Genomic DNA, 144179 nt, shown 5'->3' with positions numbered 1-144179 from the left:
GTCATCATGATCTTTGGATTTGCTATGAAAAAAAATTTTAGTATGTAACATCCTGCTACTATCATTGGAAGCTTTATGTTTCAAATTGATTTTAGTACTAATGGATTATAATGATTGTGTTGAAATGGGACAGAAAAATCGTTTGAAAAACTTTCGCAACAAAAAAGAAGATATAAAGGCTCGTAATTTTCAAAAGAGGTCATACGGGAATAAATAATTTGGTTAAATAATAGTTTGTACTTAGTAAGGCCATTATCTGGGTAAAGACATTCTATTTTTTTTCCACATATCTTTGATAATCCAAGAACACAAAGGAAAGAAGACCAGTTCTTATCATTGCAATTATGAACAGCTTCTTCTTGTACTAACTCTTTGCCTTCCTTTCTTGTATCTAAAGAATTTTTTGATACTGACAACGGCAGAATGTTTTTTAAACAAGGAAAAACCTTTCTATTATTACAAAAAACAGATTGAAAAGTTGGATGGTTTGAGTAGAAGTCTGCATTTAAGAAAAACTCGATTGATGTCAATAATCTTAAATCATTTACTACAGAATTATTCCCGGTGATGACTTATGAGATAGAACTGTACAGACAGTTTCCAGTTGATTGAGACCTGATATGAATATAAAAACAAAGTTATACAATTATATTTTCAATTGCAATGTTTTCAATAAAAAATATTTTTATAAGAAAACTAGTTCATTATTGTTATTGTTACATTGGATTTAATATAAAGATAAACTTATAAACGTTTAATAAAAAAAGCTTAACAATAATAATAAGAAAGCTTAAAAATAAGAAAAGAAAGCTTAATAATAAAAAAAAATTACTGAAACGAAATAAATATTTCTACCTTAAACAAATGAAATTGCCACAATGTTTTTCTGAAAAAGTCTTTGGTAAAAAAGTGTCTAAACCTCTAATATTTTCTACAACATTCATATTTGGATGTTTGTCTTTATAACAAGGAATATTTTTTTCCAATCTTTCTTTCCAATGGACTAACTCCGATTGGCATTTTGTTTGGAGAGCTATTTGAACTTGAGAATTAGTCGACATTTTAAGCAAATAGTTAAACTGTCTAAATCTTATGTTTAAAAAATGTTTAATAAATACATACCAAACAGGGTGCATGTACTAAGGTAAGTCTGAATTTAATTTTTAATGTTTAAAACCCTTTCTTTCTTTTTATATTGTTCAAAATGCAAGTAATTAAAAAGATACACAGCTTTGTATGAAATAATTGGGGATGTCCATTGATATATTTTAATATATGCTTGTTGTTAATTATAGTCTTCTCCTCCTGACGATAAATATCAATAGAATTTGACTAAAACTCAGAGTGTAATTAAAAAGGGAAGTCCGTTCTCTAAGAAATAATAACTTTTATTTTTTTTTAATTAATAACAAATATATTTAAAAAATGAAGTATGTCCATTCAAGTTTCTTATTAATTTGTTTAAGTCAAAAATTAAAACAAACTTCGTTTAAATATATAAATTGTTTTTTTAATAAACTTTAGACCATTCTCGATTTGACAAGCATTATAATAAAGTACCAAACCGTAAATCTAACTGTTATCCCGAATTAATAACTTCTTACCATCCGTTCGAACAGTTAATCTTGTAAAGTTTGCTTAATTATTACTTTAGTTTGCTATAATTATTCGCTCTGTTTGCTTTTATCTACCGACGCATCATATTTATTCAACAAAATATTGAAGTTGTGAAAAATATATATATATATATATACATATTTTGGGTATGTCGAGCGACGTAGCAGACATCACCTTAGACACGCCCCTGTGAATCTAACATGACATTATTGTTAAACAAACTCAATTAGGTGTGGTATTAAAATTAATAACTTCAATTTTCATAAAAAAATGGTTTTTCATGGATAATTTTCCTAAATAATGTCTGATTATAAATATCAAGTTACATTCATTGAAAAGAAACACCAATACGTGCTTTTATAAAAAAATCAAATCCATAAACTTATCTATAGCCAAGCGCCAAGGTACTTTATGTTGAAAATTACATCTTTTCTAAATAAAACTACGCTTGATGATTTGTTATAGTCGCATTACTTTTAACAGATTATAATAGTTGTTAAGATAATCTTTCGATACATATCAAATATATCATACTTTTAGATGAAAAAACTTACTTATATTGTAATTGAAAAAACTTATATTTTTGTTCATAAAAACGTGTACCACGCCTTAGTTGCATTGAGTATGCAATCTACTTGTAACCAGATTACAGATTCGGACCAGACCAGGTAACAGATTCGGATTAGGCTTACTCATTATAAAAAAATTACAAAATTTTTATCACGAATGCAACAACATTATTAAAGCACTAAATATTTCTTATGTTTATATTAAAAAGTCACCACTTTGAGCAAGTCTCACAACAAGCGAAAAAAATAAATTAATTTTATGCCGCGCATTCCATTTATTTCCAACAGTCAGTTTTTTTAGTTGTTGGTGCAGACATACTGACAAAAATTAGTTAAATTTTTTTATAAACTTTCTAAAGTGAATCAACTACATTATAGTGACCAGACCAATTTTTATTCGAAAATTGTTTCAATGTTTATATTTCTAAAGACTTATAAATTTAAAAAGCAAACTTTAAAAATTTAAAGTAGATATTATCGGTGTATTAATGCAGTACACAACTCAAACTATTTTTGAACGAATTCTAACGCAACTTGACATCTGTAGAGAGCATTTTTGACTAACATGATTTACAAAATCTCCAAAATTTAAAATTTATTCAGGTAAACTGTTTTCTTTGTGAGTTTAGCCACGCTATTGAATTTTTCCACTTCTATTTGATACATCGTCGTACTAATGTCTTTTACAGTTTGTAATGCTTAAGCTTACAAACTGTAAAAGACATTTTAGGTATGTAACGCATAAATGTTATAAAGATTAGATAAACTTATTAATCTCGGTCATAGTTCTTGCTTTAAAATGGAAAAATTTGATTTGCAAACTTGATATGAAACAATCGCACTATTATTGTCGTATTACAAAGAGATACTATAAAATGATATACCAATCGCTTTGTTATTGTTGTTATTGTTATTTGCATTTTACCATTCCATTAAATACAAAAAACCGCATAACCTATTGCAGTATAGTTTACCCTACGCAATCAATATAATGTAAACACAAAATTAGATCACTGAAAAAAAATGACACTCTAAATCAATGGTGCATTTTTTGAGGAATAAATATCAAAATCTGTCAAAACATAAGAAATAAGACATTTAACTAGAAAAATGCAAAATATAGTCATAATTCTTTCTTTTTGTTCAAATTAAGGCGCTGTTTCAATAAAGGTAACTCTCCCTTATAATTTATCAAACTTTAATGTCCTCAAATTCGAAACTTTTTTCAATAAAAAATAGTTTTTTGAAACAACTTTTTGCCACAAACGCATTTAAAGAATTAAAGATGTTAAAGTGCTCTAAGATTCTCTATCGGTCTTATCACAGAGCACCGCGGAGGACCAACTAACCAAAAAGCTCACGTCTCCTTCTATACTAATATCGCTAATTGGATTAGTATTTCGTTGTTGCTTTTTACATTTATTATACAAGATGCACGTGTATGCAAAGATTTGAACTTATTAGTTTTGGATTTTGTTAGGTTGAGGCAAGAATTCCACAATAGGTTTAAAGGGAATAAATAGCCGATGGCCTTGCGTCGTCCAGGGGACATCAGTCGGACATTTTACGGACGTCCGGGCGTGCCCATTAGATGTTGACTGGAAAATACGTTACGCTGCAGGAGGTTTTTAAAAATATCTATTTTTCTTTAGTAATCATAATTGCCACAAGGATTTTTAAAATAACTACTAATGTTCATTTGTTACTCTAGCCTGTAAAGTTTTTGAATTAATGGTTGTGGTAGACCAATCACGTCTCATGGAAATCACAAAATTTAATAAGTGAGCGTGTTTCATTGGTGCAGTGCGCTCTTTCAAAAAAGTTCAGAGAAGCAGAATACTTTACGGTCATCAACAGTAGGACGCCGGATCTGTGTGTAATTTTCATTAGAAAATCATTAGAAAAAAGACTTGAGACTTGACCGAAGTACTGTGGCCGAGATTACGTAAACGGCTAAAATATGGCTGAAATTTCATTCAAAACGCAAGTATTAGTTTTACAGATGAATCCATTACCCCTCTAAATTACACTTAACTCTAAATTACGCTCATCATCTAAATTTAGCATAAAATACTATAAAAATACATACAAAAGAATTATACAATGGAACTCGACTAGATGGAAGGTTTTAGAAAAATAAATCGGAATCACGCTTTACAAGCAGTTGGGTACCTGATGGTTAGCTCAAATGGAAGCAACAAAACTAATTACAAAAAAAACAAACGGGGAATTACTGCTGCCCTCATTTGAGCTATAGATGATCTTAATCCTGCCAATGACATGGTAAACCAAGCCAAGTCCTTAACAAAATTTGTTTAAATGTTTAAAACTGTTGTTATTCTGACTTTTTGATACAAAAATGTACAGGTTGTTGATGGATTAAGTTATAATAATAGTATCAATAAAGCGATATGTGTATGTACATATGTATATGTACATATTGTGTATGTAGATGTTGTGTATGTACATATGTGTATGTACATATTGTGTATGTACATATTGTGTATGTACATGATTTGTATGTACATATGTGTATGTACATATTGCGTATGTACATATGTGTATGTATATATTGTGTATGTACGTATTACATACACATTACATTTTAATGATTGTACTTTGTTATGCTGTATTTACCGATACTTTATAACATTATATTGTCTACACTAGTATTAGGTTCTGAAGACAAGATCATAATAATCTTCTTTAAAGAACATTCAAAGTTATTATTATTTGCTTATTTAATAAAATTTTTATTATTATTATTTTTTTTTTTACTTTCATTATAGCAAATGCAAACAAATATAAACTAAAATGTTAAAAAGAAATCATTGTCGAAATCATTATCTTTCAGAATCTAATAACAACAATAATCTAATTCGAAACGAATAAAAACAGCAAAATGGTATAACGATAAACCTAGAAATGCAACTTTTTTCCATGTGATCTCTCAAACAACAATCTGGGATAAAGATCATTAACGTTGCGCTCGATCATTTCATTCAACAATTTCAAATAATATTTGAAATTGTGACGACTGTTTCTTAATGATTCTTATTCATTTGGTTGAAAGATCAAAAACCGGCTACTCTAATTATAAAAGCTTGTGAAGAGACGCAATGCAAAGTAATGACGTGATTGAAGACAACTTTTTTTTTCTTTTCTTTAAATTTTATGTGCCCCAAGAAGTCCTCACGGTCTTATCACAGAGCATCGTTCTGTGATAAGACCGTAAACGCGGAAGAGCATTTGAAAGTACCTTTTTTTTTCTTTTTCTTGTTGGTGCTTTTATTAAGCTAACAAAAATACACAATAATAAAAAGTATATAAGATAAGAAAGTCTTTATATAAACTGAATAAAATACACTTTTAAAATCATACTTTTAACAAAACAAACATGTATTTAAAGATTTTATTTAAGGAGTTACAAAATCAGTTACAAAGTTAAAAATTATAATTTATTATACTAGGTGAGTTATAATTGGTATTAATTCTTATAGCTTATAAATCTTACATTATATAAGTGTTATAACAACGAATTTTATAACATAAATCTTTTATAATCGATATTAATTCTTAAGGTATGAGTATACCTTGAGAATTAATATCAATTATAAAAAACTTATGTCATAAAATTCGTTATTTTAACGCTTTCACAGAAAATGTTTTTGTTTTTTTAAATATAATAAATTATATATTGCAAAACCAGAAACGTAAATTAACCAACCAAAACGTTTTTAAATTAAAAACTCAAAAAATGAAATTCAAATTAACACTTAATTTTATATATATGAGTAAGTAGTTTGAAAATTTGAGGTTTTTTATAAATTATGGGGCCATGCGCCTTACGGATCATAGTCTTTTTATGCAAAGTTAGAAAACTTCACAAGTAAAACACATACAGCTTCATTTAAAAGTTACTTATTGAAAACAATATATATCATATGACATTAAAAAATGTAACAATAAGACATTTAATTGTTTTTTAAGGACTACTTCTATTTTTAATATTTATTAATGATTTAAACAAAGCTTTTAATATTTTGTATTATATTTTAATTGTTGATAACACGTGATTTGTTTTATTGCCATAGTGATACCAAGATTTGTTATAGTTATCAACATCAAATTTCTAAAATAAACTTTTAATTTTTTTAAATTTAATGTTTAATGTTAAAACTTAGTGTTTAATGTTAAAACTTAGTGTTTAATGTTAAAATATAATGTTTAATGTTTAAAAATTCTTTATTAAACTGAAACTAAGCATACTTTTTTCACCGCTTTTATGAAAGAGATAAAATTATGAAAGAGATAAAATTTATAAAAGAGATAAAAATTTATTAATTAATAAATATTTTTAGAAATTATTTCTAATTATATTGCTTGTATATGACCTCTCTAAGTTATTTATTTATTAATGACTTAGGAAATTAAATTTCTTTATCAAGTTGCTAAGGGAATACTATCTCTTTAAAGAGATAATACTCCCTTAGCAACTTGATGAAGAAATTTTATTTCCTAAGTCATTAATAAATAAAAAAAATAACTTAGAGAGGTCATATACGAGCAATATAATTAGAAATAATTTCTAAAAATATTGGTTTTCATTTTATAGCAAAATTTATTTAGTTTTACTAATTTTAGAATATTTTTTATTAATTTATTTTCAAATTAAGTATACAAATATAATTTAAAGTAAAAAAAAAATTAATAATGTTAAAACACATGGAACTTTTGATCAATTAAAACCAAAATTTTAATTGAAGTTTGTTGAAATTTCTTTTTTTATACATAATAAAATCTTGTATCAAGTTATTTTTATAGTCAAATATTTTTTTCCTTGTTTTTATATTTTTTTAACTTATGAGCTTTTGTTTTGCCTTTATTTTTAAACATATATTTATAAGTTTATACATTAAATATAATAAATAACCCTAAAAATTCTAATTTTAGTTGTAAGTTATCGTAACATTATATTTACTTTTTTCTTAAAAAACGTTAAAAGAATTTACTTTAAAATCTTTAAAAAAGATAGGAACTTGAAAATAAAAAAATGAGGAACTTGGGACAGTGAGGCTAATTTTAAATTTAGTAAATATTAAATGTGGGGCGAATATTTAAAAAAAAAAAACTTATCTTTTTAAGTTGCATTTTAATTATATCTCACAAGAACGTACACAAATAATAAAAATATGTTAACTTGTTTATATATTTTTTTTTGCATAACTTTAGTTCATGTTTGTCTTTTTTATGTTAAATAAGCGTATAAAAATATTTTAAGTAACCTTTAGTGCAAAATTTGTTGAGCTTTTTTTAAGTTTTTGTAAAGTGATTTGTTTTACTGTCAAAACCTACTTTCGATTTAGTTTTAGCACATGGCGCCCTACATACATTTTTAGTAGATTTCCAGTGTACATCAATCGACATTTTAAACCATTAGATTTTTGTTTATTTATTAAATCCAGTAGCATGCGCTGTTGATGGCTACTAAATAACTAATGAGCAATAATTCCATTATTCTGCCAAAAATGCCGATAATTAGTGGAAAAACATTTAATAAAAAATATTTGCTAGGGTATTTTTCTTTTGTCATGTATCTGTCATTTTAAGTTTAAACTTTTTTAAATATAATTGTTTATTTTGTGTTATTATTTACAGGTTCGATCTCACACTTTATAAACAAAGTATCATCTTTTATATATCCTCCAGCAATCATAGATTCGTGAGATACAAAACTTGGATTTCCGATACCAAGGTTCTCTCTTGAGGTTGGTTGATTAAAAACTGCTCTTACATTTGGTAAAGAGCGATTGGGACTAAGTTGATGAACTTTATGCTTTCTATGAACGCTTTGATCAAGTAAGTAAAATGTAATCTTATGATTAAAAGGCCAATCCAGTAAGTTATCATAATCTCCTTTCATTATAATTAGGTATAAGGATATGTGCGTACCCTTTCCTCGATCTCTACCGTTTAAATAAACTTTAATTCTCAACTTATAACCATACTGGGCTGTATAAAAAGGGTGACTGTATACAGCTTTATCTTCTTCAGAAATCTTTGCTGTTTCAAATTGAACACGAAAGTTTGGCACAGCCCAGACAAAAATGCCATTAGTGCATACAAAACGGCATTCGTGTATTAGAAGTTTTGTCATCGCCAATGATAAGTGGTCATTTACCGCTGATGTGACGTGATTTTCCAAAACATCTTTTTTACCCTTATTCAAAAAAATAAATAGAAAAAAATAAATAAAAATAAATAATAGAAAAAAATATAAACTATAAGAATAAATAAAAAAATATGTAAAAAAAACATGCAAACAACTTTTTTAAATCGGCTTACATTTTAGGTCCTTCCCTTTATTTTTAACTTTTTTTTATTTTTTATTAATGTTTATTTCGCCTTCTGCAATAAATACATTTTTCATATATATACAAAAAAAATAAGTAATGGCTGGAGCAAGAAGAAGACATAATTCTGTCTCATCACCGAGCCCCATTTTTATAAAATTGCGGTTTATAAATATCATATGACATTGGCGTAAATATACAAAGTAGTAATTAGTAATTGCTAAAATACTTACATTATCTGCAGTTGTAAAATAAAAAGAAGGCAGTTGCAAAAAAGCGATTATATATTTATGATAAAAAAAAAATGAAAAAAAAAAATGAAAAAAAGAGATAGAGGAAAGCGGGGCAAGATGGCGAATGGGGTTAGATGACTTTTCATATAGCAACTCAACAAAAAGACTTAAAAATAGGTGAAAACGAAACTATAATTACACTTTGTATTTTAAAACGTCAAATGGTTTTTTTAAATTCTAATAATGCGATTTTATACGCATAAGTTTACGTTTTTCGCTTCAAAAAAAAATACTTTGCTTTCGGTTATTCATAACGAATGGTGTCCATTGAGTGTAACTTTTTTAAAAATTTTTTGACGCGTGTTTATTTTATGTTTCTTTAGTTAGATTAGTTGGTAATTTTTAAATTTTTATATTTATGATATATTTATGAACTTTTTATTTTAATTTTTATTTTAATTTTCATTTCAAGTTTTTTACTTTTAAACTAATAATTCATGCAGGCAATGAATCATTATGATAAAATGAACATACTGACAAAGCTGCTTCATGACTGATAGTTTTGCAATAACTTAGGGTTTTCAAAACGTTCGCCATTTTGCCCCGTTTTCCCCTATATACATACATTTATATTGAGAAAGTAATATCATTAACAAACTTTGTTATGGTGGATTGTGATAATAACATTCTTTTAAAATGATTTTTTTTTTTAAGCTTGATTTTTTAGTAGAGCTATACTTTATATTAAAAAAACATTTAAAATCTAGCAATGCAAGATCCATAAATAAGAACAACCGTTTAGATTCTTTTTTAAATCGATCAAGAGTGGTTTTCTTTTGAAATCTGAAAATAAGTTCCATAACCATGGTCCTTATTTTTATTACAAGTATATAACTTAAAAAAAAGTTATCAATGAAATTCAATGAAATAATAAAATCACTGTTTTAAGTGACTATTTTGATGACGCAAAAATATACTCAGTGATGTAACTGCACATTTTGAATTTTGAAATTTTTGAATTTTGATGTTTTCATGATTCATCTAATTTTCAGCTTTTAAGTTCTTCTACTGACTTTTTTTTTATCTAGTAACTCCAAGCTGAATTACTAATCTAGAGCTTTGCTGGGAGTACACTTGTGTTAAGAAAAATGTTAATAATGATAAATTAATTATAAAAATTAAGGTACTTATTTATTAAAAAACTAGTTATTTGTTTAAGATAAAACTTTTTTTTTCTCGATTGCTATCACTTTGAGTTTCATTATTCTTGTCTTTAGTTCTAAATAAATGTTAACCCTATGCACATGGTTAACATTTAAGCTGCATAGAAAGCATGCTTTCTATGCAGCTATTTTTATTATTTAGTATACTTACAGAAAACTCGCATCCTATTTCTGAAAATGGGCATAGTGCAATAGAAAATGGACATTCTTCTAAATGTGACGCCATCTAAATAAAAATATAAACTTTTTCTAAATGGATAAAAATTGTTGTTTTTAAAGTAATTGCGGGTTTTTGACAATGTTCAAAGTTGTTAAAGATATTTCTGAGTGTTTTTAACAACTTTATACGTCAACATTAAAATTTTAAAAACAGTAAAAAGAATGCAGAAAGAAAAAAAATATAATATTGAAATTATTTTTGTACTAAAAATTACATTTCACTTGTCCAAATCCAAAACCTTAGTTAATGTATGATGTATAAAACCTAATACCTTTTCACGTGGTATGTCTTTTTTTTCACACTTGTTTACGCATTCCATAGGAAATTTTTTGCAATGTTTTAAATGGCTCTAAAAAAATTTTATAAATATCAAGCAAGTTAAAGATATCTGTGATGGCACAAATATCCTCTTTATTATGCGAGTATGCAAAGATATATTTATATTATACAAATATGCTTGATTGTTTAAATAAAATACTTTGACATCTTTGTGTATGTATTTTTCTGAACAAAACTGACAAAAAACCGATCGAAATTTGCATCTTTGCTCTAAATGCTGTGAAAGTGTTGCTCTCGGAAACAAATCTTGGCATAGCTCGTTTGGGCATACTATATTTTCGTAGGGACAACTCTTGACATGTTCCTAATTAAATAAATATAATCAGGTCAAAATAAAATTACTATAACTTAATTAACAAAAAAGCAAAAAATAAAAAAAATTTTGTTTACCCTCAGTAAAAAGAGTAAAACCGGGTCAAACCGCTCACTTATCAATAAAATTAAATAACTTTTTTTTTTCTTTTTTTTTTATTAGATAGATAATAAAAAACTACATAAGATAATATAAATATATGTTAAAAATATATAATAATAAAATTATTGAAAATATTAAACGTAAAAAAAAAAATTGTATGGTTTTAGGCGACATTCTGATAAAACCGCACACTTGGGAAAACATTCAATTTTTTAGATTTTAACTTTTTATTCTTTTTTTAACTCAGCATATTTAAGAAACTATATTAAAGCTTTTACTTTTTTTGCAACAAAAAAATTTAGTTCCAACTGCATATTTCTTTGGTGAACATGTTTCTTTGCACAACCGTTCACGACACATCGAATTCTTACATTGCAATATTTCTGAGTATAACTGTACTCTACACTTTTTACATTTTGCAACTTTTAATCGTTTGGCTGCTGGTACATGTTCTTCATTATTGTTTTGCTGAGGTTGCTCAGCATTGTCATGCTCAGGCATTTGAGTACTTGGCATAGAGAGTCTACGCTTTACGTTAAGTTTAGCAACTTTCACGGTTTCCTTTGTTACTTTATCTTTATGTTTGAGTATCTCGATCACATTTTCTTCGGTAATACATTTTCTCCCAAGTTTTGACATGTTGCACTGCTTTAATTTCTTAACATGCGATTGATTTCTGGCTTGAAAAAACTGCTTCAACTCTATCTCAATACTATTTTTGCAACGCTCAACACATGCTTGATACCTATCAAAACTTAAAGCTGGCGTAGTTAAGAAAGATGGCAATCGGTGTGTAGTTGGAGTAGGTGCTGTGGTGACTGTTGAAGAAGATGAAGCTGTGTCTGAGCAAGATGATGTAGGTGCTGCGGAGGCTGCTAAATTTGATGAAGGTGGATTAAACGTTTGTATGATTGCTAATGCGTTATGATTTATGTTGTTTTTATTAAATGGAAATTAGCCAGTGTACTGGAAACCAGCGATCGCATCAAGCGTGTAGAACATTTACCACTCTCGCTTGCCCAGTCAGGACGAAAGTTTCTTATAGCTTTGTATATCACAAATGATGGTGCAAAATGCTCATCACCGTTGCAGCAATTGGTTACAGTATAATGAATTTTTTCATTGTTGCTAGTTAGTTTAAATGCACGTCTCGTCCCAATTCGATACACTAAGGTTGCTTTGCCTTGATCACCCGAAATACCTGTTTCATCACAATTCCAAAAATGCGACCTAGAAATTATACCAGTCTATTGATATTGCTTGGCGACGCATTCAAAATAACAATCAATTATTTTTGGCGTACAATAGGCGGCTCTTTAAGATGCTAAGTTATCCGCTTTTCTTGTTGAAATTTCTTTTGAACATCTCTTTATAAAGGCATAAAACCAGTCTTTACCAGGCTTGCCATTTTTGAATAAGTGGAACTGGTCTTTGTGTTTAAGGTAGCCACATACAATTTCAATAATTTCATTTCGGGTTAAACCATAACCCCAGTCACCACGTAATTGGAACGCATGCACCATCAAACTTTCTGTTTCATTTGAGAGTACCGTTGTTGTACCTGAGCCATGGAAGCCTTTGTTGTTGTTATTTTAGCGATCTTTGAGCGTTAAAACTGGAACGCCATGTTTGAAATGAGCTTTTCTCAGTGATGTTTTATTTTCTTTCATATAAGTTAATGCGGCTAGTATATCGTCTTCCTTGTATGCTTTTATTTTTTTAGTTGACATATCAAAGTGAGTGAGTTAAATTGAATTGAGTGAGTGATGATTATATTGAGAAAGAATATAATAATTGGTTTTTAATGAGTAAGAGATGTTTACATTAACAAATAACATTATAGTTTATTTTTAATTAAACATTTTTAATTAAACATTATAGTAAACTTTTAATTAACACTAAGTTAATTAAGTAAAGATAGGCCATATTCGTTTAGTTTTTATTTGATAATTTCGATCAGTGTACGGAATAATATGGTGTGCGGTTTGACCCGGTTTTATTCTATACTTTGTTAGATAACTGATAAAAATAACATTTTTAAAACGAAAGCAAATCTTTTAAAGATATTTATCGACTTATTTTTACAAAAAATTATTTTTGAAAAGTGTCAATCTCTTATTTTATGGAAATTAAGTTCTAAGACATAGCTAAGACATAGTCATTTACAATTTAGAAACATTTATTTCGTCATTTATAAACATTTTATAACGATCTTGTTGTACAATTTTAATCAATAAAATTTAAATAAAAAATAAAAAAAATTAATAACGACAGGAGCAAGTAGAAGACAGAAGTCTTGTCATCAAGCCCCTATAGTAAGCGTAAAATATTTTTTACAAAGTTCTCATTATATAAATTTACAAATACTCGTTATATAAAACAAGTTAAAACATAATTACAACAAAAATACGACAAACTGCAAAAATTAAATAAATACATACAGTAAGAAATAATACAAGATTTTTTTTTCCATATAAAAATACAAAAGTATGTTTGTGTCTGTTAATTCAAGTAAATACTGTTTAACTATATTTTTAAAACAATTTATTGAAGTTGTACTTTTCATATTTTCATTAAGAACTATGTTCCACAGACGAGGCCCTCTATATGAAATTGAGTAATCAGATGTTTTAAGAGTTGACTTAGGTAAATTAAAATTATAGATAGAGCACCTCGTTAAGTATTTATGATTTATTTTTAGAAATCAGTTTATTAAAAAATTCAGTATTAAATCAGTATTAAATAATTTTGGAAGCATGTCATTTTGATATTTAAACATGAATAACAAGTTTTGGAACACGTTTAACTCATATACATTAAGAGCTTTTATTTCCCAGAGTAACGGCTTGGAGTGGGCGTATTTATGCAAATTACATATAATTCTACTGGCTTGTTTTTGCTTAATATATATATTTTTTAATCCTGAACGGCAAGTATTTGCCCAAGTAATATTACAATAGCTTATGTAGCTATGGATAAAAGAGTAATTTAAATTATTAAACATCTTTACTTAGTAGGTGTTTTGTTTTATGCATAGTTCCTATAGTTTTAGAGATTTTGTTTTCAATTAGCGTAATATGATATTTCCAATTGAGATGTTCATCAAATATTATTCCTAAAATTTTAAGTGATGAAACTCTGTTTACTATATTGTTATTAATTATTAGCTGAGGAAGTTGCAGAGGCAAGTCATCGGATTTAGATTGATGATGAAATAAAATGTACTTAGTTTTACTGATATTCAAAGAGAGTTTGTTTGATTTAAACAAGTCATTTAGGTTTTCCAGCTCACGATTTACTGTAAAGAAAATTGTTTTTATATTGGAATGGGTATAAAAAAGATTAATGTCATCAGTAAAAAAAACAAAATTAACCATGTTTGAAGATAGGTAAATATCATTTACGTAAACCAGAAATAGTAAGGGTCCAAGAATAGTGCCTTAAGGAATTCCGCAGCTTATTGTTTTTAACTTTGTACACGTTGAATCATAAGACATTCCTTGTTTTCTATTTTTAAGGTAACTTTGAAGCCATTTTAAGTTGCTAGTTATTACTCCATATGTTTCTAGTTTGTACAAGAGAATTTTATGACCAACAGTGTAAAAGGCTTTGGACAAGTCAATGAACAAGCCGTGAGTATAACTTTTTTTAGCAAACCCATCCAGAATTTGACTGGCTAAACCAGTTGCTGCATGATGTGTTGAATGCCCTTTTCGGAAACCAAACTGTTTGCTGTATAAGATATTATGTTTTTCAAGATAACTATACAGTCTGTTATACATAATACGCTCAACCAACTTTGAAAAACAAGAAAGGATTGATATAGGTCTGTAGTTAGATGGTATAGAATCGTCGCAATTTTTTTATACAGGGACTACTCTTGCTATTTTTAATTGACAAGGAAAAATACCCGTTGTTATTGAAAGGTTGAAGATAAAAGAAAGAGGTAATTTAATAACATCAAAAACAGCTTTAAAAACATTAACATTAATATCATCAAACCCGGCACTTTTATTTATTTTAAGCGCATTAAAGGATGCCTGAAGTTCATTTAGAGACAGTTCCGACTCATCTATTACATAGTGTATTTTTTTTAAATAGGATTGGAATGTTTTATTTCCAGGAGTTATATCTGCTGCTAATTTTTTTGCCTATGTTTATAAAATATTTGTTGAAGTTTTCAGCTATTTCTTAACAAATGTTTGTTTGTTCAAGGTTAGCTTTAATTTATTTGGAATAGTGGTGTTTTTTTGTTTTTTCCCTGTAACTTCTTTAATTACTTCCCATATCTTTTTACTATTTCCAATTGAATGTTCTAAGAGGTTAGAATAATAATTTTTATTAATTTGCTTTTTTATCCTTTCAAAACAATTTTTATACTTTTTGTATTTAATTTCATTGTTATAAGTTTTATTTTTTTTTTAATTCTCATACAACCTTTGTTTTTTTCTGGATGATTTTTTAAGGCCATTTGTCATTCACGGATTATTAAAGTTTTTGGAATTAGTTGTTTTTTTAATTTTTGGAAAAGATCTTTCGTATTGTTTAGAAAACAACCGAAAAAATAAGTTGTATGCATCATTAGCATCATTGCACTCAGTTAAAAGATTCCAATCAATTTCTGTTAATAATTCTCGAAATTTTATAATAGATTGGTAGTTTATTTGTCTTAGATATGTTGCGAATAAAATTTTAGATTCAGGAATTAAAGAGTAATTTATATAAAAATTGGAAAATGATCGCTGATATCAGTTTATATAGTCATTTCAGATAAGACATAGCCATTTCAGATTATAATATATATTTACAAAAATGAATATAACTTCAAACATTTTTTCGAAACATTTTTGAAATTTTTGACAAATAATCTTGGGACAAATACTACAGGTGACAACCATGACAAGTGTCAACCATGACAGGTGTCAACCATGATAGGTGTCAATCATGACAATTGTCAACCATGACAGGTGTCAACCATGACAGGTGTCAACCATGACAGGTGTCAACCATGACAGGTATCATCCATGACAGGTGTCAATCATGACAATTGTCAACCATGACAGGTGTCAACCATGACAGGTGTCAATCATGATAGGTGTCAACCAACTCCAAAAAATCAAATTTTTTTACAACGACTCAAGACGGGCCTTGTGGAATCAAATGATAAATTTTAGTACAAAAAACCATTGTAAAAAGGTTTTCTTTTATAATAGTTTTTTGTAAAAGGATGTCTTCGTTTAAACGGCGAAAAAATTTTCAATTGAGAAATTTTTAAAGAAATTGAAATAATGCAACTTTGTTTTGCCGTTTACTTATATCATTTAGCTTGCAGTCTTTACTAGAAAGATATATTTATTGTTATCAAAAAAATTTTAAATTTAATTAACAACTTTAGCGTATAACGAAAGCTCAATTTGCATGAAAGCTTTGGTTTATATGTATTTATTCCTGTGGCGAAATAAACCATGCTTTTCAAAAAATAGTGCTTTTGAAAAACAGTGCTTTTCAAAAAAAGTGCTTTTCAAAAAACCGTTCAAAATTAGTGCTTTTCAAAAACAATGCTTTTCAAAAAACAGCTTTTTTTTGAAACAAAAATAAATTTTCGATTAAAAACAAAATTAGTTTTGTACCGTTTGATTTGTTGGATTTGATTTGATTTAAATTTATTAGAACCGTAATTAATGTTCTAAAGAAAATGCCAGTTCAAAAAATAAATAGAACTCTGACAACATGCTCCACAAAAATAAATTAAATACACTAAAAAGGTTACAAAGTTAAGAAATAAAGTACACCTATGACAAAAACAAAAACTGTTACACGAAATACAGTTAGCAGAAACAGTATTTGTCAAAATTGACGGAGTTAAATTTTATTTTAAGCACTTGACATTATTGGCATTTACGAAATCAAACGGCCAGTTGTTACAAATATTACCAACTCTGTGAGAGAAAGAATATTCGCAAACATTAAGTTAACACTTTAGTTTGCGTAAGTTTATGACCTCGAGTATAAATATAATTGTTAACTAAGAAGAAATTCGATACTTAAAGACAAACTAAGTTGTTTAGAACTTTCTGTGAGAGAAAGAATATTCGCAAACATTAAGTTAACACTTTAGTTTGCGTAAGTTTATGACCTCGAGTATAAATATAATTGTTAACTAAAAAGAAATTCGATACTTAAAGACAAACTAAGTTGTTTAGAACTTTGTAACATGAAATTATGTTTTGCTTTAAACAACTAATTTTGAGTAGTTCCAAAGCGAATAATGAAAGTCTGTTAAAATATAAAAGTTGGAACTTAAATTGGAACGTAAGTTGAAACTTAAGTTGGAACTTAAGTTGGAATTTAAGTTGGAACTTAAGTTGGAACTTAAGTTGGAACTTAAGTTGGAACTTAAGTTGGAACTTAAGTTGGAACTTAAGTTGGAACTTAAGTTGGAACTTAAGTTGGAACTTAAGTTGGAACTTAAGTTGGAACTTAAGTTGGAACTTAAGTTGGAACTTAAGTTGGAACTTAAGTTAGAACTTAAGTTGGAACTTTTGTTGGCTAGTTTCTCAGTAAAATGTCTTTTTCAACTGCATTTATTAATTTAGTGCAACGTGGTTACCAGACCGAAGTGCAATATTCTAAAATTGGTCTTATTTAAGTAGTAAATGTTTTTACGAGAACACAATAGTATTCGTAATTAACATATTAAGTTAAAATGCCGCATCGTTTAAAAATAAATGATTAAGATAGTTAAACCAACTTTACTGATACGGTGTGTTTAAACTGTATTTTTGAAAAAAATAATTTTGTTGCCTTGCTCATACAGTCTGACGCCTATACCTCATTTTACCATATTACTGCAGGCAAGTTTAATGGATTTAAATGGGAGTGGATTTTGCACGGTAAAAAGGGTTAGCTCAAATCATTTACAAAGTGAAGGCCAATTTATTTGTAGTATATTCTTAAACGGAAAATTGAATGAGAGAGCATGCAAAAGCATGCTGCTAAATTGGCTGAGGATTTGGGTTGGGGCAGCGGTGTGGTTAGAAGAGGTTTTCCACACTTTATTCTTGGATTTAACCCGTTAAAAAATTTTCGCGTTTCGCATTTCCACGTTTTACCCGCCTTTTGGTTTTTTTTGTTTCTTATATAACATTTTACTGGATTGAAAAAATTATTCTAACTCTAACTTTCCTTATTTTAGCTAACCGGCTACCCAATGTTTAAAAACTACCAGCTACCCAATCTTTAAAATTAACGAGCAAACTTTATTGTAAACATCTTAAAACGTTTATAATTTAGTAATTTTTTTTTTTTTTTGTTTGCATATAAAAAATTGATAGAAAAGGAAATAAATTTCATATTAATAAAAACTCTGGTACCACAATCTTCAGAATAAAAAAAGTATTTAATTATAAAAAATATTATTGATTAACCATATTCGAAAGGTTTCTAATTAGTTTTGTTTTTAAAATTTGAAAAAGTTCCAGACAAAAATTTTTTTTACACAATGTCTTGATTGATATAATAAAAAAAAATCTAATAAATTTAAAGTTTTTAATTATGTTGACTCTTAATTGCTGCAACAAAATCATTATTAATTTAAAAAAGTATTTTAATTAAACTATTTTTTATGCAGGATTTATTTTATTTAGTTTTTAACCTAATATTAAGCTGCTCTAAGAAGACCTAATGGATTTATTGTAGATTACCACAGAGGATCACTTAATAAAAAAGTTTCTACTGTCTTCCTCACCGATGTTGTTATAATATCTGAGTAGACATCAAACATTTTTTTCTTTCTTTCTTTCCTTTCTTTGTTTAACATAAAATAAGTTTTACAATATAATTTCACAATGATAGCAAATAAAGGCAGGTTTGGGCCTAAAGTAAAAAAAAGCAACTTTAAATCTTTTCATAGAGCCGTTTTATAAAAACTTAAATGATATATCGTAGCGTTGGTTCGACGAAGTTCTATATGACATTTTTTCAAAACTTGAGGTTATAAATTTATTAAACTATTTGTACGATGATAAATAAAATAAAACAAACTTTACTGAGAATTTTCTGTAAACTAGCATAAACCATACCTGCTCGTTTTGTCAACTAATATTTAGTTTGACGAGGTTCCAACTAACCGTTTAGTAATCCAAACTTCAGCCTGTCCAGTTTCTTTTTCAATTAGTTATTATGATAGAGAATTTTATGCTCATCAAAGTTCGCAAATACTCGCTATTTTTTAAAATCATATTTAGAGAAAAGAACCAATGTGTGTTTAGTTTAACAGCACATTAATCAATAACTAAACAACAATACTGAGAATTGAGAGAGTGAATCAATAGCCTTTTGCAAGATGTTAGATGTTGCAGCAGACTAAAATAAAGTAAACAACCTAGTCATTGGAACAGTTAGTTCTTTTTTATGACGTCGCTGGATTGAAATTAACTGAAGTATAACACAGTACATTTTAAATCTAGCCATGGTTGAAATGAACCTATGACCTGGGCTAATGTCAAATGTAGTCAAATAACCTAACTGAAAAACTTCAGGCACTTGACTATCAACTTTTAGAGTTTTGAATGTTAAACTAAAGATTTAAATTTCCACAAATTAACTTCCAGACCTAAAAAAAAAAGAAAATTTCCTTTTATGCCTCTCTAAGACATAGATTACTAACCAGTGGTTCTTCACCTATAAAATGACGGTTGCATTAAAAAGCTTTTAAGCCTTGCCCAAAATGTAATTGTTTTAAAACGTAATATAACGAAAGATTCTTGTTTGATAATATATGTTATATTGTTAGATATATATTATATTGTTAGTTATACGTTATATAGTTAGAATATATGTTAAATATTATATATATATATATATATATATATATATATATATATATATATTTACATATATATTATGCAGCGATTGCTTGAAGCATGTTGTGTAACTTTTTTAAACCAATTTAAAATGCAAGTTTTAATCAATATTCAATAATAATTAGCAATAATATCCTATTAGCTAGAAGTGACAACTCATAAATTTTGTTATATCGTATTAGTTTAAATTTAAATTAAATTTAAATTTGATTTATCTTCTTTATTGTTAAATTTGATTTTTTTTTTTATTGCAAACAAAAAAACGTTTAGTAAAGTTTGAAGTTGCCAAGTTTTCTTTTCATTGCATAGGAGACAACCTACCAGTTTTTTATAAATTTATTTATGCTATATTGATATATAATGAATTACCAGTTTTAAACATAAAATTAAATAATAAAGGTTCTCTTTAAGTTTTTTTAAACAAAGATAACTTATATCATAGTTTAATTATATTTACTTAATAATTTTCTATGATAAGAAAACAATTTAAACCATACAATATTTTAACTAATTGCACTAACAATGTGAACTATCCTCATTTCATTTAAAATAAAGGCAAAAAATAAAGGTTATGTCTAAAGGCTAATAAAGTTTAATTTAAACTGGTCGCGCCTTTTACTTTATCCATACCAATTTTTTTTATCATATAATAAAACAAATTAAAAAGTTAAAACCTACTTCAATAAATCCCAGTTCTCCTGTCCATTCGCAATTTCTTGAAAAGTTATGACATTTTACGATCAATGATAGGATTGCTCTCTTTACCGCTTTATCAAGAAACATCTTATAAATAAATATATGTATATATATATAAATATATATATACATGTATATATATAGAAATATAAATATATATATATATATATATATATATATATATATATATATATATATATATATATATATATATATATATATATAATATATATATATATATATATATATATATATATATATATATATATATATATATATATATATATATATATTATATATATATATATGTATAAATTAGTAAAAACACTTATCTAATTTTTGATTACTTCAACGCTGTGTTTCACCATCAGTAGGTTCATCAGTAGATTCTTCCTGATGAACCTACTGATGGTGAAACACAGTGTTGAAGTAATCAAAAATTAGATAAGTCTTTTCACTAATTTATTATTGCTCTGTTCTTTTAGAACATTGAGCACTCTGTTTGTAGAACTCGCAAGTGTAGCACTTGCGAGTTCTAACGTATATCTGTTTTAAATTTTTTTTTAATAAAAACGAACTTTTGCATAATCTCTATTTTATCTATTTATTTTATTAAGGGCTAAATATCCAGACTATATAATATTTATATCTTAACTGTATATTCATAGGATTCATTTTAGACACAAATTGTATGCCTATTGGCACAAAATTAAAGTCACATGAATAAATGATTCATGCTTATTATTTATGCTGTTTATTATTTTTTTCTAAAAGTTTTAACAAAAAGAATGCATTTGAATTTGAATTAATATTATAATAGTATTTATTTATAATTATACGTTACTATATTAAAACCAGAATTCATACTCCCATTTTTTCTTCAATTTTAAGTTAGTGCATAAAAGAAACATCTCTATATAAACCTTCAATTTATTGTAATTGTGTCTGGTTTTATTTGGTGCATATATAATCTGGTATATATATAGTTGGTTTACCCAACTATACAAACACTGAAAGTTCAAATTTTTACAACAATAACAACAACAAAAAGTAAAAAAAATACTTTTTCTATATTAATAAGCTGCCGGTCTAAAGGACATTTAAGTGTTCCTTTTTGTCTAAAATACAAATGATATCATTTAAATATAAATATACTCACATAAATTTATACAAGAACACACTTATCCCATATAATTTTATTCTTTATACTAATAGTATTTTAGTATGTATGTACATACAAGCATTCATGCAAACATTTATGCTTGCATACATGCATACATGCAAATATAAATGCATACATACATATATATACAAATACATACATACACACACACATGCAAACATAAATACATACATACCTATGTACATATATGCATACATTCATACATACATACATACATACATACATACATACATACATACATACATACATACATACATACATACATACATACATACATACATACATACATACATACATACATACATACATACATACATACATACATACATACATACATACATACATACATACATACATACATACATACATACATACATACATACATACATACATACATACATACATACATACATACATACATACATACATACATACATACATACATACATACATACATACATACATACATACATACATACATACATACATAAATACAAACATACATACAGACATACATACATACATACATACATACATACATACATACATATACATACTTTTTGATTTCGTTGATGCATGAAAGACAAAATCTGTGGCCACATTCCTCGATTTGAACCGGATCTCGAAAAGCGCACTGACATATAGGGCATTCATAATCACTTTGTAGTGGATTTATAAAGACTGCATCATAACCACCAACATCTGGCCTGTGATCAACACTATCCATATCTTTTTACTAAAAGTAAGAATGTAACAGTCAATCCAATAAAAACTAAACTTCTTAAAATAAAAAAATAGTTTTAAGCTACATAAAACTTAAACACCATATTGAGTCAGACTTAGACCAGACAACAAGCGTTAAACAAGAAACATAAAACATTAAGGAAAGAATTGCATTTCTAGCTTGATGATTTCAACTTTTTTTTTTAATTTTTAAAATTTTTGAAAGTTTTGTTTAGCTTTGGTTGATGACATATGAATTTGAAACCATTATTGAAATCGTATTGGATTTTGATTTTTAATTAGATCTTATGCAGTTTTTCAATGATAAGACTTTGAAGGGTTAGAGTTACCATTTTAGTATCAATAAAAAATAAAATATCAAAACTTTTTTTTATTATATAATAGGATACTTAACCAGATATTCCAATAAAAGTCATATACATAAGTGGTTTTTACTGATGAGGAATTAATTTCCAGGGCCACCGAGAGCTGTCACTCTGCCTGGGACAGCAACCCGGGTTGGCGCCATTATTTATCAAAATTTCCCTATATTATAGAGGAAGGACCTTTTTTTTTTTTTCACTCTCAGATTAAAGAACTAAAGGTATGTAATAAACTACCATTGATAAAATTAAGGCAAACTGAGATTTTTAAAGAACGATAAGCTGCAGTAAAAGTTTTTCTGCGTGAAAACTAATGTTAAATAAGAAAGAGTTTAAGTTAATCGCGCTTTTTTATTTTTTTTATTTTTTTGTGTGTTTGTTTCTTTTTTTGTTTGAAACTCCTTTAATATATAAGCTTATGACACTCCAATTATAACTGAAGAATATTTCAGTATTTAATCTGATTTACAATAGAATAATATATTATATATATATGTATATATATATATAGAAAAATATATACTTTTTAGTAATATGTAATAGTATCTTTATATGAATTTAATCCGTATTCTAAACTTTCTCTTTTTGACTTATTATATGTATGCAATCTATAAAGTTTCTCATTTTATTATTTCAGCTTTAGTTAAAAAATTTATCTAGGGGCTTATCAATGAGACATATTAAAACTTATTCTTGCCCTTGCAATCGGTATGTTGTTTGTATTTTACAGAATGTATATATTTATACTGAAAATGAAAGGATATTTAAAATTTTATATTATTCAATGTTAAAAAAGCATTCTGGATTAAAATGATATTTTTTAAAACTACTCTGTTTCCTCGCTTTTGTGGAAAAACGTTCATAAGTATTTTTCTGATCAAATCTTAGACTTTGAGGAACACTTGAAGAGAAAATGAGAAATAACCATTAAAACACTCAGTTACTTGATGACAAAATTTTCTATTTGAGTACTTATAAAAAAAGTATTCACAAAAAACTGGCATTTGTGTTTTTATAATAGCAATTTGTGTATTCATAAACATATATCCTTTTGTATATTACGTATTTATTTTTAAATATGATATACATTGTAATACTTGTTTATTATAAAATTAAGTTAATATATTAATTAGAAGATTCAAAAAAATCAACGGTTATGTTTTTTTTTAATGTTTAGTCTATTTTTACATTATTTTTTATATTATATACTTTTATGTTTATTTGTTGTTGTTTTTTTTTTTCTTATGTTTATTTTTAGTCGAATTTTAAAACTTTTAACAGCATGTTTAAGTAGAATGACACTGATTAGCTTCCGCTGTTTTAAAAGAAGTCATTTAATTCCATGTGTCTAATAAACGGGCGGGGAAGCTTAAAATTTTTTTTGTTTTTTTGACCCTAAAAAAAAAAGCTAATTAAACTCTTAAGAGTACGTTTTTTTGTTAGTTAATTAAAGACTTTCATGCGGAACTTTAATGCGGAACTTTCATTCAGAACTTTCATGCGGAACTTTCATGCGGAACTTTCATGCTGAAATAATTTTTGAATGTTAAACTTATAGTAAGCTTGTTGAAAATATTTTACTACTCCTCTGTTGATATTGAGAAAATCTGCGATGAGAGCTCATGCTGATGAGAGCACATGCTGATATGCAATTTGAATGAGCTCAAGTAAAACCGTTGCTTGATGACGCAAAGTTGTGATGAGAGCAGATGATTTTTTTTAATAGAGTAAATAATTAAGATTTCTGTCAAAATTCAATATGATTAGCTAGTTGAACAAAGATAAAAAAAAGTTGCACCGCAAGTAGTTCCAATACAAGTTTGTTAAGCCAAAATTGTTGTTTTGAATTTGAAACAGACCGTCTAGTCATAAATTTGAAAATAATAAGAAAACCAAAAACATTTTTTTGCTCTGCAAAAAAATTTTTAGTGTGAAGAAGAAATAATAAAGCTAAAAAGATTTGTTACTATGTTATAATTGAACACTGTCATATATCAACATATATTGTATTACATATAACATATGTTAAGTTTGTTTATTTAGACAACTAGTATAATAAATAACAATATATTTTAAATAATGATAATTTTTTATTATTATATATTCGGATTAATTAATCTCGACTAACACAATTTACAGTCTTTAAGTTTTTTATCCAATCACTTTCTTGTTCTTTAACTATTAATGAACTATTGATTATGATTTATTTATTTGTATTATTTTGTGTTAATGATTGATATGCCATGCTAATGATATTTTATGTTTAAGATAGATATATTGATAACTATTAAATTATTGATTTGTGACTTTTAGTTCACACTCGTGTTTAATTAATTTTTAATGATTTTTTGTTGTTGTTGTTGTTGTTGATTCGGATTTCATTGATAAATTATCTAATAATACTTGTTTACTTTTCTTTTGTTTAGCGTTCAAAAATTATAACCATATAAAGTTTAAACCCCTCTCAATTTAAGGCTTACAAATTTGGGGAAGTGGTGGGGTTAGGGAGATAAAACTCAAGGGCTTTTTTCTTCAAAGCCTCCAATCATCGCAATTATTTGCAAAGCATCATTATTTGACATCAGTATAAACATAAAAATGTTTGGAGTTTACTCCATGTCTGGAATCTCAAACGCCAAAAGTGCTGGATTCGTCACTGATGATACTTTGAGTTGTGTCTGTTTATTAAGATCACTTTTTTTGCAATGATTCTCTTGTATTTGAAATTTAAAACAACAAGTTACGTTTATGTTTTTTGCATTTCCATTTTTTATTTTTGTTTAATAAAAGTTTTGAATTGTATTTATTTACAAATGAATTGCTTTATTTTTATTTAGCACACATTTTCACATATTTTTAATTTATCTATTTTTTAGCTTGTTATCCCTAATTACTTTTTTATCCCACAATTGTCATTTTGTCATTTATAATGTGTATAAAAAATCAAATTTTACCAACATCAGGATTTTTAAACTCTTGCGGAATCTCGCAAGAATTTAAAAATCCTGCGCGGATCCATCGAGATTAAAAAGTGTGCGGGAATCTCTGTTTGTACGCTTGAACAGGACCTGGTTATGAAATATTTTCAATAAAAATCTGTTAAAAAAACTGATTTTTAAAGTTGTTGTATATGTATTATTTATAATGTTTGAAATTATCTTTTCTAATATCTTAAATACATTTATAAGATAAAATACTAATTCTATTTAAAAATGGATTTTTACTTAACATAAAACTGAACTTAATTTGGAACTCCCTAAAATTGTAGATTATGAAAACTTCAATTTTTAACCAACAGTTTTTGAATTTTCAAATTTGCATCAAGTTATAGTATTTAAAACATACTGTGATTTGGATCAACTGGTTTTCGAGCTACTTTTTTTTTTTTGTTGACTAAATTTTTGATCGACGTGTTGATCACGTGTTTGACTAATTCTATTCCACAATGTATTTTCAATCCATAAAGAAAGTTCGTTAATTCTTTGGGTACCAGATAAAAGTTTAAACTAACATTATTAATTTTATATTTATATTTATATTTATGCGTTGTAAATTTAAAAGAAAGAGAGTTTAATTTAAAATTTTGGTTTCATTCTGAAACATAGAAATTTAAATTTATTTTTGTATTTTTATAAATACAGGACGGGTCAAATAAATACAGGACGGGCCAAATAAATACAGGACGGGCCAAATAAATACAGGACGGGCCAAATAAATACAGGACGGGCCAAATAAATACAGGACAGGCCAAATAAATACAGGACGGGTCAAATACCAGTAAACCATTTTAAACGGGAATAGCTTTTTCGCTTCGTACTAATTTAATTTTATTCTTTCATAAAAAAAAAAAAATAATAATAAATACTTTTTAGACATATTCTTGCCATGTATACAATTCTAGTATGGAAGGTAGCATGAACTTCCTTATAATTATGGTTTTCTTAATATTAGTTGTTTCAATTATAAAAATGTATTTTTCAACTATTTATTTTTTATTGTTTGGTGTACAAATTGTGCCTGAAACATAGCATATTTAACCAAAATTAAAAATTAAATTTATAATTTCCTTAAAGTTTTTGAACTATTTGCCTAAGTTTTTTTTATTACAATTTTTAAAAAATATATAGTTTATAGATGTCAGATTTCCTTTACAGATTTGCTTCATAGATGTCAAATTCGAACCATTAATTTACTCTCACTCACCTGTTCGTTAAAATTTATAAAATTTATAACTTTTTTTTTCAAACTAATTTTAAACCTATTTTATTGAGAGTGCTAATTTTTATCATATCATATCCGTTCATAAATATTCGAGTGACATTTTGTTAAAAAATGTTATTTTTTATTTGACTATTTTTTGTGTTTATTATTGCACTATTAGATAATTAAAAAATATTTTAATTAAAATGCTTTGTTATAAATTTTGTTAAAATGCTTTATTGTAAAAGATTATAATACTTTTTTTTAAAAAAGGAAGAACATTATTATACAGGACAGTAGTTTTCACTGTTCCACCCCACTATTGCATGCCACCAAATACTAAATATATATAACTACTTTAGGTAAACCCCCTAAAATTTTGGCGGCACACTTTAAGAACTTGGCGGCACACAAAAGTGCCGCTGCACAGGAGTTGAATATCACTGATATAGGATTTTAATATATTAAAAGATCATACTATATAGTATGATTTAGCAGTGTCTAGTATTTTCTTATTGGTTCTTACTTCTATAATAATATTTTGTTAGTTTATACGTTTAATTTTGCAATTATATAGTATTTATATATTTAGGAGTTAGTTAACTTTATTTAGTTATGATTCAATATTATTTGTTTTGTACAATCTTTTCTACAAACAACCTTAATCATAATCTTAACCTTAATCATAATCTTACCTTGTTTTGTCAATAATCCAAACTTGCTTTAAGATATGAACATAATATTTACAGTCTGAGAACCAAAATTTACTCCTTTACGTTTAAATAGAGATATAAAATACTTAGAAAATGCACAATTTCTACGTTCAGTAAAATGAATTGCATGTTATGAGCATGTTTAATATATCGAAGAAAAGAACCTTGCAAATATCAATTTGAATAATCCAATACATGGTTAATTTATTAATATATGTCAATAGCTAAACTTATTAAATATTCAATACTTTTTTATAAATTTTTAAAAACGATTTAATTTAAAACGGAAAATAAACGGAAAAAATTGTTCAGACAAAAGAATTTCCTTGCATAATTATCATAGAATACGTTTTTTTGGAAATATTGAAGTTAGACCCAAATTTTAGAATAAGACCAATTAAATTAAAAATTAAATTGATTCTTTAAGATTTAATCTTTATTTAAATGGAGTTTCACTTTACAATTCTTAATTAACAATGTTATTCCTGATACAATAAAGTAAGATAATATGATTCTTTTTTTTACAAGAATAACGATAGTTATGTTTTCGAAAGAAGGTCCATCGGAACCATCATCGGAACCAAAGCGAACAAATATAATTGGTTATGACATATATTAGAAGTTCGTTATAAATATTAAAATTTCGTTACAAATATTTAAAACTTAAAATTGATAAGTGTAAAGTTTAAATATATTATCAGCAAGAAGCAGTAAATTTTTAGTTTAGTTTTAAAAATGGGGTAAGAAGTAGTAAAATCAAAGTTCGGTAAAATAATATTATTCCACAGAAGTAGTCCCAGTAAATAATTTAAATGCTCTTACAAGCTCATCAAATAATAGCTCGGAAAATAATTCGTTAGAATTTATGTAATCATCAATTGCTACCAGGAAGTCGCCAAAAACAGTTTGGATGTGGGAAATTTTATTTACTGGTTTAGCTCCAATTTTGGTAAAGAATTTATTAAATTCATGAGCAATTGTACTTGGCTCATAAAATCTTATGTTACCAGCTTTAATCTAGGGCAGAGAACTTAGGTATGGTTTATGTCTTCGGGTAACTTCTTTCATAACATCCCATGTTCGTTTTGAGCTATTTTTAACGTTGTCAAGAAGTTTCGAGTAATATTTATTATAATTTTATTAATCACCCTCTGTAAATATGTTTAAAAGGTAAAAATAGAAACTAACAAGTATAGTTTAAAATCAAGCGAGAATAAAAGAAGATAAAAATAAAAAAGGATAATTTAGGAAAGTTATTTTCAAAAGTATTTTACAAAATTGTTGCTTTCATTCCATCATTGAACAGCTTGTACCAAAAGAGTATCTATAGGAGTAACTAATTCTAACTTTCTTCTTAACCACCATTAAGCTTTTCGTATTCAATCTATGAATGTTGCATAATTTCTTTATATCATTTAAAAAAGGTGTGTTTAACTGAACAACAATTAAGCTACGAATTACCATTTAAAAAAAAATTGTTTTAAATTAAATTTGCATTAACATTAAAATTAATGTGCTTTAAACGTATAAGCGATATTTGTTCTTTAAATAATTGTTAAACTTAATTTGTTTAAAATTGTTAAAAGTTTAAATTGTTCTCTGTCATGTTGAGTATTCAAGTTGTCTAGAACAGGGTAAAAAATTATTTGCACTATTCTTTCAAAAAGAATAGTGCAAGTTGATTTTCTTTCTGAGGAAAAAAGAGCTTTGCTGATTTTTTCTGTAGAAAGAGTCAGCAAAGCTATTTCATCTAAAACTAACCATGAAATAAAAAGTAAACCTTTTCTAAACATATAGCAGAGCACTCAATACGTTATTCTAGTCTTTAAATTTTTAATTTCATTAGTCTTCAGGTCTGAATAGTTAGAAAAAATAAGCAATAAGCAATTTTGGAAATTTTTTTAATTGACGAGTTTTGATATTTATGAATAATAATTCTTTATTAAATATAATCACTTTATTAAATATAATCACTTTATTAAATATAATCACATAATAATTCTTTATTAAATATAATCACTTTATTAAATATAATCACAAATATAGTCACTGCAGACACGCAGTAGACGTCATTTACACAGACTTTGCAAAGGCGTTTGACAAAGTACCACATAAACGCCTTCTTCATAAGCTGAGAGCGTACGGTATTCAAGGCGCTCTTCTTGACTGGATTGCAGCTTGGCTAAGCAATCAATGTCAACGAGTGGTTATAAACGGCATTACTTCTAAATGGAAAGCAGTCACTAGTGGAGTGCCTCAAGGCTCGGTCTTGGGCCCATTGCTAATCGTAATCTTTGTAAACGACCTGCCGAACAGTATTACTCATCATATGAAACTGTTTGCCGACGACAGCAGAATAATAGGGATAATTAAAAAGGAGTCAGACAACATCACTCTCCAAGATGACATTGACAGAGCAGTGAAATGGTCACATATTTGGCTCTTGCATTTCAACGTTGAGAAATGCAAAGTAATGCATGTTGGGCGCGGATGTAACAAGTCAACGTACAAATACTCAATGTCACCCGTCGTCCTCTCGAAGAAACCGCAGTCGAAAGAGACATTGGTGTGATGGTCTCGAATGACCTTAACGTTAGACCGTAAATAGAGTCAGCCGCATCAGTAGCAAATAGAGTGCTAGGGCGACTAAAAAAAACATTTCGCAATCGCAGTTTTTATTTATGGCGCACTCTGTATCTCACTTACATTCGCCCCCATCTTGAGTTTGCTGTACAAGCCTGGTCACCGCATTTAAAATCAGGCATTGCCATTCTCAAGCAAGTCCAACATCGAGCAACAAAAACAATATCGACTATTAAACACATAACCTATGAAGATCGACTCCAACGGCTCGGTTTAACAACTCTTGAAGAACGCCGCAAAAGACCAGATCTTATCGAGTAATTCAAAATCACTCGTAAACTCGAGCTTGTTAGTTTTGTCGCCCCGCAAAAAATTTCAAAAATTAAAGATAAGTATATTCTAAGAGGCCATAACCATAAACTAGAACGTCAGATGGTAATAAACTGCGGAGGAGCGGTATAACTTTTTTTCAAATAGAATTGTCGCCCCATGGAATGCGCTTTCGCAAGAAGTAGTGAACGCTCAATCCATCAACGCTTTCAAAAACAACATAAGAAAGTAACTTTATAGATACAATTGCTGCTTTGTCTAGAGCTTCTGGATTTCCATGTTCGTCAGCATAGAGGGGCCTGGTGTAGCACCTCTTCATCAAATTATAAATAGATTATTGTATTTGTATTTGATCACTGAATAATAATAATAATAATAATAATAAAAATAATAATCCCTAATAATACAATCAGTTTTATCGTGCAACAAGTTATTATGTTTTGTGAAGATCAAAAACGAATTAGATATGCAAAAAAGTCTTTAATTTTTAAAAAAGACAAAACCTGAATAAGATTTGTTTAATGTGAAGTTCAAAAAAAAAAAAAATATATAGTTACAAGATTTTACAATATATAAAAATAAAAAAAGCTAAACCACAGTCTATGTAAAACCAATTTTATTCATTTTTGTTAAATTCTCTTAATGTGAATGTTCAGCAGCCGTATTCACATCTCTCCGTTAAGCTTAACGGAGCTTTTGTCTAATATTTCATTACAATATTTCTAAGTAAAGAAACAACGAAAATTTCTATAAATTCGTTTAAATAAAACTAATACTAAAATAAAATATTTATGTTTAAAGAATTTTTTTATTAATGAAGTTAATAATAAGTTTTTGACTAACGCTCCGTTAAGTTTAACGGAGAGATGAGAATACGGCTACATATTATGGTACTTACCTTTTTCATTAATATAACCTCAACATAAAGCATAATTATTTATTAATTTTATGAAATAATACGTTACAATTTTAGACAATGTTGTAAAAAAGCAACAAAACCACAAAGTGAAAGTTTTTACATAACTTTCACATTAGGAAACAGACATATTACAAGAGTATTAATTTTTTCAGCAAATGTGATAGATGCATGACTTTGGAAATAAGGCAGTTTATAATTCTGGGCACAACAACAATACTTTAAAAGCGAAACTTTGCAGCTGGTCTCAACGGCCAATTTGAAATATAAAAAATCTCTTTTTAAAAAAGACCTGTTTTAAAAATAATCTAAAGAATAAAACGGTTTAAGTGATCATAAAGAATTAGAGCTGTCAAAAATTGTAAAAAAATTTTTCCGTATACCCGTCTAACGAATGGACAGGTATACGGGTACACGTTATAAAAACAATACTTTTTATATAAGTCGTACTTATAAACAGTCAATAAAAAAATTTCATTTGTTATATGATGTCATTTATTTTGATTAGTTCTACTAATATCTAAGTTTAAAATGTCTTTATTGTGATAGCGTACCGTTTTGGTGAAATTGTTTGCTTGTCTGAATATCAGTCCCACAACCACTTACGTTTTTTAGAAGTTCTGTTTCCGTGCAAAGTTTGTTCAAAAATCAATTCCACAACGCAGGGGCGCCCAAAGCATTTTTTGGTCTTTGAGATAGCTAACTTCCAGACATGGAGCAAACTCCAAACATTTGTATGTTTATACTGATGTCAAATAAGGGTGCTTTGCAAAAAATTGCGATGATTGAAGCTTAAAAACAAAAAAGTCCCCAAAAATTTAGCCCCACCTGCCCCAAACGCGAGAGCAACAAGTTGATGAAATATTTTTTATATTATTTTCAACTAGACTTATATTCATCGATAAATTTTAAGTTTCATAGTATTATATCTTAGAGTTTAAAAATTATGACAATATAAAATTTGCAGCCCCTTCAAATTGAGGGGGGGGGGGTTAAACTTTATATGGTCATAATTTTTGAACGCTAAAATATTTTACTATAAAATTTAAAATTTAGAAACATCTCAAAGACCAAAAAATGCTTTGGGCACCCCTGCCACAACGCCTTACGCTCCTGAAAAAAAAACTATTTTTAAAACACAAATTTTACGCTATTATTTTAAAAGTAAAGTATAAAGAAGGAAAAATAACGACTAGTTTTTTCAGAACATTTACTTGTGAACGCTGTTTTCTTATAACACTTTAGTTAATTAAACATTTTAAGGATCCTCCCATCAATTACGCAATGCTGAGTTTAACGACTAAACAAAACAAAGTAGTTCAAAACGAGAGGCTGAATGAGTGCAAACTGGGATAAGTGTAAAGCAGTTGCAAAAACTGGAATTTGTGCAAATTGGCGTATGTGCGACTTGGCATAAATGTGCTGAATAAATTTGCAAACATTCAAATTGGCATAAGTGTGAACCGGCTTCCTTTTGACGCACTTATGCCGGTTTGTCCCTTATGTTAATTTGCATTTATGCCAGCCTTTGGAACTAATTCGCACTCATGCCATTTTGAACTTATGAAATTCGCGTTATTCAGTCGTCTCGTTCAAAAGTTCAATGAAAAAGTCCGTGTAAAAATAAAGCGATCTCCAACTTCTACATTTTATCAAAAACTAGTGTTGCGTAACATATGGATGATGTCTTAGGCGCATTTAAAAAAAGGTAAGCATTTTGTTTTTTGAACAAATCTTTTAATAAGAAACTGAAAACATAAAAAGTATAGTTTGCTTAACTGAAGATAATTTTTAAATTTATAAAACTTCCGTCTTCCAGATTTTGTCAGAGACAAAATAATGAACGAGTTGTGGGACCATTTGGGATTTTGAATCACAAATTCAAATGGACAGTTGTGGCGCAGTGGTAGCGCACTTGCCTTAGGAACAAAGAATTCGTAGTTCAAACCCCACCTTTGGGCAAGTTTTGCAACATCGGTTAGGAAGGAGGCGTGAACTTCCTTTTAAATGTTCATTTGCGGTGCTCTGTGATAAGACCGTAAGGACTCCTTGGGGCAACTAAATAAAATTTTAAAGAAAAAAAAAACTCTGAATATATAAACATATATATCCTTTTCTCGTAGTTGAAAGGGACTTTCAATGTAAAAAAAGTCTCTTTTAACAATAATTTTGCTACCTCAACAATTTAGCTACACTTTATTGTCGTCAAAAAGTTAAAACAATTAAATTAATGCGGAAGTACATTGAGTTTTATCGTTTTTTAAAAAACCGCAATAATAATGACTAGAAAGCTTTTTTTAATTAATAGTCTTTTTGTTTTTTAAAAACATTTTTTTTAAACATGCAGTAGTGTTGCTACATCGACTATCTTATAGCCTGCTGCTACAAGGGAGAGCAGCTACATCAACTATCTTATACCCTGACTCGCAACGGAGTGCTGCTACATCGACTGAGGGTTGTTGACTGCACAACAACCACAATTTTGTTTCTTTTCTTTTTTTTTTTTTGCTTTATTGATTTTTGGAGTTGCTGTTTCAGAAGAAAATCGTTTTAATTAAATGCAATCATCAATACTTATTTTAAAAAAAGTAATGAAAAGTGGAAATTCTTTCTACTTTATTTTATATTTTAAATAATTCTTGTAGATTTAATTCAATATTTCTTTGAAGAAAATATTCAGATTGAAAAAAAAGATTCAGATTCAAATAGAAGAAATTTGAAATTTTGGGCTAGTCTTAAAAACAACGTGATAAAGATCTTCAGCATTTTTAAGCTTTTCTGGTTAGAACCTGATTAGAAGCAATTCTTTTAACAGTAGAACCTTAGCCATCTATAGGTCCTTTACCATGACTAGTTGCACTGTAGTTTTATTTTGTAACAATTCTATTTTTTTTTGAAGAGCTTTAGCACCCACTATAATAAACTGACTTGCAGGATCTGTCCAAACATTTAACTCAACAAACTTTTAACTTAACAACTTCTTTGGTGGGCTTTGAACTAATTTATCTAGAACTACTAATGATGTTTCTTTATCATGTGTTGTACAATCATTAATTAGATCCACGTTACAGAAATAAAGACAATTATCTGCTGTTGGTTTCAGTATGCATTTTAAACTTCACTTGGTGAAAAACATTTACAATTTTGAGCGTAATTCATTTATAAAACTGCTATACTATTCTCCTCTTTTGTTCTATTTCTGTCAGATTATAAACTCTTATGATGCTGTTTTTAAATAAAGTTATGAGTTAAAAATAGCATCAGTAAGCATCGTCGATCATATAATTGCGCTACTGAAGTACTTTGAACCATTTGCTTCATCCCTCCATTATCATCTTTCCACTGTTTCCACTTTGAATCATTTGCTTCATCCCTCCATTATCATCTTTCCACTGTTTCCACTCAACAATAGTCTCTAAAGTTTCTCTATCACACTGCAATGAATAGTTTTTTTTGAAACAGCATTTTTCGTGCTGACACACATTAAACTAACATTCTGATTTGTCTGGACATTGTAGATAAGATTCTGGAAATTTTCTTGAACATACATGTTTGTTTTCACTGCAGTCGGAGAGTTTTTCAGTGCAAGAACTATATTTTAATGATATATGCATGTGCATACATCAGCTAGTGTTTGTCAACAAAGGAGGATACGTAAAGACCATAAATTTGCAAATTTAATTACGCCAATCTTTATGTTTTTATTTTTGTCATAAACAAAGCATGCGTCTCTTTTATGCTCATATACATGTGCACTTTTTGAGTAAAATCTTTTTTCCCAAAATTTTTTATTGCAATTTTTTTTTTTTCAGAAGACATGCGCTGACATCATCATTTTCATAAAAATAAAAAAACGTTATTCTTGATTTCTTCATAAAAATAAAAAAACGTTATTTCTTTAAAACCATTAGAACATTCTACAATGTTGCAATGTAGTTTAGCAGCTTATTTTAAAACAGCTGCTTTTTACTTCAATAGGCTATTGGGTAGCATTAGTTTTACTTTATTTACTTGATAGAAAAGAAGATGTACTATAATGCTTCTTGTTACAAATAATTTTATTAGTTTTATTTTTAGTAGATTTTCTTCATTTAGTTGTTTTTTTTTCCTTTCCTTTAGTCTTTCTTTCCATATCAGCTTTTTTTTTTTATCTTTTGGTAACTTTGAGTATTCTTCTCGTTTTTTACTCGTTTTTTTTTACATTTTCTTAATTTTTTTCTTTAGCTAAAACAGGATCAAAACAGGATCAAAACAGGATCAAAACAGGATCAAGCCTTCTAAATATACTTTGTTGTTTAGTATTAGTTTTAGCCTTTAGTTTATATTACAATTTAAAATGAAAAACAATGACTGGTAATAAAATATAGTTATTGAAAAATAATGACTGGTAATAAATTATAATCAATAAAAATATTGGAAATTGTAAATTTGTTAAAAAAAAAACTAATAAAAAATAGTTCAATAACATTTATATCAAACTTTAAACATATGGTCTATAGAAATTCTGGTATAATTTTGTATAGAAATTCATAATTGCTATAAAAAATGTTAAATATAGCAAAAAAAAATTATAGAAAAATAAAAAAAAACTGTTCTATAGAAAATGGCTTTTATAGTAATTTCAGTATATGTTTCAATACCATATGTTTCAAAAGTTTAAAAAACTTACGGGACAGTTGTTTTTTTGGGAAACAGCAGATAATATATATTATTAAATATAAAAAACATATTTAAACCAATTGCATTTTTTAAGTTCATAAATGATATAATAAGTTCTTGGTAGTTAAGATACAAAAAAACTAATTCCTCTTATAACTCTACGCTTTTGTCAAAATGTAATTTAGCTACCATTTATATATAAAGTATGAGGCAAGACTTTAATTTGAGATTAAAGACACAAATAACATTACTAATCAAAATCTAAAAATTTTGAACATTTATTAACCCAGTGATAACTTGGTTTTGTTTGAACTTATTTATATTTTCCATCGAAATAACTCACTTGAGCGTGAAAGTGCCCATATTAGTAACCTTTATTTCAAATATACTAGGTTGTCCCATAAGTTCGCGGGCACTTGAAGCTAATATTTTCAAACATAATTTTTTTTATGACGTTTGACTCAAATGATTGATATTATTTTGTAGTATTTTTATTCCTCTTTAAAATGGTGTATCGCTTTTTGTAATTGTGATTTAAAAATGTGTCTTTTTAGTTCTAAAATGACGGACGAAAAATATGAGATTCGCGTACTTTTGCGTCACTATTGGAAAAAAGGACTGAGTTCAAGAGATGCAGCAGCTGAAATTTGCAATGTGGAAGGCGAGGGAATGATCAAGAAAACCGCAGCGGCCAAATGGTTCAAGCGCTTTAACAACGGCGAAACCAGCCTTGCAGATCTACCCATGTCAGGCCGTCCATCGACAGTAAACAATGAGGCGCTGCGCGAGCTGGTGGAGCAGCAACCACAAACTAGCATCCGCAGATTGTCGGCAGAGCTCGGCCCTTCCAAGTCCACCATCGATCGCCACCTCCATCAAATCAGACTCGTCAATAGGCGCTGCCGAGAAGTTCCTCACGAATTGACGCTTGCGCAGCAAAAACGACGCGTCGACACCTGCACCCATCTGCTCAAAAACCCCAAGGACCTTCGTTTCTGGCGTCGAGTTGTTACTGGAGATGAAAAGTGGGTCTTTTTCCGTAACGCCAATAAGGCGAACGTTTGGATCCAGCCCGGCCAACCCGCTCTACAAGTCGCCAAACAGGATCGGTTCGTTCACAAGGTCATGTTGTGTGTTTGGTGGAATTTCGAGGGGATAATTCACTTTGAGCTTGTTCCAAATGGTCTTGCAGTGAACGCCGCACTCTACACTGAACAACTGGATCGTGTTTACGCCGCTCTCTCGGCTCGTTATCCTGCCTTGGTCAATCGAAAGCGCGCGCTCCTGCTACACGACAACGCTCCAGCACACACCGCCGTTCGCATCAAGGAAAAAATTTCGGAGTTGCCTGGAATTGAAGTTCTTCCTCATCCTGCATACAGTCCGGACCTTGCGCCATCCGACTACCACCTGTTCCGTTCGATGGCTCACTTTCTTCGCGGTAGGACCTTCGATTCTTTGGAGGAGGTCGAAAATGGGTGTAGAGAGTTTTTCGCCTCCAAACCGGCGGAACGGTATCGTCGCGGAATTGAGCAATTGGCGCAAAGATGGACGAAAGCTGTAGAAAGCAATGGAATTTACTTTGAAGAATAATTGTTAATAAATATTAAGTTACAATGAAATAAAGTTTTGTCGCAAAGTGCCCGCGAACTTATGGGACACCCTAGTATTTTAAGAATCCCTTATTTTGAATATAACTATTATACTAAAAAAAAGAAAAAATTATAGGAGTATTAACATGACTTTTTTAGATTACATTTTCATATCTCTGATGCCTAAAAATTCTCAAATGTTTAATAAAACTGTCGCTCTCAATTTTAAAGACGCGCATAAATTTTTATAGAAATTCAAATACAATTTTAATCAAACAAAAAAAAAATTAATTAAAAGCGACATAGTTCAAGCATTACATAAGAAAAGCATCACATTAGAATGAACAAATCGTTAATAATAACAATATATTCTGGGAAAGTCAAAAATTGGTTTCAATATTTATTTATTTATATTAAAATATTTATCAACTGTTTTTGTTTGTTACTTGTTTAATGAGTTTATTAATTTTTATCGTTTAAAAAGTTTAATGAGTATATTATATAATTTTTGTCGACATATTTTTGGTTTTGCAAATTCTAATCAAATTTTGCAGATCTTCAGTTATCACATTTTAACAACACTCAGAAATAACTAGGGTTTTTTGTTTTATGTTTTTCTTGCGAATAGTTTTTGGTTTTGGTACCTTTTTTCATTTCAAATCAAACAATGAATTTTTATAAATAGATCGTCTAATAGTTTCAAACTAACTTGGTTTTTTTGCTCTTTGGCTAACATTCATTGAAGAAGTGTTTCAAGGAATTTTAAAAGAAATTGTGATAAGAAACTTTAATCCATTGAGTGTCCGGGCAATACGATAAAAAATATTTGCTCTTTTCTGCGTTATTAAGGGTTGCCAGTTGGCATTTTCAATAACCCATATAAATTACTAAATTTTTTTGTTCATTAAAAGATAGCTTAACTATTTTTTTTTTTTTTTTTTAATTAAGTGTTGAAAACTCTATCCAAACTGGATAGACGTTTTAACATTTTTAATGTTGAAATTTTTAATGTATTTATTCAAAATTTTGTAAATTGTATTAAGGTTGTGCAAAAAGACTTTCTACTATTTTTTTTTTAAACATTACAAATTCTTTATTAAATACTTATTTGGTTATCAAAATTTTTTATCTTACTTAATTTTTTACAAATAAAAAATTGTATAGTGTTATATCAAATTTATTTTATATTTATATATTCATATACAAAAATATTTCAAGACTTTTCTTCTTTATGTTAATCTAGAAAAATAAAATCTAATGGTGAAACAATCTACTATTGGTATGTACCAGTACAACACCATGATCATTAGCAGCGTCAATTACAGCTTTGTCTGCAGTAGAGCCAGACGGACTACATACATATTATACACCACTCTAAAAATTGTTAAACATGCATGTATGTATGACTGTATGTATATATATGTATATATATATATATATATATATATATATATATATATATATATATATATATATATATTTATATATATGTGTGTGTGTGTGTGTGTGTGTGTGTGTGTGTGTGTGTGTGTGTGTGTGTGTGTGTGTGTGTGTGTGATATAGATTTGTAGATTTAGATAGATATATATATATATAAATATATATATATATATATATATATATATATATACATATATATATATATATATATATATATATATATATATATATATATATATATATATATATATGTATATATATATATATATATTCACATACACATACCAATGTACATATATACACGCATAATACATCAATATATGTATACATATATGCATTCATGCATAACAAGAAACAATATATAAAATCTAGAAAAAGAAAATTTAGTATGGTACCTGAACTGCTTGATCAATGCTGTCTCTGAAGGGAAAGAAAGCACCTGAACTCAGCACAACCTCTTTAGCTTTTTAACCCAATCTTTACGCTCACACTAAACAATTACAAAAAAATACACATAATCTATTGAAATACACTTTGACAGTCGTGCAAAAAGTCATAACAAATATTTTTATTACTTCAGTAAAATCTTCAGGTGGAACTTCAAAACTTTGCTTAAAATCGCTTTCTTTTATGTCCTTAAACCATGAGAAGAATAAAGTTGATTAAAGTTTAAAGTTTTGTCAAAAATTTTACTCTATTTTATGTAAATAAAAATCAACTTTTTAAAATATACGATCGGAGTTTACCTGACCAATAGTATTGCCTACATATGCATCTATTAAGTTGGATATTTCAGCTCGCTTCAGGTTTTAAAAAAATAAGGCTTAATTAAATTAAGACTAAGGTTTAATTGTTTTTAAATTAGTATCAAATTATTATTTTGAATTATAAAAGTAACAACAAATATGTTATATAGTAATATGTTAATAAACTTATGCATAGTGGGATCTAATTACAGTGGTATTTTAGTTTTAAGATACCCTTTAAAAAATGTCATAATCAGTTTTAAAAACAAAACTTTTCTACATAATTTTTTCTTCAACACATACCTGAATGTAAGAGCAATAATTAGAAAAAAATTTTTTCTACAATTTATGCTACAACTACTACATTTTTTGCAACAAAAAAAAAATCATTTGAAATAATATACTTTAAGATAACCCCTAACTAAATCCACAAGGATAACAGTTAAAGACGGCCTTGCAATTGTAGATTGATACATATCGTCCCCTCAGTATTATCTTGTTTTATCTACAAATGTAATAAATAAAATATTCTGTCTAATATATAAAATAAATACAAAAAAAATATATATATAAATAAATATAATGTTCTACCTGATATAATATATTATATTACATAGAACGTTGTATTTATTTATATACAATTTTTTTTTGTATTTATTTTACATATAAGATAGAACATTTTATTTATTACATTTGTAGATAGAACAAAATAATACTGAGGGGACGATATATATACACACACACACTTATATAAATATATCAGTGTGTGCATATATATATGTATATATGTATATATATATATATATTTATATATATATATATACTATTGCATGGCCGTAGGTCTTTAATTGTTAAATATATGTATATATGTGCATGTATGTATATATATATATATATATATATATATATATATATATATATATATATATATATATATATATATATATATATATATATATATATATGTATATATATATATATATATATATATACCTTGGCAGAGAAAACTATATTGTAATAATTTTTTTAAATAACCAAAATCTTTTTTTTAATTTTTTTTATTTTAGAAAATTAGTTAAAAAGATAAATAGCATTAGTAAGCACAGTTGATCGTATAATTGCGCCACTGAAGTACTTTGAACTATTTGCTTCATCCTTCTATTATCATCTTTCCACTATTTCCACTCAACAATAGCCTCAACAACCTAACAATAACCTAAAGTTTCTCTATCACACTTCAATGAATTGTTTTTTTTGAAACCGTATTTTTCGTGCTGACATTAAACCAACATTCTGATTTGTCTGGACATTGAAAATAGGATTTTGGAAATTTGCTTGAACATACATGTATGTTTTCACTGCAGTCGGAGAATTTTTTTAGTGCAAGAACTATACTTTAATGATATATGCAGGTGCATACATCAGCTGGCTTTTGTCGTTAAAAGAGGACACGTAAAGACCTTAAATTCGCAAATTTATTTACGCCAATCTTTATGTTTTTACTTTCTGTCATAAACAAGGCATGCGTCTCTTTTATGCTCATATAAATGTGCCACTTTTGAGTAAAATCTTTTTTTCCATAATTTTTTATTGAAAATTTGTTTTTTTTCCAGTAGACATGCGGCTGACATCATCATTTTCATTACAAAAAAAAAACGTTATTCTTGATTTCTTCATTTAAGGAAGTAACCCCTTTAAAACTATTAGAACATTCTACAATGTTGCAATGTAGTTTAGCAGCTAATTTTAGCCCATTAAAGTAATAAAAACAACTGTTTTTTACTTTAATGGGCTATTGGGTAGCATTAGTTTTTTATTGGGTAGCATTAGTTTTTATTTACAGCCTTTGATAGAAAAGAAGATGTACTATTTTGCTTCTTGTTACAAATAATTTTATTAGTTTTATTTTTAGTAGATTTTCTTCATTTAGCTTTTGTTTTCCTAATCTTTAATCTTTCTTTCTATATCAGCTTTTTTCTTTTTATCTTTTGGTAACTATGAGTATTCTTCTCTTTTTTTTAGTGGGTTTTTTTTAACATACTCTTAATTTTTTTCCTCAGCTAAAACAGGATCAAGCCTTCTAAATTTACTTTGTCTTTCAGCATTAGTTTTAGCTTTTAGTTTATATTACGATTTAAAATAAAAAACAATGACTGGTAATAAGTTATAGTTAACAATGATTGGTAATAAATATAATCAACAAAAATATTGTAAATTTGAATTTGTTTAAAAAAACTAATAAAAAATAGCTCTATAACATTTATATAAAACTTTTAAACATATGGTATATAGAAATTCTGATATAATTTTGTATAGAAATTCATAATTGTTATAGAAAATGTGATATACAGCAAAAAAAAAATTATAGAAAAATAAAATTACCCATCCCAGTGGGCATGCGTCGTCCGGAGGTCGTCCGTAAAACGTCTCCTGGACGTCCAGACGTCCGACGGACGTCCAGATGACGCATGCCCACTGGGATTCTATAGAAAATGGTTTTTATAGTAATTTCAATAGATGTTTTTACACCATGTTTCAAAAGTTTAAAAAACTTACGAGACAGTTGTTTTTTTGGGAAACAGCAGATAATATATATTATTAAATATAAAAAATATATTTAAACCAATTGCACTTTTTAAGTTCATAAATGATATAATAAATTCGTGGTAATTAAGATACAAAAAAACTTAATTCCTCTTATAATTCTACGCTTTTGTCAAAATGTAATTTAGCTACCATTTCCATATAAATAATGACGCAAAACTTTAATTTGAAATTAAAAACAAAAATGTAACATAAATAACATTATTAATCGAAATATAAAAATTTAAACATTTGGTAACCCAATGATAACTTGGTTTTTGCATGAATTTATTTTTTCTATCGAAATAACTCACTTAAGCGTAGAAGTGCCCATATTACTAAACTTTATTTCAAATATATTTTAAGAACCCTTTATTTTGAATATAACTATTATATTAAAAAAGAAAAAAAAAATTATAGGAGTATAAACTTAACTGTTTTAGATTATATTTTCATATCTCTGATGCCTAAAAATTCTTAATTTTAAAGACGCGCATAAACTTTTATAGAAATTCACATAAAATTTTAATCAAACAAAAATATATATATATATAAGCGATATAATTCAAGCATTACATAAGAAAAGCATCACATTAGAATGAACACATCATTGATAATTAACAATATATTCTGGGAAAGTCAAAAATTGCCGTCAAAAATATTTATCAACTGTTTTTTTTAGTTACCAGTTTAATGAGTTTATTAATTTTTATCGTTTAAAGGGTTAAATGAGTAAATTTTTGTCGACATAATTTTGATTTTGCAAATTCTAATCAAATTTTGCAGATCATCAGTTATCACATTTTACCAACACTAAGAAACAACTATGGTTTTTTGTTTTATTTGCGAATAGTTTTTGGTTATAGTACCTTTTTTCATGTTAAATCAAACTATGAATTTTTATAAATAAATCGTCCAATAGTTTCTAACTAACTTGGTTTTTTGCTCTTTGGTTAAATTTCGCTAAGGACGTGTTTCAAGGAATTTGTGATAAGAAACTTTAATCCATTGAGTGTCATGGCAATTTGATAAAAAAATTTTGCTCTCTTCTTCGTTAGTTAAGGGTTGCCAGTTGGCATTTTCAATAACCCATATAAATTACTAAATTTTTTTTGTTCATTAAAAGATTGCTCAAATTTTTTTTTTTTGGTTATTAAAAGTGAAAATTCAATCCAAACTGGATAGAGTTTTCAACTTTTTTTAATGTTGAAACATTTAATGTTTTCATTTTCACCTCAACATTTTTAATTTATTTATTTAAAATTTCGTAAACTATATTAAGGTTGTGCTAAAAGACTTTCTACTTTTTTTTTTTTTTTTTAAATTAAAAATTCTTTATTAAATACTTATTTGGTTATCGAAATTTTTACTATCAAAATTTTTTATCTTACTGATTTTTTTACAAATAAAAAGTTGTATAGTTTTATACAAAATTTATTTTATATTTATATATTCATATACAAAAATATTTCAAGACTTTCTTTTATTATGTTAATCTAGAAAAATAGAATCTAATGGTGAAACAGTCTAGTATTGGTATGTACCAGTACCACACCATGATCATTAGCAGCGTCAATTACAGCTTTGTCTGCAGTAGAGCCAGACGGACTACATACATATTGAACACCACTCTAAAAATTGTTAAACATACATATATGTATGAATGTATGCATATATATATATATATATATATATATATATATATATATATATATATATATATATATATATATATTCACATACACATACCAATGTACATATATACACGCATAATATATCAATATATGTATACATATATGCATTCATGCATAACAAGAAACAATATATAAAATCTAGAAAAAGAAAATTTAGTATGGTACCTGAACTGCTCGATCAATGCTATCTCTGAAGGGAAAGAAAGCATCTGAACTCAGTACAACCCCCTTTAGATTTTTAACCCAATCTTTACGCTCACACTAAACAATTACAAAAAAGTACACATCTATTGAAATGCTCTTTGACAGTCGAGCAAAGAGTCATAAAAACATTTTCAAAAGTCAAAAAAAAATTATTACTTCAGTAAAATCTTCAGGTGGAACTTCAAAACTTTGGTTAAAATCGCTTTCTTTTATGTCCTTAAACCATAGAATAAAGTTAATTAAAGTTTAAAGTTTTAACAAACATTTTACTCTATTTTATGTAAATAAAAATCATCTTTTCAAAATATATGATTAGAGTTTACCTGACCAATAGTATTGCCTACGTATGCATCTATTAAGTTTGATATTTCAGCTCGCTTCAGGTTCTAAGAAATTAGGACTAAGGTTTTATTGATTTTAAATTAGTGTTAAATTATTATTTTGAATTATATAAGTAGCAACAAATATATTAAATGGTAATATGTTAATAAACTTATGCATAGTGGGATCTAATCACAGTGGTATTTTAGTTTTTAAGGTACCCTTTAAAAAAATGTCGTAATCACAGTTTGAAAAAAAACAAACTCTTTCAACAAATTTTTTCCTTCAACACATACTGAATGTGAGAGGCAATAATTAAAAAAAATTTTTTTTAACAATTTATGCTACAACTACAATATTATTTGCAAAAAAAAAAAAAATCATTTGAAATAAAATACTTTAAGATAACCCCTAACTAAATCCGCAAGGATAACAATTAAAGACGGCCATGCAATAGTATATATATACATATCGTCCCCTCAGTATTATCTTGTTTTATCTACAAATGTATTAAATAAAATGTTCTACCTAATATATTAAATATATACAAATATATATATATATATAAATACAATGTTCAAATATATTATATTGCATAGAACATTGTATTTATTTATATATAATTTTTTATTTATTTATTTTAAATATTAGATAGAACATTTTATTTATTATGTATATATTATACATATATATATATATATTAGGGTAGGTTGATTTTTCACTTTTTTATTTAAATCGAAACGGCTAAGGTACTGAAAGTTGTATTTATATATAAAACAAAAAAATAAAAAGTTGAAGGTGTTTAGTCAAACGGCGGCTTGCGGATTAGCTATCAAAATTTGGAAGTACCCTCATCAACATTTGGTATAAGAATAATAACTTTTTGCTTGTGGTTTCATACTTTTTAATACGTGCAGACTTCAATTTTCAATCAAAAAAGTTTGACACATCATTTTAAATCATTTATACGTTTTATCGTTTCGTTTTATTAAGCAAAAATGTTACAAGTCCAATTCATATTTAAGTATAAATTTTTTACTTGTAGTATTACATTGATTATCTCATTAAACGCTTAATAAAATCCAATAAATAATCATTATTAGTTTAATAAATTATTTAAAAAGCAATATTAAACTTAAAAAAAAATTATTTCAAGAATGTAACAAGTAAGTTAAGCAAATAAATCATTGTACGACTGAGAATATCGACCTTTTGACAAAAACCTTTGACGCATTTTTCTGCTAAGTAGTTTTGTTAGTATAGATTTATGCCTGGCTTCAAATCCATACACGGTGTTAGAAGCTTCAGAAACTAATTTGAAACATCTCTCAACGCTCTGGGAATGAGAGGGGAGGTCTTGAAAATTAGGCTTCATTTTATTTTTAATGAATGTGTAAATATCTTCATCGAAAAACTCTTTTGTAGTTGGTGGCTCTATTTCGATATAAGCAAGATCAGCAATATCAATAAGAGATATCCAGTTCGTAGCATTTTATTTGAGGGATTTTCTTTTCTATTCCTGCTTTTGTTTCTAAAAACTGCTTATTGTTTCTAAAAACTGCTATAAAAAAACTGCTTTTGTTTCTAAAAACATTGTTACTTTCACAAAACTTACGAAAAACAAAATAATTAATAACCTTAATTAAAACTTATAATAAAATACAGCACAATACATTTTTAAAAAAGCTTTGTATACAGGTGCCTGATACATTATAAATAGAAAAACTAATTTTAAAAAATTTACTGTTTCCTGTGAGTGAGTATTGTCTCAAATCCGAGAGTCCTGATCTGTTCATCATTATTTTTAACCATTGCATAGTGAAAATTTGCAGGTATCAAACAGAAAGCATTTCCTTGAATGTTTTTTTTTTTAATTCTTTTTACATCATCAAACTTAATAAGATTCAATTGATTAATAGTGAAAAACAGAATCTGTGGGAATCTTGCAATTTGGAAGGTTTCTTTATTTGAAACCATGATGGAGCATAAACTTTAACTATATAATGGGTCAGTTTTTTCAGACTTGCGTTTGGAGAAATATCTTGAGTGTATAAACAAAGAATTCGTGTAGAAAGGGTTAACCATCGAGCATGATTCATTGGACCTATTATTTTGCAATTAGCCCATTTGTCGTCTACTTTACCTAATCCAATACCTTTACAATATTCGTTAAGAAGCCTTTGATCATGACTAATATCTTTTAATATCTCATGTGAAATATATCCTTCAGTGATAGAAGTTTGAATTGCTTCTAACTCTACTTGAGGTTGTCTATGAAGGTTGTCTGAGTATCTTTTCCCAATTGGTCTACTAAAATTTTGTGAACCGGTTGTTTTTCCATTTAACTTTTTAAAAAGAGCTTTTAGTGGGAGTTCATTCTGATGAAGGCTACAACCTATTGTGTGAAGTTTCCTTCCTATCAAATCTTCTAGATTAACCACCAAGCCACTCCTCCGACCTGTTTTTGATGCAGTATTGTCTAAAAGAATAGCACGGATCCTCTTCAGACTTTCATATTCTTCAAGTACACTAAATGTCTCAAGAGCAAGAACATCCCCAGTAGCACCAACAACGAAAATTGTTCTCCTCATATGTAAAAGTAAGGTGATGTTCTGCAGAAAAACATTTTGTTATGAAATTTTTTTTTTCAGAACTAATTGTTTTTAAGTACATTTTTGTGTTCTTATCTATCTTTCCATCTAAACCAATGCAAAATAGTTGTGTCTTCTCTTCTGAATCTGCGTTTATTGAAATTATTTTTACTTTTGACTTAGCTCTGTCTGATTTACACTTATCCATTAGAATATTATTGATGTCAACTTCCGGTAGCAATAGATGCTTGATATCATGGAGTAAGGCATTTCCTAGAGCTGCGCCGAGATTTGAAGAACATCCGCCTCTGACCATCCGCCTCCATTGCATATCTTTGAAACTTTTGAATACTATAGCCTGCCTGTGTTCTTTTACTTGGTTTCCATTCATCCCGTTCCTTAAGTAAAAAAATTTAAAATACTTTAGATAAGTGATTTTATTATTAATAAGCGTTAAATATATACTAAACAAATAAAAATTTTAAGGCCACGCAATAAAAATACCTGAGATGTTATTATTTCAGATATACATTATGGGGGAACTGGTAACAAACTTGAAAGCTCATTATTAATATGTTTGTGATGTGACATATTTCCTTCCTTCTCTTTAATCCTGTTGTTTTGTTTTAAAGCAGATGTATCTACCGAAGACATCTGAAACAGCCCTTTTGGTCCTGTTTTTAAACGCTGGTCCCGTATATAAGCTCTTTATTCTATTGGGATTTTGCTTCTTTAGGGAATATGCAAATACTGTGTTCCATTTACATAAACATTGTAACATGACACAATATCCAATGAACAGCAACAAGCAGATATATCAAAAAGTTTGTCTAGTTTAGAATCTAGGTTTCGTTTGATATTTGCTTTAGTGTGTTTGCGGTTTATGTTTTTTTACAGTTGCAAATAGATTTTTAATTTTTGTTTCAATAGATTTATCGTTTATTAAAGGCAATCGTGGATTGACAGATAATTATATAAATTTTAAGACACATGAAACACGTTTAACAATTGCCCAAAAGTTCGGCCTAATGTCAGAACAATCTAAGAATAAAAATTGAATCAATTGTCTGTATGTGCTAGACTCCATTGTAATTAAATCACAAGGGCAACCTCCATAACTCTCTTGACTTTTCAATCGCGTATTGGGCCTTTTTTTTATTTTTAGCATTTTTTATCTTTTAAAACTAAATACTTTGTTCATATTATTATTACGAGACACATAAATTATTTGCAATAAATTAGTAAATAAATTAGTAACACTTTATTCAATTACTAAACTATTTTAATTTTGCACAAAATAATAACTTACTTGATAATAATACTTTTTTCAATTAGTATACTAATTTACTAGTAAAACGTGCTTATTGTTCACTTTCATATATTTTAACTACATTATATCATTCTACAAAAGTAACATTTATAAAATATAAAACAGTTAAGCATGTAAATCTAGTTGTATAGACTCGGGCGAATCAAAAAGTATATTTTAAGAAATATTTATTAACCGCTTATAAATTTGATATTTTGGCGTTAAGTTAAAAGCAGTCAGAGACTTTACTAAAGACTACAAAACTACGAAGTTAAATATTGTTTACAAACAAAATACAATACATGCGTGCTTTAAAAAATAAAGAAAATTAAATTTTATAAAACAGCGAAAAGTAGTTTACCAAGTATGCAAATTCACAAAATCCATCGAAATTCCGCAAAAAAATATTCAGTTAAAACACTCAAGTTAGCTATTTTTGTTACTTATATACAAATATCCAACTTTATGTTGCTTAGCGGTACTTACATACCATAATCGACCTACCCTAATATATATATATATATATATATATATATATATATATATATATATATATATATATATATATATATATATATATATATATATATATATATATATCTATATATATATATATATATATATATATATATCTATATATATATCTATATATATATATATATATATATATATATATATATATATATATATATATATATATATATATATATATATATATATATATATATATATATATATATATATATATATATATATATATATATATATATGAGGGTTATGACTTTTTTTCAACCCAATGCTCCTGTACTGTAGTTTGGTGAACTTTTGCCTAAAAAGCACGAAATGAATAACTATTTGCATATCTTTTGAAAAAAGTTTACCATTGAAAAATTGATTTTGACATAAGTACTGCTATGTAACCCAGTGGGCAAAAGACGTATTTTAAACGTCTAAAATATGTATTAATTCGTTTTAATACGTGTTTTAGACGTTATAAACATATCTTGTGCCCACTAGAAATACATAGTAGGAATACATGTAAAAATCGATTTTCTAATGGCGGGGTGAGTTTTTTTCAAAAGATATGCAAATAATAGTTCATTTCATGTTTTTTAGATAAAAGTTCAACAAACTACAGTACAGGAGCATGGGGTTGAAAAAAAGTCATCCTGTAGCTGTGAAAGTTTTAGTACACACACCAACTGGCTAGCTAAAACATGCAAGGGAGATTGCCGCTAGGACAGCAATTGTTTCTTTCTCTCTTCTTTTTCCAAAAAAGTTGTATTGATTTAAGTCCGCTTAAGCTGCAAAATATGATATAGTATGTATGTATGTATGCATGTATAAATTTTTTATGAGTTTTTTTTTGTGTGTGTGCTATAATTGAAAACAGAAAAAACAGACCTTTTTAAAATTTAGAGACAGCACTTTTGGGTGATGCCGAAGCCACCTATGTTGAAATATTTAATGAAAATTATTAACAACATAATATCAAAATAAAATAGTTTCATAATACATTATTTAATTCCAAATTAAATATATTACCAAAGATTATATCTATAAAAAAACTGTTATTATGCGTTTTGTATATTTTTTGCATTGTATAATTTTACAAATAATTAAAAAAGAAAATAATATTAACACTTCACTTGTCATGTTACAAACTTAGTAAAAACTTCGCAGTAAAATAAAAAAATAAAAAGTTTGTATTCAAATGTTTTGTAAAAAAGGTTATGATGCTTTGTAAAGAGTCTACATTTAAAGTTTACCAAAGATTAGTTTTCTCCCCTGCAAGGCGAACACAATGTATCCGAGACTGTTGACCAGCACCAACACCAACAACCTGTCAAAAAAAAAAAAAGACTTCAATAAGGCTTTCTACTGGTTTTATATACTTATTCTTTTACATCAAGAACTTACGATGACTATGAATGATGACAATAATTCATAAAGAACATTGGTTTTTAAAGGTTTTTAAAGTGGTCTGAAAAAATTGATTTTTGACCGAAATAAAAATTTGATGTTTATATATTAAAATGATCATGCTGAATCCAAACCTTAAAAATGTTATTTATTTTAAGGTTTTGCTGTTCACATATATCATAAATGGAATTCAAGTCAAGAATATAAAAGTTTACATTTATTTTACAGCTTATTTTTTTGCTTGTGGCTTCATATTATTTCAAATATATATATATATTTTTGTTAATTTCACCTCCCCAAGGCCTAGAAGCATAACATGTGCTGTCGAGCGACCCATGAACTCTGATTTAAGATAACGAGTTTTAACCATACTCATATTGTCAACTCAAAATCTAACTAAAAGGTCTATTTGACCCTTCAGAAAAACTTGGTTCATAGATTCATCAAATGAAACACTGTAATAAGGTGTATTAGATAGGGAAGTTAGTAATTAATTTTTAAAAAAGGGAGCTAATTTGAATGTTGAAATAACTGGCCTTGGTGGGTCCACATTGAAACAACTTAGCAATGTCACTACCTGGAAACATTTTACTAAATAATTTAACAGAATCAGTTGAAGAATTCATTAAATATTTAGAATACACAATATTAAGAACCCAACAAATTTCAGCTTCAAGTGTAGATGTATTTATTTGCATTTTATTAATTGTTTTTTGGTGTTCTGCTTTATTTGAGCATTCTGATATATACTCATTAACTTGAACAGTGTTAGGACCAGTTGGCATCAATGACTTGATATTGTTAGCAGAAGGAGATCTCTCTATGTGCTTTTTATCTTTCATGTGTAAAGTTAAAGCAGCTTCTCCCGTGTTAAACAAATCAAAACAGTTTCTGTTTTTTGGCATAACCAATGTTTATATTTTTCTTCAACAAGCCATTTTACTTGAAAAATACATTTTAGGAGCCAAAAAGAATTTAGAATCTCTAATATTTCATACTAAAACTAAAATTATTCAAAACAATTCAACAATGCAATCATAAAATACTAACTGAAAAAATATATATTAACAGTCAATATATTTATGATTTATTCATAACTATTTGAAACTATACAACAATACAATAATTAAATACTAATTGAAAAAATATATATTAACAGTCTATATATTTATGATTTATGAAAACCTCAATGATGATATCTTTCAAATAATATTTTTAAACAAATTAACTATGCCTTAATGTGGATGTGTAAGTTTTTTTAATAATCTTCAAAGTACAAATTTCAAAAACAATATAAGAGTCAGATTTCCCATAAAAATAAAGATTAGAGCAATTATATTACTATAATTTACTATAGTTAGTATTGTAGTTGTACTGTTGTTGCATTGTTTGTCTTTACTTAAAAACAAAATATGAAATATTACAATAAATACAGAATATAAAATATTATCCCATTTTCCAAGACTATTCCAGGATTTAACAGAACAATTCAAAAATCCAGAACTACTTTCAAATTCCAGGATTTTCCAGGACTTTCCAGGACTGGTGGGAACCCTGTAGATAGTCAAAAACATTTGGAAATGAAAAATAGCAGAAATTATATATTTTAGCTAATAATTGTAAGTGATGATTTCTGTTTATTTTTCACAAGTATTTTTGCATGAAAACCCCGCATAAAAATAACACAAATATAGTGTCAATACAGTATACTTTGAAATAGATATAGGGTCCGTTACTTTAATTTTACACAGCTGATTTTTTTAGAAATTATTAAGTGATCATAGATATTTAAAATATACTATAAATATACAGTTTCAATAGTGGACATGTATTTTACATGGGCTTTAAATTTACCAAAATTAGTATTTTCATATAGTTAAATATTAGGAATATTTCATAAAAATCAATTGAAAATGAATATTTGAATGATTTTTAATAATTTAGATAGATAGTAGGAATGCATATTTGAAAAAATGTTTTTGAACATGTATATAAAAAATGCAGCAAAAATACTAGTATTTTTGACTACATAAAATAGATATACTTTAGGAGCTTTAAAGTTGGCTTGAATATTAATATACGCAGCTGATTTTTTTTTTAAATACATGTATATTGAGATTTGATTCATGTTGATCAAGTTTATACTTAAGTTTAAGCAAGAAGTTGAAATTGAAAAAAAAAACTTTAATTTTTGTTAATTTCTTTGTTATTTTGTTAACTTTTATTAATTGAAAAAAAAAAATCTTTCAAATATCAATAATTTATGCAAATATAAAGGGTCTTTCATTAAAACCAATAAGACTTTTGAATTAAACAAGAAAGTCACGTCAACTTAATTCCTGCTTTATTTCGAAGCCTGGACAATGCTGTTATGTTTGAAATAAGATATTGTTAAAATGTCCACCACAGGCTTGTAGACACAGACACACCCGATTGCTCTAATTTTTGATCACTCGGTGCAATAATTCCTACTGTATTTTGCCAATAACTTGATAAATATGATCTAATCACCAAACTTTGCCCTCAGCAAAGCGAGAGTAGCATATGCTGTATGACATGCAGTGCCATTTTTTTGGAAACATATATCTTTAATATTGATGTTTTTAAGTTCTGGCCATTTAAATTTAAGTAACATGGTTTTATAGCAATTCTCATTTCCAGTTGCAGCTTTTTTATTTTTATTTTAAAAGAAACAAGGTCTGATGAATATGATACCATATGATGATATCATAAACCACAACAGACAGTGAGTTTTTAATAAAGTGCAATAGAACTATTTGTAGAACTTCTGGGTTATCCTTTCACCAATAACAGCAATTTTGTTTATTAAAAAACCATCCAACCAAAAATGATTTTTTGGCAGTACTCAAAAACCCAGTCAGGAAACTCATGACACAATCTGTGATCATTTGGCTTTGGTTCTTGAGTCAATACAACTTTATAAGAAAGCAACCCCAGATCATTATGCAATATTCTACAAACTGATGTCTGAGATTGTTGCAATTGTTGTGAAATCTACAAATTTGACTTAGCAACAACAATGGCTGCTGCAGCTGCAATGTTCTCAGTTTGAATTTTTCATTGTCTTTTGGGTAGCCTTTTCGTTTCCATAGTATGATGTATAACCTGAGCAGAGTACTGAGGACAGCAACCTAATTTTGAAGTGAATAAAACCAAGAAATCTCTATTTGAAAAACTATCATATTGATAATTTTTCAAATAGATATCAATAAAGACAATTATAAAAAATAATATTATTTCGTATTAAAACCTTTACTATGATATTTGTTAATAAAAAATATATATTCATATATGCATATAATAAAAAATTCATATAAAAACTAAAAAATGTTTTAATTTTGCGCTAAATTATTCATTGATTTATAATCACTTTTGGAAATGGTTATTAACTTTTCTTTTGAGCATAAGTATATAAATATTATACTTTTGAACCTGGATAATGTAGAATTTAAAAATAATAATATTAAAAAATATATCAAACTTTTTTTTTTTAAATTTCGGCCAAAAATCAAATTTTTTAGACCACTGCGAGGTGGTTTGAATGATATTTAATTAATAATACTTTATAAAGATGAAGCATCAAGTTTTGTTTACTTCAAAAATTTTGTTTATATTATTTATTAAATGATTCAGTTTGACAATGCTGAAATATAATAAACAATAAATAAATAGTAAAAAAATAGCTTTCATTGTTTAATTTTAATTTTATTTTGTATAAAAAAGAATAATATTATGATTAATGACATAAATATAATAATTTATTTTATAAATAATTTATTATTTACAAATAATTTATTGTGACAGTTAAGGTTATGTATTTTATATGCATGTTTCAATATACGCTTGTTAAAATTATTAACTACCCTCCACAGTATGATATAAGATTTATATCTAAATTGCATGTTGTTACAACTAAAATGCGGTAGTGGTGTAGTTCAGAGTTTGATCCTCACCACATCCCTGGTAGTATTGCGCTTAACTTCCTTAAGGTTTGTGTTTCAGAGTTATAGAGTTGAGAGAGGGTTGTAACCACAATTAAAGTTGCCTCCTTGACTTTAGTGGCCTTCTTGGCCTTGGGGAGGTAAATTATTAAATAAAATTAAAAAAAGTTTTTAAAGTTTCTCAATAAATTTGTTGCAATCCGTTGCGATTTTTTACAAATACTATCACTGCTCAAGTAAGTTTTTATCATGTTTTTATCAAGATGTTATACAAATGTTATTTACCTTCTCAAGACCAAAAAGACTACTACAGTTAAGGAGGCTACTTTAAAAAAAGGCTGCATTTTTTACTATATGACAGAGCTTATGATAAAGAAAAGTGCCCAGTGTGTTATTTCACGCTAATAAAATTAAAATATGTTGCCAACAAGTGTTGTTATGCATGCTTGTCATGATGATCTCAAGAGAAATCTTTAGCATTGCAAACCGCACTAGTAAATTTTTTTTTAATCTGTTACACAGCCTTCTTTTATGGATGTTATGAATGGTTTCTAGCAGCACAACGCAAGACACCTCCTGCCCATACAATGAAAAAGCTTTTCAACCTCTTCTTCTCTGTATTATTTTGAACTTAGTTGAACATTCTTAAACAGTTTTAGTATTTCTTGATTTAAATGTTGTTTATTTGTTGAACCTAAACTCCGCTTAAAAGTGTAATTTAGTAAAAAAGCCATAATAATGTCATGCTTTATCATCGTTAAAAATTTAAATGAACTTTTACATTATTATATTATGAAATTCTTTGTTTCTTGAAAACTATTAATAACAAAATTTTTGAACTATATTCATAAGTTATATATATAAACTCATAAGTTTAACAACAGTGTTATTCTTTGACTGTGGTGTTTCGAGCCTATCATCTTCCTTGTGACTATTACAAATGTAAACATACAGTTGCAACACTACTTGTAACCATGACAAATGTAAATAAAAACTGGCATAATTTGTTCCAATTACAAATGTAAGAATACAGTTGCAGAATCATTAAATTCAAACAATCAAAACTTTTGAGTTTTTCCTTATTAAAATCTTAAAATTGCTAAAAAAATGTAAATCTTTTATATAAGAATTTGGCTTTAAAATACTACAAAATTATCACTAGAATTAAAACGTATCACTAGAGTGATCAGGTTTTTTTCCTTTTTTTGTAATTTTTTTGAATTTTTATACAAGTATTTTGACAATTTGATCTAAAAACATTAAATAGCAAAAATTAAAAATTTAGAACAATTTTTAGATTCTCACAGCCTTAATCGATATTGTTTATCAACAATAAATCTTCTTAATGACTTAGGAATAATTGTACAAAATTTAATCAATATCATTTAAAAGCTTTGTTTTAAAACACCATAGACGAAAGATAAGATTAATCATTTCTCTCATTCTTTTCAAACTTTTCAAACATTCTTACTCAGTATTTTGATTTCAATTTCTCCAAACATTCTTACTCAGTATTTTGATTTCAATGTAATCATTAATTATTACAAAAAAATTTTTCCTAAATTTTTTTTTTAAATACAACACCTTTATTGAGGATTGATTGTTAATATCCATGCACATTTGATAAAGTAATCAAGTTCTTTCCTTAATTCCATTTATTTACAATATTACAAACTTTATACAAATGTATAGCTACTAACCCTGTTTGACTTGAAAATTTAACTTTGTTTCAAATAGTGGTTGCACCAAAGATCTGTATAGAAACAAAATTTCTTGTAGATCTATTAAAGTCTTAAATAACATTAAACTTTTTAAAACATCAGTTTATAGATCAATATCAGTAAACATAATGGAAAAAGCAAAATCAACTGGATAAACACCAGAACTTTTTGAAACTGATTGTGATGGAAAAATGTCCTGTATAAAGTACTGTTGAAAAAAAAGTCAAGTAACTTGCTACACTTTATCTCTTTATGTTTACGGGACCTCCTCCTAAATTGCATGCCAAATTGCTTGCTACTTCTTAAGGAAAAAAAAGTATTTTATACTTATAAACTTCAAAATACTAATTAGAGGAAAAAAGAAATAACTTTTCATTGAATTTCACAACACCACAGGAACACTAAAATGGCTTAAAATTCTATCAGAACATTAGAATAAATATTGAATAAAACGCCAAGGTTGCAAAAAATTTGTGTACAATCTTTTTTGTTTCAGCCATGTCGCAAAACAAAGTATCAAACTTATAGGAGGCAAAGTTTTCATCCAGTGTAAAGAACTTATCTAAGTTGTTGAAAGACACTAAAACAACTTCAAAGGAGCATATCACTCGAGGAATTTCTAACAAACAAACAAATAAGGGATTTTAAAAACATAAATAATTGTAAATTTATAAATCACATAAACCTTTTGTTGGATTATCGAAATAGTTATAAATTAACTAAAACCTGCAGGATATTAACAATCAATACTCAGTAAAGATACTGTATTTAAGATAAAAAAAAGTTATTAGCAAAAAAATACTTGCACATCCCTACACTCAACTTTACAATGTTTTGAAGGGAATCAAACAATCACTGGTAAAAAAAAACAACCTGTAATAATTTTAATAAAACCAACATCAAGAAAAAAAAAGGTAAAAGATACATACTTGACCATTTTTAACGTAACAAACAGAGTTAGATTGAGTGTACTTGACAGATATTGTTGCTACAATCAAATCTCGGATTGCATCTGATGAAACCTGAAAAAAAAATTTTGAATACATGTTTTTAACAAATTCATTAATCATTGAAAGAATATTGTTAACATATTTTCTATGATAATGATGATATCTTTAAATTCCTGGTAAATCTTTGGAAAAAGTACACACCCTGTAACAGTTAATATCATCAGTTTTACAGTTAACACTATTAGAAAAGACCAGAATCATCTTTTTAGGAAGGTTTATAAAGACTGCCTCATAAAAGGGGTTGTAAATTTGAAAAAGTAAACACTTTAAAACATCAATTATCCTTATTAAATTTATTTAATTAATTAGGCTATAAAAACATCATATTTTACTAAATAGTTTTAAAAATATATTTTTTTTTTATAAGAAAAGTTAACTATAAAATTTACAGATAAAGTACAAAACAAAAATAACTGACTTGTCTATTGTACAAAATAGCAAAATCTAATTTTTGTGAGCATAAATATTTAACACCATGAAAAATATTCAACACCATGATTTAATGCCATGAAAAAAATTTTTTTTTAAATTTTTTATTAGGAGGAAACTTTAAAGAAATATTTATTCAAAGATCTAAATGTTTAAATAAAACTTTAATTAATTGATTATAAAAATAATGATAAAAAGAAAAGAAAAGAAAAAAAAATTAAAATACATTATTAGAGTTTTTTATTTTTTTTTTAAATAAAAATAAAAGGTTGAAATTTTTTTAAATATTTGTTCTAACATCTTAATCATTATTAAGATAAATATCAATAATAGGGTATTATAATGAGATTTTATAATCTAGATTAATTCATAAATCTATTTAACTGAATAGTTTTAAAATTTTGTGATAAAAGCAGAGATAACACTTTTTAAAAAACTAAAAATTGGAAGACCAGTATTTCTAGATATCACAATCACTTAATTTGCACATTATAACTTGTTATTTAAAGTTTGTTTTTTTTACTTTAGATAAAGGCAAATCGTTCACTTAAATACTTTACTTTTATTCACTTGGTATAATTTACTTTGAAATCAAAACATTTCTTTATCAGAGGATTCCCATAAAAGTAAAAATTAAAAACCTCTTGGATTTGGGAGACAACATTGGTAAACAATGCTGCATTAATAACAGCATCATTTCGGCTCTGTTCTAACTGTAACCCAAACAAAGTACGTGTTTCTGTTGCAGTTGGTTCATAAAGTGGATCCATCTGAAAATGTAACATTTATTAGAATAGAAAAATACACAAATTTTACTTACAATAAAAAATGCAATAAGTACAAACACTTACAGATAAAATACAGTATTGACCCCCTTTTTTCTTACTAAGAATTGCTAAAGCTTCTTCCTCATAACCAGGTGCAATGATTCCATCAGACACCTTAAAAGAAAGTTCAATAAAAAAAAGTTTAATCATTAAAACAAATTTTTAACAAGCAATAAATTTTTTAGAAAATTTAGAATATGCTCAGAAAATAATTATAAAATTAAAGAATAAAAAAAGGAAAAGATTGCACACTAAAAATAATATATGTATGTATGCGCATGTGTATATATACATATATACATACATATATACATACATATATATATATATATATATATATATATATATATATATATATATATATATATATATATATATATATATATATATATATATATATATATATATATAATTAATTAGTAAAAAACACTTATCTAACTTTTATCTTCGACTTGAAGTTTCATTATTGCTGGATCATCAGGAAGAGTTACTAAATCTCAAAAAAAAATTCAACTTATAGAAAAAAATATTTTACAGGAAGTTATAAATTATTATAAAAAATTTTTAATTACTATATTTTTTTGTTAACGGGAAGTTACAGAAAGTAATTATGAAATAATTTTCTTTGGAATGGGGATAGTTTAATTTGGTCATTTGTTTTTATAATTTTTTAAGAGGTATTTATTTTCGTGCCTACATTTAGAAATTAATTCAGATTTTTTATTTAATAAATTTTCTTGATTTAAATGAGTAATTATTTCAAATTTTTCTTGCAAACATAGCATACATTTTCTGGAAATGTTATTATAGGCAGGGGCAGATTTTAGAATAGACCATTGTAAATTAAAATTTTTATTTTTTTCTTTTAAATCCCAAATATATTTTGACAGCATAGTCTCTTTTGAATATTTTTTGTGTTTAAACGATTGCTTGTGGTTGGCATAACGTTTTTTCCATTCCCCCTCGGTTAAGCCAATATATTGTTTATCAGGGTTGTTTTGTGAGAAAACAATGCACTTGTAAATTACATTTTTTGAAAGGCATTTTCCATTTAGAGGGCAATCTATTTTTTGTTTACAATTACAATAATCAGTGTTTTTTTCTTTTATATGTTCATTTTTATTAATTAACGCGTAGTTGTGGCCTTTTATAATTCTTTCTAAATTTTTTGTACAACTATAACTTACTTTAATGGTATTTCTGTTAAAAATCTTATGTAATTTATTAGAGGGAGGAAAATGTTTGTCTACTAATTTTAGAAAAATTTTACCTATATTTGTTGAAACATTTTTGCTGTACGGGGGGTCGAACCAAATTATGTTTCTATTTCTATTACGCTTTTTTGCAATTTTCTTTTCAAATTTTAGCTCGAAATTTTGAAAGCCACTTTTTTTAAGGGCATCTTCATAAACGCGTTTAGAGGAGTTAAAAATATTTTCATTAGAAGAGTTTTGGTTTAGCCTATTGTTAATTGAAATTGGAATTTGTTTTAGAATTTGAGGGGGATGGTTCGAATTTACATTAATATACAATAATTCGTCATTAGGTTTTTTGTAGGGCTTATAGGAACTTTCTGAGAGGTTAAATGTGACATCAAGAAAATTCACTATTTTCAAATTTATATTTATTTCAATTAGGAAGCCAATATTTTTAAAAACTTTAATAATATCTTTTCTAATTTTATCGAAAATTTATTAAATAAAAAATCTGAATTAATTTCTAAATGTAGGCACGAAAATAAATACCTCTTAAAAAATTATAAAAACAAATGACCAAATTAAACTATCCCCATTCCAAAGAAAATTATTTCATAATTACTTTCTGTAACTTCCCGTTAACAAAAAAATATAGTAATTAAAAATTTTTTATAATAATTTATAACTTCCTGTAAAATATTTTTTTCTATAAATTGAATTTTTTTTTGAGATTTAGTAACTCTTCCTGATGATCCAGCAATGGTGAAACTTCAAGTCGAAGATAAAAGTTAGATAAGTGTTTTTTACTAATTAATTATTGCTTTGTTCTTTAAGAACATTGAGCACTCTATTTGTAAAATACACTAACATAATTTACATATATATATATATATATATATATATATAAATATATATATATATATATATATATATATATATATATATATATATATATATATATATATATATATATATATATATATATATATACACAATACACAAATTTTATTCTCTATTTTGTCAACTTTTAGCAAATGAATATTGATGTAGACACATGAAAGTTTATTTAAAATATGCCTTTAGTACTAATCTCAATTTATTTAAGTTATTTTTATGCTTCTGAAAGTTATGGTTTTTCTCATTGTCGCATGATTAAGAAAGTATCATTGTAAGATGTTATTTTAACCATGAATTATTTGCATAATTGGAATTAATTTAGTGCGACAATAGAACTATCATGTTCAAATTGTTGTTGGTCAGATTTTATACTTTATAAAATATATATATTTCAAGAAAAAAACCAAAGAACTTTTGCAATTTTCATGTAACTTAAGTTAACAAAAACATGATTTGAAAAGTTATGTTTTTTCAAAAATTTTCAAAAAAGTCGAAAAACTTAAGTTTTTTAATAATACATGCGAAAGAATATTAAATGCTACATTTTTACATTTAAAGTTTTGAATAACGATGCTTAGTTGAAGCACATTTTTATTTTAAATTTGTGTAATGTAAGTTAAAACTACATGCTTTTACTAAAGTTCTGGCACTTTGTTGTTAACAAAATAAATTACATCATTAAGTAATTCTTATTTCTTCACTTTGATTTGACAAGGTTCTAACTGAAACTTTTTATATTAGGAGAATTTAGTAAAAAAATCTTTTATTTTATTTTTTATGTTAATTAAAATTATTTATATTATTGTTTTTTTATTTGTTTATGTATTCTTATTTTGGTTGACATATAAATATACATAAATAAAAGTCAGAATTATAAATATTTTTATTTAGACAAAAAAAAAAAAAAAAGGTTTATTTGCTATTCTCTTAATATAAAAAAAAAAAAAAATCAATTAGCACCTTTTTTATTTTTATTACAGTAAATCAAATTGTTTGTAAATGCAAGTAAGTGGGGTCATCCATTATCCATCCAAATCCTAAAACACGTCACCCTATATTTTTTAATTCTTAACCCCTTCCCTCCTATCACAAACGATCACATATACCTGAACCCATCTTCCTCTTATATTGAGAGAGCAGTTTTCATGTCAAAAATATTTTAAAAGATTTACATGTAAATACTTTGCAGCATTTTAAAAATTCAACCTAATGAAAATAAAGCAATACGCATAAACATAAAAAGTGTAAGTAAAAACTTTGACAAACTGAAGATTTTCTTATTTAAATGACTCAAATAAGTATTATTTAAAAACTTTGGCATATATATAATTCTGGCATATATAAAATTTTCCAAATGGTCACACACGAGCAGTGAACGCCTGAGGGAAGAAATAAAGTACATTAGAATAAAAGAGAACTATTTTTCGAACAAAGCATATTTTGACAGTTGTCAAGACAAACAAAAAGATTAATAGAGGAATATTTAAAAATGAATAAGACAGACAATGCACCTAAACAGTACTAACAATAATAATAAACAATAAATTGTTTTATAAACACTAATATAAACGAAAATATACAAAAAATATGTCACCAAACAAATAAATTAAAAAAAAAAAAATTGATTACAAAAATAAAAAGTATGTATGCATCAGAATGGAAAAAAACATTAATGCTAATGTGTAAACATAATTTGTGTAGTAATTAAGTAATAAACATCTCCTCAGAGTCACATCTATTATTACTGGCGTTTTGATGAGGATCAGCACTTATAACTAGTTTATCCCGGCAGATAAACGCCGTCGCCACTTATGCTTTACCCCACTTTTTGTCTAAAGATTTTCTTATTTAAATGACTCAAATAAGTATTAATAAAGTTGTAGTACTAAAATAGTTTAATCAAAGTTGCTCTTGGTCTCGCGGAAAAAATATTTTCGATATGATAACTTTCATAAATATTGTAAAAAATCACTCAGAAAGAGTGCCACCAGTTTTTAAAAATTTCCTTTGTTAATTATTTTTAAAGAATAAGTTCAATACTTTTACAATCCGTTTTACATAACTCAAACTCTGAACAATAGAAATCTAATAATATCGTTCAGTAACATAAGTTAAATATATAGTATCAAAAAAACCAGTTCATTTTTCTTTGCCGGTCATCTCTGATAAATTTTTATATATTTTTTAAATTGGTATAGAATTCTCAACATTTTGAAAAAGTTATTAATACAAACCGCTTTACTGATTCACAGAAATCTGACCGAAAAGTTGAAGCAATTTTATCTTGTTTTCCGTGTAACAAAAATTAGGTGACATTTTCAGTAATAAGTTCACCCTCTTTTCGCCAGACTTTGTAGCTTATTTTATTCTTTAGACTAACAGCTTTCATACAAAATAAATAAAAGTTTAATTTACAGTTTAAATAAGCAAATATTTGATAAAGTTGTTGAGCATATAACGAAGTTAAAAATGGAATTGCACATATATATATATATATATATATATATATATATATATATATATATATATATATATATATATATATATATATATATATATATATATATATATATATATATATATATATATATATATATAGACACACACATATTTATACATGTATATACATATATATATATATATATATAATATATATATATATATATATATATATATATATATATATATATATATGTATAGATACACATATATATATACACATATATATACATATATACGTATAGATACACACACACACACACACATACGTATAGATACACACACACACACACACACACACACACACACACACACACACACACACACACACACACACACACACACACACACACACACACACACACACACACACACACACACACATAGAGACTTGACAAAATTTCCTCTTTCAAATTCTTTGTATTAATTTTTCACCGAATTTTATTGTAACTTTTTGTTTGTAATTATTTTTTAATACTTTTTAAAATTTTGTAATTATTGTAATTATGCTTGTGCAAAGCTTTTAATTAAAAAAAAATATTGAGCACAAAAATGATTTGACACAACTTCGCTTTCATTTTCCATATAATATCTAATCACAACAACAAAGGTTCAACTTTTGTAAAACCAGTTCTGTACAATTTTAAAAATATTATCAAGTTTAATAAGGCATTAAACCTGATAGATTTGCATTTACCGATTACATTACCATTCTCCCGATTGCCCTCCTCACTAATGACACATTTATAAGGTAGTTTTGAACTTACATGTGGCTTTAAAGTATAGAATACTTTTAAAATTAAATAACACTGGTTATAGAATAAGCAACCAACGGATTTTTATTCTATAAATGATACACAAAATCAAAGATCCCAGGTCCTTAATTTATTTCACCTTCCTTTATATATTCTGAAGCTTTTCCTGGACAATGTTTAAATCAAGTTCTTTTATTTTCTTTTAATCTTTTTTTTCCAATTGTAACACAGACATGGTCTCACATGCACCTTTGTATACAGAACGGGACGAAATTGCCAAAAGGTCTTTAATTAGCCATCACTTCTTTAAATATAATTGCTTGAGAAGATTTTTTGTCAATAATGACAACAAGAGTGTCTTTTTTAAAAAAATACGACAATTAACAACACCATCTAGAATCTATCTTGAGCTGTTCTTTACTATTTTTACTGTTATTTACTATATTGATGGCATGTCTCTTTTTGTACTGCGAACATACTTTTGACATATTATTGATGATACAACCTCGTGAGAAACGAGGTTGTATCATCAAACGAGAAATCTTTTTTGTTGAGATGGATGGATGATTTTTAGCATTTCTATATAATGTTGTCTCTTCATTAAAACTGGCTGTTTACTACTTTTTGCTAAATTATCGGTTCGCAGACCATTTTCATATTTTTTATTATTTCCATTAATATATGATACTGAAACATCTTCTTTGAAATGATTAATTACTAATAACTTTTCATTGCGTCCAGGCATATCAAAGACATGTTGTCGCAAATCTTTTAAATGTTAATTTAAAATTTATTTTTTACAATTAATCATAAAGTTCATAAATATTACTACAATAGAACATTTCAAGTGAAAAAACTTTTCTAAATTTAATTGAAAAAATTTTAACGCTTTAAAGCCCAGGGCACAACAAACCGTTTTTTTTAAAATAAATGTCAATGTTCATATCTTTATTTATTGACAAATGTCTAATTTAAGAGGCATATGTTAAATATGGGAGTTTTATTTTTAAATAATTTTTTTATTTAAATAATCATTTATTAAATCTTAAAGGAGATTTATTTTTAAATAACTTTTATTTTAGTTATTATTAGATATATCAAACTTATTGAATTCAATTTTTTATTATTTCAATACAATATTTCATAATTAAAGGCTTTTTTTATTGTTGACTTTATGTGATATACTATTTCAATATGATTAGTTTTCGCTCATCTGCGCATGCTTATTGACGAAAAAATCTTGTCTTGTGGACAACGGCCTTAATAATATGCAATAACTTAATGATTATAAACAGTTATCTATTAGTACAAAATATTGAATTTTTCCTTATTTAGTTTGTTAAATGCATTTACTTATAAAAAAACATATTAACTTGAGGAAATTAAAATAAAAGGGAACTAAAAATAAAACAGAAGTTGTATTGACTTTTCTTTTTTTAAACCTTTAAAAATAATAATACCATATTAAGTATTGTAATTAAATTCCTAATAAAATAATAATACTATATTAAGTTATTGTATTAAGTTATTATTATTTCTTAATATGATATTATTATATTATTATATTTATAATTGTAAGTATTTAATATTAAAAATATCATAATATTACTATAACAACAAATTAAACTATAATAAACATAATAATTATATATATTCTATATATTAGATTATATATATTTCAGTAAAACTTAAGAATTCTTTTTAAAACTTTTAAAAGTGTTTTTAGTATGCAATAACTTCACTTAAACAATAAGAGTATTTTAAAAAAAAGACACGCTTTTAAATAAAACAATGTTTTAGCATGGTTTTTATTAAAGTAATAGCAAATGCATTCATTTTAAGTAAAATTTTGCAGGCTTTTGTAAACGCATGTAAAAACCATGCTAAAACAAAATTACTTTCTTTAATTACATTTAAGTTGAATATCAAGCCTACTTGATATTCAACTTAAATGTAAGCTATTAATGAAAGTAATCCTGTTTTAGCTTGGTTTCTTTAAAAGTTGTTGAAAATGCGTATTAAATTTTAGTAACTAATTGTTTTTTTATTATAAATAAAAAACTACCAATTGCATACTTAATTGGAAAAAAAATTGCCGAAGTTATGCATTCATTTTAACAAATTTTGAGCCAACGCCAAAATTTGCTTAAGTAAAAGTAAAGAAATGCGACATTCGTTTTTCTGTCCTTATTCTAACAAACATTCGTTAATTTGTCGCACTCTAAAGCCATATGTTGATACTTAAATCTGAACTCCTTAAATCTGTTGTTTATTGGTAAAAATAAAGAAGAATATTTTAATTTTTTCTTGTAATAATAAAAAAAAGTAAATTTCTTTAGTAATTCTTTAGACATGAAAATATTATAATTGAAATTGTATTTTCAGACATTGCGAAATGTTTTTCAAAATTAGTGAACATTTTGTGATATTGACACTAGTGACACTACCCATGCTTTATAAATGATTACTATTTAATACTTTAAGCTTTGTTAAGCCTAGCTCTAAGTTTTCTTTTTTAAATATTATTTAAAAAAGAAAACTTAGAGCTAAGCTTAACAAATCCTATGCACTGCTATACTAATTTATATAAAGAAAGTGAAGCAACTTGTGCTACTAACCTCAATTAGCAGCATAAAATTAAGAGTCAATTGTCCTAATTAGCATAATAGTTAGCTAGTTGAGGATAAAAAATAGTATGATAATGGAAGTTGAATTGGATGCTATTAAACAACTCCATTATTACTCATATCACTCATAAAACAAAATAAACACATCAGGTTGTAAGATGAAAACAACAGGATGTATAAGATAAACACAACAGGGTGTACAAAATGAACATAACAAGGTGTGCAAAACTTCAGTATTGTATATTTATATTTTGTTTATAACTATTTATTTAAAATACCTCTCTTGAAATTATTTTTGCAGTTGAAACGTCACAAACATCTGAAAGTGCAATAAAATCTCCAAATGAAGCCATTCTATCAGCACCACGTGCTCTAGCATACGCAGCAGCTAAGGGAGATAACTCTGCTAAATCATCTACCATGCACACTTTTGCTTCTACATTTGTTAAAGGAATTCCAACAGCAGCTCCTATAAAAAAAAAAAAAGATCCCACAATTATAAACTTTGTAGAAGACTTTTAACATTGTGACTTTACAGGTATAAATATTTTAATAATCAAATGGATTATTCCAGGTTACTGGACTTTGATTTTAACAATTTTTAGTACACAAAGCGAATCCTGAGATGTTTTCCTCTTATTAAAATTCCTCTTATTAATTCTTATAATTTAATAAAGCTTAAAAGATTAAAAACAAGTTTTCTTTAGATTTTCTTTTCAAACCAGGTTCGTTTAACTTTAAATAACTTTTGTAAAAATGAAATGCATGTTAATTATAAGTTGCTATTTAATGACTAAAATTTCCAAATTTACTGTTTATATATTTGTAGAAACTTGTACTCTCAGGTACTTTTCAGGTATTGGTTCATTAAAATATGAGTTTTTTTACATATGTTACATATACAACCTTGGGGTATTGGTAACTATGGTAATATTTCAGACCCATATGCATTAGGCATCTTATAATGTACTTAATTTTGTAATGTTTTACAACAATTATACATTGTTTTAACACAAGATAAGATTAATTTCGATCTCTTTAACGAACTTGCCCAGTAAACACGCATTGTCCGGGAAGACATATGCCGGATATCTGACTGACATTCAGACGTCTGTAAGACATCCTACACATTTCCCTAGGATAAAAAAAAAAAAAAAAAAAACCTGTTAATACTTTTAAAACTTAAACTAACTCTATTACCTGCAGGACTGACATGTTTAAACGATGCAGCAGCTGGTAAACCTAGTGCTTCTTTTAACTCCTAAAAAAAAACAAATATATACAAGAATTAATTGTTTAAATATTTAAATAAACATGCTCATATTATGTTTACTATCATGAACTCATAAATTGTTATAAACAATTAATACTTACATAATATATTTATAACCTCATTATATATTTACAACCTAGCCTAATTCAATGTATGGTTAGTCTAAAAAACATTGCATTAATAAAAAATAACAACTGCTCAAAGAATTATAGCCTAAATAAATAAAAATAATTAAAATCATCCTTCCCTCAACAATATGTCAAAAAATTTATATACAATTATTATTAATTATAATATTAACTAGTTTCTTAATAATTTTTAACAAAATAATTAAATAACAAAATAATAGTTCATAAAATTTAAAAGATAATTATGTAAGTTTTAAAAAGACAAGCAAAAATAACAAACACTTATGACAAATATACTTCTGTATATTTAATAAAATAATAAATATATATTAAGTATGTCTTCATGATAAACGCAAGCGATGTTCATTTAACTTCGTCAATCGAAGTTAAATGAATTTGAATTGGGTTTAATTCATTAAACTTTGTAATCGAAGTTTAACTAATTACTAATCGCTATTCATTTAATGAAAACACTACTTACCAGTGCTTACTTTGTAAGTACACAATTTTTCATTAACTTGTCCTTATAAGTGTAATTATAAGAGTATATATATATATATATATATATATATATATATATATATATATATATATATATATATATATAAACATTTTCGCTTCCAACAAGGCTGCAAGTATTAAAGCATAATTACAGTTGGAAGTTACTGAAAGAGAAAAGATTGAAGAGCAAGATAATGATTGACGGACGACTTAAAGGATTGCAAATTATATGAATCAGGAAACCAAGATGAAGAAAGCGAATTCCAAAGAATTGATGTTCCAGGAAAAAAACTAGACGAAAACTAGAAGAGCTTTTGAAGCACTTAAGAACAGTCACAGAAAAAGGATGAGATTTAATTGAATGACGAGTAACACGAGAATGAATTTTAGTAAATGACACAAGAGACGCTAGCTCTTTAGAGCAGTGCCCATTATAGTATATGTAGAAAAGAGAAAGAAAAGCAACATCACGACAATGTGATAATGGTTGGAGGTTGGCTGCTAGAGCAGGTCCAACTATGTTTACAATGCGTTTTTGCACCTTGTCTAAAAGAGAAAGGGCATCATTAGAAGATCCGCCCCAGATATGGCAACAGTATTCCATACAAGGCCGGATTTGAGATTTATAGAGATAGAGAATAGAATCCGAAATAAGAAAGTGTTGAGCTCGATAAAGAAATGCAACCTTAGCAGATGCTAACTTTGCAACTGATTTGATATATACTCTTCATCTAGAAGATGAAGAGTAGATGACTCATCAAGTACATCACCATTTATAAATATAGAAAGATCTAAATTATTGCGATAACGATTGGCTGAAAAAATTGGGTTTTATCTGTATTGAAGTTCACCAGCCACTGTGAGCCCCATGCTGTAGCAGAAGTGAGATCCTTTTCAAGCTCAAATGCCCCCTCCGAGCAATCAGAGAGTGTTGGTGTCTTATCACGACAAGAATAAATGGTAGTATCGTCAGCAAACAATGCCACCTTAGATGTGAGAGTATCTGGAAGATCGTTAATATAAATTAAAGAGTATGGAGCCAAGGATAGCACCTTGAGGAATCCCTGAAGTTACAAAATAAGAAGAAGAGTGCTGTCCATCAAGGACAACTTTTATACTACGATTGGATAAGAAGGATTTTATAATCTTAAAGATGTTGCCAGATACACCATAAGAAGAAAGCTTATGGAGAAGACCAGCATGCCAAACTTTATCAAAAGCTTTTGAAGTGTCAAGAGTGATGGCCTTAACCTCTCCACCTTTATCTAATGCATGATAAAACCTATCAGTTGTTACTGTTAGCAAATCAGCTGTAGAACAAGAAGATCGAAATCTATATTGATGGTCAGAAAGTAAGTTATTAGATTCAAGATGAGAAATTAAATGTTTGTTAATTAAAGATTCAAAAACCTTGCTTATGATAGGAAGAATACTAATGGGACAGTAGTTAGACGAATCAGATCGCTCTCCAGAATTTTTGAAGATAGGGATAACAGATGCCGCTTTCCAGCAGGCTGGAAAACAAGATAAGCACTTGTTGAATAGTTTTGAGAGTATAGACAACAGCTTCAGGGAACACTTCTGCAAGGCAATAACAGCTATGTTGTCCGGGCCACAAGCTGTAGAAGAGTCCAGGCAGGAAATCACTTTAGATACAGATGCTGGAGTGATAAGAATGTCAAGCAATGGATCAACCTGCTCGTTGGCAATATTAGGTAGAACGCAACTAGTGGAATCAAGAGATAATATTGATGAAAAGTTTTTGAGGTGACAAAGTCTTAACCATACAAGAGAGGTGGAATTAATATATATATTTTAGGGTGGTCCTTATTTATAAGGAAAAAAATTTTTTTTTCAAATTGTTTTGAAATTATTTGCCAGAATGTACCTTTATATAACACATGAAAATATACCAAATTTCAGCCTAATCGGTTAATATTAACACGTGCTGCATCGACGCTGAAGTTGTGAGATTCAATGTAAGGCAGTTACCTATAAGAACGACAATGTACGCTCGACTGTAAACATAAAATTACGCATTTTTTTTTTAATTTTAGTATAAAAACATACTAATTAAAATGAAAACGTAAAATAAAGATATAGTTTATCCTAATACTATTTTTTTTATTTATTGAAATGATACATCCACTTCAGATACATATTTTGGATTAAAAAAAGCCTCCTTTTGTGGCGACTGGGAACTCTCTCCGGTACTCCTGAACAACCTGAATAAAATAAAAATAATATTGAATGTGTTTTCTAAACCTAGCCTATAGAATGTGTTCAAAAAAAAAAAAAAAATTAAATTTGTTTATACATACCTGTATCAAAAATTGTTTTTGATGCTCATTTTTCGTCATTTTTTCATTTCATCGCAATCCTCAATCAACTTCACTCCTCTTTCTGCAATATCATTTGTACATTTTAAGGTTGAAATTATATTTTTTCTTGTGCGATAATCCTCTCTGTTTTCCCAATTCAGCAGATCGTCCTGAAGAAATTTAACACAAATACCGAATCGTTTAAATAACTGAAGTGAATTGGCAGACAATAATTCAGTTGGTAGATCTTTTTGAACAAAATTTTGGACATCTCGGATTTGCAACGATAGTTTTTTCTCAATGACTTCTGTCTCTTCATTTTTTTCTTCTTTTTCATTCACAGTCTCTATGTTTTTACTTGCACATTCCATAATTTTTTGAGCCTTTCTAATTTTTTCAACTCTCTCAATTCTATCGTCAAATATTGCCATGGCAGCACACTCTTCACTTAGATACCATAAAATTTTGTTATTGCAATGGTTGCAATGTTTTCATTAATATTTTTAAATTTAACCAATTTTCTCAAAAAATATATAATATTTAGGGGAGCTCCGGTAGTATTCGTTGCTGAAAATCAGGCCTCTACATAACAGTGTACAACGAAAACGCAAATTTCTGCATTCAGTTTTGAATTATCCTTTCTCATTTTCATTTGATCGCGAAATAAAAAAAGTTTTGAACAATAAATCGCCTTAGACATCCATCTCGCTAAATGATATGCATCGGGGGCCCTAAAACTCACATTTGTTTTATCTCCCAAAAAAATGAGCGTCAATTGCAAAAACTCTTTGTAGTCATCACGTGGTTGCTCTTCTGTAAGTTTCTGTTTCACAAAATAAATAATTTTGGGTGCTACATCTTTCAGTGCATTATAAACGGCTACATCGCTGGTATAATCTAAAAATTTCATTTTATCAATATTCTTCCAGTTTTCTTTCAGTGCTTTGAATTGAGCAATTTTAGGGCCGAATGCTACAATTGCTTTTGTCCTCATGAATACACCAGCCAAAACGACCTCAAATATATGGTGTCGGCATGGAAGCCACAAAATATCTCGCCCTAACCTTTGTTGAAGCAGAACTGCAGCTCCTTTTATACATCCAGTGTTTGATGCTGTAGTATCAAAACAAAAGGCTTGAATTTTTTCTGTTAAATTCCATTCATCAGTGATATGGAACACAGCAGAGCAAACTTCCGATCCTCCTAATGATGCAATTCCAGGTACTCCTAATAATTGTTCAAAATCTTAACCAACCGCGATCACAGGAAGCCGATCAATTTTCTCATTTTTTGTGATATCAGGCAATAATTTGGAATCTCAATGCACTTAAAAAAAATTGGCATCATTTCCTACCAATTTTATTGATGAATATTTTATTTTCTGCAAAATCTCTCTATTTCTTTTGATAGACGATCTATTGAGAACAAACTCGGTGATATCTATATTAAGAGCTTCTAGGACGGCAGAAATAATATGCATTGCATACCTGTCACTCACTTTACATTTGTCCAAGGCAGCGGCCAGGCGAGGTGTTATTAACGTCTTTCGTCCTCTCTTGTTTGAAGATGGACCCTGTTTAGATTCCGATATTAAATGTGTCATCTTCACTGTTTTCTTGATTTATCACTTTTTTCTGTGAATCTTTGTTTTCTTTATCTTCCATTTCACAATATGCAATCGAACAACTAGAATTTTCCAACAAATCTTCTTTTCTTTTCAACTCTGCAGCTGTGCGTTCTTCTTTCCGCTTTTCCTTACGTAATAATTTGATATCTACTCCCAACATACAACCTACTCTACCTTTCTCCCTTTGCTTAATTAAAAATTCTCTATCTTCGGCGATTTTAATTTCATTTAACGCATTTAAGGTGGCAATATCGAAAAGGTTGTCTAAATCTTCTTTAAAATCATTTTCTTTTTCTCTCTGCCGTTCGGTATCTCTATTTTTAGATTTTTCTAAATTTCTGACATTATCATACAAAGATTTTAATTTCAAAATACAGTTTGAACGGTTTTGAACTGGGATTCTTGCTTTTTTCCAAAAAACGACCACTTCATCAATAACTAAAGCACTGCTGTCATTAAGATTTAAATTAACCACTCTCATGTTATAAAAAAGTACACTCAAAACATCTCGTTTACATGGTAATTTACTACCGCAGATTTGATTTTTCATCACTCCAACTAGATAAATATTTTTCCGAAAAGTGGACATTTTAGCACTTTTATCAATTACTTATATAGCACGTCTTTTCTTATGCACTTCATGTACGAAACTAAAAAGAATGTAGCATTGAACAAATAATATGTAAAAACAAAATTGACTTGTATAGACTTGTAGTTGCGTTTGTAGCGAATTCAGAATGCACTTGGTGGTTAGTTGCGCATAGCATCGTCATAGCATGTTAGACAGTCAGATGCATGAAACTTTAAGGCCAATGCGACACGTGTTAATATTATCGGATTGAGCTGAAATTTTGTATTTTTAATGTTTTGGTGTGATATGAACTTTCGAAAATAAGGACCACCCTAATATATATATATATATATATATATATATATATATATATATATATATATATATATATATATATATATATATATATATATATATATATATATATATATATCACAGTGTTATAAAATGGGTTCTAACCTTGACTTTCTGACCCGAGAAAACCCTTTTGTGGAATGATAGTCCACACTATGGAGATCACTTGGATATAAGTATTAAAATCAGATTACAACATCCTGGCAAGTTATTGACAGGGCTGTACCGAACGACAAAGACGTGGGGGGGGGGGGGGGTGGAAATCAAAAAAACAAATTTTACCGACAAGATATTTTTTTTTTTTTTTTAGAAGCCAAATTTCAGTTTTAACCGACATAAACCATAATTTTCGAGTTTTCCGTCAAAAACCGACAGAATATAGTACAAAATATAGGTTATTCCAATAAATATAAACTAGGGAAACAAAAAGACATATTCTGAGAGTTTATCGTGTATCTAAAATGAAAATTATGCTTTAAAATAAATATTCTAATACAAGAAAAAATCATTCTAAAATGGCTCTTTTCACAAGCAATGTTTACTATTAAAGTCCACAAGGCAGCATTGCAACTTTTTACTGTATTCAGGATGATGGTTAGGTCGTTTGTACATTTGCCAATGCACTTGAAAGTTGTGATGCATTGCCTCTGTTGCTTGTTCTGAGTAAAGTCCGAGAGCTTGGCCGTGTTTGTCAATGAAATCTTTCACATGAAAAAATACAGCATGAACCTTGGGTGTCACAGAAACATTTTGCAGTGCCACATAAGCCACTCTGAAAGCATCAACTTTTTGTACATAACTTGGATCAAGAACGCATCCAAAACAGGCAGACACTACTGCATTGAATTTTCGAAATACATCAACTAATGGTATTGCGGCATAGCATGAGTATTTCTCGACAATAGATTGAAGATCAATATTTTTTAGCAGCTTCCTGCACTCATTTCCTGCAAAATGCCCTCCATGATAAGGCTGTTGTTTAATGTGCAGTGAATCAGTCCAAAGAGTTCCTTGAGGGAAAACTTTTAGTAGGGCAGCAAAGAGATGATTGAAAACACCAATAAAGAGATGCAACTCCATTGGCGGTATGAAGTCCAAAACTAATGTGCCACCAGCAAGATCAAATACAGGAGAATGAACAACATTCATGTAATCACGAGCTCTTTTGATGTTTGATCCTGCTGCATTGAAAAGTGAGACATTCTGATCAAGAGATTGGAAAGTTCTTAATTTTCCTTGATTTAAAAGGTCCTTTGCACTTGACTCACACCAGGTGCAGGGGTGTGCACTTGAGTGTGCTTGAAGACCACAAACTATATTTGCCAGTTTTAGGTCACAGGACAAAACGAAATCTTGGTCTCTCATATTGATCAATTCGAAAATTTGAGACACATTTGAGTAGTTTTCTTGCAGGTCCTCAGAGACAGCAATAATAAGTTGCCGCTTAACTCCAGTGTCCTTGAAAAACTTGTTTGTGCAATTGAGTTTTGCTGGGGGAGTGTTAGGTTCACGATTTAATTCAATAACTCCAAGGCTTACTTTCAGGAATCCTCCCCCACCGTCAATTCCAACTTTCACAATATGATTGTTTGATGTGCTTCTCATAGAAATGAGTTCATTTTTAAGCTCTTTGAAGTCCTTGCAATGAATGACAGTCCTTCCACATCCAGCATGATCTTTAATCAATGAACTCATGAAATGGTGAGACAGCTGCTTACTAACTGCATCAAATTTTACAGCATAGTTTTTCTCAACAATATGTTGTGAAGTTGACTGATTAATTGTAGCAGCTAGTCTCTTGATGCCATTGTTTGAAAGCCCTGTGTTTGCCTAAACTTGAACAAGTTCTTTTATACTAATTGATGGGTTTTGAGGAAATAGTTTTCTAGCTGATGAGGAACCTAAAATAAATGCAGATATTGTTTAATTTCGAAATTTCTAAAATATCTTTTCATGAAAGTTAAACTTTTACCTGGCATTATTGGAAGCATTCTTCCACCTTGTGGTTGACTCAATCGAACAGTGCCTTGTGGAGAAGAATCCTTACTTGAAACAACAAGAGCAGCAACTCGTTCAGATGCAACAGGATCCTTGGTTGCAACAGCAACAAGGTTATTTCGCAAAGTGCCCTTTGTGCAATGATGAGGTAATCCTCTTCCAATAATTGAAAAACAGTCAGAGCATTGTTTTTGGACAGTTGAAGATGGAGTATTTTGTGCTGAGCTCTGCAAAAGCTGAGTTTTCTGTTGACCATTATTTCTCAGTTTTCCAACAGAACAAATCAAACAGTCACATTGTGTGTCTCTAGTTTGAGGTCGAATTTTTATAGTTTCAAAATTGTAAAGTGATGGGAGATTGATGTGTTCTCCAGAATCCTTTCTTTTTAAACAAGAACGACACTTTTCACAAATTCCAAGTGGAACTTTGTCATTACTAAAATCGATCCTCTCATTGAGTATTGTTTGGCATTTTTCTTTTAGGAAAGGTGTCAGTTCCCTCTGACATTTACTGAAGCAAAGAAAACAGACAGTTTTCCTGCAGTCTTGGTGGTTTTTTACTGTATTCGGCATTTTTTTGTAAAATTAGATGTGCGCAGTTTTGCTCTCGTGAATAAAGTAAGTAAATCATGCCTTTTCCCGAAATTTTTATATTCCCGAAATTCAAAAACTGTCTTATTTTCACAGTTAAAAATAATTTTTATGAAAAGTTAAACAGAAAAACAGAAGAATAAAAAAATATTATATTTGTTTGGTAATAAAGGAAGCTTATCTTCTTGATATCTTTTAATTTTTCAACTTTTTTTTATGTTTTCATAAAACATAATGCTCTTTATGCTACAGTATGTTTGTTTACTTGAATTTAAAATTATATCTTACTGTAAAAATGCAAAACAAGCTGTCATTTCGAATGTGTGTGTAATCAATAAATTCAGAAAATTTAAACATCAATAACTTGCCAGGACGTTGTAATCTGATTTTAATACTTATATCCAAGTGATCCCCATAGTGTGGGCTATCATTCCACAAAAGGGTTTTCTCGGGTCAGAAAGTCAAGGTTAGAACCCATTTTATAACACTGTGATATATATATATATATATATATATATATATATATATATATATATATATATATATATATATATATATATATATATATATATATATATATATATATATATATATATATTAGAACTTTTGTAATTTGATCACATATAATTCAAACGATCATTTAAATCAGTTGTGGACAAGAAAGGCATGTTATTCCTGATGATCGCACGCCATTCCTGACAATGCATTTAATTTGTTTTTGCAATAACTTGATCACAGCTTTTAAGAGTTTTGAAAATGTTTTAAAAATGCACTGAAATAAAGTTAGAAAGTTAGAAAATGCTTTTATTGATTGTATACTATAAAAAAAATTTTCTTTAAATAATCCAAAGATATTGTATAGTTAAAAAAAGTCTTTTTTAAGACAAATGTAAATGTTTTTCAAACAATTGTTACAAATAATTTTATAAACAACAAAAACAATTGTTTCCATAAACTTTTAGTTGGATACATAAATTTAATAGTCGAAAACATAACAAAGTTATTTTTTATAATGCTTTGTAAACTTTCTAATGAAATGTTTATACACTATGCTTTTAAATAAAGTTTTATCATGCTATTAAATAAACTTTGTAAATCTCAAATATTAAATAAAATGTTTATTCATTTCAAAAGTGCTTTTTTTTAATGATGAATGTAAATGTTTTAAAACAATCTGTTTAAATAATTTTATAAACAGCAAAGACAACCATGTGTTTCAATAAATTTTTTTTTTTAATTTATAAAGTTAATGTAGTCGAAATCATAGTTTTGTTGTTTTGTAAACTTTCTGATTAAATGTTTTCATACTAACTTAGTAGTAAAAAAACACTTAATTAGAAAGTTTGCAAAACATAAGCAACAAAAAGAAAGTAACAAATTTTAATGATGTTTCAAATAAAAAATATTAAATTTAAATTATTAATTTAAAAAAATTTGAGGTATTAAAAAAAAATTATATTAAATTTAAAAAATTAAAGCATTTTATGATTGAGTAGAATTTTATGAATGATTTTATTTTATGATTAATTTTTTATTAAAATAGTTTGCCTAATATTATAAAGAATTACAAGAGTTCGCCTAATATTATAAAAGTATTAGAAAAAATCAGAGTTTTAAAGATATTCAACCTTAACGTATTATAAGCATAATTAAATAATTTTCTACAAGAGTTTTAATTTTTCAGTTTTAAATTAGTTGACTTTTTTTCAGAGCTATAGTTTATATAAAACTATTTATTTATAGATTAATAATATATATTATGATGTACGCTTAACATTATAATGTAACAAAATATACACACAGATATTTATATAAATGATAAAAATTTTTGATATAAATAAAAACAAACCTTTACAAGTTGCCAAGCATTCAAAGCATCACATAAATTGATGAAACCTGGTGCTCCATTCACAACTGTAATTGGAAGTTTGCTTTGAAAAGTAAACAACTGAGCTGGTTTTTGGTGTGGATTAGCTCCATAACGTAAAGGAAGATGAGAAACTGAACTGGAATACTGTTTGCGAAAATAGTCTGCAATTGCTGTATCATACAACATGGTATGGGTAAACGCCTTTAAAAACATGAAAACATATTTTTTATAAAAGATATTATTCAGATAAATTTTGAAAAATTATTCCTAATATCAGTAGCTAATTCTCAAGTGCTCAAGAAGCAATATCATTAGCCATTACCAAAAATTTTAAAGTGTTTTTGGTAAACATGTTTTTTTTTGTTTTTTTTCCCTTCAACAATAGTTAATTTTTTGTTATTAATTAATTAATAATTCATCAGTTTAACTTATTCTAAATAAAAAATATATTTTCTCAGTTTTCCTTTTTAGTCAAGTGACACTTATTAATTTTTTAATAACTTAGTACAGCATTGAAAAATAATTCTTTTATTCCAAACATTTTACTTTAGACCTCATCCTGTATTTAACGGTTTTTTAAATTATTTATAAAGAAAATAATGTTAAATAAGGTTATAAAAATTATTTTTAAATTATTTATAAAGAAAATAATGTAAAATAATGTTATAAAAATTACAAATTTTGTATAGTGATAGAAAAAGCAAATAGCCAGTGAAACAGTTCTGTTTGTAAATATTAAATTTTAATTGTTTTGTTTCTTAATAGAAAATATTAAGCCAGAACCTTTAAAGCTAATGTCCTTCGAGTTTCTTCTGAAGTATTTCTTTCAACAGATAGGGAAATTTCTTTTAAAACACTAAACAATAAAATATTTCAAAAAGTCTATAAATATATTTTAACTATTCATATTTTTTTAATATTTTTTAAAATAATTGTTATACCTATTGTAATCAGCTGTATCACAAATAACTGTTACATATAAATGGTTTTTAGCTGCTGCACGAAGAAGTGTAACACCACCTGTTTAAATTGAAAAATTGAAATTAATCAAATAATACAATTCAGTATTTTAAAAATTAGAACATTTATAAAAATACCAATGTCAATGTTTTCAATTGCTTCCTCGAGACTTACAGATTCTTTAGATACAACCTTCTGGAAAGGATACAAGTTACAAACAACAAACCTATATAAAAAAATGAATTAATTTTTTGAACTTTTAACTGCAAATAAAAGATAAGTTAAATACTAAACTATTATAGATATATAATAATTTATAGATATGTAAAGATAATATATGTGATATGTGAAGATAATATATCAGATATATGAAGATAATCTTTTAGATATGTGAACAAAAACTTGATCTTAATTTTGAATTAAACTTCTGATTTTGTGATCATCATCCTCTATATGATTTTTTTTTCTTTTTTCAATGCATTTTTAAATTTTAAACAATTTTAAAATTTAAATTTGACTTTCTAGAAGCAATTATAGTTACTCAGTTCTAGTTATTTTTATATCTTTTTATTGTAAAATTTTTCTATTCATCTAGAAAATAAAACACTTGTTTTGAATATTGATGAATTAGTTTTTCAAAAAAGTTAAAAATCACTGGTGTTTAACGATGAATGCGTAGGGAGCAGCTGTCAATGTCAATAAGTTTTCATAGTTTGTGTTTTCTGTAATTTTTAAATTTGACACCAGATCCATAGAGACCTGAAGAACCATGGTGATATTGAGATCGCTTCGTTTTTTTTCAGGTCTCTATATATGGACCCAGTGTCAAATTAAAATTTTGAATAGACGTGTAGAACACAAACTACCTTGCTTATAATAATATCACTCATCCTTTTGTTAAATTGATTTAACAGATCATGACTGGTACTTTGTCCAATAAAAAAAAAGATCCAATACTTCACTTCAATATGCTCTGCATAGTTTGCTAATACTAATATTGGATAAGTGCATTTAAAAAATGTGAGTTTTTGTCGTTTTTTTTTTATAAAAAGACACAACAAGCCACGGGCACTGATTTAGTTGATCTTTATTCAAAAGAAGACACTATATTCAACTTTATTTGATCCTATTTGAAAAGTTATTACAATCTCACTGTCAAAGAATGTAGAGGCGTGCTGGCTCCAAATAGCCTATGCAAGATTTTACAAAAAAAGGGCCCATATGAGCCCAGGATTTTATCATTTACATGAGGTTTAAAGATCCATATATATATATATATATATATATATATATATATATATATATATATATATATATATATATATATATATATATATATATATATATATATATACAGGGCTTGTGATAAAGAAAATCGTCAAGCGTGATATATCACGCACGTAAAATTAGAATATGTTTTTATCGAGCGTGATTGTGTGCGCTAGAGATAACGTCGGCGAGCGCGATCATGAAAATTGCTGAAGGCGATGCTCATAAAAAGCTTTTTTTTTTAATATCTTTTTTTATTTGTTACATAACTCTTTCGTCAAAAAATGTTTGAATTAGTATCACACTCATGAAACTACTTCAACGAAGTAGATTTTTATACTTCCAAACTTCTTGCATATTGCTAGATCGCGATTTTATTTTTAACTACTTATGTCATAAAAAAAAATATCAAACAAAAACGCAACTTATTATTGATTTAGTATTGAAGTATAATTTAGTGACTATTGAAGTATAATTTAGTTTTGCTTCGTTGTTTTGATATATGTATTTTAAAATGTTACGCTGTAAACTTAATTAACGGTTAATGATTTCTATATTTCTTGATATTTTTTATTAAAACTAATTATTTAATTTTTTTCTAAAACTTCTTTTTTTAATTACGTTTTTTTATCTTAAAAAAATAACACAAGAATAATTTGAAATAATAATAAATAAGAATAATAACTTTCTATTTAATAAATATTGACATTTTTACTTTGTTTCCTTTTTGAATGTCCTTGATTGTGAACATTCTAAACAACAGAATCGTTTTAAATTTAAGTTAAAATAATAGTTAATAAAAAACCTATACTATGAACAAAAACTAATTTTTAAAATTACTCTATTATTAATATTTATTTTTATTATAAACGATGTGTGGAATATTACAAACAATAAATCAAATAAATCTTACTTGATATTTTCACAAGATTAAAAATACTCTGCAGTTTCAATTTTCTTTTAATGGTTTTCTAATTTTCTATTCTTATTTTATTTGCGCATTTTTATATTCACATTGTGTTTCCACGTGCACATTCCATTCTTGAAATTAGTTACTGTTAACGACTTCAAACTGCTCATTCATTACGTTAGTGCAAAAGAGAACAACGTAGTGCTTTTTATATTATATGTCAGTGCTTTGATAATAGAATATCTTAATTAAAAACCTTTGTTAAATATTTTATGAAAATAAAAAAATAATCCCGAACTATTGGACGAGCGTTATTTTATACGCTTGTTATAAGCTGAACGAGCAATGTTTTTCGCGCCTAGAATGTTTGAAAATACCAATTACGGGCGCATTTTACAAGCAGAGCGCGATCACGCTCGCTTCATCACAAGCCTTGTATAAATATATATTTATATATATATATATATATATATATATATATATATATATATATATATATATATATATATATATATATATACACACACACATAAATGTACATATATATTAGGGGCTATTCTAGATCATTTCCGATAGAGTCAACTGTATTTGGGCGCTGCCCAAATTAAAAATTGAGGACTGCAAAACTATTAATCAACTCAAAACAGTGTAGAAATATTTAAATATAATAATACAATGGATTCGCTTCTGGATTTTTAAAATATAAAACGTTTTGTTTATTTTCTTAATATTTGACACAATTTATTTTTTGTTTAAATGAATAAAAATATGCTAATGTTTGATTTTAGTTTCTTGAATATTCACAAATTTTTGCAATAACAATATTTGCAAATAACAATTATTTTGTATTTTTAAAAAGTTAGCAGTTAGTAACTAAATACTTTGAATACTGCAAGAATAAAATACTTCAGTAAGATCAAAATTAAAATTATTAAAATAAAAACGGCAAAGAAAAACAAACACAAAAATAGTTTATTAAAATTTTAAATAAAATAATTACATTAAAAACAGCAAAACTGACATTTTATTTAAATTCTAAATAAGATAATTAAAATAAAAACGAGCATAAAAATTGTTTGAGCACGAAAAACGCTGGTAATTGGAGAAACTAATATTGAGTCTGAAAAGAAGCAAAACATTTCAAAATTTCAAAAATTTATTTCATAAAAAAATGACTAAAGGGATTCCAAACCTCCAAGACATGTTGTGTTCATATTAAAGAGAATGATAAAAAAGAAAAAGTTTTGGCTAAATTTTTTTTGATGAAAACAAAAGAATAAATGAATACCAAGAAAAACTAACTTTTCAATTTTAGTCAAAGCTCATCTTCTCTGTTTTATTGTAGGCCTAAAAGTCAGCGTAATAACTCTTAGGAATAAAACACGCTTGAATAAATTATCAAGTCTATAGATTGCGATATATATTACACTGACTTATAGACCTACAATAAAGCAGAGAAGGCGAGCTTTAACTAAAATAAAAAAGTTAGTTTTTCTTGGTATCCATTTATTCATTTGTTTTCATCAAAAAAATTTAGTCCAAACATTTTTTTTTATCATTCCCTTTAATATGAACACAACATGTCTCGGAGGTTTGCGATCCCTTTAAATTTTATTGCATTAAAACTTTTTTTAAAAATGAAAAAAAGTGCACTATAAGTTTTATATTAGTTAACATTTTTTTAATACATTTTTTTATAAAATGATTATTTTTTGACATTTTGAAATTATTTCACTTCTTTTGATACCTAGGTTGGCATACTTTTGAATAACTTTTTTTAATACTTATTATAAAGTTAATAATAACTTGGTTTACTTTATAATTTAAAACCACTTTTTCCCACCCAATTTTTTTCCAAATGAAACAGTTGTTTTGATAAAAATTGTTGATTAAAATGCTTGGAATGTAACACAATAAAAATGCCATCGCTACAAAACGTCAACAAAAAAAAACATATATGAAACAAAAAAAATTTGTTGTAAAACATGAAACTTTTGAAAGCATATATGATAACATAGCTGAAGGTACATAAAATAATTTTTTTTATTTGCATTTGCATAAAAGATTGAAATTTCAATAACTTACATCATCTGTCAAAAATATTATGCATCGTTTTGCATTTAAAAGTGATAAATTTAAAAATATAAATGCATTAAAAAACGGTCTTTTTGTGCAAAAATTGCCAGGATCACATAGGAATCAGATAGAGCAGACATTTATTGATAAGAGTTCCAAATTTTAACCATCAAGCATGAAGATAAGTTATCAAATGTTAGTTGGCCTAAGACAGATTTTCAGCAATATGCAATTTTATTACTTAAATTATTATTACTGCAATACGCAAAAAACAGAAAAGTGGTCCCAAATTATTAAAAATATTTTAACAATATAATTGTCATGCAAACTTTTCTACATAACCATCATTCAAACTTAATAAGTGGTTTTTATAATGTTAATTACTTCTTATATCTTATCGCTTAGTTAAATAATAAAAAATAATAAAAAATGGCTCAGATGAATTAGCTTACTGCTTACATAAAATGGCTTAAAGCGTATTTAAATGGTGCGCCAGTTTATGCTTTAAAACAAGGCCTGCAGTTATTATTATATTACTACTATAGGAAAGCAAACTTTTAACTATTTTAATAGTTTTTTTTTCGTAAAAGTTAATCATATGAAAAATCTTTTAATTAAAAAAATAAGAAATTAAAATTTATAATTTTCATGGTTTTGCTACTTATTTTAAATTTTTGGTTATACTAAATAACAAAATCTACCTAATGTTTGAATAACCTTGATTAGTCAAATCTCTTTGGTCATTTTCAGAATCTCTAGCAAGAATACCTATAAAGGAGATATTAATGCAAAATAAAAAATATAAAACAATATAAAAAAATATTAACATAAAATAACCAAGACAATAACCAGCATGAACAGCAGGATGCAATGTCTTCACTCGACCACCAAGCATTTCTGGAGCACCAGTAAGTTCAGAAACATCTCTAGCATATAAAGAAGTTTTAGCTAACAATTTAAATTAATCTAATTCTAAAGTATTTTAAAATAATTTATATCAAATATAAATAAAAAATGTAAATAAACAAAACTAATTCAAAGTCTTTCGATACAAAGTATTACAAAGACTCAAAATGTAAGAATTTAGATAAACAAAATTTTCCGCTGTTGCTTAAACTGCTGTACGAGAGTGGTAAATGTTTTACACGCTTGCATACAATCGCTGGTTTCCAGAACACTGGCTTATTTCTACTTAATAAAAACAACATAAATCGTAAGGTATTAGCAATCACACAAATATTTAATCCACCTTCATCAACTTTAGGAGCCTCTGCAGCACCTACACCATCTTGCTCAGACACAGCTTCATCATCTTGAACAGCCGCCGCAGCACCTACTCTAACTACACACCAATTACCATCTTTCTCAACTACACCAGCTTTAAGTTTTGATAGATATCAAGTATGTGTTGAGCATTGCAAAAACAGTATTGAGATAGAGTCGAAGAAGTTTTTGAGCCAGAAATCAATCACATGTTTAGAAACCAAAGTAGTGTAACATGTCAAAACTTGGGGGGAAATGTATTATCGAAGAAAATGTGATCAAGTTCTTCAAACAAAAAGATGAAGAAAAAGCAACAAAGGAAGCCGTGAAAGTTGCTAAACTCAACGCAAAGCATAGACTCTCTATGCCAAGTGCCAAATGCCTGAGCAACCTCAGCAAAACAATAATGAAAACAAAGTATCAGCAGCCAAACAATTAAAAGTTGCAAAATGTAAAAAGTGTAGAATACAGTTACACACAGAAATGTTGCAATGCGAGAATTTGATGTTTCGGAAACTGTTGTGCAAAGAAACATGTTTACCAAAGAAATGCGTGGTTGGAACTAATTTTTTTTGTTGTGAAAAATGTAAAAACTTAAATATAGTTTCTTAAATATAAGCTGTATTAAAAAAATAATAATAAAAAAAAAGTTAAAATTTAAAAAATTCAATGTTTTCACAAGTGTGCTGTTTTATCAGAATGTCGCCTAAGATGAAATAAAAAAAAAAGATGGAAATGGAAGGTTAAAAAAGATGCTCAGGAAATGTTAAATGCTTCTAAAATAAAGTTAAAACTTTTTTTATTACCTAATATATACTTATATTCTAGACTATATTAGAGGCAGTGCTAAGGACAGGGCTATGGATTTTGAGTCCACTTTTTTGCTAATTAGTTTTTTTGTAGACAAATGAAATATATATATTACATGAAAACTACCTACAACTAGTAGTAAATAGTGAAAACAATTTTAAATATTATTTATATAATATTTTAAATAACATTTTATTCATTATTCATCAGTTAAAATAACATTGCAAAAGTTAAATTAAGTTTAAGACAGTTAAACTAATACCCCACACACAAAAAAATTAAACATTTTGACAGTAGTATTTTAAACAGGATTTATATTTTTTCATTCACATCAAATTTAATTCAAATTTAAATTTAATTCAATCCAAAAAGTGCAAAAAGTACTTTTTGGGTTGAATTAAATTTAAATTTAAAGAAAACAACCTTGCAATATTATTTTCAATAAGAAACAATTAGGATGCAGTTTATACAAGTGCAGGTTTTTTGTGAATGAGATATAAGTTTAAAACAGTTAAACTAAGTAAAATACAGTTATATATAGCTTTTAAAGGTTAAAAAAAAGTTAAAAAACAAAATTAAACAATTCTAACAAAATCTCCACAAAAATTAAAACTTTCACACTTTTTTGGAAAATTTAAGAAGTTTTCCAAAAAAGTAATTTGTAACACTTCCACCTAAAAGAATGCAGAAACAATTAACCACAAAATCAAAATAACTAACTTTATTGGTATGTTAGCATTCCTGATGGTAGTAGCTGTACCTCCTGATGCATAAAGAATAAAGCCCAAGTCACCCAACCCTTTAGCAAATTCCAAAAGACCAGTTTTGTCACTGACACTTAAAATAACTAAAAATAATGATGTAATTAAAATAATTATGCAACTAGGTTTCAATAAATACAATTAGTAATGCATACATTTAAAAAAAAAAAAATTTTAATTTCTGCTAGATTTTTGATTCCAACATTTTCAACTTTTTCATTCCAACATTTTCAACTAAGAACAAACAGTAAGGTCACTTTTTAATGGATTACCTAAAGTTTACATTAAAAAGGCTTCTATTAAAATTTTGTAAATATAAAAAATATGGCACCCAGAATTGCATTTTAGCATACTGACTTTTCGTCTATATTTATACCTTTATTTTTGAGGCACATTTATTAAATTGAATTTCAATCAACTCAAATTTAATATGTGGAAAATTTCCACATTTCTCTAATAACTTGAAACAGTTTTGGCCACATTTAAAATAACTGAAATTTAAAATAAGTAAACTTTTTGTAAAATCTGATATTATAAATAAAAGTTTTAAAAAACTGAAACATTTAACTTGTTGAAACTTTTTATAAAATATAATTTAACTTAATTAAATTATATTTTATAAAAAAGAAAATTATTAAACATGGGAAAATTTAAAATTTTTTTTGTAGTTTATTACTCCTTTATGCTTTGCAACGCACAAAGACGTTCTGAATTTTTAAATTTTTTAAATAAGTAAGGATGATCATTATATTAAATAGAAACATAGCTGTAGATATAGAAAGTGTAAACATAGAAAGTGTAGCTGTGGAAAATGAGTTTTTAGCATGTGATGAAGGCACAAGGTTTAATTTAGCTCGAGAAAAAACTAGTTCAATGAATAATTGTAATTGTATAAAATAATAATAAAATAAGAACTTTAATCAGGTATAAAAAAGGCAACCATTAATTTTATTGTGAAGTGAAACTAAACAATAAAATAATACACGTCAACAAAGTGAATTTAAAGCATGTCGCATAGCTCAATCTACAAAAACTTAAACATCATAAACAATAAAAGAATTTTAGATGCTTTTTCAAAATATTTCAGTCTAAAATACTCTAGATAAAACTCTGATTTTTTCAACCAGTCAACCTTGACCAGCACATTTAAAGAATTAAAGCAAGAATTAGTAAAAACATTTATCTAATTTTTGATTACTTCAACACTGTGTTTCACCATCAATAGGTTCATCATGGTGAAACACAGTGTTGAAGTAATCAAAAGTTAGATTAGTGTTTTTACTAATTTATTATTGCTCTGTTTGTTTAGAACATTGAGCACTCTGTTATATATATATATATATATATATATATATATATATATATATATATATATATATATATATATATATATATATATATATATATATATATATATATATATATGCATACTTTGATTAGCGGTCTGATGTCATACTGAAATAGCTAGCTGTTGGGGGCTTTAGTACACACATTAACTAACTTAATAGGGAAAACATGCAAGGGATTGCTTAAATTTTTGGTTAATTAGTATTAAACTTACATCATCTAAGAACTTAGGTTGGAGCAGCATCATTTTTTTTAATTATTCTTTGTCATTTTCTTTTTTTTCCAAAAAGTTTAATACTGATTAACCAAAGATATTTCAGGTTGGACCAACAAAAATTATATTACTAGAAGGTTATCATTATTAGGATATTAAAAACATTTTTACATAATATAATGGTTTCATAACCAGCTTTAAGTAAACTTTAATAAAACAAATATAGAAATTATGGTTTGATAACCAGCTTTATGGGAGCTTTAATAAGACAAATGTACAAACAAACTTTTTGTCTTTTAATTCAAATCAGACTACAACCATAATTAATCACATACTTATTTTTTTAAACTTTTTAATCAACTCAATTTTAAGCTAAAATGGAAAGCATTAAATATACATTTTTTGCTACGCTATACTATGCAAATAGTTAAAAATATTCTTAAGTACTGTTAATGATATTTTTTGTTAGAACAACTTTAAAAGGTTTTAATTTTTTATATTTTTTATTGTCTCAATCTTGTCAGCGTGACACACCTGCATGTCAGACATGTTTTATTTCTTTGACTGTATAACCATCTGAGCTCCATAGTTATAACTTTCTTAGAAAAAAATACAAGCCCAATAAATGAAGCACATCATCTTTACAACTTTATGGCAAAGTACACAAGTACAAGTGGAACTAGGTCGCTAGCAAGATCACTGTTAGAATATTTCTTTTATGTGTATATTTTTTTGTTCTTTCAATGAAATTCCTTTTTAAATAACTGCTCTGTTTGTAGACAGCTCACTTAAAGGAATAAAATTCTTTCCAGGTCTAATTAACTCTAAAATTCTTGTAATGGATGAATGTCTAGATTTAGCTCTCGACATGTTTTATAAATAACTTTATTAAATAAAAAGTAAGAAAATAAATAACAACAGACTAGATCTTATGAGGATACTACATGGTGGAAAGCTAAGTTGAAGTAAATTTAAAAATTTATTCAGTACTGCGCTCTTAATGAGAGTCTAATACATAAAAACGGGCTATTTATTTTATACAAATTTAATTTTCTTTCATTTTAATGTCTTAATGTAAAAATTTGGTTATCAAGACATTTTTTAATCAAAAAGTGGTCTACAGCAAACCTACCTTGAAATTTTGTTTAAATAAGAACACAATTTTTCCTAAGCGTTTTATTCATTTTAAAAAATTACATTTTTTTCAAAAACCTAAGAATCTCACTGTATCCTAATGATCACGCTGTTATGGGTAACATGTATTCCAGTGCAACCTGTTCCATATCATGCTGCCTTGTATGATTTGCTTTCTAAGCAAACACTAAAAGTGTACTTCATGTTATCAATACTATCATAGTTATCATGCAATTATAATACTATACAATAATATTATAGCTGTCATGTCTATAGGAGTATCTATTTTTGTCTGTCATATAGCTAGAGGTGACTTAGTTACTGCATTAGCTCACCATTAATTACAATATAAACTTGTGTTCTGTCTGAACCTAGTGTTCACTCACTAGTACAAGTTTTTAAACTGTTTTTTTAAAAAAAAAGTTCAACTTAATAAATATGCATGTATCTATTATTTTCACTTTGATTAGGTTGTATTTTACATACTAAGTTTAAGGGGTAAACAGATTCTACAGGTTGACCAGCTTCGCACCCCTTTTTTATCTATTAGGCAAGTGTAGATGTATTTATAACACAGTTTTAGGATGTTGAATGATGGATATTCTTGACTCATTGCATAGGTTTTGCTTGTGTCACTGTTTTTATGACTAGGAATTATTATATAATCTCCTAATGCTAGTACAGCTCTAAAACTCAGCTTTATGGTTATGAGGCCAGCTGGTAGTTAGGTCTTGAACTCTGTGGTAGCTCTCAGAGAGGCTGATTCCATCAACAGCTGTAAAAATATGAGTACTAACAGTGCCATGCTGTGCATGGATGGTGTCCCTTTTCGTACTTTTGGTGTGCATTGGAGAGGCCGCTTTTTGAGGCCTTTGCTACAGATTTGGGTTAATAAATAATGAGGTAATTGATTGGACTATTAAATACTATTATATAAATACTTCAGCTTATCGTTATCGCAATAATCTAGATCTTCCTATATTTATGAGCGGTAATGTACATGATAAGTTATTTACACATTGCCTTCAAGGATTAACTCTTACTTCTGATCTTTCTTGGAACCTTTGTGATGTTGCTTCTCTTTCTCTTTTCTATAAATATTTTATTAAGTGCTGTTCTAAAGAGCTAGTGTCTTTTGTGTCATATACTAAAATTCATTTTCGTGTTACTTGTCATTCAATTAAGTTTCATCCTTTTACTGTGACTGTTCTTAAATGCTTAAAAAAAAAATTTTTGTCTAGTTTTTTTCCTCAAACATCAGTTTTTTGGAATTCACTTCATTTTGTTTTTCTGATTCATATAATTTGCAATCTTTTAAGCTGTCTGTTAAATACTTTCTTACTTTATTAGCTTCAACTTTTTTCTTTTAGTAACTTCCAACTCTAATAGTGGTTGCCATACTCTAATAGTTCACAAATACTCTAATAAGTGTTGCTTGCAACCTTGTTAGAAGAAAAGATAATTAAAAAAACAAAAAAACTCTTAACTTAATAGTGATTATTTGCAGCATTGTTGGAACTGAAGTAGTGCAAATATATATATATAGTTTTGATAAATTTTTAACACCATTTCAAGCACATATGCTACTTGTTTTTACCTGTTAGAACACGTCTATATTTTTGTAATAAAAAACTAAAAAATTAAGGAGCATTAAACAATTAGCTTATATACCATTGGCATTTGTTTTTAGACTTTTTGTTTCAACATTAAGTCTATCTAATCTTAAATCATTTGGTAGTGCAATAAACAATTCAAATTTATAAAATAATACAAAACAATTATATGCACAAATTTCTATTTAAGATACTGAGAACATGCCTGACTTTTTAAAAATTCTACCTTTTGTCATAAAAACTAAAAAAACAAGGAGCATCATATAGAACATGTACTTGTGACAGTCTTAATTTTTTAGACTTCTTGTTTTCATATTAAGTCTATCAAATCTTAAATTGTTTGGTTGTATAATATACATTTCTGATTTATAAAATAATACAAAGTCTATCAAGTCTTAAATTGTTTGGTCATATAATATATATTTCTGATTCATAAAATAATACAAAACAATATTATTTTAGGAAGGCTTACTATACTGTTTCTACAAAAATAGTAAAAACCCAAAAAAAAGTTTCATAAAACAAATTACACCATTAGGCAAGTTACACTACTACTACAGAATTCTCAAATTAAGACCCTAAAATTATGAGTTTGATTAGTCTAAGTGTTGCTCTTAATTAATCAAGATTGACATTTAGACTTATTAAATCTGTTCTTGTAACATTTAGCAAGTTATGACACAACTATGCAACTATCAAATCGATATAATAATTGCAAAATTGTGCCATTAGGGATGTGACTTTTTGGTATCTCTAGTTTCCAATATAAAAAACTGATGAACTTTGGTTTGAAAATAACTAAAAAGTCATTGGTTTTATTTGATTTTTGAAAAAGGTCACCCACCATGACCCTTGCTTACACACTGGCTCCCATATATCAGTTAATTTTTTTTTTTCTTGAAAAAGTATATCAACCTGGATCTCAAAAGAACCAGGATTTTATAGTGATTACAAAATTCATAATCTTTTCCACTAAAACATTAAAAAAAAAATATTGCAAACAAAATGTCATAGAAAATGACCTTTTCAATTTTGAGTTAAAAATTGTTGTTTTTTGTATATAAAATTTAAGCCATTTATTTTTATCTAAAATTATTATTATTTCTGAAATCTCTATTTCATAGAGATTTCAGAAATATTAATAATTTTATTTCTGAAATCTCTATTTCATAGAGATTTCAGAAATAAAATTATTATTATTTCATAGAGATTTCAGAAATAAAATTATTATTATTTCTGAATTCTCTATCTAAAACTGGTTCTTTTGAGACCTAGGTTGATATACTTTTAAAAAAAAAAATCATTTTTTTTTCCTTTAAAAGTATTTCAACTATAGGGAAACAAGAAGTCTAAAAAATTACCAAAAAGTCACATCCCTATTGTGCTATACCTTGCTAAATGTTAACAGAAAAAAAAGTAGAAGATTGAAAGAATAGCCCCAATAATATTGAAATCCAGGAAAAAAACAAACCAAATTAAAAAAAGATGAAACTTTCATTGAAAGGCAAAATTATGAAAACAATTTATCTATATTTGTTGATGTATTCTATATTCGTTCTTCAATAACTATTTTAGGAATTTTCTGTTAACTTAAAGCGGCCTTGTTTTTAGGATCAAGGGTACATACTCTCCCCTACATATTTTTTGTTGTTGGCAGATAAAATTAAAAACATACATAGCCTAAGAATTTTTGTTATTTCAGGTTTTTTAGGCAAACATTTAAAAAATGCCTAGTAGGTCAGAAAGAATAACTCTAATTGACACTTTTGATTTATGAATTTTTTAAAATTTCAATAGAAAAAATATTTGAGACTTCGAAAAATAAAATTAAAAAAGAAAAAAGCTTGCCTGAGCGATTTTTATCCATTATTCTTCTTTTTAATGCATTAATCGATCAGTCGTTTTTAAATTTTTATGTCTGCACGTGCTAAGTTTTTAAACTTATATAACAACATGAGGCCACACTTGATCTCTAACAACCACATTAATTGACTCAGTTGTTTTTATCCATCTCCGGTTATTTTGTAAAATAATATTTTCCTAAAACCTTTTTGTTTATAATTATTTTTCATAAATATCAGAAGGGTAAGAGGTAATGAAGATCCAATCAGATCATTTCATCCTGATAATTAGTTTTTTCTCTCAACAATAAAAATGAGACTGCGCTAGAAAAACGCTCTTTAATTGATACAACTTTATCAATTATCAGATATTTTTTATTAAATCTGTTTTTTGATGGTGTTAATATGAACTCTAAAAAAAAAAGACGTTTTTTAAAATTGACGTTTTCGCAACACCTCCACCCCCACCTCCCCCCCTTATCAACTATTGTTAAACTTTTCAGCACACCTATTACCCCTCTCTCCCCTCCATTTACTGATATCATACGGATGACTCCATATATAATAATCTGGTTAAAAAAACACAAACACGTAAAAAATATTTGTAAATATCAAATTATTGTTGCAAAGAGAATGTGTATTTGCATCTTCAAATATTCAGATTTTTATTATAACTTTTGACTTAAATCCCTAAACCCATAATTTTGGTGATTGTTTTTTCTTCTTTTTGATTACAAGATTAAGTTCATTGATTCAAAGTAGAAGTTCTGTTTACATCCACAGAATCAAACACACGTGGTTCTTACATTAAAGCAGAGTTTAAAGAGTATTGTAATTAAATAAAGGCGACATAAAAATGTTTAAAGTTTGTGTCTACAAAACATTTAAAATTAGATTCTTACTTAGACTGTTGTTGGCATTTTTTTTAGTTTGTTGTACAAAAAATTATTTGCTATTTTCTACCACATGATAACGAATTAATCTCATTAATTAAAACTCGATTTAACTGTTTATAGATTGAACCTTGATCTGCAAAAAACCTGGTCACATCACATCCTGGTCACATCACATTCTGGTGAAAAATAAGCCATAATATAGCTAATTGATTTTTGAGCGAACTTTTTTTTCTACTGATTATTGTTTAATTTTGCCTTGAAGTCCTTAAAAAATTAGATTTTCACTCATGAACGTACTATTTTAGTATTGAATGTAGTGAACGGAAACTTTCGGCTTCGGCCGAAATTTCGGCTGAAGTTTCGGCCGAAACCGAAACCGAAATTTCTGTTTCAACAATTTTTTTACTTTTCCTGTTTCGGCCGAAATTTCGGTTCAAACCGCAACCGAAATGAACCGAAACTTTTATAAGATTTTTTTTAAGTTTTAATATAAGTGGGGTCATGACGGTTTCCTAATTGTAATCGTTTGTAAGTAAATCAATTTTTAATTATAACAATTGTAAAAATTTTAATTGAAATCACGTTACATAATAGTTTTAAGTTACTATTCTCAAATCATTCTTAAAATGAATTAACATTTAAGTAAAGCAACCCAAAGCAATAGTTTCATCAAAAGTTTCTCAGTGCTAAATTTTACAACGGAAAATAATCGATAAAAAACTGGTTTATAGAATCATTTTACCGTGACAGTTAGTGATTTCAAATACGGAACTTGCAATTTGAAAATATCTCATGGATCGTACAGTCCAAAACTTCAATCATTTAGCGGACTTTCATCACATTTAAAAGTGGTTTACTCTAAAAAATCTCTTCACTGAAAAAGCAATACAACTACCGGCAGTCCTATAAATCTCAAAAATTGATTCACACTTTAAAGAAGGTCTGAAGTTTCTTGTGCGACCGTGGCGCAGTGGTTAGAGCGCTTGACTTGGAAGCAGGAGATCCAGGCTCAAAACGAGCTTAGGATACATTTTTGCGTCACGGTAATGAAGGAGGCGTAAACTTCCTGGTTAAATGCACTTCCGCGGTGCTTTGTTATAAGACCTATAGGTCTTCTATATTTCTGTATTTCGTCGAGAAAATACTTCAATTATTACCTTTAATTATTGAAATGTCTTAACATATTATAGTTTTTATCAAACTATGTTACATGGTGATTGCTTAGATATATGTAAAATAGTTTTTTTTTGCTTTAATTTGGTGATCATAAAAGGTTCAGGGATTTTAAACATTCATTTTCAAATTTCGGCAGAAATTTCGGCTTCAGCTACGGCTTAACTGAACCGAAATTTCGGTACTTTCGGTTTCGGCTCAAATTTCGGTTTCGGTCGATCACTAATTGAATGTAATATTTGAGTATTAGATGCAGTTTAGGACGTTAAAGGCGAAATGAAACAAAAATAAGAGGAAAAAAAAATCGCAAAATAAAAAACTTAATCAGATAAAAAAAAACGCTCAAAAATTAATATAAAGCCAGCTATTTGCTGTTAGATAAAAAATGTTTAATAAAAAGCTACAATATCTAGATCTAGATATCGTTGCTATTGAAATTACTACGGTAAATTGTTAACATGTACGACTTATTGTAGCATTTTAGCTAGATATAACATAAAGACAAATTTGTAGCTAATTGATGGCTTCATATTGCAGCTATCATGTAGCTGTATCATGTAGCAAGCAATATTATTACAATCTATCGATATCTACAGATCGCAGGTACATACCTAACTCCGACATAACTACAACATCTAAAATACAAATCTAAAGCTAGTTGTTGGCTAGATATCGTAGCTTTTTGCTAGTGACGTTATTTCAATACATCAATAGTTACATATGTAAAATTTTTACATATCTAATTTTACGTACAAATTTGGTTTGGCCGTAAGCTGCATTCGTACCAATTTTTGAAAATTTATATAGAGTAGTTCTTGTTCTGCAAGTTTTTTTTATTGGCACACTATAAATTAAAAGGTTCACTGAATTTAAACATTCAAAATAAATTTTCCCATAATATCAGTGAATAAACTTTTTTTTAGGACTTTCTATTTTTTTGGCGCTTCTCGGACATCTGCCGTCCGGGGCAAACTGTTCTTTTTGCACCTCACCCCTCCTCATTCCCTCTCTCAGCGTCTCTGTGCGAGAACTACGTCGGCATTCTCAGAATCCACGATAACCGTGTATAGATTGTCTGACCATCGACAAAGAAGATTCAGTTATTTTGCTAATAAATGTCGAATGGTGGAAAAACAAGACGATATTTATTTTTAAAACTGGCGCAGTATTTACAGGCATCGACATTTTCTAAAACTCGATCGATTTGATGCTTTCTTTGGTAAAAACAATGTCTTTTTGTCAACCAGTAATTGTTTTAGCGTTTATTTTTAGCGATTCTCGGTTACAAGAGGTCTCTGTAACAAAAGGTTACAAGTGGACAGGTCTGAGTTTCCGCACTTTTTTTTAACTAACAGGTTGCAATATAGAAAGAAAAAAATTGATTAAAATAGGTTAAATAATAATAATAAATAAATCATTCCTGGATACACTTTTGATTTGATATCTACTATATACCTTAAACTAATGGCTTTTAACATCAATTACACTCGGTCCGAATAATAAATGCTTCTCAAAGTAAATAGAATAGGAATAGATGGCATTTGAATGATTTAACTAGTATGTTTGAGAAATTATTTTAGATTATTTCTTTTTATTTAAACTAAAAGTTATAAGTTTGTGTGTGTGTGTCTATATATATATATATATATATATATATATATATATATATATATATATATATATATATATATATATATATATATATATATATATATATATATATATATATATATATATATATATACATATATATATATATATATATACATATATATATATATACATATATATATATATACATATATATATATATATACATATATATGTATATATATATATATATATATATATATATATATATATATATATATATATATATATATATATATATATATATATATATATATATATATATATATATATATATATATATAGGTAAACAGATATCTAATAATGACATATATGCATTTAAAAGAGTTTATTATGTAAAAAAAAATATATAATAATAAAAATGTGGTAGAATAGAAAATGTGGTAGAACTAAAATAAAATGATGAAGCTGTTTCATCGTGGAATTGTAATTTTACTGTTAGTGGTGGTTTTTGTGGTTTTTTACTTTGCTGTTTATCCTTACTACTTTGTAAACAAATCCTTTGGAGAAAAGTAAGTAAATGTTTAGTTGACGAAAATGTTACCTGCAAGTTGTAACTAGCAGAAAATTTTTTAAATATGTTTAAAATATCATAATCAAATATTTTTGGTGATGCAAAAAACAAAAAAATTGTTTTAGTTATAGCAACAACTCTCAGTATTCTTTCATGTATTGTTTTCTTTTTAAATAAACTAAAAAAGCTATAAATTGCACATTGTCTTTTGTTTTGTTTTTTTGAAAAAAGACAATTAAAGGAAATAAAGTTCCTTTAATTGTCTTTTTTCAAAATTTTCAAGACGAATCATAGCTATTTTTTTTTTAATAAGGTTAGCGTACTTTTAGTCACTATTTTAAGTGGATAATTTTTACTTAAATTTGATTTAAAGAAAAGTTATTAAGAAAGATCATTTATTACGGTGTTTTACCCAAAATAAAAAAACAACATAAACTAGGTTGGCTGGTGCTTTTTTTGGGAAAAACCAAAAGATTTCATTTTTAATACAAAATAAATTCAAAACTTGTTTTTAAGGGAAATTCATTTAAAGACCTGTTTTCATTCTTCTATTTGTATACAATTTTATCAATATTAAAAAAATTTTCAAATATGAAAAAAAGTTTGTTTAAAAAATCTTTGTATTTTTCCTAAAGGTGTAAAAACAGTTCAATATAGGGTAAAACTACCTCAATCAGAATATATATTAAATATTTTTTTAAGACTAAAAAGTGAATTATCAATTAAAACTAAATTTATTAAATTATTTTAAATTTTTAATTAAAATTAAGCTTATAACTATCAATTACAAAACTTGAGAAATTATCAATTAATAACTTGCATTTAATTATTAAGTTAATTAAATTTAAATTTAAATCAAAACATATTTCATTTATATAACATTTAAAAGTATTTATTTTGTTGTGTTTCATAAGTTTTTTCATATTGTAACATCTAAAAATAAAATTTTAACCATTTAATGTTGCAAAATTTTGCTTGCTAGGTTTGATAACACATAGCCGCGACCGGGGCCAGGTTTATGACCAGGGCTGCATAAATATTGATAGAACCTATAAAAATGTTATTTTTAATTAAAATTTACAACATGAATTTTATTTAAAAACAATATTTTATAGGATCTATCAATATTTATGCAGCCCTGGTCATAAACCTGGCCCTGGTTGCGCCTATGTGTTATCAAACCTAGCCCCGGCCATAGCCCTGGTTGCTTACTAATTTATATAAGTACATATTCTACATTATATTATTTAAATGTTTATACCAGGGTTTGGCAGCCTGCTGCTTGCAAATCAAATTTGATGTTTAAATGCGGCTCTCCAGCTCCATGCAAACAAATGCTATTATAATATTGAAAACAAGATGTTAGTAGCTCTTTAATAACTAGAAATTTTTTGTAAATTGTAAACTTTGGCTCTTTCGTTTAAAAAGATTGCCAACCCTTGGTTTATACAAATTATCAAATGCAGTATTTTGTTATACTAGACTCTATTAGAAATAATTTGATTTCAATGTGATATTGGATAAGGTCTAGAGTTAAAGTAACCAGAATTGACACATCTACAAATTGTGACTTGGCACTGTACTTAAATTATAATAATTATTTAACATTATCTAGGACTAGGGCTGTTGACACGGTACCTGTTTGTTGGTTGCTACCTGGTTAGATTATCAAATGCTTCCTATTATATGAAATTTCCCAAATGTTTACATTATCCAAAAAAAAAAAATATCTATATATATATATATATATATATATATATATATATATATATATATATATATATATATATATATATATATATATATATATATATATATATATATATATGTATATATATATATTAGGGTGACACAAAATGTGTAAAAAAAAAAAACTGCAGTACATTTTCCGGTTCTATCAAACTTAGAGACTACAAATAAAATTTCAGATTCCTAAGTGATCAGGAAGAGCTACATGTAAATTTGAAAATTTTACGTTCCAAGCATTTTTTATTTTTTCACTTCATTTTATTATCTTCAGATCATTCAGAAAGTTTTGAAAACATGAGTCAAAAACTTAAGATGTTTCTAAAACATTTGTGGTTACTTACAATTATTTAAAAAAAAAGTTTAATTGCAGCATAAATTGTGTGGTTTGCATTTTATCACTTGCAACTTTTGGTTTATTAATTACCTTGCTCTAAACTTTGATTTATATACTATTTACATATCCGTACAAAATGTTGAAAATCAAAAAGAGAAAAACAAAAGAAATTAGCTACAATCCTCGTAGGTCTGTTTACCTGCTTAACTCGCCTTTAAGCTATTTACCTACAAACCAACTTCCATCAAATCGAAGTGTTTTTCCATATTACTTGTTCCTAATTTCAGCTAGAGATAAGCGATTCAAACCTATTAAAACAAACTTTTCATGTTCTCGAGCAAGAGAGGATGTTATATGCAAAGGGAAAGACGAGTTTTGTAACTCAAATACCGAAAAATACTGTTTACTCCGACAAATTGTAAATATTTGGAAGTCTGCAGGTTTTAGAAATTATTTGATTTCTGAGAGAAGCATAGTGGAAAAGTTTAAATCTCTATTTTGTGCAACAGTAAAAGTTTTCAAATCAAAAAGCAAATTTCCGACAGCCACACAAATGAATTTTACAATATGATAGAGGAATTGTTTGACATCTGTGCGAAAGACGAGAAGAAGTTGAGACAAGATGAATAAATGCCTCGTGATATTTCGGCTATAAAAGAAGATTTGGCCTTCTTAGATGATCAAAGGTATTTTTTTTTTTTTAATTTTAAAGATTTCACCAACTGAGGTCAATTGAAAAAAAATATATGTACTCATTTTTCCTAAAAATAAAGAATAATTTTTTGGAGAATTTGTTTTTTTTTATTTAAATTTATTTTATGCTAAGTGTTTTAACAACTTTTTACACAGAACTACCAGAGATATGATCATATCTTCTAAAATTGAAAACGAGCTTGAACCAAGGTTTCAGAGAAAGATTGATAGGTGCAAGAGAAAAGAAGAATACAAAGATCAAGTACAGAAGAACAACGATTCAATAACTTGTGATAACAAAAAGGAAATTGGTGAAAAAAGGCAATGGAACCATAATTTTTTTTCTAATGATATGTTAATCTAATGATATTCAATTATATAGATTTCAATTTAGCAGATGAGGAATCACAATTAGGTAATATCAAAGTGTATTTTGCTTAACACTTAAAAACTCATTTCAAGTTCTGATTAAATCAAAAGGGAGATAATAAACAATTTTTTCTAATAAAGCACAGGCATTTTAAGTAAAATCATTCAGTTTTTGAAGTAAATGTATAACTGAGTTAAAAATCTTTATATTAATTTAGATGCTGGAAGTATAATTGTTAAGTCGGAAGTTTTTGTCTCAAATAAAAATGTTAACTTTCATGAAGCAAGGTCAAAAAGTAGGCATCAGTTTAGACCACCATACTTCAGAGTAGAAAAGGAGATCTAGCCCAGAGTTTGAAACCAAAGATGATCTTTTACTTGGTGTTGTGCCAACTGAGAGTGGTAAGGGAATCGATATGGCTATAAGTATTATGAATCTGCTAGAATATTTTGAAATTTATGACTATATTATAGGATTCTGTTCTGACACCACAGTAAGTAACATTGGATGGAAATCTGGTGCAATAACTATTATGGCAAGATTTCTTGGTAAACCAATTCTTTGGTTTTTGTGTAGACACCATATTGCCGAGAAAAATATAATTCGGGCTTTTAATACAATTTCAAAGGAAACATCTAAAGCCCTTGCAAATAAGTTGCTAAAAGATTTTCAGCAGAAATGGATAACAGAGTTTTATCCAAAGTTTCAGCCAGTGGTGCTGTAGAAAAGTTCAAACGATTTCCATGATTATTGTTGGCAGTGATCTCTGCAAACTCTATTTGAAGGCTAAAAAGTTTGTAACTAAAGCACTAGAAAATGAATTTTGCCCCAGGTATGTAACAATAATATTAAATGTAACAGTTTTTCCATGCATACACTTTTTTTTAAAGGATGTTAAATAAAAATAACAACGTTTTAGGAATGACTATAAGCATCTTGTTGAATATTTGGCGTATACATGAACGTTAAATCTGAGAAATTAAATAATTTTCACATCTATCAGCCTGGCGCCTGTCAAAATGCAAGATTTATGGCCTATGCAATATACTTTTTAATGCTTGATATGACATCCGCAGTCGTTGAATATCTGACTCCTGAAAAGAATATATGGTCGCAAGGGTAGCATTTATTGTTGCTATTTATTATGAAACTGCCTTTCTTAAATCAGGCAAAACAGAGCATACCGTTCTAAATGATTTTAATGCATTTAAAATTGCTCAAACAATTAAAACAAAATGGGATTATGAAGTTGGAAACTCACTTCATAAAAGCATGAGTAACCACACATGATATTTGTCTCCTAAAGTTGTCATTCTATCGCTAGGTGATCCTCATATGAAAGCAAATGCTAAATGTTTATTCATTGAGAAGCTTTTAAAATTTCCAGCTCCTAAGATATCAGAGATTTCTGTAGAAGCTCCATTGGCTGTTAATGTTACCAGTGATAGTAGAGTAGAGGACTTAATTACGAAGGAGAGTTGGCTTTTTTTTATACTCACAGATCACACCGAATCTGTTCGAGGGTGGCATACTTCGAGCAATTTCTTAGCGCTAGATTCATACAAACATTTCACTCAGTTCGCAATCTCAGTGTGACTAACTACTGCGCAGAAAGAAATATTAGCTTAATTGAAAATTTTGTTCACACTTCCCAAAATGAGGATTAGAGACAGAACATTCTTTTGGTAGTAAGGGAACATAAAAAACTAATTACAAAAGATATGTCGCTTAAGGAACTGGTAAACCTGAAACCGAGAGTTGAAAAATTAATGTAAAATAATATCTATAAACATACTATAAACAGTGTTTTATTTTTTCTTAGATCAAACAAAATTATAGTTATAAACATATTTTAACCTCAATTTCTTATAAAAATCATCATCTTAAAAAAAAAAGGGCCTCTCCTAAAATTATGTGCCCCTCCTAAAATTATTAAATCACATTTTACATTAATTTTCGAACTCTCAGGGCCAACACACCCTGTGTTGCTGTTGTCATGAAATAAATTAACCCCCATAATAAATTAACTCCCGTAGCGTAAAAAATTACCCGGGGAGTTAATCTATTTCAAAATAGATTAACTCCCTTTGAAATAAATTAATCCCTGTCGGCAAAACAAATTAGCTCCCCATAATATTTTAACTCCCTTGGAACAACTTATAGGAATTACAAAAAAAGTGTTTTAACTTGATGTTTTCCAAATGTGTCGTTTTTAAATCTGTTAATTAGTTATTGATATGGATATAAATTATATTTCTACTATTATTATATCATATATTAATAGTAGCAATATATATATATATATATATATATATATATATATATATATATATATATATATATATATATATGATAGACTGCCTGCCCCAACCAAACCCTCAGTCGATGTAGCACCACTCCGTTGCGAGTCAGGCTACAAGATAGTCGATGTAGCAACACTCCGTTGCTAGTCAGGCTATTTGTAAACCGATGTAGCAGCACTCCGTTGTGAGTCAGGCTGTTTGTCAGTTGATGTACCAGCACTTTGTTGTAAGTCAGGCTATAAGATAGTCGATGTAGCAACACTCCCTGCATTAACCCGGCCGGGGCTTCATTAAAATTGATAAATCCTATAAAATATTGGTTTTAAATAAAATTTATGTCGTAAGTTTTAATTAAAAATAACATTTTTATAGGTTCTATTAGGGTTAGGACTATTGTAATTGTAATGAAAACAATAACAGTAACAATAATTATTGTTATTGTATTAACTTAATTTAGAAACAATAACAATACTTGTGATTTACAACTATTGTAATTCTGTAATACAATAACAATAAATATTGTATTTCAATTCATCTCTATAAAACAATAACAATATCTGAAAAAAAAATGTATTGTTATGACCCACTACAATAACAATAAATATTGTATTGTAATTTGTCTTTGTAATACAATAATCTCCAGTCTTTCCTCGTATTTCATTTTTGCCAGAGTCGGATTGAGTCTCGTAGCCCTGTGTTGAACTTTCTCGAGCAGTTCTATTTCTCCTTTAAGCTGAGGGGACCACACTGGAACCGCGAATTCAATTATTGGGCGAACAAACGTCACGTATAAGACTTTAAGAGTCTGCACATCCAGTTTCACAAATGTGTTTTTAATCATTCCCAGCATTTTATTTGCCTTCGAGCTGTATTGTTGTATTGTTTCTGTAAAATTACAATACAATATTATTGTATTATAATGTGTAATTGTATTTAATTTTTACAATTACAATTACAATAATTAATCCTAGGTTCTATCAATATTTATGCAGCCCTGGTCATAAACCTGGCCCCGGTCGCGGCTATGTGTTATCAAACCTAGCCCCGGCCATAGCCCCGTCGCTTACTACCGAGCATGATTTACAGTAAAAAAAAATAAAAAATAAAAACGTTTTATTAAAAAAAATAAAAATAAAAACGTTTTATTAAAAAAATAAAAATAAAAACATGGTTTATATTATTAAAAACATTCAGAATGTTTTTAAAAACATTCTTGTCATTTAAATTTGTTTTTTTTTAAAAACAATTAATTTGTAACTAAATTAATGGTTTTAACTTTCTGACAACACGCAAATGTTGGATAAAAGTCAAAAGTAATTAAAAGTGACATATTTGTTGGCATAAGAATCATTTTTTCCCTTCCGCACTCCCAAATGCAACAATCTATATATATATATATATATATATATATATATATATATATATATATATATATATATATATATATATATATATTTATTTATTTATTTATTTATATATATATATATCAGGCCTTGTTACAAGATTTCGCTGCGTAGCGAAAACGCGTAACGCATTTCTAAGAAACTCAACTCAGCAAATATATTTTGCATCGTTAGAAGTTATATTGCGTCACTAGCGTCTTTTCAAGTACCGCATTGTAATTAAAGTTATTTTATTAACGCGTTAAAAATCATACAGTTTGTTTTTTTCTCACTATAACAAAAGTTACAAATAAAATCTAAGTTCTTATTAAAAAAATCATTTTTATTTTTTTCAAATATGAACTAAATTTTATTTTGAAAAAAATATTTTTTTCATGAAACGTAAAATATTTGTTTATTTTCTTATGATTTTATATTTGGTTTTTGGTTATTTTATTAACTGTTAATACATTTTTTCTTATTTAATTTGTGAACTCTTTTTAATAATGTTTTTAAACAATAAAGTTTTTTTTTGTTATTTATCAGTTACCAAAAACATATTCGTGATCATAATTTATTTTCATAAATTAAATGAACGTCATTAAAACTTTACGTTATTGAATTAACAATAAACAAAATATCTTATTAATAAAATATTTACATCAAAATAAATCGTGCATTTTTTAAACTAATTATGACTAAAAATAATTTTTATATTTAAAAGGAATTTATATATTTAATTCCTTAAAGATAAAACTTAAAACACTTTGTTTTTTTTCAACTAATTTTTAACAACAACAAAAAAAATTATGAAACAAACTGTTTCTTTAACAAAAAATCTATTACATTACAATTGCGGTTAAAATGCTTTTACTAACGACTTTATTTTTTCTGAATAAATGTTACGTTATGTCACGTTAACAACAATCAAAAGATAATTTAAATATTCTAAAAGATTATAAGTTTTTGTGTAGCGCAAAACTGCTGAACGCGTAGGCAAATCGCCTTTTCACAAGCAAAATGCGAGCTGCGTAGCACTTCTTAACAAGGCCTGATATATATATATATTATATATATATATATATATATATATATATATATATATATATATATATATATATATATATATATATGCATATATATATACATATATATATGCATATATATATATGTATATATAAATAAAGAGAGAGAGAGAGAGAGAGAGAGAGAGAGTAGTATAGATATAAACTCTATAACCTTAGACATTATTATTAGCAAAAGAGAATGATTCTGAAGTATTAGTATCAAAACAATAGTAATAGTAATACTAGATCAAAACTTGCACGAACTTCAGTTCATGCAATACTATTACTATTGTTTTGATCTCCTTTTTATATATAATATAAAGGCTTTTCAAAAATAAGCAGTTATAAAGTAATTTTATTCAACGCTCACTAAATATTTATATCTTATATATTTAAATATATATAATACTAAATATATTTTTAAAAAATTTTAAAATACTTACACAATTTTGTATATATAATAATAAGTTAAATTATTTAAAACGCGTATTAAAGGGGGTTAATTTATTTCAGTGGGGGTTAGAAATACTTATGCCCCCAGTTAATCCATTTCACTATATTTTAAAGTAATTTAACTCCAGGGGTTAATTTATTTCAAAATAGATAAACCGGGGAGTTAGAATGTTTTAACCGGGAGTTAACTTTTTGGGGAGTTAATCTATTTCGCATCACCAGCCCTGGTAGTTGGAAAATTAATGTAAAATAATAGTTAACTGTAAGATACTACAAACAGTGTCTTTTTTCTTCTTAGATCAAAGATCAAACAAGAATTTAGTTTTAAATACATTTTAACCCGTAAAAATAACATAAAGTTCCGCCAATCCTCAATATTTGAAAAATTACATGTAGCACCAACAAAGAAAAATAAATAAAATTTTGTATTTGGACTAACTGAATGTTGTAAAACAGTTTAAGCAACTGCGGTTTTTGATTTTCTTAAAATTTCATTTTTCGACCCTAATTTGTGTCACCCTAATATAAATATATATATATATATATATATATATATATATATATATATATATATATATATGAGAGAGAGAGAGAGAGAGAGAGAGAGAGAGAGAGAGAGAGAGAGAGAGAGAGAGAGAGAAGAGAGAGAAAGAAAGAGAGAGAGTCGCAAAAAATGCGTTTTTTTTTTGTCAAAAAAACGTGTTTTTTTGGTTTTTTTGACTTTTTAATCAAGTTTTTTATTTTTCTTGGTAAATAATTTGGAAGAGTTTTTGTTTTATTCTGTCTATTTGTAGTATATGATCATTATAATCACAAATACAATGTATAAGCACCAATTTAAAGTTAATGTTTTAATAAAAAATTTAAAGAGCTATTTATTAAGTATATTTATTAGGCGGTTTAGTATTAAGTTAGTTATAAATCTAGGTATTTGTTTGTCATGTTTTACTTATTAAATATTGTTGTACATCCTAAATATTACATTCATTATATACAGAAACTATACTTGTCCATGACAAAATAACCATTTTTCATAATTTAAATATACTAATAAACAATGTCATGTTTATTTAATATCAGACTTCAAATCTTTAAAGAAATAGACAACCCTTATATTTATTATGTAATAATTTAGTCTTACATTGTTTGTTACATATTTTGAATTATATTGCCAGTAAGCCCTTATAAAAAAAGCCTTAACTTTATTTAATTTACATATTCTAATATTTTTGAATAATAATGTTTTATTACTTTTAATTGGTTATTAATTTAGTGCTAAGTAGTGTAGCACTGTTTAGTGTAGTATATACTCAATTAAAAAAAGTATAAATATTTAAGCAAAAAAGTCAATAATTTAGTAATTTTTTAAACATGTATTTAAACTATAAAGTATATTCTAAATGGATGTGCTTTCTGAGTCCGAGTCTTCCCGCCCTAGACTACCTTCATCTAATGATTCATAAACAAAGTCACTGTCACTTTCTATATTAACTGCTTCAGACTCTGACCAAAGCATTGAAGTGCTAGGAACTTTATTTACACTTGCGTTATTAATTTGAGGAGTAGTTATGATTGTACCATTTCCATAACTAGTGTTTTCAACATTTTCAAGTTTTAAATTTTGTGAAATGAAAACTAGTTTTCCAGCCCTTTCAGTCGTTAAGCGATTTCTTTTTGCACTATGAATGTTAGAATAAGTGCTAAAACTTCTCTCATATGCTGCACTTGAAGCTGGTAGCTGAAGAATTCTAGATGCAACTTTTGATAGTTCAGTAAAAGAACACAACTTTCCACCAATTTATGGGTTGAGTTATTCCAACTGCAGTCCAAATAAAAGGTTTTGAAAATATACCACTCTTTGATTGGTAATTAGCCAAGTCAAAAATCATAATTTCTTTGTTTACTTCAAGCATACTTGCAGCAATGTTGTGTATCGCCTCACATGCATCAATCTAAAAAAAGATTTTTCCTTCAATAATTTTACAATTACTTTATTAATTTAAATAGTATTTTCAAATTTGGAAATAGTATTTAATATAATTCTAAATTTTTCAAAAATTTTACTTTTAGTGCCCAAGGCTAAAATATATTTGGTTTTAAGAATCATATATGAATTATGTGTAGTAAATACCTTTTGTTCTCCAGTCAAGACTCTACCTTGAAATTTGGGATCTAGTATATTAGCAGCCAAGTGAATTTCTGTTAAACAAAAATCTTTTCTTTTCTTGAAGATTTTTTTGGCTTCTTCTTTCTTTTTTGAGAATGGGCTAATTGTTAAGTTTTTAAAAATGTGGTCTTCCAAGAAGTGAAAAGTTTCCACAACAGTAGATAACATGGGAGTATTTGATTCCGTTTTCTTTATTGCATCTGCTTTTGGTGTCAGCAATTTAAAAAAAAACCTTCAACCCTGTTCCAAAAAACATGTAATAGAAGAATATTTTTTGTTGCTGAATTAAGTCCACTGTTTTCAGAAATAGCCAATGTTTTTAATGGTTGCTTATTTTTCTTTATGCTACCTAAGCATGCTACAGTTGATCCCCACCTTTAAAAAAAGCACAAAGAAATTATGATAACTTTAAAAAGTTTAGAGTAAAGTAATTTACTAAATCTATTTTTATGATTGTATAATAAAATTAGTTACATAGTTCAATTTTTTTTTGTAATGTACATTATATTTATACTTTTAGTTGTATTACCTAGTTCGTACAGGTAGTTTCAAGGAAATGCATGTTACTACACCAGCTGATTTTTTTTGTATATCTCTAAATGCTGCAACAGATAAATGAGAAATTTTTATCTCTTTAACAATATCAGTTACTTGTGACATCAAAACACTTGAAGTTGTCAATTTTTAAAAATCTGTGAACAGTAAATTTAAACCATGTGAAATGCATTCATAGCAATGAAGATGGGGATAACAATCTTTTAGACGAGTCCATGCATTTTTCATATTTGCAGCATTGTCAGTCACAATGCCCAAAACTTTGTTAGGATTAATTTCTTCTAAAACTTTCTTTATTTCATTTGCCATATATTCACCAGAATGGCTTAATGTTCCTACAAAACAATTTAGGATATATTATATATACTGTATATAAGTATTATAAACCTATTTACTGATATATTATTTCTGCTTACTGAAATGGTTTTCAGTGTTGTTTGTTATAAATTTAATATCAAAGTTAATTATAAAATAATATGCATATTTTAAAAGTCTACCAGTTTGTTAAGTAAATCCATTGTATACAGTACTAGGAATATGGTTTTACCTGTAGGCAATGTCTTCCACAAAATGGGTTATGAAGAAGGCAATGTCATTACAAAGTTAATGGTAGCTTCATTTCTGTAAAGAAGAAACAGCATATAAACAAATATGATGTGTTTATTAACTAAATAATATAGCTTCAATTGCATCAACTAATATTATAATAAATTGTTACTGTACCTTAAATTGCTCCATCAATCACACATAAATCCAAGATAATCTGCAGTTGCAACCATTTCTTTAACATTTGCTGAAATCCTTGAAAATTCATTATCTAATAACACATTTGACACTTCATGTCTTGACAGAAGCTTATAAGCAGGACGTAACTTGTTCAAAAAGATTTTCCAATAGTTATTTTCTACTATATGGAGTGGCGATCCACTAGCTTATATTGCTCTGGCTAGGTGTGTATCAATCAGTTCCTGCAAAAGATAATGTCATACTGGTACATCAGTCAATCATGAAACAAATCTTAAATCTATACATCATGAATTTTTAATAAGCTAGTTACCATATCAGTTAATTCTTCAAATAAATCTTAAAATTTAAAAATACAATACACACCTTTTCAGTTTTTGTCATGCTGTCAAACACAGAACTTGGTGTTTTACTTCTACAAATTGATTCAGAAGAGGATGTTCCAAAAGAATCAGATCGTGGATTTTTTGCTTTTGGTTCAGCATCTCCAGAGTCTTGCTGCTTTTGACTATGACCTAATTTATTTGCATATAGACTTTTTATTTCTTCAGGACATTTTCGACATTTTTCAATATGCTTAGTCATTCGAGATCCCTTTTTAGACATAATGTCAAAGCAAAAGGAACATTTAATTCTTTCCATTTTGCTAATTTGTTTCATAGGTATAAATAAATTGGCAACTATGGTTTTATTTCTCCCTCTTGTATGGCCTGCTATACTCATTTTTATAATTAAAATTTACTGTTATGCAAAATATCTAAAAATTTAAATATAATTAAATAAAGAACATAATTGATTATTAAAAAGAGCTTTTAAAACTGGTTATAACTTTTTATTTGCAACTCAAAACTTTATGAGTACAGTAAATTAATAATAATAATAATAATAATAAAAATAATAATAATAATATATATATCAAATATTAAATAAAATTGAGTAAATGTAGTTAAGTATAATAAATTTAGATAAAAAGTGTTTATTGTGTCAATATATAACAATAAAGTCAATTAAAATTAAATAGAGGAAAATAAAATTAACTAATAACTTTTTATACAGGGCGGCTATAACCGTGTTAACCTAAACATTAACAATAAAACAATTACCTTTAAACATACCAAAAAAAAAAGAATTTTAGTCAAATTCAACCTTAGTTTTCCTATATAAATCTGAAATTAAAATGTGTTTAATAATATTACCATTAAAGTTAAATTTAGTAGCTTAAATGATGAATTTTTAAATATTTCCCAAAAAAAACAAAAAAACAGACCCCTGTATTTTTTTTCCAAAAAAATGACCAAAAAAACAAGAACTAAAAAAATGCGTCACATCTCTCATATATATATATATATTTTTTTTTCAAAGTTTGCATTTATTAATGGAAACTTTAAAAAATATATAGATATATTTTTTTTTTTAGTTTCCATCAATAAATGGAAAAATTTCAATAGTTACAATTTCTTTATCATAAAATTTCTTTATCAAAACTTTCAGAAAAAAAGTTTTAATGTTTCTCTTTGTTCTTTTAAGTTCCATTACGAGATTTTTTTATTATTGACATAATATGCAGTTCTTTGATAGGTTATGTGAATTTACTTTATGTGTTTTTTACCTTTTATTATGCACTGGAAGAAGTTTAAACTAAGAGTGTTGCAAACACATTTACTTCTGTTCACTTTTTGTTCAGAGCAAGCCTTTGTAATTTTGAATGGTTATATATATTTAAAAATGTTTATAAGTTGAAATTTGAATTTTTTTTATTTTTTTTAAACATCTTCGCTTCCAACAAGGCTGCAAGCAGCCACTAATTAAAGTTAGAAGTTACTTAAAGAGAAAAGATGAAGATTGTAGAGCAAGATAATGATTGACGGACGACTTAAAAGTTTGCAAATTATATGAATCAGGAAAACAAGATAAAGGAAGCAAATGAGCCGATGTTCGAGGAAAAAAACTGTACGAATAAGAGTTTTTAGAGCACTTAGGAACAGTCACAGAAAAAGGATGAGACTTAATTGAATGACGAGTAACACGAGAATGAATTTTAGTAGATGGCACAAAAAATGCTAGCTCTTTAGAGCAGTGCCAGTTATAGTATTTGTAGAAAAGAGAAAGAGAAGCAACATTATGACGATGTAATAATGGTTGGAGGTTGGCTGCAAGAGCAGGTCCAACTAAGTTTACAATGCGTCCTTGCACCTTGTCTAAAAGAGAAAGGGCATCGCTAGAAGATCCGCCCCAGATATGGCAACAGTATTCCATACAAGGCCGGATTTGAGATTTATAGAGATAGAGAATAGAATCTGATGTAAGAAAGTGACGAGCTCGATAAAGAGATGCAACCTTAGCAGATGCTAATTTTGCAACAGATTTAATATATGGTTTCCAAGAGAGATCGGAAGTAAGAGTTAATCCTAGAAGATGAAGAGTAGATGACTCATCGAGTACATCACCCTTCATAACGATTGTTATGAAGGGTGATGTACTTGATGAGTCTGTTTCGATAACGATTACAGATAAAGTTACAGAATATGAAGAAGAGTGCTGTCCATCAAGGACAACTTTTATGCTACGATTGGAAAGGAAGGATTCAATAATCTTAAAGAAAGTGCCAGATACACCATAAGAAGAAAGCTTATGGAGAAGACCAGCATGCCAAACTTTATCAAAAGCTTTTGAAATGTCAAGAGTGATGGCCTTAACCTCTCCACCTTTCTCTAATGCATGATGAAACCTATCAGTTGTTACTGTTAGCAAATCAGCTGTAGAACGAGAAGATCAAAATCTATATTGATGTTTGTTAATTAAAGATTCAAAAACCTTGCTTATGATAGGAAGAAGACTAATGGGACGGTAGTAACACAAATCAGACCGCTCTCCAGAATTTTTGAAGATAGGGATAACGGATGCCGCTTTCCAGCAGGCTGAAAAACAAGACTCTGATAAGCACTTGTTAAATAGTTTTGAGAGTATAGACAACAGCTCTGGAGAACATTTCTGCAAGACAATAACAGGTATGTTGTCTGGGCCACAAGCTGTAGAAGAGTCTAGGCAGGAAATCACTTTAGATACAGAAGCTGGAGTGATATGAATGTCAAGCAATGGATCAACCTGTTTGTTGGGGATATCAGGTAGAACACAACTAGTGGAATCAAGAGATGATATTGATGAAAAGTTTTTAGCAAACAATTCAGCTTTGTCTTTAGGTGAGGTGACTTTGTCACCTCACCTAAAGAGAGAGGTGGAATTAAAGATTTGCCCTTATTATTGATACTATTAAAGATTCTCCAGAAGTCACAAGAGCCTAATTTTTGAGATGAGATACAAGATTTCATGACCTGAGAATAGCGGGCTTTGGCGTTAGACAAAACCTTTTTACAATGGTTTCCAGCAGTAATAAACAGACGTCTGTTTTCTGGAGAATTGTTTGCTGATAAATATAGAAGTAACGGTTTCGATTGGCAATCGCAGCAGCACAGTGTGAAGAAAACCATGGAGGAGAGTGAGGCTTGACCTAGAATCGTCGAGAAGGAATAAAAGATTCTATGCCAGCCTGAATCCACAAAGTTATGTAAGATGCGCATTTGTCGACAGGAAGGCAAAAGATTTCTACCCAAGGGCCATCACGAAGAAAATCACGGAAAGAATCCCAGTCAGCTTTACTGTAGTTGTAAGAGGTACGATAATAGGGGGATTCAGGTGATGAAGAATAATGAGATATTAGTTTTAGAGAGATCAAACCGTGATTAGAAGCACCTAAATGTGAATGTGGAGAAACTGAGAACTGACTAGGATCAGAAACAAGACATAAGTCGAGTAGAGAAGGCAAATGATTCGGGTTGTCAGGAAAGCGAGTTGGAAAGTTGACTATTTGAATTAGGGATTGTGAAAGGCAGAAGTTGTGGGCTTTAAAGCCTGCAGAGTCACTGACACTAAAGCCAAGCCATTCAGAATGGTGAGCATTAAATTCACCGACAACAACTATATTAGCTGATGGATAAAGAGAGAGGGCTTGGTCAATATGATCAGAAATAACGTCAAAAAGTGTGCAGTCTTGAGATGAAGGAGAGCGATATAGAACAAAGAGAAGGCGATAGAGTGAAGTGGTGCTAAACGAAAGCACATAAAAGAATAGTCTGTGGATTCAAACCTAGTTTCACGACAAATGGGTGAGTTCTTACGAATGTAAATGCCCAGGCCAAGCATGTGACTATTGGAGTCTTTACGAATTAGAGGAAGATAACCATCAACACTTAGATCGCAAAATGAGACAGCTGAACTCAAATTAGTCTCACAAAGAGCAATTAGGTCTGGTGAACTTTGCAAGAGATAAGACTCAACAGAAGAAAAGTTACTTCGAAGACCACGAATATTAGTGATAGGTTTAGAGAACTTGGTGATGATGATGGTTTTTTGTGTTTTATAGTTTTTAGTACTTTATTCATTTTAAAATTAGATTGAAGAACTTGACTCAAAGCATAGATAGTACTCAGAACACTGTTTAATAGCCCAAGCAATTGCCTCGTTGTTATTAATAAACCCTAAGCCGTAACAAAGGGCTCCAAATGTGGCCTCGGCAATGCACACCAAAAGTACAAACAGGGACAACCTAACTACCAGCCGGCCTCAGAACCATAAAATTGAGTTTTAGAGCTGTATTCTCATTAGAAGATAATAGAATGAGTTGCTTAGTCATAAAAACAGAGACACAAGCAAAACCCATTCAAGAAGTCAAGAAGATCCAGCATTCAACATCCTAAACTGGAAACAATGTATTCAAAATACATCTGTGCCAGCCTAATAGATGAAGAAGGGGTGCGAAGCTGGTCAACAAATAGGATCTGTTTACCCCTTAAGTCTTTGTATAGGAGGCCTTCTACAAGGCAGTTGCCGGTTGTATATATCTGCCCAAGATGTGTATTTTTATCGAGACACCATCTTTAGCCTTCACTCAACCAAGAGCCCTAAGGCAGGGGGTGTTTTAAATCAGAGTTGGCATCTCCTAGCCTTTGCCTAAAAAGGTGTATCCTATAAGGCAGCAGGACATGAAGCAGATTGAAGCAGATTGAATTAAATTTTTTCTCTAAACATTTTACTTTATATCACTCTTTCATGAAGTGGTAAACTACTACATTTACTATTATTTAAAATTGTTTGTTTCTCTTAAGGGATAGGCGAGGGGGAGGGGGGATAATTAGTTGTTGACATAATTTAGGTGGTTCTCTGAAAGTTTGACAAGTTGTTGATAAGGAGGGGGGAGGTAAAAATTTCCAGGAAGTTGTTGATGTAATTAATGAACAGCCCCTTTAGCAAAAGTGCTCCTTTTGTAAGTGCTGCTACAAAAAGCGCTACTTTTACAAGAAGCAAAAATTGCATTATAAAAATTTAACTTTAAAAGGGCTATATTTCGAAAGTATAATTTGTGAAAGGTAGTTTCACAATTTTAAATACATTTTTATTTTTAGTACAAAAAAAATTAATTTCTGATTGTCAATATTCTTTTGAATGAATTCATTATTCTGTAATCATTTGGAATCTTACGGTTTACGACTCTAGTTATGAAAAATTATTTATACAGTTCAATTTTATGCATGTGTCCTATTTTATGACTTTCTCATATACATAATTGAAAGGTAATGAAATTTAATTTTATGTACCAATCATATATTAATAATATAACATTGATTAATAGAGTAAATATATAACAGTAACAGGGAATTATTTACAGCATTATGAAATCTAAATAGAAGCAATAAAATTATTGTGAGGAAAAAAGAAGACTTAATTTAAGACAAAAAATCATTTCTGCATTTGAATTAAAGCCTAATGAGGTTTTTATACTCTTTTTATTTATTCTGAAAATAGTTTGTCTATCAAAAAAACTTTAATAAAGCATGACCTTGAGCCCACCACATATGCAAAAAAGTTAAAATTAATTTACAAATTTATCATTGACATCAAAAAGACTTTAAGAATAAATTTTTAATTGTGTCAGTACTTGTTTATGAAGTTTATGCAAATGTTATGTAGACTTTTTTTTTCTTTCTACAGACCCAGCCAGAGTTGTTAATCCTTGGCCTTGGCCTCAGCCTTGCCTTTAGGCCAAAAATAAGGCCTTGATTATTTTGGCCTTGGTCATAAACAAAACAAAAAAATGTAAATTTAAAGAATTAAAAGTTTTCATTCTTTATTTTTAGGTATTTTTGTTTTCAGCTTTCAAATATATCTACAAGTATATTTTCTTATTGACTTTGTTGAATTCTGCGCTTAACCTTGGTTTATTTTTACAGCATGTGCTTTTATTTTCACAGCAGTTGCTACCTGTAGTTTTGTTAATAATTAGCCTTAACGTAAAGCAAAAATTTAAGTATTTAGTCTTGAAAATGTTTGCGTAGGCCTTGGCCTTAAAACTCTTCTTTGTCTTGTCCTTGTAACTTTTGGCCTTGGTCTTGGCCTTGTAACATGTGGCCTTGGCCTTGTTAACAACTCTAGACCCAGCATTCAATAACCAAAATTTACATAAACTTGTGGACAAGGGATAATATTAAATATAGTTTTATCCTGTATTTGATATACTTCCTTTATCTGACAGAATGCGAAAAAGTATAAAAAATATATAGATTATTACTTACTGGAGTTAGGGCGGATTTTTAGGCGTTCAACCAGTGTCAAATTGACCTTGATATGTCACTGCTTTAATAATTATTTTATGTAGTTATGGTACTTAAACAAACAAAAACTGGTATTTAAATCTGCCATGTGAAAAATTGTCTATGTATTAAGTTTAAGTCACTACCTCATTTTGTTCATTGAATATTGCAATTTAATGATAAAAAATATGTAAGTATATAATATATACAATAAATGCTGAGTCAGCATGAATAATTAGATTGAAGCCCAAATATCTCTAAAAACATAAGGTGTTGGATGTTCCAATTTTCAGATTTTTCTTGTTTTTATAAGCAACATATAACAAAAAGAAAAGTTATTAAAATCCAAAACATGGGGTTTTCTTACAACAACTACCCTTTATTAATATATATTTAAAAAATTTAAAAGTTATTATCAGTTTTTGTAATAATCATTACTGTGTAAAAAAAGATTCCTATTTTAATTCAAATTATTTTTTATTTATAGGGGAAAGTCCCAGGGCCAACAACACAGGTTTTAGAATAGAGGGGCACAATCATCAATTTTGAAAAAAAGTCCTCTATATCTAGAATTTTCTTTAAAAATTAAAAAAAGAAAAAAGGCCCTTTAGAAAAAAAAAGGGGGTTGGGGAGGCATGTGCCACCCTAGCTCCCTTCCCCTCCCCTCTCCTCCCCGGACACTAAATAAAAAAATAGGTTGTACACTTGTATTAACAGAAAACAAAGTGTCAAAATGCTTTTTTAAAAATATAAACATTCATTTATTGAATTAGAAACAAAAATAATAATTATTGATTACCTTTATAATACACTAAGCATAAAAGAAAAAATGTTAGAAAAAAGACATGTTGGCGGGTAGTCCCAAACACATAGTTTAACCATGATTTTACCTCTTTTTTACCAGTGTGAACCAAATATGGTATATATAATTCTTTAGCATTGAACTGTTCTTAAGACATTTTTAAAAAAATCGCCTTAAAAAAATTGCCTCTAATATATAAGGAATGGGAATAAAAATGTCATCACTTAGAAATATAAACATTAGTTTTTTACTTATGTAAATAAACACTTTAAAAGCACTTATTTCAAATATAAGGTCTTTTTATTGGAAGTAAATGATTTACTATTACAGGTTTGTGTATTTTATGAAATTTATTAATATTCATATAAAAAATATTGCTCATTTTTGTTATATAAACGGATTAAGTTATCCAGAACCACCCTCCAAACATGTCTAATACCACCTGATCATACCTCATTCACAAATACTAGTTTCAAAACCAGTGAATTAAAAGTATTAAACGATTTTATAATCAATAAAAAGTTATCAGTGTAAAAAAAATTAGGTATATTAATATTTGAATCAAATATGATGATACATCGCTCTTCTTTTGGTAAGAAAGAATATTTTGCACTCCCAGCCAATTGCTTTGGCATATTATGATAGATATTTTGCATATACAATACTTTCACTCAAATAATGTTTTTGTAGTATTTAAGATCACATAGCTTCTTTAGTTTAAGCTGTACATCAAGTATGCAGAGTTATCCGCCGTTCGGGGCTACCCAACTTTCCCCTAATCAATTCATAATAGTGTTAATGAGGGTACATTTTCTTTAATTTTCTTTAAATGTGCAATATTTGTAATCTTAATAATATTATTTTAAAAACAAAAACAGTTTTGTTATATATACATATATATATATATATATATATATATATATATATATATATATATATATATATATATATATATATATATATATATATATATATATATATATATTTTTTCTTTTTTTTTTCTTTCGAGATCTTCTCAGCACAAAAATGGGGTATCTTTTACTACTGAAAAACCAGAAGTAATTGATATTCACAAGTTAAATGAAGAATGGGAAAATTTCCTTTCCTTAAAGTCTCAACTTGAAAAAAAAAAAGACATTGACGTAGTAAGAAAAAATCGTTTGAATAAAAGTAGAGTTCAAAAACAGGGAAAGACAACAAATGTGCCCAACGTAAAATTTATCATAAAAAATACACTAACATCCAAACTGGTTGAAACTACAAAAACCTTGATTACTGATAGTGTGAGTAAGGCTCCTGCTGTAGGAAGAGATAATGAAAACCAACCTGTAAAGGAGGAAGTCTCAAGCATTGTTAATCATGTGAGACAAGAATCTCAAAGCAAATCTACATTTGAAAATGAGAAACTAAATTCTAAATCTTCAAAAAAATGGTTAATTCTAATATATACTCACCTTCATAAATTTGAAGAATGGCCTAACCTCCCAAAAAGTAAAACAAAAGGTTATTTTAAGAACATTTTATGTAAAGCAAGAAATTGTCGTGTTACCTATGATAAAAGTTTGTTCAAAAGTTCTGATGCTGTTATTTTTCATGAAAGGAATATGCCTGGACCTGATATGTTAGATACATTGAACAGTTGGAGAACTGTTCAACAGAGGTGGATATTTTTTACGTCAGAGACTCCAAAGAATTCTGACACTAATATTGTCCCATATAATGGATTGTTTAATTGGACGATGACCTATAAAAAGGATAGTGATATTTACCTACCTTATTTACAATATCGAGTATTAGATGAAAATGATTCACGGCCTCCTGCTAATTATGACTATTCAAAGTTAAAAACCATGTCTACTGCTTGGTTGGTAGGTAATTGTAAATTTTTTTTCCGAATGGAATACGTACGGTTATTGCAAGAGTACACTGATATTCACGTTGGTGGTGGTTGCAGAGATAAATTCAAAAGTTGGATCAATTGTACACGATGGTGTCCTATTGAAAATTTAAAAACTTATAAGTTTTATTTATCATTTGAAAATGGCATCTGCACTGACTATATATCGGAAAAGTATTGGAAATATTTAGAACTTGGTTTAGTTCCTGTAGTTTTAGGAGGATCAGACTATAATGATCCGAGATTAGTTATTCCAGGATCTTTTATTGATGCATCAAAGTTTTCATCAGCAAAGGAATTAGGGTTATACTTAAATTACCTTGATAAAAACGATACTGCATATAACGAATATTTTAGTTGGAAACAAAAATACAAAATATGGCATCCTACTGAGGGAGATTGGCCATTTGAAAGTTACTTTTTATGTAAAATATGTGAAATGCTAAACGCAGATTTACCTAAAAAAACATATTGGAGTTTATCAGAATTCTGGAATGAATATACTGATTGTGAAGTGCCAGAAGAAAACTTAAAAAAAAGTATGTTTCCTGAAAATTTTGATTGGGAATATCCAAACAAGCGAGAAGATGAAAAGGAACTTATAAAGAAATCGATCATTCGTAAAAACTTCGATGAAGAATGAGTATCTGTATTTATAATTGTATTTATTATTTTTATTTCTTAATTAGTGTATTAAAGTAGACCAAGTTAGATTTTTGCAGATTTAAGTTTTTTTTCACTTTTAAATTATTTATCTCGTTATTTGTTTTTATTTATACTTTTAGCGCACTCTTGATATATTTTAAATTTTCTTTATTGTTACTTTAAAGTTTATATATATATATATTATTATTATTATTATATTTATATATATATAAATATATATATATTTATATATATATATATAAACAGTATATATGTTTATAAACAATATATGAATTTATATACAGTATAAATATTTATAAACAACATATATATATTTTTGTTAACAATATATATATATATATATATATATATATATATATATATATATATATATATATGTATATGTATATATGTATATGTATATATATATGTATATATATATATATATATATACATATATATATATATGTATATATATATATATATATATATATATATATATATATATATATATATTTATTAACAATGTATATGCATATATACAGGAGCGGATCCAGGCTCTAGCAAGTGTAGCAATTGCTACAGTCAGCTCTTTTTTTTTTTTTTTTTCTATTTTTTTTTTACATAAATTTTTTTTTTAATGCAAAAGAGAAAAGTAATTTAAATAAGAAGAGGTTACAAGTAATCAAAATGCGGCGCTTCAAAAATTTATTCAAAATTGTATCTGAGCTAAGTTTACTATGTTACGGAAATATTTCATTCGGAAAAATGAAATGCTTTATTGACAAACCCATGTTTTAAACGGGTTTTGTCTCACAGCTCTTAATTTTTTGAAAGGATGTCATAAATTTCGCAGCGTATCAACTTAAATTGAACTGGGAGTTAAATAAAATTGACTGTAGCAACTGTAGCCAAAGCCAATTTGTCAAAATTAATCAAGCGAGAACCTGTAACAAAAAAAAATGTGTAGCAAAGACAGAAATTCTGAAATCCACTCTCCGTTTATAAAACTTTTTTTTTAATGAAGTGGGTAGCAAACATTAAATGAAAAAGTTTTATAAAAACTAAATTAAATAGCACTGTCTGTTGGTTTCTTTATTTAGTCTATTTTGAAAATGGTGAAATTTGTTTATGTTTATAAAAAATGGTGAAATGTGTTTATTGCTGTTCTACGAGTTATTTATCATTGAACAAGTCAAACGGTTTAAAAACGTTTTAAAATATTTATAGATTTCTCAGAGACAGAGAAGAAAACAAGTTTGATAGAATGTTTACCTAATGCGAGTTTTAAAACGTATATTTGAAGAATCTGCGCAAGTATCATAAATCTTCCAAAGTTAAAAAGCTCAACTCTAATTAAAAATGGCGATATAGTTTTATTAGACGATTCCCCTAGGAATTGTCGAATAAAACTATATCAAAGAAACTTCCTACTATTTTTTTTTTTTTTTTTCCTTTCTACTAGGAACTTTTGTTCTCTGTGACAAGGTGTATGTTGCAAAAATTTTATTGTATCAGGAAGTTGCTGTTTTTGGAAAACCATTGATATAAATTCTCTTTCGAAAAGTGTTTTAGATGTTATGATAACTTGTAATACAAGTTATATATTTGATGGTCCTAAATTTCTTTTGAAAATGTTGTGAAAACCTGTAAAAAAATAAATTCCTAATTTTTATGTGATCAAATTTATTTAACTTTAGAATCAGTAAGAAAGTCAAATAGCAAAGCAAAAGTTATACTGTAGGTAAGGTAAAGGTAAAAGTTTATATGTGATAAAAACCTAACTCTAACATATAATGAAAATCCTTGGTTAATTACAGATGGAACTCTTTTGTTGTTTGACTTTTGTCCACGTTATCAAAAACATACAAAATAATGGACTCAAAAAGCAAAACTTTTTTTTCTGATAATACTCACAATGTTCATCTAAATCACCCTTAAACTTCTACTATCTCGAGCGTTAACAAGACTAGTGGTTTTATTAAACTTGCTGCCACATAATAGAAAACTTTTAATCTAAAAAGTATGGGTATTTATTTTAGGTTCAATAATGATCAAAATGCTTCCTCAGAGATCTAAATGATAAACAAAGAAAGTTTGTTTTGGATTTTTCTGATACAGCATTATCATGAAAAAAAATCAGGAAATAGGCATAAAACATTGACACGTGTCACAAGGCATTTCACAAATTATTGACGTGAAGAAATAGTCTAGCTAATTAAAACGCTATTAAAATAAACACTTTTGTTACAAATATGTTATGTAAGGAAAATTTGTTACAGAACTATTTGAAACAGAATTTAGAAATTTACGAAAAGTATCAAATCAAATATATTTCGAAATAGTTATAACATTTCAAGGAAATTTACAATAGTACAAGTACTAATATAACGTAAATACCTGAATATACAACATAACCTTATAGTCAATGATGAAAATGGTAATAATAACTGATAACAATAATACTAATGATAATAATAACAACAATGATAATAATAATAATAGTAACAAAATGGTAACAATTATAATAAAAAGAGAATTTCATAAATAAGAACAATAACAGCAGCAACAAAAATTTAGTGAATAATGACAACGACAACAAACATTTAGTACAAAGTAGAGAATGGTTGAATGAAAAGAGATAAATAAATAGATAGGTAAATAAAGAATGTCAAAATATTTGTACTAATATTAATAATATTAGAATGAAAAAAATTTAAAAATGGCAGATAGAAAAAAATTTCAAATTGTTAAAAATATCAAATAAAAAACTGAAGGATCACGAATTAATATACATAATAAAGAATTCCAATATTAATCTGTAGAAATATTTAATTGTATTTTTTAACAAATAATTAAAAAGCTTGATTTTGAATTCAGAGATTGAATTAAGAGATTTTAGATCAGGAGGTAGTTTGTTCCATGAGGTAATAAATTGATATTTAATGGATTTATTTCCATATTTAGTAGAAAGGTGTTTTGGAATAACTAAGTTTAAGCTACTGATGGAGCGAGGAGGATAGTGACTATTTGTACTTGTAAAGAAATTGTTGAATGATAGGTGAAGGTTTTTGTGAAAATAATTCCAGACGAATTGGTAATTAAGGAATATCACAAGGTCGCTTAATTTTAATATATTGAAAATTAGGTATTGCACATTAGATTTAAAGTTATTGTACTGAAAATATATTATTTTCAAAGCTTTGTTTTGGAGATGGGACAACCTTAAAATGATTTGCTTATGGGATTGTCCCCATACTATTTTTTAAGTTATTTGTCAACCAGTAGCATGTTAGTATCATCAGCAAAATGGTAAGCAGTTGCAAATTTAAAAGAAGTATTTAAGTCATTAATAAAAAGAAAAAAAAGAAGTGGTCCTAAAACTGAATCTTGTGGGACGCCATTTGAGCAATTCTATAAATCAGATTTAGTGCCATTAATGGAAACAATTTGTGTTCTTTTTTGGAGATATGAAGTAAACCATTTTAGTGGCATTCCTCTGATTCCATAGTATTCCAATTTTGTGAGAAGGATGGAGTGATCCACAGTATCAAAAGCTTTTTGCAAATCTATACCCACTAAATCTAACACCCCAGATGCAAAGTGCTTATTATCTAGAGCTCTTCTAATCTTCTCAGTAATTTCAATAAGTGCGAGGGTTGTGGAATGTTTGCTTCGAAATCCATATTGATGTTGGTACAAGCATTTAAGTTTTTCTAGAAACTTGTATAGCCTGTTATGCATAGCCTTCTCAAAAAGTTTGCTTAGGTTGGAAAGAAGGGAAATGGGTCGATAGTTAGAAAAGTCTAGTAAGGAGTCTTTTTTATAAATTGGAATGACTTTAGCTACTTTAAAAACTTCAGGAAATTTGCCACTTTTAAAAGAATTATTTGTAATAATGTTAAGTTTGGAGATTATGTGAGAAGTAAGTTTAAAAAAAATGTAGGTATGCTGTTAGGTCCATAACTTTTATCACTTTTAAGAGCATTATTAATAAGACTAGATACCTCATTTTCACTCACAGGGTCAATAAAGAAAGAATTAGCATAAGGCAAATTAAGAAAGTCACTATAAGTACGTTTTGATGGCATGATTTTATTGAGTAGTTTTTCACGAATAGAGACAAAGTAGTTATTAAATATATTTGAAACAGTTGCATGGTCTGTGATGATATTTTCATTCAGATTTAGCTGAGTAGGTGTTTTATGTAATGATGCTTTAATATTTATGATATCTTTTATGTCTTTCCATGTATTTTTTATGTTGTTCATGTTGTTATTAAAATATGTTATGTAGTATGATTTTTTACTACTTTTTAATAAGTTGCTAATTTTATTTCAATAGAATTTAAATTTTGTGAAAAGTTTATTTTTAGTATTAATGTTTTTACATCTTGCAAATTTTTTATAGAGTTTGTTTTTGACAGAAAAAGATTTAAGTAAACCTTTAGAGATCCAGGGTTTAGATTTAAGTTTGATTTGATTTTTAGTCAACGTTTTATAGGGGGCACATTGGTCTAAAACTCTATTAAATGAGAGGAGGCTGAATAAGTGCGAATTTCATAACTGCGAATCTGCATAAGTGCGAAGCAGTTGCAAAGACTGGCATAAGTGCGAACTGGCACAAGCGCGAACTGGCATAAGTGCGCCGAAAGAATTTGCAAACATTGGCATAAGTGCGAACTGGCATAAGTGCGAATCAATTGCAAAAACTGGCATAAGTGCGAACTGGCATAAGTGCGAATCAATTGCAAAAACTGGCATAAGTGCGAACTGGCACAAGCGCGAACTGGCATAAGTGCGCCGAAAGAATTTGCAAACATTGGCATAAGTGCGAACTGGCATAAGTGCGAACTGGCATAAGTGCGAACTGGCATAAGTGCGAATTGGCATAAGTGCGAATTTGCCAATTCGCCACTTATGCCAGTTTGCACTTATGCCAATGTTTGAAAATTCTTTCGGCGCACTTATGCTAATTCGCGCTTGTGCCAGTTTGCATATATGCCAGTTTTTGCAATTGGTTCGCACTTATGCCAGTTCGCACTTATGCCAATGTTTGGAAATTCTTTCGGCGCACTTATGCCAGTTGGCGCTTGTGCCAGTTCGCACTTATGCCAGTTTTTGCAATTGTTTCGCACTTATGCCAGTTCGCACTTATGCCAGTTCGCACTTATGCCAATGTTTGCAAATTTTTTTGGCGCACTTATGCCAGTTCGCGCTTGAGCTAGTTCGCACTTATGCCAGTTTTTGCAAGTGATTCGCACTTATGCCAGTTCGCGCTTGTGCCAGTTCGCACTTATGCCAGTTCGCACTTATGCCAGTCGCACTTATGCAGATTCGCAGTTATGAAATTCGCACTTATTCAGTCGCCCCTTAAATGATTTTAAAAATTGATTGATGGATTTATTAATATTGTCATCATTTTTAATCATAAGCTCCCAGTTGATTTTAGAAATTTCTAGAATAAATTTGTTCGAGAGAATTTTTTTAGACATCGTCTAGAAATTTTAACTTTATTTGGTTGGTTGGATGTGCCAGGAACACAGACAAATTGTACCATGAGATCCGAGATAGAAATAGTTAGGTTACCTGAGAGATGATCAGAAGAGTAGAAGTTAATAAAGATGTTATCAATGAGTGTTTGAGATTTAGCTGTTATACGAGTAGGTAGGATTATGGAAAGATTAAACGAGTAAGAACATAAGGTATCAAAGTAATTGGAAATAGGATTAGATTCACTATAGTTCAGTAGATCTGCATTAAAATCACCCATTAAAAAGATCAATTTTTGTTCTTTGCTTAACTTTTCAAGAAGTGGAATTAAAAATGTTGTATTGAAATCATTTTGATTCATTGATGGATGATGATATATACAACCAATTAGGATTTAGGATAGAACCATTTGTTTTGTGGGGCTTAATGATTTCAACAAAAAAAGACTCAAGTAATTTTGGTAAATAAATCTTTAAATCATGACGAACTATATAATTTAAATTAGACTGTAGATATAAAAGAGCACCACTTTTTTTGGCTTCAGTGGGGCAATGCTCAATATTGAATCCATTAATAGTTATGTCTGTAATATTGGTATCATTAAGGTATAAGTAATCCCTATTACCATGGGTATAATATTTAATGTGCTGATAAGATTGCACAGATCATCAATGTGATAGGGAAGTGATGCAATGTTAAGGTGAAGATATAGATCTGAATTAGATTTGATAGCTTTATTAAAGTCAATAACATCATAGAATTTACAATTTATAGCAGAACCAGAGATTGTATTAAGTTCTTTAAGTATGTTTCTTGAATGAATTGAAGATACAAGAAAATTTGATAATACATTTTGTGGATTTTTGCATGATAATGTTGTTTAGAGCTCATTATCAGTAAGCAGACCAAATGGCATGTTTTTTGATATACAGTTGAAACAATACTATTCTGAAGAGTCTTCAGTGAGAGGATTATAAGTGAGCATATTTATTTAGTTGCACTTAGCATGAACCCATGAACTGCAGCAGTCACAGAAGATGGCTTTGTGGTTATCTGTGACAGTTATAAAACAAAAGATGCAGAGTGCTTTATTTTTCATAACTTGATAGGCAGAATGTTATTATAATATTTTATTATTGAGGCTAATGAAACAACTTAAGAGTGATTAAGGATAAAATGAATAAGTTGAGATTATAACGAGAAAGTAGTTACGAGGCAAAATGGATTTGCATAAGAGCAGTATTTATAACACAGTACAGGTAGGTTATACAAAGTTAAGTAGACAGCGTTGAAGAAATTAAGTAGATGTTGATAACTAACAAAAACACTCACAAGCCCATATAATATGGAAACAATATACTTGGGAAGAATGTTAAAATAATCACAAGGAAAAGAGTAAATAAAAATAAATATACAAATTAAATGTTAAAATAATCACAAAGAAAAGAATAAAACAAATAATTATAAAATAATAAATAAAGTTCAAATGGTAAAAAGTGATAGTTATGTAAATATATAATATATAACATAAATTGAAAGGTTAAATTGTATATCAAGTATATAATCACTAATATAAGCTATAGAGATATATAGATAATTATATAGGTATATAGTAATATATCTATATATATGAATAAATTATATGTTATTATAGATATATTAGCTACATAGATACAATTAAAATTTTATGAAGTAATGAGAATAGATAATCTATAAATATTATTAAATTGTCCGGAAAAATAATAAACAAATGTGGTTAACCAATAATCATCAAAAAGAAAAAATTAGGAAGTTTAAGTACCTTTAAATCTTTTGCTTTCCAATAGATTCGTGCTATATTTTTTCGGTTATTCTTCTCATTTTTTATTTATGTTATACTTTTGTTCTTGCTTCTTTTCTTCTTGTTGGTTGGATAATTATGGCTCGTATTTTGTTTGCTACTTTAGAGTTACTTTGTATTGATATTGTTCACAATTAAATTATTTTGATATCTTTTTGACTGATTTAATTTTATTTTGATTGATATCTTTTTGATTGATTTAGTTTTATTTTGATTGATTTAATAATAGATTGATAATTATAAATTTCGACTCGATAAAATAAATATACTGAACTTTAATAAATATGCTGAGCTTTATCTTCAGACATATTTTTTAAATGTTCTTCAAAATCAAAGAAGTTTCTTGTTAACATTAACAAATATTTTGAAAATATGATTTGCTTAACGAATATGAAATTTTGACAATGTTTTATTTTTTTAAGTTCTGGTCAATATCCAAAATCATTTGAAATAGGCGGATTAAAAAGTCCTTTTGGCAATACGGTTCAATGGCTTTACTTCAATTTGATTAAGGACAAAGTTTGTTTGACTTCCATATTCAATACTTTTATGCTTTAATGCATAAAAGTATTGAATATGGAAGTCAAACAAACTTTTTTATAAATGAATAATACTATATTCATTTATAAAAAACCACTGAAAACTTTCTACACCAAAATCAAACAAAGAATTATGATGTTTTAAACAAAGAACGACCGTTTGTCTTGTTAGGTTGATATTTATTCATTGACACTTTTGTTTTTGTTATTTGCTGAGATTCGTTGATTGTATCGTTGTTAATTATAATATGCCTGACGTTTGTTGTTTTGGGATTTTAAAAGCATTCCTTATTTATTTAAAGCAAAATATTTTTATTGATAAGTTTAGTTACTTTAGTTCTACTTTTTTTTTGATATGAAACCTGTTTCTTTTTTTCATTATTTGACAAAAAGTTTATTGTAATAAAGTTTATTATTAAAAATATTAAAATATTTATAAATTGTTTTTATAAATTGATATAAATCGTTACAGCTATTTTAATTTTCAGATATTTTGTAAACCATTAAATAAAGCATAATGTGTTTTAAAACAAATTTTAATTAAATAAAAAAATTGAATTTTAAAGGAATTTAGATTAAATTTGTCGTTTTCATTTTCAAATATCAACCTCCATTTTTTTGCAGACCAAAACATTTTAACAACCACGAATGATTTGTTGATTTAAATATATAGATAAATCTAAATTATGTTTTGTGTATTATTTGGCATAAATACATTGATTAGCAATAGGAATACCAAGAACTAAATGTAAATACATCGACTGAGGATAAGAGTTCGGTCTGGGTTTTATTCATGATTAAAAGTCATAAAAGACAAATAAAATATCATTTCGTTAAAAAGTATTCAGTTTAACTAGATGGTTTTAACGTCGCATGAATCAAGTAACGTTCTTCCGCTCTAAACGGACGGAAGAAGAAAGCAGTGGTAAGGGACCTCATGTATCACTATAAGCCACTGTACATCTAAGGTGTGTATGATACCCTCCCCCCACCCCCTATCAATGAATTTTATTTCATTGTGTCTGCAAATTTAGCTCTTTTAGACCAGCAAATCGGCATATGTAGATCATATAATACAGTCAGCAAACTTAGACTTTTAGTACTGTCAGCAAATGTGAAAAAGGAGGACCATTTTTTTTCTTTTTTTTGTTTTTTGAAAAAAAAATATATTTATGGCATTTTTGCTACAGTGAATAAAAATCCTGGATCCGCCCCTCATCTCTCTCTCTCTCTATATATATATATAAATATATATATATATATAAATATATATATATATATATAAATATATATATATATAAATATATATATATATAAATATATATATATATAAATATATATATATATATATAAATATATATATATATATATGTATATATATATATATATATATATATATATATATATATATATAATATATATATATATATAATATATATATAATATATATATAATATATATATATAATATATATATATATATATATATATATATATATATATATATATATATATATATATATATATATATATATAATATATATATATATATTTATATATATATATAGAGAGAGAGAGAGAGAGAGAGAGATGAGGGGCGGATCCAGGATTTTTATTCACTGTAGCAAAAATGCCATAAATATATTTTTTTTTCAAAAAAAAAAAAAGAAAAAAATGGTCCTCCTTTTTCACATTTGCTGACAGTACTAAAAGTCTAAGTTTGCTGACTGTACTATATGATCTACATATGCCGATTTTCTGGTCTAAAAGAGCTAAATTTGCAGACACAATGAAATAAAATTCATTGAAAAAAGAAACAGGTTTCATATCAAATAAAAAATAGAACTAAAGTAACTAAACTCTTCAATAAAAATATTTTGCTTTAAATAAATAAATATGTCATGTTGGGTCTCAAATGAAGCGAAATTTTATAAAAATTTGAAAAATAATACATATTTTGTATTTAGATTATTAATTTACATTTAATGCGTAAAGACTGTTATTTTTAACATTATTAAAAAAATCAATTTTTTTCTCGGTGTTTTTGAGACAATTTTTTTGAGAGATGTTTTTATAAAACATGATTATTATTTTTGAAATTTTTAAAAATTTTCGTTTCTTTTAAGATGCAACATGGCATACTTTATAAGATTTTTTTTTTATATAATATTAGTGACCCGTCTGATGTTTAAGGGTCAAAATGGAGCGGTATATATATATATGTTTCAATATATGTTTATATATTGATAAATATTAGTTAACTACATATAACATATATTTTATATATATATATTTTTACGAATATATATATTTTTAGCGCAAAATTTACAATATATCAAAAGATATATTTCAAATTTTCTTTATTGTTGCTTTAAAGTTTTTATTTTTTTACTTTATTGATTGCTATGTACATATATATATAAACATATATATATATATATATATATATATATATATATATATATATATATATATATATATATATATATATATATATATATATATATATATATATATATATATATATATATAATTTATAAACAAACATGCATTTTTTTCATTTTTAATTAAATTTAATTGCAATGCAGTAAAATCTAAAATAATATTTTTTTTCATAAAATGATTTCACAGGTCAACAAAAAATTTACTTCATTAATGTTGACGCTTGCTAAGAACATTTTTTTTTTGATTCGCCGAATTCAAATCTGACATCTGATTTTTATGGCAAGTTACAGATTTTTGCAGGAAATAATTTTTTATTTTTTAAAGTTTAGGTAACTGACTAAATTTTCAGGGCACTTTTCTAAAGCAGATTTGAAGGCTCAATGAGTTTCCAGGAATAAAAAGCGAAAACTCCTTTAAACGAATAAGATGCAAAACTGCTTGTATGAAGTTGTCTTCTCCGACATCATTAGCTTTTAACCAGATGAGTGAGAACCTCGAAGAAACACTCTTTACTATGTCAAATCTCGACTGAATTTGATGAATAAAATGATCAAGTGAAAAGTTAAAGATGTTTACCTCAAATTGATGCTCGGGGCTCTCAAAGCAAAAAGCTGCATTTGCAGGTACATCGTGATGTCGTTTCGCTCTCTTCTTTTGTTTTGCCAAAAATTCAGTTTTCAAAGCCTAGAGGACCTGCTGCAGCTTTTGCTTCAGCCAAAAGATTACTCCACGATGAGCGGATGTGACCAAGTACGCTTATTAGCTGTTGAATAAGGATTACTTCGTTATCTATTGTTAGTGAAGATGACTGGAACAAACGACTTACTTTATCTACTATTTGTAGAGTTTTATACCAAAAAAGTCAGAAGCACAACAATTTTAGAGGATTTTAAAAACTTTATCAAAAACATAGCTTGATTTACATTGTCAGCAGTAAGGTCAAGATCCTCTATAGTACGATTTAGAGTAGTAATAATTTTCCGTGGTCGTTTTGCTATTGGCTTAATAGCAGCAATCCGGGCTAACCACCTGGTATCGGAAAGCTTGTGAAAAGAGATTCCATTCAATTCTTGCAGAATCTTCCATCTAGCCGAACTGCAGCTGGAGAACACGTAGAGAGCTTGGATATTACCAAAGAAAGTCTTTATTTCTTCACAAGATTCAACTGCATGTACTCCAGCTAAATTAAGGCTATGGGCGCCACATGGAACGTAGAGCGCAAATGGGTTTTACTGTAAATTTTTTTTTTTTTTTTTTTTTTTTTTTTTTAGTTTACATTTGCTGTCGTAGTAAATAAATTACTTTCACAAACACAAACAAGGTTTCTGAAAAAAGATCGTACTGATCTTATCATCAGAACCTTTTACAAGCATGTGTATATAAACTACATCAAAACATAATCAACAAAAAATAAAACGTAATTAACAATAAAAGTTATAAAGAAAATATAAAATTACAATTAAAAAAACCTGACTACATCATCCATTAAGATAATTAAATTTTTTAGTTTATATTTGAAAATGGGAAAAGTAAAATGCTTGTCGAAATTGGACAAAACAATTTTATTCCAAAGATACGGTGCACGATATGTAGGGGAAAGGCGCCTATGATGGCATAGCGCCTATGATGGCATACCGGTCATTTTTCCATTAAAATTGGTTTTGGTAAAAAAATGATTAGACCTACATGACTATACTGACTTTACATTAGTTTTAGTGAAAAAACGTCCCTTGTGCACAAATATTGTTTTTATAATCAACAAAAATCGATTTTGGGATGTGCTGTTGTAGTTTTATTTCCTTAATATATTTAAGATTGTGATTTTACTATTAACTGTGCAGAAATAAAATTTTCATGCATTTTATATCCAAGTTTTGTGCATTTAGTGGAATAGTTACTTTAATTTTATCTTTTGAACAAAGCAGACACAGCTTGTTTTAATGAAAATGATGACTTTTACCCATGATGGGATACTGACGAGTTGGGAGTGTTGAAATATTGAAGAGTTATGAAAACCTTTATTTTTTATAAGAAAAACTTATTTTTAAGTAAAGTTAAAAGAAAGCGATGCTCCAACATTTTTTTTTTGGTCCAAACTATACGTAAAACGCAATATATCCTATGCGCATGCGCAAAATTTTACAATGCTGGTGTGTAGCATGAAATGGTAAATTAGGATGGTTTCGAGTAATTTCTGGCTTTTCTGAGGGAAGACTCTAAGGTTAAATGAAATCATTAAGTTACCCTCGATCCTAACAAACCCCATCCTCCCCTATGCCATCATAGGAGCAGTGGTTGCCTATGATGGCATACTTGTGCTTTTTTTACCATAAGAATTACTTATAAAAAAAATAAAACTGATGAAAACTCCCAGGGTAACTATTGTTCTAGATGTAACAAGGAATGTATCCATATCAAAACTTTTATTATTGGTCTTCAGGATACTGAATAATGAAGCTTCAAAGTTAAGTATACCATCATAGGCGCCTTTTCCCTAATACAAAACTGATTAAACTTGGTTCGACAAAAGGGCACGTGTATAAAATTATTGTTTCTAAGTGTATATTTATTTATTGGTTTCAAACAAAAGAGATCATTAAAAACGGGTAAAGATATATCATTTTTCCACATATACATAAAGCACAAAACATTAAAAACATTAAGCTCATAAATATTGAGAACTTTCATTTCAATAAAAAGTGGTTTGGAATAAGTATATCGATTTGCAAAGTTTATTAAACGGATCGCATGTTTCTGATGGCGATAAAGGCATTTTAACTTACTTTTTTCAGTGCTTCCCCATGCAACATTAGCATAATTTAAATAACTATGAATTAAAGAATAGTAAAGTTGAGTTAGACTTTTTTTACATAAATATGTTCTGGTTTTATATAAAATTCCAATATTTTTAGAAATTTTTGTACTAATATAGTCGATGTGCGTTTTCCATGTGATGTTTTCATCAAGAAAAACACCTAAGAACTTTGTTACATTATATCTTTTTATTTCAACATCATCAATAAAAATTTTAGGCAAACTTTGGGGTAAATAAGCTTTTTTAGAGACCGGGTGGAAAAGAACCCAATTTGTTTTTTTAATGTTAAGACTTAGTTTGTTGCATTTAAACCATTTGGATATACTTTTAAGTTCATCATTCATAGTATAGAAGAGTTTGTAAATGTTATTATCGGAAAAGAATAAGTTAGTGTCATCAGCAAACATGATACTCATTAAATTCGAAGCTTTATTTAGATCGTTTATATAAATCAAGAACAATAGTGGTCCCAAAATGGAACCTTGTGCAACGCCACGTGAAATATTTAGAAATTTATTTGGATGATCATTATTGCTGAAAACAAATTGTCTACGGTTGGATAAATAACTTTTGAACCATTTTATAACTTTGCAATTTATTCTATAATATTTTAGCTTTTGTAGTAAAATTTTATGATCGACAGTATCGAATGCTTTCGAAAGGTCGATAAAAACACCTAATGTATATTTAGACCTGTCAAAAGAATTAGAGATTTCACGTACAAATTGGATAACTGCATGTTCTGTGGAATTATTTCTTTTAAAGCCGAATTGATAGTTGTATAAAAAATTATTAGAATGAAGATAATTGTATAATCTATTGTACATAATACGTTCTAGTATTTTTGAAAATGTGGAGAGGACAGAGATAGGGCGATAATTACTGATATTTGTTTAATCACCTTCTTTTAATATTGGAGTAACCTTACCAATTTTAAGTTGTTCAGGAAAAACTCCTTGGCGTATAGATGCTCCATAGACCTTAAATAGGACTTCTTTTAAGTATTCAAAACATTCTATGACTGTATTACCGTTTATGTCATCTGCTCCAGTTGATTTATTTTTAAAGAGTTTTGAAAGCTTTTTCAAACTCTTGAAAAGATAGTTCAGAAGATAATTCGTTAGAACTAGTGCAATTATCCACTTGTACTAAAAAATCTCTAAATGTAGCATTTGTATAAGGAATTTTGTTTGCTAGTTTGGGACCGATGTTAACAAAGTGAAAAACAAAAAAAATTTATTAAATTCATGAGCTCTTGATTCGCATTTATGTTTGTTTTCAACTATAATTGCTTGGGGGAGGGAACCTGAGCATCTTTTTTGTCTATCACTAATTTCATTCATATTTGCCAAGTGCGTTTTGAGTTATTTTTAAACTTATCTAAGAGTCTTGAGTAGTAATTTTTTTTCAAGTTTTTACGAACTTTTTCAAATAGGTATTTGTATTCTTTATATATTTTTTCATTTGCAGATGATTTTGTATTAAGAGATTTTGTATAAAGCTTCTGTTTTATTTTTGATGATTTTGTAAATCCCCTGGTCACCCATGGGTTGTTTATATTTTTTGGATTTAATGTTTTTACAATGATAAGAAAATTAGCGTCATACACGGAATAAAATGTTTTGAAAAAATTATTGTAAATTTTATCTGCATTTTCATTAAAGTTAATGTGCTTCCAGCGTAGGAGTAATAATTGGTTTTTAAATTGTTTTATATTGGTTTCGTTAAAAGTGCGTATTTAGATTTTATTTGATTTGGTTATATTTTCAGAGTTTGATTTAAGCAACAAAAATATTGGAAAATGATCAGATATATCCGATTTTAGGATACCTGTTTGGATATCATTGTCGGATATATCTGTTGTAATAATATTATCAATCAAAGACACTGTGTTTTTTGTTGCTCTTGTTGGACGATTAATCAAGGGTATTGCTCCAGTTTCGAAAAAAGAATCGTAAAAGTTTTTAATTTTATTATTTTCATTGTATAGAAAACAATTCATATTTAGGTCCCTAATAATAAAAATCTTTTTTTTTTCTTTAATACCTTTTTTAAAAATACTTTGTTCAAAAAAAATGCTCAAGTTCTCACTCACGCCGTCAGGTGGTCGATAACAACAGCTTATTAATAAGTTTTTTTATTCATTGTTTATAATTTCAATAGTTAAAATTTCTTTATCGCCATCAGATACACTTAAATCATTCCTAAACATGATAGACAATGTTTTCATTTACATATATAACAACTCCTCCGCCGCGTTTATTTACTTATCTCTGGAGAGAAATTAATTTAAAATGAGGAACATAAAAGTTTAAAGCATTATTTAAATTATTCGAAATCCACGTTTCAGTCAAACAAATTATATTAAAATAATTTTTTGTTTCCTCTAACAGATTAAGAAGTTTTTCAAATTTATTATTGAGGCTTCGAATGTTTACGTGGAGAATTCCAATTTTATTTAAATTTTTGTCGCAAACTTTTTTAAAAAGAAACCCTTCTAACTCGCTTGGATAGTGATATGAGCAATCCATATCGGGTTTTAAATTTTCATAATTATTTATTTTAGAAAAGTTGAAACTTATGGATTAAAAATCACTAGTCCCAGCCTTTTTTTTTTTTTTTTTTGAAGGGGCATTTATTTTTAGAAAAATTTCTTTTTAAAACGTAATGTTTGGGTTTCTAAATTCCCTGCAAAAAATTCATAGTTTATAATAGCATACCTGCCTTCACTGCGTAGTCTTTTTACTTCCTCCTATAAATTTTTATGACTCTTAATAGTTTCCTTTGCAAAATCTTTATTAATAAATATACCAGTTCCACGCAAGTTTTTCACGGCGTTTAGAATTTTGTTTTTGTCTTGGTAATTTAATAGCTTCAAAACTATGGTTCTTGGTAATTTACTTTCTCTTGATTTGCGCACTCTATGCGCTCTTTCCACAAACACTTCGCTGTCAATTTTAAGTTGTTTTTTGAAAACATTTTTTACTGTATTTTCACAATCACTCCATGTTTCGTTAGGTTTTTCTTCAATTCCATCTATTCGTAGATTATTTCGACGAGATCTGTTTTCTAAATCGATTGTTTTTTTGAGTAAAATATATAAATCCTTATCATAACACTTTTTAATTTGTACAATCTTTTCCATTAGGTTTGTTTCTTGGAAGTTTTGTACAACCTTTTCCATTAGGTTTGTTTCTTGAAAGTTTAGAGTTGTTTTAAGGTCACTTATATCTTTTTGAATATTCATCACATTATTTTTTTGTTATTGTTTACATAAATTTCTAGCTTTTCAATTCTGTCCGTTAATATTTTTAAGTTTGCTCTCTCGATGCAAAACTTTTTTCTTGATCTTTTAACAACTTCTCTGTTTCTTTCAAAATAGATTTTTTTTTGTTCCTCTAATTTGATGGTAATTATTTTTTCTATGCTTTTAATTGAAATTTCCATATTTGTATAATAATTTAAACACGCTGTAGAAAAAAACACGTCCGTTCGCTTCGATAACTAATGCTTCGAAATTAACGTTTGTGCCCCGACATAAATTCTAGCAGTATTTGAGCCGTTGTCGTAACCTTGCTACGGCATTTCTGCAAGTCAAGGCTAAGGATGGCTCTTTGACTTACCTTTTTTTTTACTTACGCGAGTAAATTAAATTTTATAAGTAAATTACATAAGTAATTTTATGATGTATATTATATTAGTTATATATATAATACTATATTAGTAATTTTAAACGTTAAATGTAAATTTACATTTCCTTATAAGTAATTAATTTTTTTATAACGACTTTTATTTTATATTACTTTCAAAAGTAAGTTATGTAAAAGAAGATTACATGAAAAAGTAATTTACTTTTACTTGAAAAGTAAATCACATGAAAAAGCTATATACTTTTACATGTAAAAGTTATTACTTTTGAAAATTATATACATAATATACTGTAATTATAATAAACTGTAATTTACATATACCTTTAAAAGAAACTAATTTTAAAAAAATTATATTAAAAATAAATTGCACATGAAAATAATTTACATAAAAGTAATATGCTACCAAATGTAAATTTAATTTACAAATAATATAATATTTTTAAGAAGGAATTTTTTATTTTAAAAGTAAAAACAAATTTTTATTAAAAATAAATTATATAAAATAAAATTTAAATTACATAAGCTTACATTTTATACAATATGTAAAGTAAATTAAAAGTAATCTATATAAAATAAGTAAGTAAATTTTCTTATATTCTACAATAACTTTGAGAGGATCTTGTACAACAGTAATGCAAAAAAATAAAGTCTAGAATTCAGATAAAGCTGAAGCATTGTAGTGAGAAGGCGCATATACCCATGGGAGATTCAGAAAGAGTAGACTATTTGAAAGGCATAGTTGGTATAATTGTTAGTTCTTTTTACAGGTTTTTTGCGTAAGAGTTTTTATTATTTAAAAACTGAGTAGAAAAAGTTTAAACCAGTTCTGAATTATGGGGGCTACAACCTCATAATTTAGGATTTCGCCATTTTAATAAAAAAAAAGGCTACCTGCTCAAAAGTATCCCCAGACCCTGCAAGTCTTAATCTGGCACTGGTTTTAAGAACTCCGGTATTTTATTGGCATGAAAATTTCAGAACTATTTATGTAAGTATCTTTATCTTCGTGTAATATCAGTGGCCTAACTACAGCAAGGCCAGTGTAAGCAACATTTGCTGTCCCTCAAGCCAACCAGGACCGCGAGGTTTAGGAGCATCAAGATATTTATTGAATTTTTTTGGTCAAAGTTATTGTTTCAGAGAAACAAAAATTGGGCACCTGGATCAGTATACCTACTGGGCAAAGATATTTTGCTACGCTACTGTGTAATAACAAACATGCTTATGTTTGCTTGTTGACCTTTAAAATTTATAAATGCAATTGGTAGCTGTTTTTTGTTTTTTCTGACAGTGGCGACATATGAAAGCTTCTTAGTTTTTAATTTATCTATGAGATCGAAGCTAGTAAACCAGTTATCCGCTTTTATATTCCGACCAGATCCAAATAAAGTTCAGCCATTCTCATCACCACATCATTTAGTTTGTTGTTAAAATAAAAAGGGCCTTGTGGTTGTTGCCCAGCATAAATTTCCAATTTGACAGTATAAAACATCCTGGCATCAACAAGACTATAAAGTTTTATACCGTATTTGTTTGGTTTTGAGGATATGTATTACCGAAACTGGTATCTACCTCGAAATCCTGGAAGCATTTCATCAACGGTAAGATTTTCCCCTGGACTAAAACTTTTCTTACAATAATAGACAATTGTTTCAAAAATTATTCGAACTGGGGCAAGGTGGTCGTTTTCTTTTCTCAGGTTTTGAGTTCTTCGGTCATCAAAACGAAGACAACAAATAAGTGTCTTAAACCGTTTGAGACTCATAACAAGACAGAATTTTTCAATGCCATCACGTTCTTTTCCCCAAAGATCTTCCAAACTCATTTGATTTGCTCTGTATATTCCTGCTAAATACAATAGTCCGATGAATGCTTTTACCTTAATTATGTCAGTGGATTTGATATCTCTCTGCCGGAAAACCTATCTTTTACGGTGTTAATATAAATATTTGTGTATGTAACAATCAATTCAATTATATTGTTTGTAAAAATATTATTCCAACATTCATATGGAGTTTTGGCATTTTTTGCATTTCCAATGATTCCTGGAAGATGAATGCAAATGTTGTGTGACTTTCGACGTCGACTTTTTTTTAGTGGTTTAGTTAGCCACTCCGTTTTTTTTATCTTTCCCCATAAAAGAGTTTCCTTCTTCTTAATCATCTTCCTCTGTTTCGTTTTCAGACTACTCAGTTTCTGAATTAAGAATGCATTGTTCAACTTCATCTTCAGAGTCAATATTACTTTCTTCTGCAAAATTGTCAATTTGTGCGGGTTCTTCTTCAACTTCTTCCTCACGTAACTTCCTTAGTTCATCAAATTGAGACGCCATTAAATTTTTCTTTAATAAATAAATTATGACATAATTATGACATAATTATAACATGCAATGTTAGGCCATTTGAAGATTTTCTATTTATTTTTATAAAATACGCACAGTTAGTTTAATATTAGTAGTTTAAAATGTGCGAAATAAACAAATCTGAATTAAAACACTAGGTTGACAAATTTTCAATTTTCTCAATCATCATATTTAATATATAATTAACAATATTAGTTTTTTTTTACAAGTAAATACATTGTAAAATAAGTTTTTACAATACAAAAATCTTTCCATTTTCAAGGTCAACAAGGAATGAAAAAGTCTTTACTTGATTTTCTTCAGTCTCATCTTTACCTGTACACCAAAAATATTTTTTAGTGTTGACTTTCATAATTTTGAGTTGAATAAATTTCCCAACAAGATAATTAAGATCATTTAAAACATTTAGCAAGACGTTTAATTTTTGTTGATTGGCTAACTGAGACAGTCTTGCATTCTTTAATTTTTCACATAACTCTTCTTTTTGTTTCAAAATCAAAATATCTCGTTCTTTTCTTTCTTTAAGAGAAATCTTTCTCTCAATGGGCTCTGGAAAACTCCTTGTTCTAATAATTGATTGCAAATTACTGAATAACTCATAGTTTGTAAAGTCTATTCTCTTACCGCCAAGCATTTTAATTTTGTAAAAATATTTAGGTTCACATTTTGCTTCCATAACATAACTATAAAAATCCAACTGTGCTCCTAATATTTTTTTGGTTTTGAAGGAGTCACCTAACAATACATATTCATCATCTGCTTCTTTTGAAGTCAACCACACCTTTGTTCTTAATTTTAACAACTCATTTACCGATTTAGCTTTTTTAAAGAAAGCTTTATTTTCTGCTGCTTTTTTAGCTTTATGTTTTTCAGACCATCTTTCACTCATTTCAAACTTTAATTCTAAATGGCATTGTTTGACATACTTCATAATTATTTTCTGAATTAGGCGGTATAAAGGACATCAGCTTATATATATCTCTTTTTTTAATGTTTTTTTTTCAACGATTGAAATTTATCTATAACAATTTTAATTTTGTTCTACAAACTCAAATTATTTTCGGTAACTAAAAAAAAATTTGAAAATCGGCTTCAAAAATTCGAGCACACCTTTTCAAACATTTATTATTCAAGCATAGATACCAATCATATAACTCTTTATTATTCATTATACTGAAGCTAATTTTATACAAATATTGATATCAATATATTTATTAATATAGTAAAAAGTTATTATTATCTTAGCCAAAATTTTGAAATAATATTAAGACGGACGTAAAGGAAGAAGAGGATGGGGTTTAACAGGTTTTCAACTAAAATTTAAAATTTCGGCTGAAATACCGAAAATCAGTCAGAACTTGGTTTTTTTAAAGGTATTTTAGACCAACCAATCCATCACAAAACCAAAAAAAAAAATACACAGAAACAACGAGAAATGGTTATATATTATTTTAAAGGATGCTAGAACGCAAATAAAATAATTTTAAGCTAAGATAATTACCAAAACATTATTAAAATCGTTCCTACAGTCAGATAAACATTTAATAAAAAATCTAGCAAATATTTTAAGTATAATCATTTTACTTTTCTTCAAAGCTTTTACAATGACATGAAAAAAAAAAATTGGTTTGAAAAAAAAAATCTATTCTTAAAAAGTATACTTTATATATAAAAAATTGTCTCCGGAATTTTTCACGTGACTGAAGTACCTACCTGAAGTAAAAAAATCATAACAACTAAAGCTCTCGTTTGGACACAATACGCTGATAAAATCATGCTAAATCCAAATAAAAGAATTCGAATAATTTGTAATTACACAAAGTATGGTATTTTATTTTAATAAAAAATTTAATGTAAATAAACAAAGTATGGTATTTTATTTTAATAAAAAATTTGTTTAGAATTTTAAAATAAATCTGTTTTAAATTAAGATTTACCGGTCAATTTTTAGGTAAGTTTTGATTTGAAAATTTACTGATAAAATTATATCACTGATATGAACTAATTACAAAACTTTTGCAAGTTATTACATGTATGTCATCTATGGATTTACGTTAAAAAGCACGGATGGCTCGTAATTTGAAGGCTGTGGACGAAGGTATAAAAAGTTAGCTATTGGATTAATTTTTGCGCAAAGTACTTAAGCCTTACCAACACTGCCTATACCAGTCACTACAGTTCCAGAAATTCCTTCAAGTACACAAATGCATAGAACTTCAAGTACACAAAGTTCTTTGAGCTCATTAAAACAAAGACCTTCTTTAACTTGTTACACAACTGCTTGTGAGCATTTAAAGACATCAATCTTAAATGCTTTACATGCTGACATGCCCAAAGCTTCCGTATCAGAACCAAAGTTAAATGTTCTTAGTAATAACATCCGTCTCATGAAAAGTAACATTATGACTTCTAAAGAAACTTTGATAGAACTCACTGATAGAAACTGGTTTAACAAAACTCAAAAAGTTTTTGCAAAAGAAACTGGATTAACAAAACTAAAACATTTTTGCAAAAAAAAAAATGGTTTTAACAAAACTTTAACAAACCTATAAAAAAAAACTACTACAATGGTCTTGTTGTTTTCACCAAAACAACTGCACCAAAAGACAAAGAAAAGTTTTCATTGGCGTACCAAAAGATTTTTTTTAACACGAGGCAACGTCCTCCTAAGTTACTAGTTATATATTCATTTTTCGATAAAAAAAACCATTTACTAGTTATATATACTAGTTATATATTACTAGTTACTATATATACTATATTACTTATATACTATATATACTATATTACTTATATATACTAGTTATATATTACTAGTTATAGTATACTAGTTATATATTCATTTTTTGATAAAAAACCATTTAAAAATTAGTTTTCATTATTTGTGACGTGATGTTTGTGATGCGTTATTAAGATTTGAGGAGGCTGAATAAGTGCGAACTGGCACAAGCGCGAACTGGCATAAGTGCGCCGAAAGAATTTGCAAACATTGGCATAAGTGCGAACTGGCATAAGTGCGAACTAACATATGTGCGAATCAATTGCAAAAACTGGCATAAATGCGAACTGGCACAAGCGCGAACTGGCATAAGTGCGCCGAAAGAATTTGCAAACATTGGCATAAGTGCGAACTGGCATAAGTGCGAACTGGCATATGTGCGAATCAATTGCAAAAACTGGCATAAGTGCGAACTGGCACAAGCGCGAACTGGCATAAGTGCGCCGAAAGAATTTGCAAACATTAGCATAAGTGCGAATTGGCATAAGTGCGAACTAGCATAAGTGGGAATTGGCATAAGTGCGAACTTGCCAATTCGCCACTTATGCCAATTTGCACTTATGCCAATGTTTGCAAATTCTTTCGGCGCACTTATGCTAATTCGCGCTTGTGCCAGTTCGCACTTATGCCAGTTTTTGCAATTGGTTCGCACTTATGCCAGTTCGCACTTATGCCAGTTCGCACTTATGCCAGTTCGCACTTATTCCAATGTTTGGAAATTCTTTCGGCGCACTTATGCCAGTTCGCGCTTGTGCCAGTTCGCACTTATGCCAGTTTTTGCAATTGTTTCGCACTTATGCCAGTTCGCACTTATGCCAATGTTTGCAAATTCTTTTGGCGCACTTATGCCAGTTCGCGCTTGTGCTAGTTCGCACTCATGCCAGTTTTTGCAAGTGATTCGCACTTATGCCAGTTCGCGCTTGTGCCAGTTCGCACTTATGCCAGTTCGCACTTATGCCAGTTGCACTTATGCAGATTCGCAGTTATGAAATTCGCACTTATTCAGTCGCCCCTAAGATTTATATAGCGACCGAACTTATTAGATAATATTAAAAGTTTGGTCAAAGTAGATGTTTTCATTTCAAAGTAGATGTTTTCATTCTCTCATTTGAAATAAAAAATTTAATGCTAGTTTTTATTTTTATTATTTTATTTTTACAATATAAATTAATGATAAAATTGGCTGTATAATACAGAAAAAAAACCCTGAAAAAACGTTTATTTATGCCTGAGATGCAAATGTTTAAAGTTAAAGTGACCGAACTTAGGCGGTTTTACGGTATAGATTTATATTATTTACCAAATTTTATTTTTATTTTAATTTATAGCATTGTATTAAGAACTTTATATACTTTTAAATTTTTAATTTAATTTGGTAACAAAAAAAACTAAAAATAAAATAAATTACAAAATTACAAAAAAATTGAGAAAAAAAATAATAATAATAAAAAAGTCAATAACAAAAAATGTAAAAAACAAGAATTAAATAAAAAACAGATAAATAAATAACAACAATAATAAATGGATGTACGTGTATGCAGGGCCAGTTCAACCACTAGGCGAACTAGGCGGCCGCCTAGGGAGGCACAAAAACTTGCTACATAAAAAATAAATATATTGAAAACATTGCCAAAATCTTTTTCAAATCTCTTTTGAATCAAATTTAAGAGATTTGAAAAAGCGCTTTTTTAAATCGTGTCAGATAAAACTAAAGTCAAATCGCGTCAAATAAAACAAAAGAATCAACTTGGATACTTTTGTTTTATTGCGATTTCTTTTTTCTTTTTATACTTTTTATGCTGAATGAAATTTTGTAGTGCAAACTTTTCATTACTCATTTATAAAAAATTTGAGCACGTTTGCAAGGTGTACATTGCCACAAGATTTACTAAACTTTATATTTAAAAATAATCTAACAGGTTGTGCCCCTAACACTGTAATAGCTTTAAGAATCCTCTTGACACTTCCAGTTTCCGTGAGCGAAGCTTCTCAAAACTCAAACTGATAAAAACATTTTTGAGAACGTGTATGCAGCAAGAAAGACTTGCTGGATTAGCTACTCTGCCAAGTGAACATGATATTGATAGAAACATTGAACTGGCGGAACTCCTTTCTACATTTGCAAAAACAGCAAAAAGTAGCGCGAAAAGTGAAGTTTTGGAATTATCTATTAATACATTATTAAGTTACACGAATATACGTTTATTTAAGATTATCCATGTGTATATTTTTCCGAATGTAAATACAAAATGTAATAATATAACTTAAGCATTCCTTTGTGAAAGTAAGTTGAGGAGGAGGACGGGGGGGGGGGACGCAGTGTGTCAGATTCGCCCAGGGTGCCAAAAACTCTGGTGCCGCCCCTGCGTGTATGGATGCGTATCTTCAAATGTTTGTCATATATTATTGGCGTTTTTGTCGGTGGAATCATAAACGCTACTAACTTAATTTCAAAAAACTTTTGGACAATCTGGAAGTGTATTGGAAGTACCTCAGTACAAAAATACTTTTACTAAATTCGAAGATTTAAGATTCCAGTGACTATACTTGATAAATAAATCTCAATGGTCACAAGGATTGTGACCATTCACAATCAATGGTCACACAAGGTGTGTTATTTAGAAAACTATAAAAGTTTTTTATTGAAAAGTGAAAATTTTTATTACTGTTCAGATGAGTCAGTGATTCAAAAGATTTAGTTGTTAAACCACAACAAAAGAAAAGTTTAAATTTGGGATTGTAATCCCGGAGATATTTTTTAATCCCAGAATTTCGAGATTGAAAAACATAAATTCTGGAATCCCGGAATTGAAAAAAAATATAACATTTACATAGTATTTTTAACCAAAAATACATTGATTAAATGAAGGCATTTTATATTACATTATTTCATGCATGAGAGAAAAACATCTTAATTTAACATGTTGATTAATGTTAAGAAATTATGTTTGAAATAAAAAAATAAATGTTTCATGTTAGAAAAAAAGAAGTATGTTATGTTTTATGTGCTTTGAAATGCAACTTAAGAAAGCATAACGCGTTTAAAGTTTCATTGTCCAAACAGTTACAAATTTTTGTATTGAATATCCCAGCGTAAGGAAATGCCCGGTCAGCCTAGACACTTATCGGTTTCAAGGTCATTAGAAATGAACAAGCTCTTTCTAAATAATCGACACGTGTACCAACATCAGGGTCGGCACGAGTAGGTGTCACACGAGGGAGGGGGTGTCATTACAATTTTTGCCGATTGAAAAAAAAAAAAGTCCTCGTTTTTTGAAATTTGCCGACTGCCTAGACGACATTTGCCGACTGAATTGTCTAAAAGGGTCAAATTTGCCAACTAAATGAACAAAAAAATCATTGATGGGGGGATGTCGCACCCCACACACACACCCATCGCACCGGCCTTAACCATCATTTTCGAGTATCATTTCTATTCAAACTTTTGATGACAATGTCTCATGTCTAACTGGTCGCATTGTCCTTCTTTAGAAACACGATCACGTTCATCTTCAATACTTAAAGAATAATTTACAGGCTCAAGTATCCTTTCAGGATCCTTAATCAAATTCAGCATATCAGAATCAACTGACGCTCTTATTAGAGCAGAATTGAAAGCGTTTAATCTTTCCAGAATTTCTACCAAAAGTTTTCAACATTTAAACGAAGAAGGCACAGTAATAATTTCATCATCAACTTTAACAGAGCTTCGACCGTTAAACAGGTATTGCAGAAGTCTACTCATATTAGTTCTGCTTTCATGTTTGCAAACCACTAAAGCTGCACACTCTCCTTGTTTTATTGTCAGCATCTTTTAATTTTGTAAGCATAGAATTAATGGCTAGGGCTGTAAACATGTTAGAATCTCGACGACAAAGTGTTTCAACCATTGCTTTAACGGAAACTTAAGTTGTTATAATCTCTGATAACATATTCAATTTATTATGTAATAGAGCTATAGAATTATCTTGGACTAAGTAAATATCAATTAATGATTTTTGTATACAGTTTTTTACTTTGTAAAATAGTTTAAGCATTAACAGAAAGCTGCTCTACTGTGTTTTCCAGTCCATTATTAAAGACAGTTGTTTTTCAAATTCAAGTTTTTTTTTTTTTTAATCTTTTTAGGTACCCCAAAAAGTTCTTACAGTCTTATCACAAAGCACTGTGGAAGAGCATTTGAAAGGAAGTTCACGCCTCCTTCCTTACCGATGTTATAAAACTTTCCCAGAGGTTGCGTTAAA

At 27.7% G+C, this 144179-nt stretch overlaps 4 protein-coding genes and 1 long non-coding RNA gene across 5 annotated transcripts; 1 reads left to right on the top strand and 4 right to left on the bottom strand.

The window, feature by feature from the left end:
• Window positions 1-7323: 7323 nt before the first annotated feature.
• On the bottom strand, window positions 7324-27921 carry LOC100207212 (TNF receptor-associated factor 5). Its single transcript, XM_065810056.1, has 8 exons — window positions 27714-27921; window positions 22270-22448; window positions 21593-21647; window positions 20512-20616; window positions 10694-10858; window positions 10487-10564; window positions 10147-10221; window positions 7324-8406 (listed from the first exon to the last, which is right to left on the bottom strand). Exons 2-8 carry the CDS (start codon window positions 22437-22439, stop codon window positions 7822-7824), a joined length of 1233 nt encoding a protein of 410 aa, XP_065666128.1. The 5' UTR covers window positions 22440-22448; window positions 27714-27921; the 3' UTR covers window positions 7324-7821.
• An 11732-nt stretch (window positions 27922-39653) lies between these two features.
• LOC136087185 (uncharacterized) lies at window positions 39654-40063 on the bottom strand. The gene is made up of 3 exons (XR_010641604.1): window positions 39998-40063; window positions 39827-39886; window positions 39654-39741 (listed from the first exon to the last, which is right to left on the bottom strand). It is a non-coding gene; the product is annotated as an uncharacterized LOC136087185 (long non-coding RNA).
• Window positions 40064-43993: 3930 nt separating this feature from the next.
• Window positions 43994-92403, bottom strand: LOC100200009 (bifunctional purine biosynthesis protein ATIC). The gene is made up of 19 exons (XM_065810055.1): window positions 91984-92403; window positions 85787-85913; window positions 83843-83919; window positions 83695-83761; window positions 78876-78964; window positions 78720-78798; window positions 78562-78634; window positions 77758-77979; window positions 67746-67806; window positions 66824-67014; window positions 58596-58685; window positions 58386-58514; window positions 57235-57327; window positions 50469-50542; window positions 50104-50149; window positions 44802-44864; window positions 44635-44694; window positions 44440-44535; window positions 43994-44211 (listed from the first exon to the last, which is right to left on the bottom strand). Exons 1-19 carry the CDS (start codon window positions 92000-92002, stop codon window positions 44092-44094), a joined length of 1776 nt encoding a protein of 591 aa, XP_065666127.1. The 5' UTR covers window positions 92003-92403; the 3' UTR covers window positions 43994-44091.
• Window positions 92404-95976: 3573 nt separating this feature from the next.
• On the top strand, window positions 95977-118097 carry LOC100215509 (4-galactosyl-N-acetylglucosaminide 3-alpha-L-fucosyltransferase FUT6). Its single transcript, XM_065810054.1, has 2 exons — window positions 95977-96207; window positions 116482-118097. The coding sequence occupies exons 1-2, from the start codon at window positions 96095-96097 to the stop codon at window positions 118010-118012; spliced, it is 1644 nt and encodes a 547-aa protein (XP_065666126.1). The 5' UTR covers window positions 95977-96094; the 3' UTR covers window positions 118013-118097.
• Window positions 118098-121428: 3331 nt separating this feature from the next.
• On the bottom strand, window positions 121429-121758 carry LOC136086836 (uncharacterized). The gene has a single exon (XM_065809329.1). It carries the CDS (start codon window positions 121756-121758, stop codon window positions 121429-121431), a length of 330 nt encoding a protein of 109 aa, XP_065665401.1.
• Window positions 121759-144179: the final 22421 nt, after the last annotated feature.

This window comes from Hydra vulgaris, chromosome 11 (assembly GCF_038396675.1).
Source record: "Hydra vulgaris chromosome 11, alternate assembly HydraT2T_AEP".
Taxonomy (NCBI): domain Eukaryota; kingdom Metazoa; phylum Cnidaria; class Hydrozoa; order Anthoathecata; family Hydridae; genus Hydra; species Hydra vulgaris.
This window is presented reverse-complemented; position numbering and strand designations above follow the sequence as displayed.

Excerpts from the sequence above, each read along its gene's own strand:
- LOC100207212 (XM_065810056.1), bottom strand. The coding sequence starts at position 22,439 with ATGGATAGTGTTGATCACAGGCCAGATGTTGGTGGTTATGATGCAGTC. Across the intron at positions 20,617-21,592 it reads AGCTTATTAATATAGAAAAA|ATGTTTCTTGATAAAGCGGT; the intron begins GTATTTTTTTTA and ends TTTATTTATAAG. Across the intron at positions 8,407-10,146 it reads AAATAGGATGCGAGTTTTCT|GGTAAAAAAGATGTTTTGGA; the intron begins GTAAGTATACTA and ends TTTTTGAATAAG.
- LOC100200009 (XM_065810055.1), bottom strand. Across the intron at positions 78,635-78,719 it reads GATACAGCTGATTACAATAG|TGTTTTAAAAGAAATTTCCC; the intron begins GTATAACAATTA and ends TTTATTGTTTAG. Across the intron at positions 50,543-57,234 it reads GTTACGTTAAAAATGGTCAA|GTTGTTGGTGTTGGTGCTGG; the intron begins GTATGTATCTTT and ends TTTTTTTGACAG.
- LOC100215509 (XM_065810054.1), top strand. The coding sequence starts at position 96,095 with ATGATGAAGCTGTTTCATCGTGGAATTGTAATTTTACTGTTAGTGGTG. Across the intron at positions 96,208-116,481 it reads AACAAATCCTTTGGAGAAAA|ATCTTCTCAGCACAAAAATG; the intron begins GTAAGTAAATGT and ends TTTTCTTTCGAG.
- LOC136086836 (XM_065809329.1), bottom strand. The coding sequence starts at position 121,758 with ATGCATAACAGGCTATACAAGTTTCTAGAAAAACTTAAATGCTTGTAC.